The following is a 144179-nucleotide window of genomic DNA, read 5'->3' as shown; positions in this document are numbered from 1 at the left end:
TAATTTAAATAATTCTTTCAACTGCAAATTGTTCACTTGTGAATAGTTGTTTTAGTGTTTATTCATTGTAGGAATAATTTCACATCCACAAATCTTTAACATGCTATGAACCTTTAAATACTTATGTAAGTGAAGAGAAACCACCCAATTTTCAAGAAAATCAATACTGAAGACAATTTGTGTTATGCAATCACAGAACCTTATAAAATAGTACCTTTTTTTGAATGAGTGTGATTTTACTAAGAACTGAATAGATGAGACACAAAGAACAATTCATTGCAATTGACTCCACAAAGATAGTAATTAAAGGTTCAATAATGAGATCTGTACTCTTGCAGGCAACAAAAAATGAAAAACATTTTAAAAGTAGAACATCACATGACAAACAGAACATTGCAAAATGCTATTATAATTGAAGACTTACCAGATCCAGCTACTCCGACTGTCGCTGCACCAGCACCAATGAATTTGGCAGCAGAGTCAATGTCCTTGGTGACAGAGGTGGTCTGGAAGGAGCGCACCGCTGAGAGCTGAGCAGGAGCAGCAGGGACAATCTGTGCCTGCGATGGGATGGCAGCAGCCACTGGTCGTACCAGTGCTGAGTTGCTGAAGATCTATAACATGAAAAGAATGTTTCAATTAGACAAACTAACCACTGAAGAGGTTACACCCTGAAAATCAATACCCTACCAGGACAGTTATATCTGATCTTGAAATCTGCAGATAACAAGGGATCTCTTGTTGTTATCCATTCAGTTAGAAAATGCGATAATTGTTACCTAATACTGGAATCGAATTTGGTTATGTAATGATATAACATCCAGAGCAGATTAAGTGAATGAATTTAAAGTTACTGATATTAATTAATGATTTAACTGGTAACAGGAATTGATTAACTTTAAACACCGGCGAGTACTCCTTACTTGGCTAAAGGAACATACAAGGTCAAATTATATGAATGTCAATGTAAAACTTATAAGTCCTGTAATATACTACTATTGTAAAATTAAATTTTGCTGAAAAGTAGAAAAAGATTATAAAGGTTACTTACGGCAGACCTGGCTGCAGGGGCGATCAATCTGGCGGCGGACAGCATTTTGTGTTTTATTTAGGTGCGGCGAGCGACAACTGAAAGAAACCGTACGACTAGATGAGTTAGCTACTCGAGACTAGTGAGACTAAAGGCCTAGTGATAGGAATAACACAAGTTTATGTTGAATAGACTTGACAGTTTGACCGACGACCGCAGTCGTTACGTAATTTACGGTACTACGTAACGGGGACCGAGGTCGTACAACCTATGTAATTTTGGTTATCAAGAGAAATATGGAAACACTATACATACAATTTATGGAAACAAATCGAAGTGAATTTACCGGTAAAGGGAATTATGGATATTTGACGGAAAATGGCCGATTCGGCGAGCTGAGTCTGTCAGAAAAATAAATCTGTCTTCTATGACAACTCGAAGGTTCACAAATAAATATTTCCACTATCACACAGTATATGCCTCTAACCGCAAATTAAATCACTTTTAATACAATGATGGCTCGTAATTTTAACACTTTTTCACGATTAGTTATTTCACAAATTTCAGCCGCACTTACCAAAGAACACCGAGAGGGAGGAGACCGGCCTTTGGAATGTTCAATTTCTGAGTGGTGAAATGAAACAGAGTACAAATGCTGCTCTGCTATTGGTCGATACCGCTGCTAGTTCCGTTCAGCGCAGCCAACTGTCGATCAATATGCGCGAATGATATCAATGTTGAGTACTTTTTTACGTAAAATCTAAATATAATCAATGTAATACAAAAAAATATAGTAAAAATCATATCTCGATTTTATATTGCGTATGGATACTGCAAATATACACAATATTTCATTCTAAGACAAAATAATGTCCACAACCTAAGTGATTACAGTCTTGTCGTTGACTAGTGCATTACCATTGTACGACATGGCCGTCTTCATGATAAACATCTGTAAATTTAATGGCTGTGGCATAACATTTCCAAGATTAGCGGACTTAATAGAACACATCGAGGATGTTCATATTGGTAAATATTCAATACTTATCTCTATTTTGGATAATAATGCATATTTTAAGCATTTAGTGTAATCCATGACCCTCCCATTTTACGCCTTATCAATGTGCCAATGTTGTCACCATTGGAGGGTATTTTTGCGTCAATTATAAATAATGAGGGTCTTCGGAAGCTTTACTATTATTAACTAATGGTTTGTTTAATTATTTTGTGGAGTGCTATAACTAGTTACTATTTTATTTTTAATACCTCTTTGTTGTGTCTGCGTTGCGAACTTACATCGCCTGACAGCAAAAAAATAAACAGCTGATCGGCGGCGGCGCCAAGAATCGATCCGTGGCTATTTAAAAAAAAAAAATTGGAAATTTCTTATTTTCAGATTATGATCCAGCAGTAGTCGAACAAAAAGAAGCATCACAACCAGCATGTATTCCGCTAAGTTATGTTCTGAAATTTTTCACGGAGGCTTCACGGCGAGAAAATCAAAACACGGCACCTGCACCCGATGTCCGCCGACGTCTATTGTCTGCTCCCAAAACACCATCAGTCCGCAGCAGCACACCTACCGGTTACTTAGACTTAATTATTACTATAATTGTTATAAAATCCCTAATTAGTTTTATCTCCAAATTTTACTAAGTATTTTTAGCTAACAATACTCAACAAGGCCTCTGCATGTTGGACCTGTCCAGTTGTAGGTCTTTAAGTAGGGTTTATTCCCTTGAAGTAATACTGTGACTGAAAAATAAGCAATATATGATCATAATAATATAAGAATTTCAAACAGAAACGCCGTTCTTATTAGATTCTATTTATGTCTGTGATGACCCGATGAGTATGGTTGTACTTACGTTCATACATACCTCATCGGGTGTATTAATTACAATTACTACGCCATTATCGTAGTCATCACGCTATTCATATAAACCTCGGTGTAATGCTTATTTAATCAACGCAATACGAAGATACAATACAATGTGCGTGTGCATACTTTATTGCATTAATAATTATGTCGTAAAACATGTATTTAGGGTGCATTAAGCCCTACGCACGCCATTGTTTCCGTTATATAATACAAGCAAAATTGAATTTTGTCCTAAGCTCTTGTCACTATTTCTTCATTGATTAAATTATTTTGACTATACTGTCCAGATATCGGGCATTTCAACTGCATGTCTTGGACAACTTATAATTTTGAAACGACACATTGCATCAGTACTGATGAATAGTTATTTCTATACATTTTTTATTTTTCAAAAGCTCACGTTTATTTCGTTATGCTTGTTCAAGGGAGCGAAATGGATGAAGATGAGCTGGTGAGTCCTTCGGAAGACAGCAATGACTCATGGACGACGGCCGAGGAGTACAGCTCAGAGTTCATACTGCGATATGGAGTCAAGTAAGTACTTACTACTATTACCTAATAATAGTGTCACATTTAATCCAATTATTAAATACATCATCGGAATTGGGATCCTCGCGCCATCCCTCTTCCAAATTTATAAAAATACTGTATGTTGGTCCAATGAATACTTATTGCAACTTTGTAAGATGAGTTAGTTTACTCGTTTAAAGACTCCTTTTTAATATTTTCATTGGATTCTATTTTTGAAACACTTTCTGGAGGATTCACTGTACAAAACCTAGAATGAAAATTAAATTGTATGAATCGATAAACTTGCCTGTGGGAGTGTCCCGACTTATCCAAGACTCAATATTTCGCGTCTCCCAGCATATTTTTTTCGGTTTAATATTTTAAACAAGTTTCCAAATATGTAATGTTTATTACAGAATGAATGCTAGCGCGTCATCCGGTGCTTTGGGGCCCGCAGCACAAGAGAAACCCTTCGCTTGTCCAGTGCCCGGCTGCAAGAAACGATACAAGAACGTCAACGGCATCAAATATCATTCCAAGAATGGACACAAGAAGGATGGCAAGTAAGTGGACTAGAAATTTACTTGATTTCCGTATTTTTTCAAAAGGTCCAAAAGATTATTTAGTATCTAACCTCATTCAATTTATGTTAACACAAAACAGCATAATAGAAAATGTGTGATGGGGTGCTGATTGTTTCATAAGAATTTCCTACCAGTACCCATGGCCGCGCCTTATTGTCCTATTGTTAATACACGAAGGAATAATAAAGGGTCGGTACTAGGTGGTCATGATCGTTTTTTCCGGTTGTCTTGGGTTAACTACAATTGTGATGAATTCATGGGTTAAAGAGGTAGACGTAAAAATCGAGAAACATGCACCTTCATACCGTAATTTTAAATGCATTTATAGAAATCATGTTCTATAGCATTATAGCTTACATATGTGTTATGAAGATTATTTTACGTAAATATTATGATCTGACATTATGTATGTATGGTTCTAAGTTCTATTGCAAGTATTGAATTCATTAAAATACATCCGCAACCCGCTAAGTCTAAATCTAAACTAAGGTTGATTGAATGGGGTCGATATTGATTTCTTTTACTGCGTAACATGCTACTTGAGTCGAACGCTGCTACCAAAGAGGTTTTACATACTACATCATATTTTCATTTACATAAAAATTGTCGATGACCGACTATTAAAACCTTTTTTCGGGGTTGTACCGTTTATTAAAATTATTATTAAGTAAAGTTAGCATTTATTCTACTTACTGGCCAGTAAGTACGTGTTTGGATTTAATAGGTGGTTACTGGTTTATGGCCGGATAAGACCGACATGTTAATGAAAGATTACGGAAACAGATTTGTTATATAAATGGTTTTGTAACATTGTAGAAACCTTAGCAAGTGTTAAGGAAATCTCTTATTGAACCGGGCTAATTACTTATTTCGATGTTCGAGATGGACTTCAGGAAACCCTTAGTGTCCCGAATCCGCCTTATTATTTTTGTTTCATCCGTACAAAGGGAAGTAGAACAATAACAAACAAAAACTATGAAATTTGAGACGATTAATCAATAAATTACGTTTTACTAGAAAATATCCAGTGTTGTCCACTCCCGACCAGTACAATAAAAAGTTTATAGCTGGTCCCAAGAAACGCCTGACTGCTCAAGAATATTTCTGGAAGAAATGGGTATATTTTGTCTTTGTATGTAGCTAGCTAACTAGCTATTAGTAATGTAATACAAGTTGATTCTAGATAGACATGTAAATGTAGGTGAAAATATAACAATGGTAAATGTATAACAATGATCGATACATAGACAAGAAAGCCGACCAGATGTTTATAGCTGCTCCAGTGCAGTTGTGCAACAGACATGTCTCAAAACGGGTCTAGTGTACCTATTGACTCCTTCCCCCCGATAGTTTATGTTTATAACTTGGTTAAACACATTGGTATAATGTTTCACCTATTATTGCTGATTTTAACCTAAGTCTTGGTAAGATATTAACAATTGATTTCTTCATTTGAGGAACTTTATTCCAAAATTAAGGATCTTAATGTAATGTGGACTTTAGTGTTATTGAATTTTACGTTATTCAAGCAAAGTAGGTTATTATTAGCTATACAGTTACCAACACGATAAGTTAGATAAACTGTAATTTAATGCATAAGTTGAGTCATGGTCATGTTCACATCAATTATTGTAATTAGAACATTATGTATCCACCTAGCAATACCAATAGATCGATGGTTAATTAGAGCGGTCATTTGCCTATATTATCTAAATAATTATTATTCGTCAATTAATTAGCTAAACATGATATTATAACATTATCTTGTGTGTATTGATAGTTTAAGATTCAGTCTTTGCTCGTTGTATTAAGATTTGTATCGTAATTTTTCAGGGTAAAAAAGGCTTACAAATGCCAATGCGGCAAAAGTTACAAAACGGCGCAAGGGCTTAAGTCCCACTCAATATCTCAGCACATCGCGGCGAGCCCGGCGGGCGCGGCCGACGCGCACAAGCTGGCGGTGGGCAAGCTGGGCGGGCTCGTGGTGACCAGCTCGCCGGCGCAGTCGCGCGCGCTCAACCTGCTGGACGCGGGCGGCGACAAGCTGGCGCGCCTGTACGACAGCCTCAAGCACAAGGAGCTGGCCGCCTTCAGCCTGCCGCGGCCCGCGCCCGCGCGCCCGCCGCCGCTGCTGACGCCGGCCTCCACGCCCGCCTCCACTCCCGCCACAACACCGGCCTCCACGCCGGGCTCGTCGCCCGTGGACAAGCTGAAGTTCGAGCGCAAGCTGCCGCACCTCGCCACCATCTACAGCGCTGACGCCTCCAACTAACCGCGAGCTCAACCTTAACGAAACGAATTATTTAGTCATTAGCATAGTTTGAAAATGCAGTTCCTATATTCAAAAAATGAGAAAAAAAATGTTCATTTTCTTCATATTATTTTGTTGATGTAGACTCTCATTGAAGGTGTTCTTGTGTATTAATGATTGAGCTTGTGCATGCTTTTAATTTTTTTTTCATACGTTGCACAAACGATTCCCATCGCACCTTCGACCAAAGAGGTTTAATGATTGTTTCTCAAAGAGATAGGAGAGTTATTTATTTGTTTTGTTTGAGATTTTTATGTTGATTAGTTCGTATGTATAAGTTATTGGAACGCTAATTTTTTTAGTATATTTTTTTATTATTACATGGAGATGCGGTGGAGCCGAGTATATTCAGCTGATGAATATACATTTTTCAAAATATATGGAATATCTGTAGTCCTTAACGTGTAATGGACTTATATACATTAGCTACGTGTTGTTTGTCTCCACTGTGTCTCGTGGATAAAGGCTGTGTGACCTGTCGAGCTCCGCCTTATGTATCGTACGAGAGGCAGGTCGTACAAATATGTATGTAAACGGTCACGTGTATAAGTAGCTACCTTAATATATTGGTGTCTTCCCTCTGCCCTATAATTGTATAAATTTCTGTGATCTCCAGGCGTCGGGGGCTGATATATTCAAAGTGCTTCCCGGCGGTTTTATACGTTGTATGATGTCCCTTCGTATCTCTTTGTGCCATTACTTCTAACATGTGTACTTAATCGTAATTCACGCGTAACGCTTTACGTTAAAATTGTTTCTCATAAGATTCACTGTTAGATTTTGTAAATTAAGAAAAAAAAGCAAAGAAAAATAGCGTTCACCTTAGTTATCGTTTCAAAGCTAGAATAAAGGACATACTCGTTAATGTGATATGATATTTAGAGAAAAAAGTAAAAAAAAAGCTTATAAGCGTACACGTATTTAAAATGTAAACTTAGTAGTTAAGGCTGGCAATGTTTATTTGTATGATAAAATGTGTTAGTGTGTATCTAGGTTTGGTGCCTTTTGGATTTTTTGTTACGATTGTTTGATTGGTTTCGCAGTTGACTGATAGTTAAGTTCCACTCGGAGCACTAGATTAATCCCACAGTGGAACGCTTTGTATTTGATGTGTATCATGACATGTATACTCAACGGAAGGTGAAGGTGATCGTTACTCCCATTATCAAACTTTTCGGTCAACAAAAGGAGCTTATTGTAAAGAGAATGATACGATTACGTATCAAGTGACTGGTTTATTTTTCTACTCTTAATATAAAATTGATACGTAATTTAGTAACAAATAGAAAGTTCCTACAGAATAGTTTAAATTAAAAAAAAGCCTGACAAGGTGGTTGTAGAAACAGATCTGCTTATTATAAAAATGATTGCAGTTCAAACCACAAGAAAATCTACGTAATCGTATCAATCACTATAAGACATAGTTAGGTAGGAACTAAAATATTCTCAAAATATATCGTCGATTGGAAAAAAACGTTCGGATTTGCTGGTAAGCCAGGAAGAAATGGTTCAGGTGCTATGAAAGTAGTGATTGGGCATAGACTGCAAATTAAATATGTATAAGTAATATGTATGTATTGTCAGTTCCAAAGCGAAATTATAAATATAGTTGTACGGTCACGGTGCTTAACGGGTAAAACGTGTGATATTTGGATTATAAAAGTATGTTATAGTGTGACTACCAAAGAAACGACATTTCAAACCTACGATAAGTATTTATTCTTTGTTCGATACAAAACACACAGTTCCTTTAACGAACGATTTGAAATAATATTTCTTTGTCATTCGAAGCACGATTGCTTGCAAATAAATATTTATTTTACTCCTACAGCCTTACATACTGGAGGCAAGTGGAGTCCTTTTTTCGATTAGATCAAATATTCGTGTATATTAAATATTTTTTTCGCTTTTGTAGTGGTATTTGATCATGGGTAGGAAAAGAGAGTTAAGATGTCACAGAGGTTCAACAAGATTAAAAGCTACCGTACTGAATACTTAATAAGCCTCCATTTTAACCAAAACTTAGTTTCGCCCATGAATGTAATTGATATGACTTGGGATAAAGGCTGCAAAGATTTTCGCGAATCGATTCGAGTCACGCGCCCGCCATGTTGCGGCCGGCTCGGGAACTAACGACGGTTACATTTAAATTTGTACGTTGTAATGCTATCCGCTAAGTTAGATATACATAGTATATGTTGTGTCACTTGCCATTGTATGAGGCAATTATATTTAAGATGAATGGAGAGGGAGCAAGATTCTCTTTTGTCTATTTTTTATTTTCAAAGAATATTTATTTAGTTATACCCCATATTATGTTTAAGTCCTGTTCGAAATATTTATGATCATTGTGTAACAGATTTTTTTGTTTTAAGTTCATCCGTCCTCGCTATTAACTTCATTCAACAGGCTGTTAGCTCGTGTCACGAGGGTCCGTGATTACCATCATTTCATGCATGTTTTAGTTTAATTTAATTTCGTTTAGGAATAAATTGTAAACGTATTACTATTTATCCGTAGTTATTATACAGAGTGTCCGGATTATTGTTTGTATTATCGACATTGCTTGGAAGCTGCTGTGCTGGCTTCGCAACCATTAGCTTTGTTTAGGTGTACACATGGACTTGGCACTGTTCGCTCTTATGAATGATAAACGCTGGCTAAGTATGTGTGCTATGTCGATATCTGCCGGATACTGCTCATTTTTTTTTTATCGTTATCGTCGGTATAGTTTCATTGAACATTGTTAGTCATGTTTAATTTAAGACTGATAGTTGGAATATAGATATTGTTTCCTTAATTTATTTTGTGTGCATACGTAGAAAGACATTTTTTTTACTGTGAGGATTTGCAATGTACCTAACTATAGTATGACAAAATGTTATAATAACCAATATAAAATGTTTAAGTTAGGATTGTGCCGACTTGTTTTATACTTATGTTTCGCTTGTTCGATCATTCAATTAACTTGATCACGCATCATCAATGTGTTTACTTTTTATAACGACTAAAAGTTAAATATTCTCACAGAAATAACATGTCTCAAAGACAGATGTGATCGGCACATACCTACAGGTAACAAGCGACATCCAATGTCCCTAAAGTAGGTTTAAATTTTATTTATACACTAATTGTTGTCTAGTCTACAAAGAGTTGATAATTCAATATGAAAGAGATTGAAATCTGTGTGTGTCAATTACGAAATGACCAATTTTGAACTTGTTGATAAGAGTGAATAAAAAAATTTGGAGGAATTTTCTAAAATTGATATTGAAATGTACACAGAGTTAAACGCGTGTTGAATATTTCCACTATATTATTGATTCAAAGCTCAATGAGTGTTTCCATACGACTGTCGAACCATTTGATTTTGTATATGTTTAGTTTGATCTGTTCATGGTTGTGAATATTGTATAACATGTGTCGTGTAGTCGGTGAGGTCGCCAGTTGTAGCGACATCGTCTCACACTCGCATTATATATACATTACAAAGTGATTGAAAATTGGCCTTATTATCGAAGTGTATGTCTCAATTATTTATGCTTTTAGAAGCTTAAATATTTGAAGAAAATACAACAAAATTATAAATAGTTCACGTATGACGTATGTACGGTGTCGCTATACATCGATGTTCAGCTCGACCGCTGGCTCAGTGTTGCTTATTATGATATGCGCAAGCGCAGATGTATAGTCACCGGCTCTCACGAGATTTTTATATAAACGTGATCGCTATGTATACCAATACTTACATATAATCTGGTTTGAATGACCCTTGACTGAGATATATGCATAACGAGTACCTTTTTAAATTACTGTAGTGTAAGCTCTGCTCTGCTATGCTAGGAGTCGAGGGCATACCATTGTAATATCAATATTAGTGTTGTCTTTCTAGTATTTGTGTCGTAAAATTGGGACTTAGCACGTTGCTGATAGTACCCTCCCATGTATTACCGATGTCATTGTATTGGACAACTGCAAGTGTATTTCATGTAATGCTACATTCATGATTGTTTCCATCTCTATAATAAAAGAACGGCAACCATAGATATATTGTTTTAATTGATTATAAAATATGGCGATTTTCGTATATTTTTTAAAATTGATACCGAGTATGGCATACAAGTAATATAAGGTTTATTCAATAATACTAAATTTAAACACTCTTATATATGCAAGTCATTGGGTAATGGAATGACAACTGAAAACAAATATACATATTCTTAAAATTATGAACAATTGCAGTCATTAGCGAATTTTATGATTCGCAATTATATATTATGATAATTTGCAAAATATTATAATTACCTATACAATTAAAATACTAAGCAGATATATAACACCATCCATCTTTTCGACGAAGGAACTTATAAATTGTTTTAACACTTTTGCATAAATAATTAGTGGGGCCTTTGTAAAGTAAGAATTGCAGTTATAGAAGCGAGACAACAACACGGCAAGAGCGGCATCTCTATTCCACAACTACAGTTTATCATAAAAAGGTGGTGGATGGCCCTTCAGTTTATAAATTATATAAAAATTCATTACTTTTTTACTAATACAGGGTGTTTCACTTTTTGGTAGCTAGTCTTTCAAGTAGAGAGGTTATTTTCGCGTGTTTGGAGTATTCGTTTTGAGGACACTTGTTTTGTACGAACAGTAGAGCGCTCTCGTCCTTCTGTTCAAACGCCACTTCAGCCGCTTCTTCGTAGAACCTGTGGAAAATGAAAAGAGGTGAGTCGAAATACTTATAAACATACTCAATCGATGATTAGCAGATACCGTTATACTATGGAATTTGTCGATTCGTATGAAACATGATATTCAACCAAATCCGGAAAATGGAAGACCCTCAACATAAAGTCTGATAGGTTAAAGAAAAAGTAATTGACTGTGTTTCAAATATTTAACAAAGGCAAGCTTTTTCACACAGTAAACGCACTTCAGTCCGTTGCATGAAGGTTATACCTTGGTTTACTTCCAAGATAATAATTTTAATCAGACTATGCTTTGTGCCATCTTTTTAAATGAACATAAATAGAGCACAACCAACATGATGCCTGTTGAAAGTCACACACACAGCGTTACTCACCCAGCCTTGACATAATATTTAACTTTGATATCGTCACTGCAGCGCGGCAGGTACTTGAGCGCCTCGTCATGCTTGCAGTACTTGAGGCAGGCGTCCACGAAGGGCTCGTACCCTACTGGAGACTTCTTCGACTTGGAGAACTTGTCTAGTTCCGTCCAGTCGTCTTTCTCAGCTAACGTTAGTATACGTAACCACCAATATCTACAAAAAAGAATTTTAGTTACAAATCTATTTGAAACAATATTTTACATACTTTAAAAAATTGATAAATTTAAAAAATCGAAATACCCTCGTCAGTTCATATAGCTGTAAATTACATTGTCATCGAGTTTGAAGCTACCCTGAAACTTTCAGCCTACTAGCTTATCGGGAAGTTCTTCAAGTCTCCACTTTTCAAGTTACCTAGTGACTCGAGGATTGACTTGAAGATTGACACATATACCCATTTTTGCAAATAAATTAATCTTTACAAATCACCGAATTACAAGACAGACGCGGATCATAGGTGCGTCGGTGCAGGGTGACCAACAAGGCCTCTATAGTCAAAAGCAAAAGAATTGTGATTAAGAAGAAGAACAAAATATGAACATATACAAAAATATTACCTAATTCTATCTGTATTTATAAAAAAAAAAAACAAATTAGTATACTTATTACGCTTACCTTCTATCAGGCATTTTATACTCGGAGCGCAGTTTATCCGCAAGCTTGATCTCGCCGTGTTCGAGCAGCTTTCTGACGGTGTCGTGTAGGGACAGGCCGATGTAGCCGCGGCCGTACGTCTCTTGTAGAGTTGACTGCTGTTTGCAGAGCTTGCGAGCGTCTTCACATACTGTTACACCTGTAAGAGATTATGAGATACATTAGAGAATTGGTAGAGAGGATTTTGTTGCTCGTGAACCTTACTCGTAACATATATGGCCACGTCGAAAGGATGGGAGAAAATCTCAGTGTTAAGAGCGCATCTTTGGGACTAACAACAGGTAGACACCCTGTAGGGCGACCCAAGTGTCGCTGGAGTGATAGAGGTGAGGCGGACCTTCGGGCACTTCACGCCGATGACTAGCGAGAAGTGGCCAAGGATCAGTTAAAGTGGCGCTCTCGTATCAGAGGTCAAGCCACAATTTGGTCGCTAAGCCAACGGAGTAAGTAAGTACGCAAGAAACAAGTAAAATAAAATAAAATTGTTTTGAGATAAAAAGAGAAATCATACTATCGAGATAAGCTAATACAGTGCCATGAATAGGAAATAGTCTAGTTCAATACAGCTACTCAGGTAAAATTCTTCGCTTAGGCGTTTTGTTTCAGTGATCAACTCAATTGCTGGTCGTTAAAAACGGCATAACCACAAACCTAAATCATTCTTCCCCTTCTTGTAACACTCCCTAGCGGAAATAAGCGAGGCCTCGATACTCCCAGGGTTGGTCTGATCGATGGCGTCCTTGATATGCGTGGTGGCCTGTCCGTGGAAGTCGTCCTCCTGGACGTACACCTGTCGGAGAGCCTCGCGGTTGTTGTTCGCGCAGTACTTTATGTAGAGGGCGTGAGCGAGCGGGTAACTGCGGATTGTTAGCTGGGAAATTGAAGATAGACTTATATATCACAATTCACATGTGCATCGTGTTTTTAATACTATTTGGAAAATCAAACACGTCACATACATTTTAAGAATAATTTAGCTTCCCGTGATATCAAGAAGGGAGTTAAAACATTTGTTTCAAATAGGTGTCTAAAAAGAATGTTGCATATTTTGATTATATTACAAAAAACGGTACTGAGAGAACACGACAGCAGCAGCAAACGTATTTAAGATATGAAGTGGTTTAAAAATATGCTGTTCATAACGATAACTTGCAATAGTACTCACTTCAAAGTCTCGTTTCCCCATCTTCTCCTTGAGATGTAACAGCACTATGTACACCAAGTCCGTGTCTCCGCTGGCGGTTGCCTTCAATAATGCGATAGAACCTTCTCCCAATGACAACAGTAATGGTACTTGAAGCTTACTGTGAGTTTCATACTCCAATATCTAGAACACAAATATAACATTTTATAGTCATTGTATTCAGGAGCTATTGCTGTGCAAAATCCTCTACCGAAGTGCTTTGACAATATTACTATTAGGGGAAATCAGGGATTTCTTTTTTAGCTGATAACGCTTCTAAGATAGGCAATGCCTCATGTCTTATATGCTTAAATCGCTAGATGGCGTTGTCACCGATGAAATATGTTTTTAGGCAAATATTTTCTGTTTTTTAAGGGATTACATAAAACTGTGTTCATATTCCACCCAATGACTTATGTGTATCTTATATACTCCTCTATATAAATTTACAGCACATGGATATTATTTCAAGTAAAAATAAATACTAATAAATTATTACTTTAATAGCGAGTGCCTTCCGTCCTTTCTCTGCTGCTTTCATAGCGATGGTAGTGTAGGAGATGCCGGGCACGTTGCGGAGCTTCTCTCCGATCTCTCGCGCCGCACTCTCATTGTCCAAGTGCGGTTGTGTTACCTACAACATAAATGTAAAAGAGTCAATCATGTATACAAGGTGTGTGTGTGTGAGTAAATGTGTGTATTTATATATAATACACACATTTACTTTGTTTAATTCAAGGTTAATTATAATTAGGCACTCCATTTGAGGCTGAGAACTGAAAAAAAAAAACAAACGACTCCCGTATTAAGGATGCACTTCCGCAAAATACATTGTATATGCGAATAACTCTTTTTGGTACAGAAAGCTATACCATCTGTGTAGGAAAAAGAGCAAAGGAAGTATTTACAGGTTTTTTTTTAAGAAGAAAACTTTAGGAAGATATACTTAAATCTTTGTTCACTTTGTAAGAGCCAGAGAAAATGCTAGTAAGCAGAATTTAAGGTAAACTTTACCTTGTAACACGCCCAATGTGAGAGTACCCTCGTCCTGCCATCCTTCAGCTGCAGGTACGAGGCGATGTGTTCCGCGAGGCAGTGCAGACGCCGCCATATTAACCTGTCTAGAAGCACTCGCTCACCTAGGTTGCCCATTCTAGTATATTTTATTAAGGAATATTGTAAGTTATTCTTTGCTATAGCTCAAAAAGGCTTTTTTACTTGGAACATTTGTGAAGAGGACTCTATTTGCACTGGAATACAAGACAAAACAGTTCAACAAAATCTGTGAGACTCTTTGTCTACAAACAGGTTACCAACGGTACCACTAAAATAAATCAGTCTTTTGTTTATTTCATATGTGTTTTTATAAAAAGACACAGCAAAATTTACTACTTTTTTTAATTACCAGTGGAGTAAACTGGTAAGTTTATAAAATAAATCGACTTATTTTAAAGGATACTGAACAGAAGTCAACGGTATGGCCACTTTGGGGTCCCTGACGGCATTCAACACTCTTAACCAGCGACAGTTCTTCACATAGAAGTTGGTTAGCTCAGGGTCCATGATGAAGCACTTGCCGAACTGCGCGGCCCTGATCAGCATCTTCTGTACGTCGGGGTGGAACTCGAAGGCGGCCGCCTCTATGCAGTTTTGTACGGCGGTGAACAGATCTGGTTTCACTAGTCTTATGTATTCGTCGGCTTTGTGGCTGTGGTTCTGTAATAAAGTCAAACAATAATATTAGTTTCGCTGTTTTTTTTAGGGTTTTAAAAATAATGGCTTGGTTTTTATATAAGTCTCCTATTGCAGGTATTTTTAACACTTATAAGTTGGCCTCTCTGTAAAGTAAGTCACTTATTATTTTAGTCTTTTATTTCTTCTTTCACTGAGTTTATTTCTATTAAAGACATAAGAAGTATTGACGCTCTAATTACTATATGAAAATATAGAATGAATACAACATTGCAATTATAAAAAAAAAAATGTTTTATCCCTTACCTGGAATTGCCTTGAAGCTTCAAGTAAATACGAGCCAGCGGCCGTACTATTAATCCTAAATATTTTCTCGACAACTTGCGGGACTTTTTGCACGAGTTCATGTGTCGATTCGGAGACAACTCGAACGCAATCCATCTCTTGTATAAGATGGAAGGGTCCGTCGTAGAGGAAGTCTTGTTTGTTGCCCTTAGACCCGTATATCCACATCGTGTCGTCCCAATGGGCGACTACAGCTTCTGTACCGCACCTGGAGGTAGTAGTCAGTATTTAATATATTTATACTTGTGTAAGTATTTTTGGACTACTTGTCAATCTTGAATAGGCCTTGGATTGGCGATAAGTTAGGAAGGCTGACCAGGCTATAAATGTTGGTGGATATAATTTAAAGAGAAACTTTATATTTTGATGTAATTTTCTTTTTATTTTTTTCATTATATAAATTTAAAAAAAATATACAATTCGTTTAACAATATTTTTAGAACCAAAAACCTACAACGGACTTCCATTACTGAACTGAGCCAAAGATGAAATTTTAGAACCAACTGCTAGCAACCAGCCAATTCAGGTTAAATGAAAATGGGTTAATTCGGACTAGAATTCATCGGCCTAACCTTTTCCCAACTATGTTGGGGTCGGCTTCCAGTCTAACCGGTTTCAGCTGAGTACCAGTGTTTTACAAGGAGCGACTGCCTATCTGACCTCCTCAACCCAGTTACCTAGGCAACACGATACCCCTTGGTTAGACTGGTTGGTTAGTTCATTCGGACTAGAATTATGAGATAAAAAAAACAATACGGACGAATTCAGAACCCTTATATTTTGAGGTAGTTGAAATCGTATGTTTATGTCGTTGCCGAATCGAATCGTATGTATATAGCGTTATAAATTCATAACTTACCACATTAATTCCTTAGGCTGTTTTATATATCCAGTATCAATTTCTGAGGTTTTAGTCTCGAAGTCAGCGGATCCGATCCAAAGGATACCGGAGTCGGTGAAGAAGGCCACATGCTTTCCGTTCTGCGATGCTACTATAGACAGTATTTGTGTGTACGAATTTTGAATGTCGAAACGCTGTAATCAAATAAACATTTGAAAATTAATGCTTGATGCAAAACTTTGGTAAGTAAAAATATTAGGAGTAGTTAATGTAGTGTTTTACGTTTGGTAATTAATCATGAAAATAAATAGCAAAAAGCCAACGACACGCGGTATTCCCAGGCGGTCACCCATCCAAGTACTAACCGCGCCCGATGTTGCTTAACTTCGGTGATCGGACGAGAACCGGTGTATTCAACGTGGTATGGACGTTGGCGATGGTAATGGCGAAATTACCAGTCAATAAAATAAGAGACTTATGACGTCATGATTAAAATGTTAGCACGTCATAAGATAAAAATACTGCAGTGCAGATGAACTTATATAAGTATTCAACAGCCTTCTTTTTTGCTAGAATTTAATGAAGGTTTTAAAAGGACTAACTAATCAAAGTCATGTTTTATTCAATTATTCAAATAAAATACTATTTATTTGGTAGGTACCTTTGATATTGGTATTTTAAACATAATGGACCCATTTTAATAAACCAGTGTATTTTAGTATTTTTGAAGGAACAAGTCATAAATAAGGATAAGCAATGAAAATCACCCAGCCTTTAAGCTCGGTGTGTCCGATGGAAGTGATCGACTATCTTGGAATCACTAGGAAATTAAACAGAAGTAGTAAATACGAGGAATAGTAAAAATATTTTCTATTTCTCCCAAACAGGATACACAAAAAAGAGGTTTGCTACAGCAGAAAAAAAATCAGCAACTGAGTTATGCCCAGGTGCCAAGCACGCCGGATAAGATATTAAACTTTATTAAAGTGAGAGAGTACAAAACTAAAATATTGAAACTGCAAAACGCCAACGACACGCGGTATTCCCAGGCGGTCACCCATCCAAGTACTAACCGCGCCCGATGTTGCTTAACTTCGGTGATCGGACGAGAACCGGTGTATTCAACGTGGTATGGACGTTGGCGATGGCATAGTCGAAATAGAAGTTTAGTTTTGTTTTTAATTTTGCGACGTCATACAAATCTCGTGCAAAGACTTTAATAATTTAATAAATGTTATCAAAAGGAAAATATGATATTACATAATTATGTTTGAATTACATTTTTGGTTCTTTTTAAGAGTAATCACAGCGCCATCTGTTTAATATGTTTTTAACTCTCTTGAGAGACTGCAGTTACCATTTGTTAGAGATACGTCCAAACGTAATAGATGGCGTTGGTATCGCTTAGATGTAATTTTGTGTTCCGCAACTAAGGCCAATTTTTTAAGTTTTATTTATTTATTTATTTTATTTAATAATTTATGTACACACACAAGAGGTTTTATATTTGTAATATTATTTTATGTCCACACATTTTATGTCAACACCTATTTACAAACATATTATAAGGCTGGCAGCTTTATGGTCAGCAAAAAATGTAATGAAATGTTAAGTGCAGTTTGTCATTATCCTATCATTATGGTTTTTAGGTCCTTACCTATAAAATTACGTATAATGATGTTATTTTTAATTTCTACCTTACTAGGTACTGATTGTTAATTTCTACTAATTTATTGCCAACGTCCATACCACGTTGAATACACCGGTTCTCGTCCGATCACCGAAGTTAAGCAACATCGGGCGCGGTTAGTACTTGGATGGGTGACCGCCTGGGAATACCGCGTGTCGTTGGCTTTTTGCTTGTGAGGCTTAAAATCGTCGAGTATACATATAGCACATTAAATTTTAATTTTTTTTAAATGATTTAATAAAGCTGTTTAATTATTTGTTAGTGTACAATTATTTTGACGAAGAAAAATTTATTAATGGAACACAATATAGGAAATAAATCGTTTTTTATATAATATCGGAACATGTAGCGGTAATATTAGGTCAACTGTAAAGCACGTCCTACAAGTCATTTCAAGTCATGCAATTTGAGACTTTGTTGGTGTGTAAATTTCTTCACCTCCTGCGTCAATTTTCAGTTGGTCCACAATTTGCAGTGAAAACGGAAATCCACAAAGGCAACTGTGCGAGCACAAGTTAGCTTTACTGTAATACCCATGAACATGGAACTCTATAAAGAACGTGAATCATTTAAAAATTATTCGTTAAAATTGAGGAGGATTACAGGCTACTCAAATGGATGAATGTAATAGTGTACGATATTTAACTTGCACAACATTCGCTCATACAGTTTCATAATATTGCTACAAATAAATATTAATTGGCAAATACCGACTTCAACGCCATCTAGCGGAGATGATAACAAGATAGACCTTTCATCCAAATTATTTTTTTCGCTATAAAATGCAGTACGTTGTTTTTTGGTGCGTGTTTACATAAGCATATCATAGATACTATACCGACCGAAAAGTAGTCAAAATAATTATACCAACGAATGTATAAATGCACCTGGGCAAATGCCTCATATGATATGAAATAGAGAAATAGTAAATTACCATAAGTACTGCTCTGGACTCGCCCAACTGGCACTTGTAGATTTCTTTATCCCTGCACACAAGGAAACCAGAACTAATGGCACACCAACAGGATATCGGTTCATTGGCACCTGTAAAGAAGTCAAATTTAAGAAAACAAGGAAAATTGTAATATTATTTTTCCTTTGAGTTTTAAGTCGATGGGTCGAGGTGCTTGTTGAAAACATTTAATTTGGTAAAATGGCCAACATTACAAATTGTCTACGTTAAGGTGCGGCAAGGTGCGATTTAAAATGATACTATTTTGTTGTTTTCATAACACACATGAGTTTATTATAAAATAATAACAAATAAAAAAAAATCAACCATTAAAATAAAAATATTATTTTTTTACAGACCTTACTAACTTTTGGTCTCATACTAATTGTTTACTCAAACTTTGTTGAAACAATAATTAAATTAAGCGTATTTGGTTTAAAAAAATATACTTAAACAGTAAATCATCAAAAAAGTTATGTTGATTTCATTAAATTATAACATGAAAAAACAAAAAGCCAACGACACGAGGTATTCCCAGGCGGTCACCCATCCAAGTACTAACCGCGCCCGATGTTGCTTAACTTCGGTGATCGGACGAGAACCGGTGTATTCAACGTGGTATGGACGTTGGCGCTCATAGAGTTGAATTTTATGTTCCTAAATGGAACATTAGTTGCCTACGGTATGACGTCACGCTTTTGTGATTGATATTTAAATTATACGGATTAAAAAAAAGCCTGTCAATATTTTCTGATAATGTAAATAAAATTAAGTTAATACTATGGTATTTACTATTTAACAATATGTTTTGTCTATAAAGATTACTATTTCAAGTTATAAAGAGTATACTTACGTGGTAAGTCAGGCACAGATCTGACTTTAGGCTCGGAAACATTGCTGAGTAGGAACATACGGTTGGTGGAGGTGATGACGGCGAGACCCACGCCGCGCGGGTTCGGGAACAGCTGGGCTTTACATACCTGCAAGGGTAAAGTTCCTTTTATTTAATAATCTAGGTTTCATGTTCAGACTAGGAAATATGTTCATTATTTTGTAAGGAAAATGAAGCTTATTTTCTTCATTTTGAAACTATATACTTTGTTACCCTTTCCAGGTCAGTTAGTATTTAGGTTACATTTAAAATAATAAAAAACAATATCACAAGACAAAAACTGTTGTAAAGATTTTCCGAAAACTCTTTTTTCTCATGTTATTCTTAAAATACATAATGTGTCAGGATATGATTGTTCATTTCGACTCAGCATTCGCCAACGTCCATACCACGTTGAATACACCGGTTCTCGTCCGATCACCGAAGTTAAGCAACATCGGGCGCGGTTAGTACTTGGATGGGTGACCGCCTGGGAATACCGCGTGTCGTTGGCTTTTTGCTGTTTTGATTTTGGAAAATTTGTTTGTTTTTATTATTTTGTCATTTCACTGCTAACAATTAAACAGAACATTTATTACTAAGAATACCCATTTTTAATAAAATAAATATTTCCACCCCTAACGCAAAAAAAAAACTACTGAAAAATAATATGTTTGTAAATCAATTACCTTAGTATCTCTAACTTCCTGCCCCATATTGAAGGTTTTCTGGTAGGCTCCAAACATGTCATAGATGAGAACATCTCCACTCTCTTGGATGCAGAGCAGCTGCTCACCATCAGACCATCCCATGTGGACCAGCACTCCGCTGTTCCACTAAAATATATCACAATGAGGTGAAATGAAAGACAATAATATTACAAGATCAAGTTACTTTACTATTTTTCAAAAGGCATGCATTATTTAAACAACCAGTAAACATGGTAAATGATTTTTTGAAGTGAGTTGACAAAATGATTGTTTTATATTTTTGGCATATGGTTTTTAGATCTATGATGCAATAAACCCCTTTGGCTTATACATTAACTATCCATAGACACACTGCAGGGCAAACATCCTCCTTATTTATTCCTCCTTTCCAGTGTATTGTCTACTGGTGAGATCTTACTACGCTTACCACTGCCTACCATCCATGCTGGGTCCATGCAGCCCAGAACAGAGAATTGTGGAAGGATTTGGGGGAGGCCTTTACAAAGCAAAGGGACACAGTGGGCTATAAAAAAAATTGTCTACTGACTGACATAAATTAGTATAACATAAACTTGACAATGCTCACCAGAATCTTAGCTATAACACTTCCAACACCATTGAATATGGTGATGACTGGTTTAGCAACGCCCATGACTCGCACCATCTGCTTCCTATCCCGCACCATGGCTATGGGACCTCCATATGGAGCACCACTCACAACCATGTTGCCGAGATCCTCATCCATTGTCCAAGTCATGTTGTACAGGTCTATTTTCCTGCAATTTTATTTGAAATTTCCTTGATTTATATGTTGTAGTATATGGTGCATTGTGTTTTCAGACAGTTTTGATACTACACCTGATATTTTTTCATCGAAGGCATATAGGCGGCTTAGATTCAGGCCTATCAATTAATCTATCAACACAATGATAAGAAGAATAAGAGAAACAAATTCCGAACAGATTATATATTTGATTGTATATTGTAGAAGTTTTATTGTAATTTTATTTATTGGCCCTTAATTTAAACAACAATAGGGGAGCATGAAATTATTTTTTAGGTACTACTTAGTTATTTACCTGTAATAGGAGTCCAACATAAACCAGTCCGCTGTTAGTAACGCCGACATTTTGTACTAATTAGTAGTGATTAATAAATACAACAGTTGTGAATGTTATGTTGATAAGAGTTTTTAGCAGTTATCCTCTTCTTTGATCAACACATATTTAAATATTTGTTCAGCTTGCAATGTTTCAGGTGTAATAATATTTTTTGATTTCCTGTCAAGTTTTTGAAGCACAGCAAGATATGTATTATTGATAATCACTCAAACTGATAATAATATAGAAATAATAACATTTTCCGACTCATGAGAAATTATTTGGCTCAGCTGTCATGTCCACTAAGTTTGTTTACTTCGCACTTTTCTGTTTGTCTCTTTTTCTCTAAAGTAAAACTGTATTTTAAACAAAGAGAGCAATACTCAGAATGTTTAAAAACGAAAGTTGCTATGGAACGCTGACAGTTGCTAAAAAAGTTGTGTTTGACAGTGAGGGGAATGGCGTTCAGAAAGAAGAACAAAATCATTTTTGTAATTTATATATTTGTGTTTAGCTTAGAATTAGAATTGATTAAAATAATGAGAGGACCAAAAACAGTAATTTCAAAAGTTGAAAGAAAATGAAAATTTTAGATTTGATCAAATAAATCGCAAGCGTTTTATTTCAGAGAAAGAGACTAATAGTATTGCTGAGTAAATAGTATTGCTTTGATCAGCTCCGAGATTTTACGGTGTATAATTGCTGGTCACCTAGACATTCAATCAACTAACAGGTCAAGAGGGATGCGGGTACGTCGTACTGTGTTTCCATTCTTGTACTTAACCAGTGTGGGGTGGTTTTTATACCCATCGGCTTAATTGCTGGGGGCCAACCATTAGGTCGACCAGTTATGAGAAAGCACACTGTTGTCTAACTTTGATATCAGAACAGACAATATCGAAATATCAGGACATGATATTCAAATAATAAAAGGCGTTAATATAGGTATATATAAGACGTTTCATGAATTTAATACAATACTTATATAAAAGTTTAACATCAGACGCGACTTTAAGAATTTGTTCTGATAAGTGAATCAGTAGCATCAATTGGAGAGCTATTAATAAAGCTAGAGGTATGTGCCTATTTAGGTACCTATTTCTAAAATTAGTATGTACCTAAGTACAGCTGTTAAGTTAAGGTACCTACTTCAGTACAAAACGTTGCCGGAAAGGTACTTTCAAAAACATTATTCATACTTAGAAATAATATTTTGCATGAGATATTCATACGAGCGCACATTTTCTTCGCGTTGACACTGACATGTTAGTACTCAGCCAGTAGCCGGCATTTTCGCATGGTTGACTGCGAGCCACCATTTTCTCACGCCGCGCTCCGTCCATCCGACGACTATTAAGTAGTGGATGGAATTTGCATCCATAATGAACGACATTGGCCATCTCTCTCGCTCTGTAAGAGGGTTTACACATGAAGATTTATTATTAACGGTTTTGTTGTTTGTTGGGATTGTTTATCATGGTATAGATTTTGTAGAGTGGTGCAGGATAAACAAGTATTTTGCAAATAAGAGTATTAAAAAAAAAAAAATTAAATCCTTATTTAACCTTAGAACCTTAAAACTCCCGTGAACCATTTAAACCAGGCAAGGTTTTCTCGTTACATGTACAATTTTAATTTTTAATGTTTCATGGAAAAGGTGTTTTTGCGAATTATCTAGAGTCATTCGATTTCTCATTTGTAAGGGGTTTTAAAGGGTCTTTTAAGGCCTTTTGTAATTACGAACTTGACAATTTTGATTTATTTTTAACTGAAGCATGTGTAGCAAAAACTGTCCTTTGAGTGAAAAATCGTGCCTGCACCATGTCGTGACACGCCGCTTGTTCTGCCGGCTTCCTTACCGACGCGTGAAAGAAATATTAAAAATCGCGAAAGCGTAGCCTCGCCGACCATTACCACTTACATTCAAGATATTTCTATAATACTGGTTTACCGTCTTAACTATGTTTATTTAGATAGTTTTCAGTCTGATTGTTACGCCGTGTGCGATAAATTATGTTTTAGTGAGCTAATAAAGTTTTCCGACTGCCATAAACACCTAGAAGCGTTTGGGTAATGGATCTTTTAAGTTTATGGTTCTGTAATTTTGCGGTATTTTAGAAGTAATGATGCTTCAGCTTAATTTTGTTTTAAAAGGAAAACACATAATACTATTCTGATCTAGAAGTATCCTGACATTGTGGAACAAAAACTTTATTTCCTTTTAACATTCGATGTCAGATGCCTTAAATCATACAACAAATGCTGCTTTGTAAGTTTCTTTCACACAGACTTTCCATAAAATAGTTTAGATATTTTACTAATTTTGTGAAATGGTCATATATAAAACGTTTTAAAAAATAATTTTCTTTTAAATCTCATCAATCACCTGCAAATGTAACTATGGATCATCAATCTTGTATTGGATTTCTTATAAAAGGAATAATGGCGGCAACACTATTAAAAATAAATGTGAAGGTGTCGTTGGCACGTGCGACATAGATCCATCATGAGCGAAATAAGTTTTCGAAAGCGTTCCTTTATATAGTAGTTACTCAGAATCTTGTCAATCTTGCTAACCCCTAGCACAGCAAGATGTGAAATATATAACATATATGATCTTGCTTCAAGAATGTCACTAACCAACTGCTAGGGTACCTATTTATAGTATGTAGTCTAGCCCGAGTCGCTCAGAGCATGCGAGAGCGATCGTGTGGCTCTCGCTGAGGTCAGGCAGTTGTACCCGTGGCCTGGGTTGTAGTCATAAGGGTCTACCATATCATATTACCAACATTTCCCATTGAAAATAAATTTATCGGCGCAAAATAGGCTTGGACTTGGAGAGATTATTATGGAGGATATTTTTTATCTATGGCTACAATACCTTTATTTTAAGAGCCGATAAGATACCTTTTGATCTTTTAGTATGGCGGGGGAATCTTCATGAATTGATCGCTCACTCGTCGGAGGGAACGGGTAGTGTCAGACTCTTACTGATTAAACCTAAACCGCAATGCTACGTCATCTGCGTTTTGGTGTCGGTGTGTTGCAGTGCGTTGCAATTCTTCATACAAGTAGACGATACCCTAAACAGAAACGGCTGATCAAGAAATAGTTTGATGTTTGAATGTTTATACGTGTACATACATACATTCAGATGTAGGAAAGGAAAGAGCAAGTATTAAGAAAAGTAGGAGATGTAAATATCCCTAAATCGACTAGAATAAGAGCTAAATCTAACAAGAATTTCGGGCGCTAAGCGTTACAAATGTACATAATACAGCGACTTAATCGAGACCGATCTCCAGACGTCAATGGTTAAGTAAGTACCTGGATCAATAACAAATTGGATACGACACAGAAATAAGCCAAATGACTAAGTTACTTTCGTTCAACTTTCAGATAGATAAATCATTCAGATAAGTAAGGTCAAGAAGTTTATATAATTCCTTTACAAGTAGATAATTTTAAGATTTCTCGTCCAAAATCAAGTGCTTCTTAAAATTACATAATAATAGATACTTTAATAGTGGAACAGAGCCAGTTAGGTACAGTTATCTGAATGAAACATGCTCAAAAATTGATACAATGAGATGAGATGACAATATTAGTTGCGGGATTAGTCAACAAGATTCACCAGACCACTGAGTTATCAGGACTGACGTATGTGAATAAATCATAGTAAAATCCAAGATCATGTCAAGTTCCAGTACAATATTCTGCTAGATAACACGCGACGGGTCATGATTTCACGACATCAGATTGGATATGTGATTATGAGATTTATTACTCCAGGCCTGGTATTATGAAATCACAGACAAGGATTTTTGGGATCGTGGAAGCGTGATGGCGCACTACTTGGACTATAGCAGTTTCTCTCTCCCACAACAGCAACGGTAATTTTGGGAGGTTGTGGTATGGATTCAGGACATCACTATATTGCTAGACAGCTTAACTTTTGACGGAGCTATTTTATTGCGATCGTAAACAGAAATTTGTCGCTTTATGACTGTAGAGTGTAGATTAGTACTTACTATAAAGATGTTTGTAGCATGTACTTGTAGAGTACCTATGAGTGATCGGGATACAATTTAGTTTTGTTTTGGTATTTACTGCTTTACTTGTTTTTGCCATTTCGTTTAAGAGCTAAGATCTTTTATATAACATGAGCAAAGAGGCTGTTTATGCTTCCGGACAGAGAATCATTAGGTACACGTTACATGCGTTCTCAATTGATATCCTATGATATTGATACATTTTTTGTATTACTATGCAACAATAATTAGAAGATATTAATGACATTCGGTGGCCCGAGCTTCTAATAATATCACAAGTTTGACCTTACTGGCACAGAATTCCCACAGTGAAACCGGTAATATTAGTCTTGCATTTCTTATTACTGTTGAATGAAACCTCTCACTCAGTGTTTTGTATTATTAAATTACCTATCAAGGTAATCAACTGCTACAATTCCGCCCGAATAGTTCTGCAGATCTGTGCCAGTAATAACAAAAGCGAGTCATGACATCGATATGAAGTAACAAAATAACTTAGAAATGTCAAAGCCTGCCGGCTCGACCTCGCTCCCACTCTCGGACCAACGGTACTCGCTCGCGCTCCGCAGTCGGCGCCTGCGCCGCCACCCGCCGTCCGAGGTCTGTGCCCTCCTCCCCGGCAGCTTGCACGCGTCATTGCGCTCGCGCTCGCTCCATACCACCTCCGAGCGCTCGAGTTTTAAACGAATATTCACAAATAACGAACAATCCGATTGCCAGCTCCCAGCTCCCTAATCCTCGTAATAAGTCAGCCGCGGAAGCACAAGTTTGCAGCGAGAACTTTTAATGTGACACATTACCGTAGGTAGCGGCGTGTGACGGAACTTTTATCAATACAGCCTTTTACAAGCTCTCAACTCTCCGCGAGTTCAATGTGATTTGTGAAATGTTGCGAATTATGGAGATTTCATGTTTTCATATCGACGCAGTGATTTTTTATCGTGCCTGAGTCGTAAAGTGGAAGTTTGTGAATTATTGAAGGAGGAACACTTTTGCCAAGTTACGGTGTGAGGACCGAGAAATAGCGTTAAAGGTAAGTTTGTAACGTAACGAATTTAAAAGGGAAGTTTGGCGTGTGAATAATATAAAATTCATAAGGAAAACATTAGGATTCCTCAAAATATTCTAACAACTTGATCGTTTTAACGACGTCTGACGGGAAACACTTGAATAAATGAATACATTTCGTTGATAATGACGGGAAGAATAATAATTGTGTAGGAGACAAGGGTGCTTGATCCCTCGCTAACTCGAATAAATAATTACATTGCTATGGATGTTGATTTGTTTGTGTTCTAATCTGTTTCGAAAGTTCAGTTTCTAAAAAGAACAAAACTAAAAAAGCTGCGTTGACCTTGGTCACGGATTTTTGGCGACTACGTGGTCGTCTAGAACTGCATAAGATACTTCAACCTTAGGGTCTCTAGGGCGTTATAGAATATTGGACTTAATCCTACTACTTATACGGAAGCATTTGCTCTAATTGCGACATGCAGACAGTCTCATGCATTCTAATATAAAGTAAAAGTATGATAAAAGCTAGTTAGATTGTCATTAGTATTGTAATGACTTGTCGCAGTTGTCGAGTAGTCCCGGAAAGGTATGTTAACAACTTAACTTTGATCGTTTTGTTTTATATACATTTTCTGTCATTATCTGAAAGATTATTATTGCTTCCTCTCTCCTAAGTTTTTCCTGTGCCGGCTGTGCTGGTTTAAAGTAAGACTACATCTTGAGTCTCGTATCCAAAGGGAAAAATGGTCTGTCTATCCGTCTGTTGCCAGTCTGTATAACATGGACCGTCAAAGACAGTTGAAACTTTACAGGTGACGTCTTTTCGTTGTCACAAGAAATATGAAAAAAAAATACGAGGCTCGTTAAAAAAATTGTCAGGTGACCAATTTTTAAGGAATATGTCGATGATGTGTCCGACTCGCAAAAGTCCGATTTTTGCATGAAACTCGTCGTTAAAAAATATTCAAAGATTCTGTAGACGAGAGAGTAAAGTCAGTAGAGTAGCTAGTAAACATAGCTTTTAATTTAAGACCACCCAGTATGCGCCGAGAACAGAATAATTTCTTAATTTATCCACTAGGATTTGTGACTAAAATTTCGTTATAAATCGTCGTTTATCCAATAATGCAATAATTATCTAATCTGTAAAACTTGATCGTTTAGCAGATTGATGTAATGGATTTTAATGACATTTTTGTCTTAAAAGTTACATTCGAATAATGAATTATTTATACAAAGATCACATAAAAACAAAAGAACCATGAACGATAACCTTGATTCCGACTCTTTAAAAACATTTTGTCACTAAGGGCTGGAGTGATCTCGCTGTGTCATAGAAGCAGTCTTCCAAAGTTTATTGATAAAGTTCCCTTTGTATCCGTCAGTTAATGGTCAAATTGTTATATCTTAGTCTATTTTATAGGTATATCAAATAATGCTTGGAATACTAGTACTTACGTTGTTCTTCATGCACTGACTATGAGAGATGAGAGTGTCTGTCCAGTGTCCAAGTGTGAGACATTTCAAGACTCCATCCGGGACAAAGAAATAGTCATAGAGTAAAATGTATTATGTTTATGAATATCAAAGTATATACGTTCACGTTGACTTCAAAATACAAAATGCTTATTTGTAAATTTAAATTCGATAAAAACCGGAATAAATGAAGATATAAATCAAAATTTCTCTTTGAAATAATTTATACAAACAAGATTTTTTTTAGATTACGATGGATGATCAAGTTTCTTCTAATACATTATTTAAAATTAACATTTGAAAGGGTGATGAACTTTTATTTAATATAACGTAATTTTTAAAACTGGTTTTAGTTTTATAACAGTTTTAATTCACTGCTAATAACGTGTTTATTCACATAACTGTAAGATACTGTTACTCAATTTAACATGAGGATTTATAAATAAAGTTAATGATTTTATAAATAATGTTGTAAAGTTTCATTCACCGTTATTTAGTTCAATAGTATTTACAGTACATATAATGTGTACATTTATGGCGAAAACCAAAATTTGCATAAGACAAACTACAAAAGTACGTAGGTAAAGTAAATTTCATTATTCCGTAATTTAACCTCATCACGATAAAGTTACTAGCTTGACTATCTCAATTTCACATTTTAATCAGAAGGAGCTTTCTCACAAACAATGCTATCATCGATCTAAAGCTCTATTGAAATGAACTCAGCAGTTTTCGAGATCACGAGGTTACGCAGGGTTACTCGGACACACAGGCTACTTTCTTTCATATTTTATAAATATGATAAGTGCGTCAGTACTAGTAAGTACGGTGAGCAACAGAAGTCACAACAGATTTTGACACCTGTACACAATGAAATATAGTAATTTAATATTGTGCTAAGATATGTTGATAATAAAATGGGCTTGACATCAAGAAATAGTTAAAATATACTAAACATTAACTCCTACAAGTTACTGAAAAGTAGGCTCTTTTTAAATAAGATTATGTTAACCAAATTCTGATGCAGACTGTATACATAATTTTGTTGAAAATCTCAGACATTTATCTGCGCTTGCGCACCGCACGATAATGTCGCACGCGCAAGCAATTAGCTCGCGGTTTCGCTTGTGTGATAACATCTTTTGTTTTATCATACAAAACGTTCTGTAGTTTAGCTAAGATGCTGTGTGCTATTCTGGTTTGTTTAGAAATGTATTGTTGTGTTGAAACTTAGAATAATCTTCGTCTTGGTTGTCACAGAGTGTAAGATAGATATAGTTCATGAGACGGAGCTAGATAAGGCTAATTTAGATTTTTTATATGACTCGTTTTCATCTCGTTAAATATCCTCAATTCAATTTATTATAAAGGATACAAGAGAAAATAATTAAATAATTTAAACACTTAAATGTCCAGCAATTAGATACAAAACAAACAAGAACCAAGTTCACATATGATTTACTGGACAGAGACATGGTTAAAGCGTCATCATCAGCAAGCAACATAAATATCACTACATCCCTTCATTGACGCGACTACTCCGATATCCACCGCGAAGCATCGCCAATATCATATTCACAAAAAAAATCGAGAGAGCACATTATCATTACAGCTTTATACCTATTACATCAGACGTAACCCCGCATTCCAAGTATTTTTGTAGTAAAATTTATCACACCGTAATAGGCGCAAACGCACGTCAAAACAATGTCCCACGAGTTTCACATGAAACTAAGAAAGTAAGTAAAAGCGTTTCGTTGTGATAACTCATAGTTGTAGGCGAGAGTTTGATACGTTATACTGTAGATTGTACGGTCGAAGACAGGAACGAAAGTAACCTGTAACGTTAGACGTGTTGGGTCTGGCTTGCTTTCTTAATTATACGACTGTGTAAATATGTAAGTGTGCGGATGTCATGTGTTTAGTGACTGTATGATAGGATGTGGATAGGTAATAGATAGGTTCTTATTTAGTTGTCATAACATGCACTTGTAAGACGGGTTAATATATACGATTTAATGTATTTTTATTTTAATAGGTTATTTGTTTGAGCATTGCAAACAATTATGAAGTGTGTGTGTTGTGTGATGATGTCAAAATGTAGCTTCTGAAATATTAAGTTTAAAGTTGTTGGGTAAAGTTTTTAAAGATTACCTAAGCACGAAGGTTACGAAGAAGCACGATTTTATTGTTGTTATTGTTTTGTTTTGCTTAAAAAATAAAACGATTTTTATTATAGATTTTTAATTTTTTCTATATTTTCTTTCCATGGAGCCTACATAAAGCTATCGCGTTTGTGCAAAAGAGACTACGGCCGGCCTACACCATGTACTACACCATGCAAGTCGTAACCACCTCACATCCACACCTGCAAGTCATCCGTTCAGATATTATAATAGGCCCCAGAATATAAAACGAGCTTTCTTTATCGATTACAAAAAAAACCTTTTTAAACTATCCTCTTTTATCCAAAGGTTATAATTACGTTGTATGTGAGCAGTAGTTCAGTTATTATAACGATTATAGATACTGTGTGTACCCGCATTCCGAGACCGGTATTACCGTTATACATTAGTATGATTGCACCTATAATTAGATGTATTCTAGTTATATACTTTACATAAAGGCATTTTGTACCTCTCTTTTCCTAGGAATCGCACATGCCAGTTGCACTAAACATTTCAGCCACGTTGGTAAAAAATCCATTGAGGAAAATTTGGCCCTCATTTAGGTGCCATGCTGTGTTTTTATCTAGGGAAAAGTAGGGACAAATAGACATTTCTTTACGGCGCAAGCTTATGTGTCGTTTTTGCTTACTGCTGTCAGAATTACTTGAATGAGCTACTTATAACCTATTTTTTTTTTGTCCGGGGTGAAACTCTAATGACTTTAACCTACGCCGAGGGGATATGTCGGACTCCCACCGACTAAAAACACCCCGGGCCCCTTCAACTGCCTGAGCCAGAGCCACGGGATCGCTCGCGCATGCTTCAGCGCGACTCTGACCGGGAGCTACTTATAACCTTGAAGAATTTATCTCACTCCAGCGGTTGCCTGCGGGCCGGCCCGGATACTTAAAATCGGGATAAAAGTAGTAAAATCTTACTTAAGATTGATCCATTATTCCAAACTGTTAATGTATCCAGTACGATGTAACAGATATGTGCATGCACATTTTCGCATGCACGCACGGATTGGAATCTCGGACAGTCGGAACGCGTTTTAATAACACACATTTTACTGTGTGATTCCGGATTTGTAATCGGTTATATGTCAGCTGATCAATGAGGCTTTTCGACAAAAACCCGCTTTTATTTAATTTGTCATCTTTAATATGATTTTTAGAGTTATTCAGTCAAATATATTTAAGTATAGTATAGTATTTGATTCTAAAATAATGTCTAGTTTTATTCACAATCAAATTAGAGGACTGTCAAAAAGTAAAAGAGTGAAACTTTGATTCTCAGATTTTGATTATTCGTAATTTCGTAATAGGTATAATTACAGATAATTTAAGAAATAAAATTATTTCGAAACTTATTCGAATTCGCTCCAGTAAAAGCTAATTGTAACTCCTTTACACGCGAAGGAATGTAGCAAAGTGCAGCAGAGCCATGAATAATTACCATAATAAAACTTGTCTGCTCCAAAATAATTTGTTACGTTTAATCGCAGGGCCCCAATTATACGAAACTAGTTCACGGGGTCTACTACTGCCTCTTAAGGTAAGACTGTGCTTCTTATTAAAGTGTGACAGCGCTATAAACGGCGTAGAGCATCGTCCCTCTTCCACACCTGCAAAAATCTTACAACAAAACATGCTTAGTAGGTTTTTGTAATAAATAACACATCTTCGATACAAATCTCGCTGTAATTAAATAGTTTTACTCTAATTTGGTTCACATTGGTATGAAAGAGAGAGTTTCTGTGAAAACAGGTGATATAACAGTTTTGTTCTGTTATGTTTTAATCGCTAGCATGGTGCCTTATCGCTGTTTAGAAAGTTTCTACGGAGATTCACGTCGTATGGTTCATAGCTTTTGTAAGGCTTTTTATGACTCTACTTCACTCTGCAGAGAAAAAAATGTGCTGTTTTCATATTGTTGAAGTCGAAACAAAAATGAAAGTACATTCTGAACTGTCTTCAACGGTCTGCTGCAATATCTCTATAAATAAATAGCCAACTCGTCAATCAAAACTACATTTTTTATTTATTTATTGCGTATGTTTGCCAATAATTGTCTATAGAACTAAAAATGCAATGAGACAACGTGATTTCTAGTATAAAATATTGTTGTATGTACTGACAAAAGCAATAAATTTACTCGTTTGAACGGAATGTTATGACTAGGAAAAAAAATGTAAGGAAAACAAAGAATTATTTGAATGAATATTATAAGTGAAAACTAGAAATCGGTCAATTACCTATTACTTTTAATATCATTAGACTTAACCATTTCCCTGTAATGTTAGTGATGTTTGAGCATTGGTGTCGTTTAATTTAATGTGTCTATCGGCGAGACGGGGAAGTTGTTAAGATAAATGACAGTTTTTTTTTTAATCTGTCCCACACTAAATAATTTAATTCTTCTGCCGCCGGGTTTCAAAAAAAATCAAGTCACATGCACAAAGACACCCAAAACTCAAGATTCGTGGATCACATAAACGCTTGTCCTATGCGGGGATGGAAGCCGCGATACGTCGCGCTACTGTTTTGGCGCGGTGACTTGGACCACTCGGCTATCTGTCAAATTCTCTACCAATTATACCTTTCCTTGGTCTATGTCTATTATATGTAGTCAAAAGATTCTTCATTATCTCCAAAGTCATCAGGCTACCATTAACGTCATGCTTAGGTACTTGATATTCGAAAGTACGTTAAAAAGGTTTACTTAAGTTACAACCTCTGTAAATTGAGTAATTACTTTGGTTACCCAAATTATAACCTCGTTTTTGTTTGTCATGACAACAATTTACATAATGAAGTCATTATTGTTAATAGCTGAGGAATTTGCGCTGGTTTTTTGTCTAAAAAGCCAATGGTTAAGTACATTGATTAAGCAATGATAGTAATGATAGAATTCTATTGTTTCCTAGATAGTTAAGGTGACTTTCTCATTTCTTTGCCATAACAATAGTTTATTGAAGGATAGCTTAGTTCCATGTATAAATAAGGTAAGGGAAAAGAAAACATCCCAAAAGGAAAAGTTTTGTGTTGGATGAGAAGATGAAACAATTACAATGAAATTTGGAGAAAGTCTTAAATAATATTTACCCCAAGGTGTTTATTAAAAATATAATTCTGAACGATCAATTAAGGTAGAAACTATAGAAACCGATCACATGATTAACAGCGTCTCAATACTAAGTAAATAAAACAGTTGTAATGGTAAACAAAACTCCTTTCAAGGCTAGGAATGATCATTACGGTATACGTGGAATACGTCTATTGTACCTCACTGTTAGAAAAAATCTCATTTACAAGATAGGATTGGAGTAGTGCCCGATTAAACGGCAATTGGCTAACCCCCAAGTGCCGAATACAAAGAACAAACTAAGCTGGGTGCAATGTACCTTTTTTACCGTTCGTGGTAACGATGCGATCATGTAGAGTTGTAGGGTTATTGATGGAGAAAAAGCCACTTACACAATAAAACAATATTAGGTATGTTTTATGAGGAGAGAAGCCATATTTAACTACTTCTATCGCTGACCGAAAAGAACATTTGATCTGTCCGTAAGCAGAGCTTAATGCATTGGGTTCCTTAATTCCTAAGGTACTATAGCCGTAAGCTCATGAAAGTAATTCAATATTAATGTCTTATATACTTACTATAATTTACTTTATTTTAAATACCTTTGTCTCATTAAATTGAATTTATCTTCCAAATACGCACCATTTAAAGTAAGAAAGTATTCGTTTATGTTTTACTTCAAGTTCTGTTTACAGCCTTTTTGTAAGGAAAATACCCCAATATTTATTTGTAATCTATGTAAAACGTACACAGTACAAAAATATGGAATTATAGGTTTTTCCAAAGAAATCGAAAAGTTCCAACTCTTAAACAAACGCTCGGGAGATTTTTTCAATTTCCGTTTGACTATTTCGTGCCAGTTTGGAGTTGCTACTATCTACCTACTTCTTCGTCGACGAATATTTTACATAACATAGCAGTCGAAACTATTGTCAACATATTGCAATGACATCGTGCTCGTAAATTAAAAATACGTTAAAGAAAAGCAATGCTTTGTTAATATATTTTCTACGGCGAACAAAATTATTGACTTGGCGCTCACTCTTGATAAGAGGATCGGATCATTTCAACGTCACAGAGGTTCTGCGAGGCAGCCGGCCGTAGTTGGCAACGTGCCATACATCGACAAAGTGTTGCTTCCAAACGTTACAAGAGGCTGTGAAGGCATAAAGCCCCCCTTTTACTATTATTTTCTCATTCCCTTGCGCTTTTTATAGCTCTAATGGTGTCAAAGATACTTAGCACAGTACTGATGCAGCAATTTTTTGTTTTCTTGTGAACTTTTTTCATCTCACCTAAATAAAAGATGGCGTCGATTTTATTCCGCGTTTCCCGCGTTATTTACGCTTGAGTCGTCAACGACGTGCGTGAACTGATATTGTTCCACTCGCTTGTATAACTTGACAACTTTTTATATTTTTTCTTTATAAAAACTATTCTTTTGTCTTTTTTAGTAAAATGTAAGTGCGGAAGAAAAGGTCTTCCCGCTCCTCTATTACGGGTGTTTTGAATACGCGAACGGAGCAAATTTTGCTTATAGTTTTGCATAAACAGAAATATAGCAGCCCAATTTTCTGCCTCTCCAAAAATTCTCTTGTAACCTACTTAGATACATAAGTAAATTATATGTTAGTATTTTGCTATGCTGTAGGAATAGGTAAATATGTCGCAGATAATCAGAAGCCGCTTTGTCATTTCATTCTATTTGCCTTTGGACACTGATTAAAGTTTTCGACTGTTGTCTACCATACCACAAAGGTCGTTCAAAAAGCCTGAAGTTACCTGTAGTTTCGGATTTTGCTTTGCTCTTGTTCCTACACAAACATGGCTGACATTCTATCGCATTAGGCTGAATACAAGGTGACCTCGGTCACAAAAAACAAAGCTAGTGACGTTGCCAAATTGGAGGCAAGAGTGTAACTAAAACTGCGTGCACAATTAATATTATTTTTTTATTTACGAATCTCGTTCATTAGACAAAGTTGCGATAGTTCTAACTGTGTGAAATCCACGTTTTCTTAACAATAATGTACAAATTCTTGTATGCTAAAAAACTTAACATTAAGTTGTTAAAGTTGCGTAACTTAACAGACTTGTGACCCTGACTGTTATTAATATTATGAATTTGAATATGGTCTGGGATCCTAGATAGACTTATGATAATGACACAGAAAAGAACGAATGATGTGAAAAATGCTGAACAAAAAATACATTTAAATGAGTTCAAATATGTGCCGCAAGTTTCTTTTTTAAGATCTTACTCATTAATTTATTATTGTCTGATAAAACTTTGGGGACTGTTGCAAGTTGCGAAATCTATAAATATTTAGTGGTGACCTGAACCTAAATATTTCAGGTTATTTTTAAAAGAACATGATGTGTTCTTTTGTATTAATTCTTATGTTAGCTAGAACTATGCTTCCCATCCTCTGAGTGATTGCGAACTTGGCACTTTAACTCCAACTTGTTTCTGGAGATTATTGCCCCCATTTTATGCTGTATTTCAAGATTAAAGAAATAAATCAAGGCTGTACTTTACAGCCACTTCTAAGACAATATTATGTAACTTCTGGTCCTTGACATTCGCCTGTCTTAGTGAAGTTAGTCAGTCTTGAAACACCTAAAGTTAGAAGATTCAAATCAAGACAAAGGATTTAAATTCGTTTGACGTGAAACTCATTCTTCATGTAATGAAAGTCAATTTACTTTTGAGTACAAAGTTTTACGACGATTTCAACAAAGAGTTTGGGCTAAAGGTGTGTAAGTAATTATCTGTTGTGTAAATATAAAAGCAAGGCACTCATCGTATGTACTTATAGTACAGAACAGTATACTTATTTTTTTTTATCTTTGAGTTGTAAAGCTAGTGATTTCGATCTATACTGAAAGCATGGCCTGTGGGGTTGACTCAGACTTGCTGCTTGAAAGACATGGTGCTGAAGATTTATTTATTTTTTGAGTCTTCGTGTAACAAAAGATGTTTTTTGCACGTTTTTGCTGCAATATTTTAATACTAATTCTAGGTCCCCACAGTAGCAATAAATCATTTTTAATCCCTTCTAATCAGAGTAAAACATTGTTTTTTAAGTAGCTCATTCAAAGTGCGAATAGCATTTAGTATTACTACGGTTTCTGTCCTATTGTTCAACGTAATCCAATTTGGGCTCCATAATATTGGCGAGCGTACATTTTTCGTCATTGCCATAAAGCAGACGAGATGAGACAAAGGTACCGAGGATTTAATCATTTTATCTGATAGGGAGATATCTTGAGGGAATTTACGAGTAACAAAAGCGATGAAAGAGGTATTTCGTTACGTCGAACTAAACGCTGGCGTTTGATATTTGTTTGAAAGGCGGTTTAAAGTTAGGCTGTGAACTCACCGGCTGTTTTAATCGAACATTTTGGGATCTTACATACAAAAGAATCTTTTTTTAATTGCTTATACGCGTATCATATGTTCGATGTCTGCAGTTGACAATAAGTAGTGGTAAAAGGTCTTAATTCTTAGTGGGAATAGGGTTGCCTCGAGTAGATTTTTTTACAGAAAATATGTGTCTATAGTACCTGTATACCTGTTTATAGTTCTCCGAGGTGAATTGATTTCTGCGGTGTGGAGTATGGTTCTGTTGGACTTTTACCGACTTAAAACACCCCGACCCCTCTTCGATCGTCTATGCCCACCAATATCCAATAGCTAGACATCGCCGAATGTACTGTAAAATTAAAGTTTTAAAACAAATGCTGTGACTGACGTCCGAAGTAATGAACCTCCAGACAAGGTTGAATGATGCATTGCGTCTACTCTTAATATAGAGTTTGTAAGACTTTAATCTGGTCTTCTTATCCTGCACATATTTAACTCATTTTTCATATTCTCGTACCACGCTGTTCTCTACAAGTAAAGATTTTTGTTTTATATTCATGGCGTCAACCGAGGGGCCCTGACATATGTATGCAGGGTTCACACTTATGTGTAAAGTCGAGATTAATACTGGCAGCATAGCATGTCGTACGCGAGGTTATGTCACAACATCTATACATATAATAAAATTGTAGAAAAGTGAAAACTGTACATTGAATATTTTTTTAAAAGAATAATTGCCGGGTGGTCTACGAACGATTCCGATGCCGAAAATATGATTTTTAGAATTTTTGTCTGTTTGTCTGTTTGTCTGTTTGTCTGTATGTATGTCCGGAAAGATCTCGGAAAGTACTGGATAGATTTGATTCAAATTTTCAGAGAATATCCACAAGAGGTCCGGTCAACATACTTTTTACTTATTATCCCGCTTTTCGTTAGGGGGGGGGTGAGCAGGAGCCTTTTATATCTATAAACAAATATCAAATTATCTCATAAACTACTGAATATATTTCGTTCAAATTTTGCATGAACCTTATCGTGCACATGATACAACAAATATACAAAAACCATAACGCTACTATGCAGGGGGCATGAGCAGTAAAGTTTTAAATTTTTGGACTCACCCGTAACATCGTGTAATACAATTATGAGGTGTATTTTCACCCCATTGAGTAGTAGGCAGCACGGTCATCAATTTACACAAAAAACATCACGCTATTTATCTTAAGACTTTTGGCAGTGCAATAATAGGATTTTCCTAAAATATTTTTTTTTTCACAAAATTAGTCATTTTATTCTCTTTCAAGTCTGATATAGGCCTACCGCGACTATTTCACAAGTAAAATAAAAGAAACATAAACTAATACGTTTTTTTTATGCAATTGTTGTCGTAATCGGTACATTCTTGAAAGTAAGAAACTTAAATTCTTTTTATTTTTATTGATGTACTAAAATTACTCAAGTTCAAATGTGGAATGCCGTTATATGATTTTGTATTTCAAGATCAAAACATTCGTAGTGACACTCAACCCAAAGTTGCATGTAGTTCACATTGATCTCATCTATAATTATGCATAACAAACAATTACTGAACGACACAGTCAATTATTACCTTGGTTCATCTGTAACAACGAGCAACATTTTTTTTTTGAATGGATGGATGAATTATTAGGCACATATTTTTGGAAATTTCCCCAAATACGGCTGATTATAGCGTGTAGCTATCAGCACTTACATCTCTCATACAATGTCTGGAAAATTCATTTTGGTTGTCGGTATCGACAGCGTAACCTCATAACTAACCTCATGTAATCTTTATTTAAGTTCCATTTATGCAGTAGGTATTTTACTTCAATGATCGTCAGGTAGGTTAACGAATAAAATACGTAATTTTTCTTTGTAAATTGGTACAGTAAATAGAACTCATGCACATGAAGTCACTTTTATGTTCATATTTTGCTTTGTCGTAACATCACAAATTACACATATCCTATACTTTAGATTTTTTTCATTGTCAATTTTTTAAAAAAGGGGTGTCTGATATTTCTTTATTATTACGCTATTTATTTATCAGCAATTTAAAGGCAAATCATGTTCGAAACACCAGGGGGCCAAGATAACACGATTACCAATTTTTTTATTTTGGAAATATTCCAAATGTTTGTGAGGAAGATCAGTTTTAATATTAAGAGGACAATCAAACATACCGTGTTTCAGGAAACCGTTTATCTGGGTGCAATTTTGCAAAATCTTATATCTTATGACACTATGTAAAATCCACAGTTACCGAGCCCGACTCTCACTTCACCAGCTCCGTCCACAAAAGTAATTTGATATCTTCTTTATATCGTCAGAAAACATCGTGTGTGAAAATAACAACTGTCTGGCTATCACTGTTCCTGAGAAACAGCCAGGTGACAGACAGACAAACGGTCACCGGGGCCTCAGTAATATGGTTCTGGTTTACCTCTTTGGTTACAGCACAATAATAATTTTATGATACCTCATAATCACTGTCATAATCCGTCTAGCAATTTCAGGTGTAGGCCGGCCCAAGAACAGACGTGCTCGAAAATCATAACCCACCCATAGAAAATGGAAAATTTCGAAAGTAAAACATTTTTAGCAGAAGTGCTAACAAAAATAACAAAAGGTATAACTCAGTCTGAGTTATACCTTTTGTTATTTTTTCCTACTTGCAGCCGTGCCCCACTTTAGTCCCCCCCACTTTTTAAACGGTTCGATTTGTCAAACATGTCTAAACGAACACTCGCACATAATTCACGTTTAAATTAAAATAGTTCAATTCGTTCGGAAGCTATGATGTCACAGACAGACAGGCAGGCAGATATGTCACCCGCGGTCGGTGTATGAAGGATTGCAACGCATTGCCATACACCGACACAAAAACGCGGATGACGTAGCACGGCGGTTCAGGTTTAGTCAGTAAGAGTCTGACACTACACATTTCCTCCCCCGAGGGAGTGGGTGTCCATGAGGATTCCCCCGCCTAAACAAAAAAAAAAAAAGGCAGATATGTCAAAGTTATAAACCCCTCTTTTTGGGATTACATAAGAAAAAGTCATTAAAACAGCTGGGAAATATTTGACATCAGGATAGTATCGTAAACGATGAAATGTGTTTGATTCAAACATTTTGATAGTCTTTGGGCCGCTCAAGATTCATTATTATTTAGAAATAAAAAAACAAGCTTAAAATATAAAAAAGTGTTTCATTTTCAATATTGCATTACATTTTTGCTATGATCGTTATTATTAAACTTCATAGCTTTTTACATCTTGAGAATCACGCAGACAAAGTCGCGGGCAACAGCTAGTTATTATTATGAACGAAAGTGGTTAGAGAATTATTTACATTACAAGTATTTGTTTTACGCAAGATAGTTGCAAAAAAATGTGTATATCTGCATATTTTATTTTGGGCTATCGATGTGAAACCGTACCATAACTAATGTGTTATTACTATAAGTAGTTAGTCTGCAGACCGATCATCTAAGTAGCTCAACTTACAAAATAGCGAAATGTAGTTTTCAGTGCCAAAATAGTTCTGGACATGAAACGCATGCATTTTTTTGAATCCTGAGGCGTATGTGATTATATGATTATGTTATAGAAGCTTGATAGTAACAACACGTCGTAGAGCAGCGTCTCTTTCTCATCCTGGCTATTGATTTGGTAGCATTACACAATATGCATATTCAATAGCAGGTAAAGTTACATCTTCATTTATGAATATTACGAAGGCAAATAAAGCGATATGTCACGGTTAGTTCGGCGACATGACTGCCATAATACCTCATTGTTGTATAAAAGAGTTAGTTCAGCGCTAGTTGATAACATAAACATGTAATGATTATATTGTTATAAATTTTACTCATTTTCTTCGTCGCAGAGCGGAAAATGTGACTTAAAACGTTTATGCTATTGTGATCACTGCTTGTGTAGAGGGCAGAGTACTTGCGATTGTAATCTTTTGTGTTTTATGGAAATTGTTTAACTCCTGCAATCGTAATATCAGCATTGAGAGATATGAGAAAGTTCCCTTTGTAGTCCATGTCTGGACATAGGCCTCCTTCAAGGTCCATTAGAAACCGCTAATCCTAAATAATATTTCCAATATTATAGTATTTTAATTTAATGAGCTATAAGTATCTACAAGGTAAGTAAAATCTCTGTATTTAACCGAACGATAATGAATCTACACAAACACAAAATACATAACCAATTAAAACCAGATCCAAACAGAAACCAAAGGCATCTTTATGAAGGTAGGTAAATGATGTCAGTTTTGTAAGCGCAGCTCTTCCTATATTCCGCGTATTTCTTCCCTAATGCTTATTTTTCTGCCTCCAGCTATTCAACCGATACGCAGAACATTTTAGATAATACCCTGTTTTCCCTGTTTTTTTGAACCAAAGTGTTCGGCCATTATTGGATTTATTGTAGCCGTTTTCTCAATCGTATAAAGATGCAAACATACGGGCTCTCTTGAATAATGTTTTATTGTTTTCCAAATCATTGGTGGTCCATTGAAAGTGAATGGAAGTGAATGAGTGAGTGAGTTTGGGTTATTGTTTCATATTTACAGTTAGATTTGTAAAGGCTATATGAGTGTAAAAGAGTTTTGAGTAACTTTCTATTTGTCCCTTATTTTGTATGTTGCTTTACTTGTTTTCTAATAGTCCTGTCTAGGTTTTTTAATTGGTGAATATTTATACTACCTTCTACACTGCGGCTACTTTACGGCGCCAGAGACATCACGACAACTTCCTTAGTAGAACTTAGTGTCGTTCCTGCTACAATGTTAAAGTTTCTCTGTAAAAAATCTTAATTATAAAGTTTCAATGATAACAACTAGGTAACGTATGTAACTACATTAAGAATTGAGATTATACATAATATGAATGTTAGCGAACTCGACACATAACACCGTCTATTATTCACGCCACATTATGGTTTATAATGGAATGGGTTGTATAAGATGAGAAAATGAGTTTAATTTCTTTTATGCAAGGCTAATGGGAAATTATGTCTCGTAATAAGTAAATTAAATCGTTGTATATCGGGAACTTCAAGTCACATGCACAAAGACATCTAGACTCAGAACAAGCACACAATATCTTTTCCTTTGCGGGGATCGAACCACCGATAGTTTGGGCACAATATAATACTCGGTTCGCCGTGAACTCTCAAACCGTGTTTTTACGAATTCTGAGTACTGCGAAACTAAATACCATCAATCTATCCTAATGCATACCTAAATATATTGAGACTTTTTGAATTTCCCAACATCATACGACACGTAGCATTTAAAATTATGGATGAATAGAAACTATCTTGTATATCTTGACTAATTTCCTCTGGTAAATAGTTGAGAAAGAATTTGAGATAGTAGGTAGATAATATTTAGATATCTCATTCACATCCAACTACGGATTCCATGAAAATTGTATGTAGTTATATATAAGTGCTGGATCTTTGTACTAATGGCATGTGGCACTCATCACACCGGCCGGAAGAATGCCATTAGGTACCAGGCATTCATGAGTGTATAGTAGCTTAAACTTCAATCGATGGAGAGACCTAATGGCATCACAACGAACGAATGAAGAAGATAGACTTTACTCTTTCAAAAAGTCTAGACCGTCTTTTGTTTGTTTTGTCTGGGCCATGATTTGATAGCTTATGAACGCAGGATACTTAATGGAAATGCAGTCCTTAATAATCCTCTCTACTATGAAATGGCGAAGGACTTGATAATACTCTTTAAGCAAGCGCGACTTAACATTTTCTCTCTCAATTTCTTGTCTAAATCGAAAGGTAGCGTTGGAAACGTTGATAATTTTCTTCAATCAGTAATCGGATTAAAACTTATTACTTCATACATTTTCTAGTACGCCGCATTTAATAGAAAATAAATTGGGAGAGGGCTTACGATTCTAATGTTTTTCGACTCCGTCATAGCATAATCTCATCTGGGGCAGTATAAATCGTGGTTGTCACCCCCTCGTCGCGCGTTACCCTCGGCACGCCCTTCCGACGCCCTCCAAATAACGTAATGCCATTTTTACATTCTCCTCATCAAATTAAGAGTCGGGCTTCAAAGAAATATACGAGACAGCAATCTTACTAAGTATCAGACTCCGCGCTTGGCCGGGAAATCTTATATTATTTCGCTAGGAATCATCTTTTTTCCTATCTTTACAAAGCACGTGGCGCAATAAAGCTGAATGGTCCCTTTTGTGTGAAACAATGGTATAAAATGGTGGGATCTGCTGAGTATTCCGTTTCGTTTGGTGTGATTCAATTAATTTAAGCAAGTCGTAGTGCCCCGCTGTTTTGGAATTGATATAGGGATATTAAATTCTGTTTTCCCCTTGTTCACGTATCTAAGGCTTCGTTATAATTTTATTATAATAACTTATAATTAGGAGGTGAAATGCGTATTTTTTTAAACTTTCCTTTCGGGTATCATTTGTTTTTGCGCACTCTATAATATTGGTTTACTGTATCGCAAATACTGTTTTCTGAATACCTTTATACCACTAGAAATACTGGGGTCTTTTTTCTCCCTATGTTGGCACCGATTGCTAGAAAAATCAAACCGCATAAATCCAAAACTAATAATTATAAAAATAATCACATTTTCTTTAAGCACCGATGCAATCTGTCATTACAACCTCTAACGAACACGCGAAGGATTTTCCAATCCGTCACATGTAAAGAGAAAATCTGTAAGTCCATATTTTCCTGCACGCAATGTCGTATACTAGCCTAATAGTAACCTGGCAGGCTTCAATTTGCATGTGTTATTGTACTTGTATTTAAAATGAACTGGGACTAGGTAACAAGCTGCCTTTCCCTGATATAGGTGACGACTATGTATGTATGTGTTCGGAGAAAGTGTGGAAATTGTTCGTCGAAAACGAGTTTTTTGTTTAATGAAGGGAGCATAGATTTTTAAATAACAATGTAATTTCGTTAGGGTGGTTTTTGTATATTTTTTTTTCGTTTTGTGATTTTTATTCAAGTTCACACTGTAGTAGGTATACAAATATTGAAGAAGATAATACCTTGGCTTGTTTTTTCTAAACTTGATTTATAGAATCGAGATTGCTACATTTCGAAAGATAAGAATTGATACATTGTTTCATTTTTCTTCACGAAAAAAATGAAAAATCAATATAGTAGATACCTTAATAAATTTAGTACCTTTTTTCCATCCTTACCATCACAATGAAGGTAAACTAATTCTCCTATATTATAATTTAAGTAATAAGCTCGAAACTTATGAAACTTTCATAAGTGCACGTCTACACGTCAAGTAGGAAACCGTTTAGTTGAAGTAAATCCTCTTCCATAATTTCCTTGTTCCTTAAGTTGTGCACAAGTTGGATTCACTTCGAAGTACTTTTCTGTTTGTTGTTCTAGTGTTGTGTGCTTGTATAGGGGCAGGCAGAAACTTAAGTCTTAATATTAAACTCTGTCCAATTTACATGGCAGGGCCTAGTAACTGTACTTAAGATTCCAATAGTCATAAAAATCGGCAGTGAAATTATAGACTAGATAATGTTCTTGATACTTGTTTGGCTTTTACGGCTGATGGTTCAATATAGCAAATTGGCCATACGCAAGGCAGGGCCTACTATAATATTCGCGCACTTCTTAAGGTAAAACCACAGTTGAATTTCGCCTCTTATTCACAGCAGACGGTGGGGAGGTGGGACATAGTAGGAACTATCTATTATGTAGGGCTCTTGCTATTGTGAGAGCGAGCTGGCAGTATTCTGGTTGTAGCGATGTCTCGCTTCAACGACGGCAAACGTCCTTTGTCATCATAGAAAGCACCGACCACAGTCAAATTCAATAACTTCATATTGAGATTAGGAAACAAAAAATACTGACACCAGACGGTTACGAAAGCTGCACATATAAATATTGTAGAAAATACTAAACAGTTTCGAAAGTTTTTCATGAATAATTATTTTATTTATCGTCGTCGCCGACTGTACTTGATACATGTTTGTTTATAAGCGGGTATTATTTAATATTATACTATTCAATAAGGAAAATTATATTTTATGTTTCTACTTTCAAACATTTTTTTTTCATATTGTACAAAGTATCAATTTCTCGCCGATTTATTCATTCAAATGTGACTATACTACTCAAACTCAAGGGCGTTAAAACGAATATCTTTCCTTCGTTTTTGATCAGTTTTACCCTTTATCGAAACATCACTAGGCTACTTCAGGGATTGCGTGTTCTGCCAAAGTTCTCCCTTTTGACCCCAAAAAAGGGACTATTCGTAAGCGCAAATATTATTTCATAAATAATCATCAGTTTAAACCTCATTAATATCACGTTACTTAACAACACACTGTCGTCATGGCCATGTGGGCTATATGGTCAAAACGTGGGTGCGCCTGCGCCGCTCTGGTCGGCCTCCGCGCAAAAACTCGACTCCACTTAATAATGACCAACTAGTAAGTGACTAACTTAATGCGGATATAAGTTTGAGTATTTTGTAACTATTTAAAGTGACCCTACCCGTATTTGTGACTGGTCAAAACATTTTCACCTTGGATTTCCACCTTTTTTTTAAAACGAATCTTGACTCCTATCACAACTCCCTAAAGCATGACTGCTGTTATTGTAAAGAAGAGATGGCGGTCTACGTTGTTTAGAAAACCTTATCTCTTTAATAACTGCATCATGACAGCCCGTAGATATTATACATTTAACATTATTAAAATTATAATATTACATTTTATATTACTATAATAATAATGTCCCCGATTGTTTCTAGCCACCGCAAATGATTATAAAAATAATACGGTCGTTATTTCCAAGAAACTGATTGGCTTTTTGCAGTCTCTATAATGACGAACTAAAAGAAATATAAGGATGGTACAAATACTTTAGTTTCAAAGAAAAGTAACAACACAACAACTTAATCTAGAAAACTCATTTGTTTAAAAATAAAAACTCAAGACTCGTGACATTTCAACAATCATTATTATTCTGTTGCGGAATGGAGCTATACAACAATTTATTTTTCAAAAAAGGAACTTTAATGACTTTATCGCCAGTTACCACAACATTAGGGGTTTAATCTGTGGTACGGCGTCCATTTTGGAATTAAAATGTCATCAGCCATACCCACACGTAAAAATACTACCCTGTTTCAGAAGCTGTCGGGATAAAGGCTGTAGGTGTATATTTAGGATTTTTATGCTTTAAATTTAATTATTTTCGAACTTTATTAGGCGTATAAGATTTTTTGTATAGATAACTTATTATTAACAGAACTACTTAATTGTCTTTATTATTTTTTTAATTGAAAAATGTTTTTTCCATATCTATTATATAATATGTATGCTAAAAGCTGTTTAGTAAATTTAAACGTCTATTTTTTGATAGAGTACGTCTAGACTGAAGCTGATACAGATAAAATATAATAATATATAAGTGTTAACAAAATATTAAAAGTTCAGTGATCGTCTATCGCCTCCAGCATAAATTATCGGAAAACAGTTTTACTATGTTACTAAAAAATTGTCAAATGTAGAAAACTTAAGCTTACCTGTTATTAATAAACCATTTAAGGAAAAAAATTCAACTATTCACTTTTACACAGATTTTTTTTTTTCTTACGTTAGTTCTCGAATGATTTCAGAATAGACAAATATCTGGTTTATGCAGAAATACGAATTGCAGCAATGTATAACAAGAAATTGTCTCGTTGCCAATACTTTCCAGCTAACGTGAGTGATACAGTAGTTAGGTATCGTTAGGAATTCGTAACATGCAGTCAAGTTTTTATTCCAGCTAAATAATAAGTCTTAAAAAAGGCATTTATGCACAAGTTGTTAATAGATAAGAATCTATTTAGTTTTGTAAATGGTAAACCAAGACTGAAGAACTATTTGACCTGATTGAGCACTTTAAGTTCCTAGCCCAATGAAGTATAGGTAGGATGAGAGCCAGAGAATTTGGAACTGTCCTAAAATACTGTATTATGGCCGAAAATGCTTAATAAATAATATATGTAGCTATAGTTTAAACACAGCCGTTTGTTTCGCATCACGTAATTTGATTTACACATTCTAACATTCAAAATTCGAAATATTCAGATGGACAAATAAAACCAATCGTTCATCGCTTTTTGCTGATAAATTTTTCGTTAAAACGGTGCTCCAATAAAAATAGAGCCGCTCTATTTCACTGTTAAATGCGTTTGAAAATATGTGCAAATGCTTTTTTCTATTCACTGTTTGTGAATTTACAAACGGCGCAGTAAATAGGGCTGAATGCGAATGTTTACAGAGCTTTGTGTTATATTCATGGCTCTTTAGTGAGCTAGTTGGAATTGATGACCATAAAAAAGTCGTAATAATATAGAGATGTACATAAGCATGTGTAAGGCAGGTGCCATAGTTTTACGGAAAAACTAAAGAACAGTGCCACATAATATGTAACAGTATAATATAATAACTTAGTATGCAATGATTCTGCATTTACTTTGAATTTTTCATGTCTGTGCTCCCGTAGAGCGAGGGTGAATGATCCCTGGTAGAGTCCCCCATCTCATTTCAGATTAAAGTTCTTAACAAGGCCTCTGCATTTTGGGCTTGTATCAGCATGATCGCCTTTAAAAAGGACTGGGTCTCCTCCCGTGAATTAAATGAGGTATTATTATGCGTATGTAAGCTCATTATACATAAATTGAAAGCAGTATTTGCAATAGTATGAATCGTCTTTGATTCGACGATACGGGTATAAATAAAAGTATAATGAAGAAAAATAATAAAATAGCTTTATAACGACGTAACTTTTCTGTTAACCAGTTTATTATTCACAATTTTTCCTTATCGCTATCCAAATATCTTGTGATCCTTGAGACTTCCTTACGTCAACTTACGACACTCGGTTTGGAAAGATAAATGTATAATGTTATCGAAACAAACTGTACTCATGTACTAGAGAGATCTAGTCGATCATTTAAGGAGTATTTATTTAAGAAATTTCTTTATCAGGGTTGAGGAATGAAGATTACCTGATGAGCGTTGACATTCTGATAACATTTTAACTCCCCTAGTCTTCCACACTTACGTAACTTGTATCAATTACAATAATGAACCTTACTTCTACTAAATAACTCGGTTTTTAGGTTTCAATACCATTGCGGTCGATTGTACCCGCAACCGCAATGATTATAAATCGCTTATCAAAGAATTTCGCGAAGTTTGCGTACCGATATTGGAAAAGTTTGATCGTGTTCTCCCAATCTGTAAATGTCTTCTGAGATATCAGTCACAAGTGTTTGAGGTAACCGATATTATTTGCAAAGTTTAGAACTAGCCTGAATTGAGGTGTATTAAGGGTTCTGCATAACTGAGAGGGCATGGCATAGCAACCATGGTATAGAGCAACCATTGTCCACTGTCGAGAAAGTTCAAAATAATCCTGTCATTTGTTTATAACATTTATCAGTCAAGTACTTAGAAGTGATCGAATTGAATTGTTTGACGTTGTAACGTTGCTTAAACAACCAGTCTTTCACACAGAGTTGCTAATTCGCTATTTACTGCTTTTTCATATTGGTGATGTTGTTTAACCTTTATCAAGTACACAGAATTTATAGATCGTGCACAGTTAAAAAGAAGCACGAGAGATTCGCTCAGTGCAAATAACATGGGAGTAAAATGTGATTTTGCAGTTGTTTTACTCCTGCACTATGGTATTTTATGGTGGTGTCGCTGGGGGCTCCACAATAATTTTAGTCACATGCACAAGAAATCCAGACTCAGAACAAGCGTTCATGGATCACACAAATGAATAAGCGACATGTCGTACTCAATAGGCTTGGCGACAACCTACAGGTACAACTCGGAGATGCGTGTAATCAAAACGCCTACTTTACTTTACGCAAATATCTTCACAATCTAAGTTGCTGTAACATGTACCAGGAACGCTCTCATTTATTTGTTTGCAATAATAAGGTTCGCAGCTGCGACCTTGCAGTTTCTCAATGAGGCTCGACCCTAAACATACATAGTTATCAAGTTGTTGACCGATGTTTAAACACTAAGACTTATTGACTTCGTTCCCCGAGAGATATTTAAATTAACTACAGACTTTAATTACTTATTTATAAGTTTACATATTTGTTTACACCTGAGATTAGATTTTAATTACTTTGCATCGTTATTTATTCATGTCATCATGCGCAATGCTTACAAAAGTTGTGAGTTGTTGAAAATAATATTTAAAACTTTATTTTACAAAGTAAAATATACAACGTATGAAGTGTATGAACTATACCGAAAAAAACAATTTTAATATTGGCGGATTGTAATTACTAACTTACCAAAACCGAAAGCCATAATATTATTATTAGCTAACACACTACTTAACAATCAATATAATTGTGTGTCTTCACCACAAAGAAATAGTAAATCACTCATTACATTTTACGCCAACCGTATGTTAGCATCTTTTTATAATATTTTTTTATAATAACTATCGTGAGACTGATTCATTATTAAATGATGTAACGGTTTACTCACGCGTATTTATCGGGGTAGCCCGACTAGTTTCGGACCCAACCGGAGTCCTTAATCATGAGCAGACGCGGCGTCCTGCCGCATCTGCTCATGGTTAAGAACTCCCCATACCCCGATAAATACGCGTGAGTAAACCGTTACATCATTTAAGTATGTTAGCATCGATTAAAATAAGCCTACATTGACAGAAGGACGGAGAAACAGCTGAACCTAGGTTACGGGGTTGCGTATAGAAATCTTAAAATCAACATAATCACATTTAAATTGGTCAATAGGTCATCCGCAAAAACATGCTCGAAGAAAATAACTCCTTTGTCATTTAACTTTAAACACACCTAACCTTATTTGGAAAGTAGTGTGATTGTTCACGAGAGTAACGTCTTATGGTTTCACAAAGAGAAGTACGTAATCACAGCATTGTTAGCGGTCAATGGACACACTAACCGTTATTCGATGTACTGTTGCAATCTTAACACATACGTTGTGTCCGAACCGTTTTATGGTACTTTAATGCGAATCAGACTTTGGCGAGGAATTTTTGAGCAAGGAGTTCGGATACTTCGTACAAGATACCTTATCTTGTACGAAGTATCCGAACTCCTTGCATTGCTCCTTGCTTGCATTTTTTTTAAAGCAAGGTTAAAATAAAGAAGAGTTGGATGAAAATAAGGTTGTAGATGCTGTTTTTGTTTTGACAATGTAAATGCATTTTTACTAGATAGTGTTTTTTAGCGGAGCTGCTATAGCCACGTTTTAGCTCCAGCAGCAGTTCAGTTCACTGTCAAGCAGAGATATGCATAAACTGTCGAAATTTCACCTTAATTGGAATCCGGGAAGAGGATCAAATTCAATTTGATAGATTTTATAACTGACCGACAGTCTGATAGACAACAGGACAGGTGAAATAAATAGAAACTTGTGATAGGTAAGAGTTTGTAGTTTGGTCCTTATGGTAGTATGATAACTTAGTGACTTCAAACTGATTTTTTTATTATAATACGAACATAATTTCGGCACGTTACTCAAACGAGTCATCGTAACTTTGTCTTATTCTCGCAGTGTCAAGAGTTCATGATATTCACTAATAATATTTAATACAATGTTTTAAATTTAAAAATAAATAGAATAATGCTAATTTCTGAAATTCGAATAGAAGAAAACTGAAAAGCCGCGGCTACAACCGCGATGCTAAGCTTGCATAGAAGACAAGATAAGAGACAAACTTATGTCAATATTGCGTATATAGTGACATAGGACGGTCTAGTTGTCCACCCAAGGTGTGGTAACTCAATTGCTCTGCATATCAAGTGGACTGAGACAGTCGCCGCCCCTGTAATTCTATGCTGACACTAACGCAATGTAATGGTGGACTTTGGAGGTTCTGTTAACAGTATTTTAAACTTTAGTAAGGTTACTTCTCAACATCATTAGTGGCTTCTAACACCTGTTAGTTAGTGTAGTGTTAGTTTTTCTCATTTTGGCACTTGCGCTGGGCTCTCATTGTGATGCATCCAATTGCCATTCATTCATCGGGCATTTTAAATAGCGGAATCGGGGCCCTGATGGCTAACAAGGACTATAAGGTTAGTTATGACAGACGCAGAAAATAACGTATGGAAAGACACATGGTCTTTCTACACGTCTTAAACACTTTATTTTTTTAGCTATACTTCATTTGCATGGAACTTAAAAAAGGCAAAGATTCTTTATGGGTTTAAAAGCGTGACAAAAACACATGTCAAACAACAATAAAGATTACGAAATATAAAATACTTCGAAAATAAAGCTATCGCTTATTTATTTATTATGATTATGTACATATAAAGACACACCAAGAAAGGATAATATTATTGAAAATATGTAGTGCTGTTTAGTTGCATAATAATAAAAGTTATGGCGTGCTTTATAAGTGTAGACTTAAATAAAACACACAGGCAAGCTTAACATTTGAATGAGAAGAAATTCTCAATGTTGTGTTTTTCATATACTACTAAAAAACAATAAAGCCTTTTTTGGTAGACGTATTTTTTTGTCAAAAAGATAGCAACAAAACATAACGAAATGCATATTTAGATATTACAAAACAGTTTTAGTTACCTACGTTTAATTCCCTAGTAACAGTCTGCCCCTTTAGCGTATAAAAGCTTTGAAACTAGGGATGTTACGGGTATTGCATTTCGGTTACGGATATATAATATTTTGATGCACGTAACTCGGTTTCTGTTTTGATTATGAAACTGGTTTAGAACCTGTTTATAGAATTTCAGATAGGGTAAGTGGAAAGACGTGTATTGTTTTTCGACATTAAAGATTATTTTTAAAGAGTATAAATTGGAACTATCAAATATTTGGCACAATAATTGTAACAAAGTATTTCATCACTATAAAAAAAAAACCATTTATCGAATTTGTCACGGTAACGATTTCGGATACTTTAAATTCGAATATCCGATTTCGGTTTCGAAACCCTTACATCACTAAACGAAAGCCAGAATGTAAGACTTGACATGTCCTTTGTAGTTCTGAAATGCTAACAATTAAATTAAAATGAAAACATAAGCATGTTAGTCGGGCTGGGAAAACGTATCTATGTATATAATATGTATGTTTTGTTAAATGTTTTTGTGTGCTAAGATGTCTGACATGTTTATGGGTTGAGTAAGTATTGGTAATTAACATTTGTAAAGAGGATTTACTTAAATTGTTACCTAAATCTTAGAGCAGAAATGTGACTTCAATTTTTAATACGTACATATTTTAGTTGCTAAGTAATTAATTTAGATTGAAAAAAATAATAAAATTATGTATAAAAGAACTTGAAGTAATTTAGTGCATTCTATTGATACCTGACGCTTTCTTATCTATTTAAATTAGATAAATAATTAAACACACCAAATGACATTTCACTATTCATTCCAAGAGCTCTGTTTTCCCTTAAAAGAAAGTACTTCATTTAGCACCAATTATAAAGTGAGATGAACATCGCATTCCGAATATTAATACCTATAGTAGCTACTAGAAAATGTTCCCTTGATAATGTCCGTCATACATAGTCAACCCAGACATATTTGTATGTATATGTAGAACCACTTTATTTGAAAGAGGGAATGTCATTTGTTTTGTAAAGTAAACACGCGGGGCAAAAAGTAAGAAAGGAGATTATGCGCAGTGGTGTTTACAGTGTAAACAGAGTTCGGGGCCGCCTCAATCTTTGCTCGGTAAATACAAAGAAATCGACTGGCTATACGGATTTATGTAACTGCCTCCCGGATGAAAATATTTTATTAAAACGTTTTTACGTTGATTTATAAATCAATGGTAAGGATTTACAATTTAGATATCGAATTTGAACTGACGAGGGTGGAACTTAAACAACGGTTTATATTCTCTATTGGTTTAAATAAGGAGCTGTAAATTTTGGCATTGGTTTTTCAGAATCCACTTACCAATATCGTTATACTCTGTTTGGTATAAAAATAACTACAAAGTAATGCTTAATAGCGAATTTATTGTTTTTAATGTTTATCCAACTTGTACAGAGCCCAGAAAGTCACTATTTATAAAAGTCTTACAAGCGATAAAAGTACTGCAGTTAATTTAACAATGCAAAAATGAGTAAAATGAACATTTATCTTCGCCAAAACCGTCCAACTAGTCGTACAAATTGCATTAATAAAACAAACACACTTATCTTAGTAATCTTAATTTAAACTTTCGAACAGTTATTCCGTATTCAACAACATAATAACTTTTAATTATAATGTGTAAATTATTGCACTATTAAACTAACTAATGACAAAAGTTTGCACAAATCTAGATCACGTTCTTCACTTGTTTCATCGTTAAAACTTCTAACAGACTTGCTCCGTACACATTTGAAGTTGGTTGTGAAATACTGATAACATTAAACCTTGGAGAACAGTTTGTTTTCCGCTAATTTTGTTTAGTAATATAACTGTAGGAACTAGGGAAGAAGAAAGCCTTTGTTTTATTGTAACTTAGCTCTTTATGCCTGGAGAATAATGTTTTTGATGGACAATACAGAAGATTTGAATGATTATAGCCATAACAACAGTATACAGATAAGTACATGAGGTACACCACACATATTGGTGCTAAAATCAGCGACCCATATTGTAGATATATAATCCGTTAAGTGCAATTTGGTGTCAATAATCATTGACGTTACTCAGAAACTAAGTCCGTATTTAGTTTAGAGAAAAGGTATTTGCAGTAAGAGAATGTATTGTCAACACTCAAATCTGAAGTTGACTTTCAAAATGCTCTCTATATCAGGAATGGCAAAGCTTTCCATGATTTCGACGCTCGTACGCCAGCCGGAGTGGGCTCAGTATATTTTCATTGGTACATAGTGTACTTGCACTGCACTTTCTTTTGTCGTAATCCCTCTTTCATCTCTGACAAATGGAAAATAGAGGACTATTCCTAATACAGCTACAGTTGCTACCCGAAAATTCCGAGCTTGATTTTCAGTACCTACCTACATTGCTGACTGTTTTCAGGCCATTTCGTGAAGAAATTGTAATACATACTATCCAAATTGGGTCCTTCAATAATGGAAGAAATAGCTACTGGGACAAAACCAGATACAATTTTTATTTTACACGAAATGTTCCTATGAAAATGCACATTCTTTAAATTTCGCCCAATTTGTTAGGTTTACGGGTTTCCGTCGCACGTCGGTTGCGTTCCAAAAGGGATTTTTCAGTTCGTGCCTCGTTGCTCGTCTATCTATCAATGTCTCGCGTTCGCGGAGATATTTCACATCTTATTCATCCTAAGGTAAGGATATATGACTGGTGTGCATACGGAAACTTTTAATCATATTCCAAACTTCGAAATCGAGGTTTAAACTTTTTGAACGCATCTTCCTTTCCGTGTTCAGTTATAAGAGAAATTTGCATTTCGGAAAAAGTAGCAGTTAAAAGTTTGAGGTGAAACTGTTTGACGGAGATCTCAAAATGTTAGGAAGATTAGATTAAGATAGCATTCCCTCTATTGCTAGTTCATAACCATAATTTCTACTTTATATTGGACAATCCTTTCCAAAAACAATGTTAACAATTTTGAAGCTATCGTTTTCAGACGAGAAAAACAGCCTCCCAAACTGTTTCCTTTTCGGCCATATTGCTAAAAATGTAACGTGTACCTATACATGTATCTACCAGAATAATGGATTATTAAAACACTTATGTGCGTGAAACGTTTAAAAACCCGAGCGTGAAGCTCTGGTTAGCCACTTGTTCGAAACACGTTAACCCGAACCATTTCAAACTTATTATATAAAGGTAAAGTGCCATATTTTCAAACGAAAATTTCCAAACGAGAACTTCCCTTATAATGTTTATTTTATCACAAAGCTACCTGAAATTCACTGAGCATACTCTTAAAGTTTCATGAATTTGGGGACTGAAAAGTTTTGTTGGCAACTATATGTATGATAATAATATCACCCTATATTTCTTGCCTGAAGTGTACTTATCTACGCATGTGTTTTCGAACGTCGTTTGGAAAAAAGGCGAAAAAAATTTGTAGAGTCCTTTACCCAGGGGGTAGAAAAGAACTTTGTTACTGAGGCATTGCTATCTGTTTGCAAGTCTGTGACCGGGATGTATCTTATAAACCCTAATTTATTTAGTTAAAATTTTCGCAGATGACATAATGTAAATACGAAAAATCAAGGGACTAAGCAACTATTCTTGTGTCGTAGCTAATTGATATTTTTTTATTTTATTTTTGTGTCGGAGATTTAAGCTCCTTGTAATAATAAGAACGGTGTACGCTAAGCGACAAAGTTCATAAATAAAATAATTCTTACGGTCAAGTGTGCTAATTTCGTTTACCAATAAATTTTTCTTTGTCATATTTCTACGAAACTCTTAGAGCCCTCAAGTCAGACTGTCTTTTTATCTTTAATTTTGGGTAATGATATGAAAGTTTTTTCTATAGTAGAAAAAGTTAAACTATTTCCATGTAATTATGTTTTCGCATTATCCATATAAGTAGGTATCAAACTCGAACTAATGCTTACGTGGGTGGTAATGGCATCCACCTGACATCTGATAACGTCGTCATGCGGAATTCTAGGCGACATCAACGCACCCACTTATTTAAATATCAGGTTATTTTCAAGCTCGTTATTTCTTACGATTATTGCAATAGTCGGGTTTACGGTAGTGACAAAATTTTGTGTTGCGATACTTAGTATACGTACATGGAACGAGTTCTTTGCACTCCCGTTAGGCGACAAAAATAATTCAGGAATTCGTGAATCAGACTCTGGTGGAAGTCGGGATCGACCGTAAACGTGGTGTTTGAAAAATGGCTGAAATCGGCTCTAGATAGAAGTTTGGAGGAAGAAGAAAGCCTTTGCCCACCAGTTGGCTCTCAGATAGCTTTAAAAAAATGTTTTTGGAGACAGTTTTATCATTTAAATATTAAATCTTGAAAAGGAATTCTTCAAAAAAAAAACTGTATTTTGAAAACAATGCAACCTTTTTACATATTTTTTCTTGACCTTTTCAAATTGGTTGGTTGTTGTAAAATCAATCTTTGCATATGCAACAAACTTAGAAATAAGCGAAGCGGTAAATTATATAAATAGCACTATTTACCGCTCATTTTGTCTGTTTATTGCGGTTGTAAGAAAACGTGCTCATAGTGAGGTCTTGAGCCATTTACCGTTCTGTTATTTTGATAAGGAAGCCACTTGAATTTTTTGAATTTTGTTGAGATCTGCTGTCTTACGGTTTGCTTATCCAAAAATACTCTAATCCTGGGATCCTGGGGTGCTACGGAAGTTATGTTGTGGACGCAAGAAAATGCAACATTATCTGTGCGTATCTTTGTTTGTTTGTTACCCCTCCACGCTCGAGCACCGATTTAAATAAAATTTGTTATGGAGGTAGCCGACATCTCGAATTATTTATCATTTAGCCGACTACGATACAGGAGAGTAAAGTTTTTACAGCTTTAATCGACATTCAGTCGAGTGAGCTGCGAGCAAAAGCTAGCAAAAAATAAACGAGGCTACAGGCACCATAAGTGGCTAAGAATGGCAAGAATTAGGGTAATACACGCTAAGTAAAGAAATCTGTTTAAAACGTGTGTGTTTGGTATTCGTCTCCACTCCAGCAAAAGGTCTATTTAGACATACAAAGGGTAATGTAAGCACTTTACCAAATTGAATGGGTGTGGTTCCGAAACGCAAGCATCATAACATAACGCCTAACTGTCTATAGGTCTTGTTAAGGTGTTCCTTTTTATTTTAAGGTTAGAAAGGAATGTTTAGAATGTAATATAAAGTTATTCTGGATTAATTTGTTATTGATTTGAAGACATTGTGATATCCACAAGATAGGGTATTTAGAATTTCGAGGTTATGATTTTGTTTTAATTGGAAATATCATTTTAAGTTATAAATGTCATTTGAAAAATAATAATATGAAATAATATTGTAAATGAGTGCACTTTTAATGTTTTTTTTGTTATAATCGATTTAGTAGTCTTACCCTGTGTACCCAACAATGCATACACTTGAATAAAAATATTGGTTTGGAAGTATAAATGTAATGTGAAAGAATATTACGAAAAAAATAATAAGAAGTTGCAAAGTAAAACTAAAATAAAAACCGAACCGTCTTTTCTAACTTCTCTGGTTAGAAGCTGTATTTTCATAGGTAATGCAGAAAATTTTCGTAAATACATTATCTAAAAGTAACAAGTTTGAATCCGAACGAATGTGTTTTGAATAGTTTACGTAGTTTGTATCCTCGGAGAGCCGAGCTAAGCCAATCAGTCAATTTAAGGCAAAACTAAAGATTGATCGCCTTTGATCTTAATATCCCTCAACGCTTCATACAAATATCTGCTCTATTTCTTATGAGTTTTATGAGAGAAATTATAATTTTATTAATTCTGGATTAAAATTCAGTAGTTCGCAAGGTTTTTAAAAAACACTGACGTTTTTTCTACCGTAACCAAAGTATAAAAAACGGAAATATATTATTGAGACAAAGCTGTCGGTCCGACCGTTTTTCACCGCCATGTCAAATGCCATGTATTTCAATTATCACTAAATGTTTTTACTCTTACTAGGGATATTGTCTTAATAAACTTATTTTAATCAATCTATTAATTCGGCTTATGGAATCGGCCCATCGGGCGATATTCTTATCTAAATGATTATATGTAAACCAGCAGCTATAGTGTAGTATTGTTCCTGTAGTATTATTGTATATTGCAGAGTTGGTTTATCTTAATAAAATATATCTTACCTTAAAATAATGAAACATATCTTAACCCCAAAAATGTGTGACTAAGTTTACGTCATCAAATTAAAGAATATTTCGATTACACTCGATATTTGGCGCTGAGTTCTAACAAAAACGTTGAATACATTAATTTTGATAGCACGTACTCAACGCACGTACACGGCTTATTTATACTAAACGATCTTTATGTAATATTATTGGCTTAATGTGACGCTTAGCATAGTAATGTTACACGTGGCGTCACCATCACCAGGTACGCCATTGCACACACACAAAATGTCAGAGTTCTACTGAAAATGTTGATTGATTATGGTAGATAGGAATGAATACAAAAAAAACACATTAATGTTATTTGCGAATAAATTATATTGTGGTGCATCAGAATAAATAAGCTTACCTGTTTGTTTTGAGGTTTTTCGGTGTTTTTTTTGAGGTATACAAATACCAAACCTCAAATCGAAATCGTTTGTTGATAGAATATTTCAGCTGTGAAAAGACTTTGGTTCGTAATTGAATACCCATACATGCCAAATCTATATAAATCAAATTAAAAAAAAAAAACAATCATGCGCATAAAAACCTTTATTCCAAAAGAACAACCCCTTAATATTGGTATCTACAGATGATATTTTCAACAAAATATTCATGCATATTTCCTTGAACCTCAAATTTCGATGTCGAAATACGCAATCTATAATTGTAGAGGGAGACACATCGCCGGATTGAATCCATCGGTCCATCGAGCCATTTGCCTCTCATAAGATTGACGACAAACGGAAAACTAACTGTTGATAACCGTTACTATTTATTTACATGTCCTAGTCAGCTGGGAAATGTGTGTAAATCATGTGAACTTAGTAATGTCAATAGCATAAAACCTTTTTTATGTTTACTTTTACATGACAAGATGATAAGCAGTTTTTTAGTTGCTAGGTTCGAGAATGACCGGTTGTCAATTGTTTCGAATAGCATAGCTCGGAATTCGTTGAAGTAAATACTTGTTTTTTTTTAATACTTACTATTAATAGGTACTGGCAATGTTTAATCATGACGAAAAATTAAAAGTTAACATGAAAAAGTAGCCTAATAATCCTGTTTTTTTACGCATTTGTCTTTCCCTTTTCCATTACTGGCATATAACAAGTTGGTATTGAGTAGGTATGAATCATTTTAAAACATTTTTTTTAAATTAAATTCGATGTTTAAACTAGCTTTTAAAAAGTCACTTGTACAATAATATGAGCGTTCACACTAGACAGTGTATCATATTATATCACAGATCGTCGTGCGTACAAATGCGTGATAAAGCATAGCGCATACAAATGTAATTCGTGACCTGTCTCGCATTTTTGCTTCATATAAACTTATTCATAAAAGACACGTATTTCGTATTAAGACGTGTTTCTTTTGTTACGAATAGTACTCTATTATAACACGTATTATAAATATATTACGTTATGTAGACCGTTGACATTGTTCACAGAAATTCACATCATAATCTTAATACTCGTTTGCGTTAAATTACTGTAAATTTCTTTGCGGTTGCTGCTTTCCAAGACATTATGTTATTAAGAAATCAATGTTACAAAACATGTACTTTGCTTAAATGGGCCATAATCTTTTCAATATGCTCTCAGTAAAACGACGCATAAAAGATTTTCATCGAAAATTTTTATGATATAAAATCGACACAGGTGTCACTTAAAACTGAGCCCAGTGTTCGGAAAAATACATCATTTAAATAAAGCGTAGCAAGGTGTTAACGGTTTTAACCCACATTAGGTACACAATGGTGGGATCACGCCTCCAGCCTCCTTTGAGCACAATACGTTTCGTGAAATCCATCAATCACGATCACAGTTCGTCGCGAATGATACATTGGTTTCGTCTCCAGCCTTTTTATAGCAGAACTCTGTTCTTATTTTAAATATATTGTTATTTTATTACTGTCGTTTGGCAGCCTTTTTTATTTCTAGCCAGTGTTTATCCGAATTCAGACTCTTTGGTCTAAATGCTGAGTTAAGTTTTTGTGAGGAATTGTTTTTTTGGTAACATTTAATATATTAAACTCATGATACATCGCATACCTTGTTTTCCGCAAGGTTTTTACGTAAAAAAGGATAATTATTAACCAATGAATGACCATATCGTGACCAGTATTTAGTTAACTGGTTTTTTTTTAAGAATATTACTTCATCCTTAGTCATTTACTACTTTACCAAATACTTATTCATACTTTAAATCCGGTTTTCTACAAGCTCGACGTACGTTTATTTTTGTAAAGATAACTCAGTCATAAACTCTTGACCATACAACATAGTAACCACAAGTTTTACTTCACAATATAAATCAAATAAGGTCGTACGACACGCGAAACATGCAGTCACGCACGAAACGTGTAACAACACTAGATATGTTGAAATAAACTGCTCTAAAAATATGTCTTATTTACGTTCTCTAACAGCAGTAAGAATAACGTTATTTAATACGTTTATTAAACGGTACACTTGCTTTGAATCATTGTGATTGTATGACTGTTTGTAAACATATTAAAAAAAGATAAATGGATTTAAAGTAAGACTTGCAGTTGCGGAAGAGAGATGCCGCTAGACATGGTGTAGAGCGGCATCTCATTCCCACAAATACTCTTGGTAAGCCGCAAGAGTATTTAAAGACAAATGAGAAATATTTAAAGTTAAATCTACAATAATAAATGTTTTGTATCACCATTATTACCTCAGATAATTGCATTTTGATGCTGTGGTTTTATAATAAACCGTTCCACAAACTTTTATCTGTTTTATTTTATAAGTTTCCGTACCTGCCTTTTTTCGCCTTACTTTTTTCCTGAGGTCGCCTTCTAGTCTAAATAAGTTTTATGTAATTTCATTCCGAATACATTTATTTTAAATCGGGTTTGAATTCTGGTCTTATTTTGTTACACAGAGCTGTAAGGTTGAATTTATTTCTGTCAGGAAGAGTTTGGGTAGAATGGGGTTAAGTAGACTCTGCAGTAGAAGTGTGTAGTAGTTGGTCCTTTTTTTGGAATAAACAGAGTTCAAACATTACTTAGGCAGAACAATTGCCGTTGGGGAAGCAAGATACCGCTACGCACCGTGTATAGCGCTATCTAATTTCCACTCAAACTCAACTCATTCCAGACCTCATAGTACAGGTACAGTCAAAACTGTCAACATACACTTTTGTAGTCTAAACAGAATAATATAAAAAATGTAAGGCAAGAGAGCTTAATAGTGGTGAACACTTTGTTAGCAGGTGAATGCTAACACTTATCCCTCAGTATAATCCCTTAGTCACTGTTTAAGACACCTACGGGAAACGCAGGGATTTGGCTAAGCTCGAGTGCGGAATCTGAATTGAATTTGGAACGAATTTAACGGAGTTTCTAAGTGCTATAAAGACTTTTTGGTAGTTAGGTGAGATGTATGTTTTATTTTATTTTTTTATCTGTGGCTATGTCTGCTCGGCTGTCAGATATTATTGCTGTACAAAAATATTGTATGTTTTCTTGTATTCATATATAATGGTGTAAGACGGAGTGTGTCGCATTTTTTGTAAGGAAGGATTATATACCTACTTTCCTCAGTATATTTTGTTGATAAAGGGTGATTCTGGACATAATTTTAGACAACGTCAGAATATGAAATGATTTAAAATTGTAATAAGAACGAGATTTTATGGTTAGTAGCTTGTTGATTTGTCTGAACAAGAATTATACTTTTCACATAGCACCTACAAGTAAAAATGAACCTACTTTGAAGTAACATAGAATCGAAATTACTTTCAATTTAATCTGACTTACTAACACCGTTACTGTACACATGAATATTTTAGTTCGATGTTCAGTCATGTGTGATCAATCGTCATTTGTTTCATTAACGCAACGAACTTTCAAATATTTGACTCTCCTCTGATTAATTGATATCAACCTATAAAATTGACAGTTGTTTCATGTTTCTGCGTCATCAATTATTTTATGTTTTTCAACTGTTATATTATTTAAGTGCCTGAACGAAATGTTATAACAATAAAGTAGTTTGAATTGCGGTAACGAAAGTTATAAAACATTTCTGTTCTTTCTTGTTAATATAGATAATGACCCAAGAAGTTATCTAAGTAAGAATTACATAAAAACTATTACTTAATTCACTTTTCACCGTTAATGTTACTCTTACCGTGAAAATCTAATCGGATTCGATTTTATTTGTATCATTACGACGTTCGACGTTCTTAGATCTTACTCCGATGATATAAGAGTCATTTATTTTTCCATTATCTTTTGTATTAAAGGCGGAGGTGGCAAAAGCTTTTATCGTTGAAAATAACATGTACCGGTAAAGGTGGAAGGTGGAAGGAATTAGGGAGCTCGTTACGAGGCGAAACGATCCCAAAATCTTAACGTAAATGTGTTTAGCGTACATGTGTATCGCATGCTTACTCCAGGTCTCGTTTCCATCAAATATTCATTATAAACAAATGAAAGACGTCAAGAGTTCAATTTGTGGGTGAATCACAAATCCCAAAAAGATACACAAGGTAACAAATTGCCAATAAAAAGCTAACAAAATGCTGTGGGTAAGCATTTCGGTCAAAGCTGTAAATCCCGGGGTTAGGGCAATAAATCCCGGGAAAAAATATCGAAAGCTGTGTAATACAGTTAGACTTGGATTGTGAATAAGGGCCGTAGGGATACACCGACCATATTTGGGGGGAGTTTATCCGTCTATTCTGGATATTGAACGCGAATTTGATGATCGGACCCCACGTTTGCCTTTTAGAGATCGTGGTATTTGATTTTTATGCTTTTTTATAACATTCTTACGGTATTTCTTACATTACGGTAACGTTTCAATATTTTATTAAATAAATAAATCATTGAAGGATAATAAATGAATTCAAGGAAGCAGTGCGTTTGCAGTTGCATGCTATTGCCAAAAACCATTTGGGATAGGTTTCAAAAATATACAATATGCAGATCAACACGCATATTGTTCTAATGAAAACTCGCCAAAGGTAAAAGTCATACACAAATAATGCTATTACAACATTTCAAGCTTTCACCGGTCTCTCTATTAAATCAATTTGTATTAAAAATTAAAAACGTATCGGAGATGAACATTGTCTTACTGTATTCACTTATAAATATCACTCATGCATAATGTTTCGATATTTAAAAAAAGAAAATCATATTCTTCTACAGTTATCAATTATTCACATTTGTCTGATATCGAAACTTAACAAGAAAAGTAAGTTTATAAAAGAATAAACAAAAATAGATTGTTTTCTACAAATATGAAAAGTAAAACAGTTGAACACGCTTCGCATTCGCAGTACATATTTAAACACGTTAATCGTTCCAAAGACGTCCCACCTCACATTGTTCTTACTATCCACTATAGCTATAAAATCCTCTTTTCTGTGTGATAAATACACAAAGAAGAATGCATACCACCACCTCTAAAAGTGAGAATATTGCAATGTGTAAGCAAGACAACGCTCTACATCGCATAGCTCGCATATCTCCCTCGCACATCTACAACGGTATAGTAAGGTTCTAGTATAAAGACGTAAAGCAACCTGGCAAGGTCATTCACATCAATCAGGCTCGAATCGCAAGTCGGTCGAAAGTACACGACGCACTCTCCGTGTCATCTCATAAGCAAGGCCCACGAAACCGGTTGTAACCGGTATCACGGGGCTTCAATGCCGCCATGCCACAGGCTAGACCACCGTAACAGTAATTCTGGGCCCCGATTCTGCTATTTAAAATGGCTGATGAATGGATGGCGATTGGATTAAATTTGAAATTATTCTCTTAAGCATTTTGCCTATATAATAATTATAAATTCATTGTTTTTACCGCCCCGTACTGACTTTAGAATAATGTGTTGGAAAAATGCTTACAATAATACGAATAGTGCCAATTTTATTAAATTTCCTTTCACTCATAGGCATAATAAAGACATAGGCATAGTAAATAGCAGAATTGGGGCCCTGTAACGAGTTGCTTACTTAGCTTTTTACTTTATGTGCATTCCATATTAATTATAGCTCATTATTTTTTGTGAAGATTTCTCTATTGAATTGTAGTGAAATTGATGGTTGGATTTGAGGTTTTTGTTACGGAATTAAAGCTAGTTGTGCAATTAGCAGTCATTCTTAGTGTTAAAGCAGCTGTTTTCTACGCGATGTAATAATACATTTAGTACTTAACGTTACTTTTTTAAATCGAAAAGACTCAAACCTTTCCGAACGATAGGCTGACAACACTCGGACTGTGTAGTTAAGCTACGAGATAATGTGACTCACCCATTATCGAAATCACAACTCATATGATTATAAAAATAATCCGTATTTAAGCGATGTATAAAACCCTAAACTAAATTAACATCTAGTAAATATTTCTTAATAATACTAGAACAAGTAAACAAAGAGCCCAGCAAAAAGTATTTATAACGAAACGTTTAAAACTTCCGAACAACAGTTTAGTAAAAGATATCAAAAACAAAATACAATCTTAGTTGAACAAGATGAAATCAAGTTGAACAACTTCTTAGTTGGATACTTGTTTTAAGACCTAATTAAAAGGCTGACGGTACCAATTATTCTTCATTAGGTTTCATTCCATTGCCTTTTAGCTTTTTTACTCGAATGAACTCAAGACAGATAAAGTTGTGCTTGTGAATGTATGTTGCCTTTTTCCTCAAAAACTGCTTGACCGATTGCGAGGTATTACAAGAATCCATGTCTATAATAAGTTAACGGTTTAAGTATTAAGTAAATAAGTGAATAAAAAAATATTTTCTTTTGCATGATTTTCACATCAAGTTTCCCTTGAATGATGTTAAAAAGTATAGAAAATTATAAAAACCTTTCTATTTATTTGATTCTATTTACCATGGTAAATAGGGCTATTGCATCGCTTTTTCTTTCAAAGGAACCAGCTCTGATTCACCTATAGAAATACGATGTTGTGTATAGCTTTCCTTTAAAGCCCGAAGTACCAATTCATTTGAACATCAAACATCTCCTTTCAGTACCAAAAATTGGAATTACTCGACGTCGTCAAAGAGTTTTCAATTAACGAAATAAAACCTAGAGTCATATAAATTAGAATCGCTAGTGAACCGAAATATTTACAAAGCGACGGAAAACAAAATGTCCTCCTAAGTGTTGTGAGTAAAAGCCAACACGGCGTTCAACTAGGACGTTTGTAGGGTTGCCACGAACTTATACCTGATTGAAAACGTACGATTTTATATATTATATTTCATTTGCAACTATTTCTCAATAAAGACACACACAGTAAACAATAAGTTCATATTCTGCTAGATTCTGTTAAAAGCTAATTTTATATGGATGGCAATCATAACAAGAGAGAAAATATAACATTTTTTTGTTGGAAAATAGAAAATTTAGGCAAAACACAACTGAACCGTGACAATACCTTGAACTCACAAGCTTAATCAAACTTCTACGCCGTCGGGTGTTCAACAGCGTGCATAATTCGTTTGTGCGGCATCCCTATTGGGAAGTGTGGCACTCGTCTCGGGTTTGAGCAATTACCGCTATTGGGCCTAGCCGGCAAGCGGACAGAGGCTTGTTTGTTCAACTGTACATAGCACAGACTTTATTGCCTAATGTGTTGATTGTCGGACCCCGGGGTGACCGGGCCGACTGACGTGGCAACGATGCACCCGATTGAACATTTTAAAATTTGAAATACCGCTTCGTTTTTTGGTAGAAGAGGTTTCATGGTCATCGCACGAGACTTATGATTCATAAGTCTAAGCATAAAAATAAGAAAAAAATAATTGAAACAAGTAAGTGGGTTTTCCTTAGGACAAACGGTTTTCGAAATAAACTTTTCTTAAAACAAATAAACAATGCAGAAGATACATTAGGGTTTCGAATTCGACCTCCTTTTACGAAATCGACAAAAAAAGTTTGAACCTCCATGAGATACGCTAGCAACTTTGATACGTGCACTTCAAATGTAATTACAAAATCTGAATACTCGACCAGTCCGTGTTAAATGGTAAAGTTTTTGCCGCAAATTAGCTCTGACTGCTGGCCCACTTCGTCATAGTCATGTTATTATTATTTCAATTCTATACGAACTAAATTAAATTCTAGTATCGTTTGATTTAGGTGCAAACGATGGGCTACATTAAGCGTTTGTTGAAATTGCATGAATTATTCATACAATTTTGATAGTGTAGATACTGTAAAATAAAAAACATTTTTGGTACGGAATATTTTTGTTTTTGCGTTGCAACTACAAAATTTAAAAACATGATTTACAGGATGTAACGTAATTTTTTTTTATATCGTAATATTCGGAAATAGAAACTAAATGGTCAATTTGGACATTTATGAACATAGTCTTAATAGCTTATTAATTGTAAACGTTGTCTAATCACGATTCGGTTTGAAAACTTGATTGATCGTAGTGCCTGATTTTTTTTTATTAGTTTAGATAATTATAACTGAGGAATAATTAAATTAAGGATTATATAAACAAATTAAACATGATTAATGTGAGGTAGTTATGATATTATAACGTCGAGTTACTTTAATCACTACCATAATCATAAAATGATTCTTTTCAGCCATGTTTAATACAGCATTGATAAAAAAATGAAAATAAAACTAAACAAATATCGAAATAAAGATAATGTTTAATTTGAAGCAGATGTTATTTCAGAAAATAAATGAACGATAGCTTGCGACAACCCTATCTCGAAAACATCAGATGCATCTCTCGTTATTTACCGTTCAAACATTTTTCTGCTTCAGATTGCCTCCGTACTTATTTTTCGTTTATTTATTAATTACGTTAATAAACAATGCTTTTAGTTATACAAATGAATGTTAGGACGTGAAATAAGTTTATTAGTTAATTAGCTTACTAGCATTTGAATTGTTTGAAGAATGCTGATAGGCAGTAGCTCCATGTAAAGTATGAAAACCAGGGAATACTTTTTGCTTTTAATCTGAAATGTAGGTATACAAAAAAAAGTGAGTACTATAAAAAAGTGGGAAAATGATATTTCTTTTCACAACTGACATGGCTTTTACTTGTCAGTACAATACAGCCCTTGGGAACTGAAAGGCGATCAGCAGAAGCTTGAAAAAGTAGAGTTAAAATGGCCAATGAAAGATTTTCAAGAAAAAAAATACATTCAACATCCTACAGAAAAGTAGGTCCTTCAGTCGACAAAAAATCCATTGTTTACTTGAAAATATTACTCCCATAACTTAAAGGTGAAAGGACAACTTCTAATCTCTTTCCATCGTTCGCAGTAACAATTTGTTCAGCAAACATTTCGTTAGCATAAAGTTAAATATTTACAAGCTCTGTGTCTACATTTAATACTAATTGTGTACTTGTTGGCAGTATCTACGGGTCTATGCAGCGGTGTCCGTTATGTAAATCAACTGAATATTTAACTGTGACGGTGATTCTATGTTCAACGGAGTAAATTGTTGCCTTCGTTTGAAGTATTGTGAAGTGGTTCCTTTAAATAACAAGGGTTTGAAACTCCTTGGGGACCTCGACTCCTTAAAGTCAGATTAGTCCAGTTGTGGAAGAAAGACGTCGCTCTATGCCATGTAGTGTTTTCTCGTTTCTTCGTCTGCAGAAACATTACGTTAAAACGCGGCGGAGCTAATTTCCGACATACTTTGAAAGTCCAAGACTTGTTGATGAAACAAGGTGTCAGTTGTCCATATTTTAAACAAGTATTATTCGTAATTACTGAAATGGAAACGATAAAACTTTGTAAATTGCTGTAAGCAAAGAGTTTACAGTATTTTGTAAATATATTTAGAATATTGTTGTGTTGAAAATTTCAAATTTAAACCATAATTTTTACCTATATAATAAAAACCATCTTGTATTGTATAATTACATTTTAAGAAATTACGTTATATAGCAAACATTTGATGTATTTGGCACGCGGAAAGAAATTGCCTTGCGTACTTATACATTCTCAAAATGTTAAATAATGGATTACCATTGCTGATTGGATTTAAAAGTACGTGTTAGACGTGGCATAATCAACGATACCATGACATGGGTGGTCCTTGACGTGAAACTTTTGCAAAACAAATGAAAAAACGGAAGAATTTCAGATATGATTGTGTGTGTGCAAGTGTGTATCCATGTGTTTGCTTTCGCCGCTATGTTGTGACCTAGGGTCAGTTATAAATCAGTATTCATTGATAAGGCTGTTAGGCTCATTGTAAGGCTGATAAGGAAGTTTTATTTGATAGCTGACAGATAAGGACCTTCTTGGTTGAAAAGCATTTGCGCGATCCACGAACAATTTTATTGTTCTGAATCTGAAATCCGTGTATGTATGCACACGTACCCAAGTAATATGCGTTACTCCAATATCTGTGAAACCCTCGTGACAACGTCTAGAGTACTAAGTGCGAGAGTTTTTAAAGAAAATAAAGCTATCCTTGAAATGGAACAATATTGGTCACTGAATATAGTTACAAGCCATTATAAGGGTATAATAACATAACAGAAATAAAGACGTCGTGGTTAGCAGGCCCATTTAGCCAGCCCATCTTGCAGTACCGCAATAAAATGTAACACGCTTGTAAGTTATGTTTCATTTATTTGGTCCGTTTGTGAGAATTGCGAGGCAATTGTTTCTCGTTGCACTGTCCACAGGGAGACGAAGAGAAATTATTCTTGTATGACATTCTCGCGCTGCACCTGATGTGTTTGGGGTATTTTATAGTTTATAGAAAAGTGTTATAAACGATACAAGATTTCAAAAACTATTTCTGCACAGAAAAGGAACCAGGTAATAAATAAATGACTGAAACAAATGGCCTCAGGTAAGGAACAAATTGATCAGTTAATGTTAGTTTAATATGAACTAGTAATTATTTTAGAGAATTTTCCATCGTTTTTTAATAGAATTGGGTGGAAGCAGACATATTTTATTATCACTACTTAAAGTTATTCTGACCATTTGTGAGCAGTTTTGCTATATATTGTATCACGTAGTTAAGTGTATTGTAACTAGAAACTTCTTAATTATACAGGAATTTTATCATAATCTTGGCGAGCGGATCCGACGGTTTCCTCTTAATGGAAGACTTAATAGCTTAAAGATGGTATCAATATTTTATCTTTCTTCATAGTAAGTAGATTTTAAAATGGGTAAAGTTTTATAATTAAGTAGTTCCGAATACAAAAACGTTAGTAATAAAAGCCGTTTCGCACTTAGCAACGGAGGTAAAGAATGAATTATAATATATATCAAATTAAGCAATGGCATATAAAAAAAACAATTTTTGAGCCAAAGGAAAATTGATCGCTCTCAAACAAAACTCGGTCACCTAAGCGGAGACAAAAGTTGGTGGTAGGCGGTCTTACAAAAGATGGCGTCGCATCGTGCCTTTAATGGAGACCTATCTTACATCGCAACAGGTTAATGCTGCAGAGGTATCAAGGTCGAGTTAACGGTACAACTGACTGTTCTCAGCTGTCGATGGGTTTTTAAGCACAAACCTGCTGCGTAAGGATTGGCTTACTCAGAACTCAACGGTATCGCATTTTTCTTGAAGTAAAGCTTGGGATGTGGACGTGAGGCGTTCGATGAATGTCATAAAGAATTGAAAAGGGATTTTTTCTGTTGAAATAAGGGCGAAGAGATGAAGACGATTTCATTTTTTATTCCAACACCAAAGCTTTGGTTTTAGTGAATGATTAAATCAAAATGAATCAGGATACTTTTTACGTTATTCACTTTGTGTAGAAAACCTTTTTCAAGAGATAAATGACCCAAATGTGTCCAGACCGTGGACCGACCGAAATTTAGATACAGAATGTTCCGAGTATGAGTTAGGTCTATTCCGCGAACCTCAAATCAAAACACACAAACACAATACCCACTGTATATGTAAATAAACGAGCCCGTATCATGAAGTATTCAACGTCGCACGCACTGCCTGAGTTTTCCAGTTTTCGCCCGAGCGAGCTAAGCTAAATGAGTACGAGAGTGTGGGGCCACCTCGATACCGTAATCCCGAACCCACGTAATCCATGTCCTATCCTATTAAGACTGTGAATTTGAATGGACTAATCGTGTCAAATATAGGCTTTGTATAGCAGACATGTTAATTCTGGTACCAGAGCTAGGATTACCGCGCTGTCGAATGTAAACTTTGATAGTAAATGTAGTTGATGATATTATTAATACGTTATGGCAGCTATGGTGTTGTGTTGTACGTTATGCAAGTTTGGAAAGCTGTCTTGTAGGTTTTTTAACTTTTTGTGGTTGATAATCGAGTTTTATGATATAAATTAATTCATCATGTTTTTGAAAAATTGGCTGCCTTAAAAAGATATGTGGAAGTTAATATTTTTTCTAGGTTAATCAACGCAATACTCGTAATTTTTCCGGCCAAATAAAAATAAGTTGAGAAGATTACAGACATAAAATACCTATAACAATATTTAAGTATATGACAATACTAAAATATTAAAATATTCGTTTCATACGCGAAACAATATTCTGTTGTCGCTCGAATTATTTACGAACACAAACGTCATAAATATAGGATTTTTCATTGTTTACGAGGTTTCAGACAAGGCTGTGTTTGTTCCATAATTTTGTCTGTACGTGACCGTTTTTAATTGTTGCGTTGAAACCATTCGTAAAAATGACGACGTGTGAATCGGATTTAAATCTTGATGAAATATGATGTTGTTCAAATTAGGTTAAAATGTATTACGAAAGGTGAATTTTGATCATGTTTTCATGTTTCTTACTTAATTGTTTGGGTAAATAATTAAAATAAGATAGATTTTTAGATAGAGAAAGTGTTTTGTTTATTTGTCGTTTACTAATTGTTTTTATTGGACTTCGTGTAATACTGTAATTGATTCGAATAAACTGTTAGCACTGAATTAAACCTTTTTCAGTTCAGGTCCAAAGAAAACTCGATATTTATCAACAATAAACACCAAAGTACTTTGAAATCTGAAGCTTTTACGAATATATCTTAAATCCTCTGATCCCCAGTCTATATTTACTTCAATGGATGAGAAATAAAAATCTGTGTACATTTTTGTACCGCCAGGAACAAATAAAGAATAAAACAGTTAACCTTTTCTACATTCATACAGCTGTGATCTGTCCCGGTTTATTATTGTCCTGTAAACAATGGGACCCAGATATACCGGTATAATAGTACTCGCGACTGTATTCAGGGCTATCTGCGATTGACGTTCGATTCGCTTGCGGTTGCACAGTCAAAGAGATGATAATTGCACGCATCAACAATGGGATGCCGGCGATTTGCAATATCATGATGTGCTTTATCCTAGGGCTAGCAACTGGCTTTCATTTGCAAATACCACTTTTTATTTATATATTTAAAGTCGCTTTTTGTCTGTTTACCGACTGCTTTTTGGCGTTCTTTTGTGATAAATAAGCTGTCATTAAACCCTCACTACAATTTGTTGTATCTTTTATAAGACTTTTGCGATTTTTCAATTGGCAATAGCTACAATTTTGTTTGCATTTCGTGTCCCTTCGCCACATTAGTGTTTTGAATAAGTACAATTGCAAAACCTTATAACTACATTGCTAAAAAAAAGTTCCTGTTCGAAGAATGTTATGGGTGCATAGCTATGTTAGATAGGAACTTAAAACTTGAAACCCTAGCATTACATAATTGACTAAATGTCAGTTATTGAGTCCCTACTCACTACTTACCTTATGACATTCTGTGACGTCTTTGGTTGGTCATTTCACTACAAACTGACCGGAATATCAGAATTGGAAGACTGATGCGTCATTTGCAGCTGTGGTCTAAATAAAGCCTTGTTTGACGTGGTCCACTATGTAATAACTGGGATATTAAGCAGTTCTGTCAGCTGATTGCGATTCATTGTTTGCCAATCAAGTTGATAGCTGTTTCTATTTTACGGCTTTATGCATAAGAAAAATATGCATAAAGCCGTAAAATATACAGCGTGTTTGCGCCACAATCAAAATCATGTGTAAAAAATGTCGATTCTGAAAAATGACTTAATTCCTTAAATATAATTCTGCTGTCAATTTCGTTTGCGTTTTTTAAGATTTCATTTAAACTTAGATACGAAGAAGCTGTTTTTTTATTTTTATATAATGTCCATCCATAAATGACTGAAATCAGGCCACTTAATAACTTATTACTTTTCCCTGTTCCTAAACTTTAGTTGTCTAATTTAAACAATAGTTAGTTATAAAATTAATGAAAGTCCTAAAACTAGGCCAATCTTAATCTAATATCAGTGTACCTTAAAAGCCTACTTATTTATCAACTAGACTAAAATTGGGCCAAACCAAACTTTTCACTATCCTTTGTTATAATTAAATTCTGTATTCTAACAAAAGTTGAAATTGTTTGTCAACTTGTTTTATTGTTCAAACCTTGAAACTATAAAATTGTAACAAAGACGAGTTATATTAAAATCGATTTGAAATCGATCATTGAAGTTATAAATTACATTGCTTTAAGCTCTTTTTTGAAATAGCCGACTTTCTAATTTGTATACAACGTATGGATAGTTTTAAATACAGCAAGTAATCTTATATTCTTAAGCCACACGAAGTTGTTCAAAATTCGTGCTTTAAGAATATTATTATTCAATAATAACAACCACAGTACAGAAGGGTCCATAACGAGGGCTCTACTGTAACTGTACTAAGTGTAATGTAACATTTCTGTATCTACAATAAGCATATTTTTATTTTATTTAATACATTGTTCTTTAAACAATTAAATTATTCCTACACATAACAGAACTGAATGACCAAAAAGTTTTATAAATCCAAGATCGCTTCAATTCAAAATTAAGAACACTAGCGTTCAATTGTCAACCCTACTCGTATCGCAGTGAACTGCGGTGCACCGTGCACGATAGAAGAATGTCTTTGACAGTTGTAAACGGTCTATTCTTTGCAGCCAGTGTTGGCTAGATCATTTGATTTTGATCGTGAATAATGCACCGTTTTATTGATGTTCTAAATGCAAAGATAAACGTAGATTTTACCTGAGATTACCTATTTTCTGTTTTATGTATTCTAGTTAGATATTTTATAACCAGGTTAGACCATATTTTAGAACTAGGATTCAATTGTGAGTTGTGATACAGGCCGATATAGCAGGCCTTTTAGAGCCAACCCTTTTTGGTACCGTACACAACTCCAGAAAAAACTCTATATTTCCATATATTTGCCTTTTAAATAACGTACAATTTTCAACTATCATAAATACCATTTTTATATACTAAACTTTTCCAGAAAACGAAAACGAGGAACTAAGTACATTTTATATTTTCTTTAAAAGCAGCTATTACTTTCATATTCACTAGTTCCATTAAATAAGGCGGGAAAGTGGGACGGCGTTCTCTAATATTGATTCCGCAAAAAGAATAGCAGGAATTTTTAATAACTTTTGATGAGTATCAATTCTTGGGAACTGCTCAAAAGGAGTTTGATTCGCAAGTACTTAATAAACTAGTTTTTTTAAGTAGACTTTATATTTTGAATGATAATGGAAGGTATTTTTGTTTTAATGAGGGAGAAGACGAGGATACTAAAAATGTGTTGCTTTAAGTACTTTATAGCTATTTATGACGAGTTTTGAGAACTTTATTCTCTCTCTTCATAGCTATGTGTCCCACATGGTGGTCGCTCTATCCCTGACGCCGTTCCCGGACAACTAGCACTCCGTCATGTCCTTCAATACTACATCACTCTATCTCGTTTTGGGGTGTCCTCTAGACCTTCGACCGGGGATGGAAAGATGCAGTGCTATTTTCAAGTCTACTTGTATATTACGCAGTCAAACGCTTGTCTCACCCATACAACAATAAGTGACTGATATAAAACCTAACGTTACTCAATAACGGTGTCCGGAAGTTTTACCTTAAACTTAGACATGTTTGATGGTTGATTGAGTCGGGTGAGTTGGTTCGTTACGTTAGCACCCTACAATTATCTGACACCGCTTGTTCGCAACTTAGATTGTCTATAGGACTTGGAAGTTGCATTCAATTTGTTGTGGTCTATTTTGATTTTGGGTTTCCAATAGGGTATCTGACTAAAATGCTAGTTAGCGAGTCTGGTAGGTTTCTTAAAACATTTTATATCTAGGTGTTTTTTCATAATCAATAAAAAATACAAACTTATACATATTGAAGATGTTATAACAAATTGAATTGGGGACTATTGACGGCCCACTGAATTTGAATAATTTAAGCTTTTTTCATGCATTTTTTCATATAGTCGAAGGTATTATGAAGATAATATTATGTCGTTTTAAGCTTAATTAGGATATTAAAAAACATAGTCGATACAACCACACACTTATGAATTAGCTAAAGTAGGTAAATGTAAGTAATAGGTACATCAAACAGGGATATAAAAATAAGGCTAACAGACGCCAAGCTAGCACGTTAGCATCACAAATCATAATTTTCTATTACAAAAACAAACTAACATCTCTCTAGCTTTCAACATTTGCACGTGAGTTTCATATAAATCCGTTAAGCTTTTAAAACGTTTCAAACAACTAGCTTACACTTTTAGTATTTACTGTTCGCCAACTAAAATGCTATCGGGTTTCAGTTTTATCTGAGTACTCATATTTTGCTAGCGTTTTATTTTTGCTTGTGTTTCAAAGTGATATAAAACGAAAGCTTTTCATTTTTTCTCCTGCAAGGACGCTATGCAAAAATAATTTACTAATCATCTTATGGCAATTTTTAAACCTGGCAACAGTCGGATGTTTGCATGATATTTTATTGACGTGACTTCGTCCATCTTTAAACACCGTGGCATTTTAAAAGCACTCGTTTAATAAATAAGCTGCTTTATTGCTGGCTGCAAGCATTGTAATATTTTATGCAAAAGTGAGTAAATTATGAATTCGTTTTGTTCCAGATACACAACACAGACAAGCTGAATAACAGGTCAGTTCGCAACTAAGTCAGCCAACAAAGGAGTTTTAATGCGATATACTTTCATGCTATTTCATCCAGCATAAAAAGTTTGTAGTCAATTTTACAGCATGCAACATTTAAAAATAGAACCTGTATTTTTTTAGTTGGATGTCGGTCAGATGTATATTGTATGACGTAGATATTTTTTGTTTCTATATGTTTTGTATTGGATCAATTTCATTTCAATTGGTTTCAATTAATATCGCAATGGATAGCTTTTGCAAGTAAAACAACACGGTGTGCTAACATAATTCTCTTTTAGAACTTTTAGCTCAATAAATATTGAAACTTTATTAGTGTAGATTAAAGTAATTATGTAATGTAGCTATAGGGATTAAATCGCGGACATCGAGCGGATAATGGCCGCCGCATCAGGCTTCCAATAGTTTCAATAAGTCAAGTCAGCGTTCTAAAATCAAATGGAATTAATTGTGATGAAACTTCACTTTGATTCGTTTGTTCTTTGTCTGAGTCACTGAGTATTGTTACGACAATTATTATTGAACTTTGAAAATGGAATCCTCGTTTATTTATTGTCAAGTCATTTAAAGTTTTTCTTTTATTTAAATTACTTTATTTAAAAAACCTTTTTTAGTTTGCGTTTAAAGATGTTCGTTTTTAAGAATTGTTTTCTTTGTTTTTATATTACAACATTTAAATGATGTAAGTATATACATATTTATATCCATACTTTTTAAATTAAAGATGCCATTACCTACTAGCCTTAAAACAAGTAGTAGTTAAATCTAATTTCTTATGAAAGTCAGCTAACAATAAGCTTGGGAGTCCATGTACTTATATGGCGGTAGTATTTCCTATCTAGATAGTTTTACAAAGACTAGTACCTAGGTTATTGTTATCACCTATATGACTGTTAGTTGAAACGTTTACGACATCCGTGTGTATAGGGGAAAGTAAAGTCTGCACCTATGCTTTCACGACACATCGGAAATGTGTGTGCTTAGTTACTGTCATTGATGGGACATGGTGTCACTTACACTGTACTGACATACCTAAGTACCTAGTACCTACTGATGAAATGAATTACGTTCCAAGGGCAAATTCCTAATTATTTATTTACGATTTACTTTACGTAAGTAAAGCATAATTAAATAAATAATTACGTTTTTTTTTCTGTTTTAGTTTTAATTTGGTTTTCAATATTATTTGTAACAAAAACTTAGTCCAGCATTTAAGTTATTTGTACATTTTTACTTGCAATAAGAGTATTTAAATTTGAAGGAGCCTATATATAAGGGCCTACTTAAATTAAAAACTTTTTGATTTGGTGTTGAAAAAAATAAGTCAATTTATTTCATATTATAGAATCTTTTTAGCTTTCTTCTTGACAGCTAATACCTAATCATTCAGGGTAGGTTATCAGCCCACGTACGTAACGTACAACTTATTATAAAATAAACCTAAATTGATTACTGATTTCAATTAAAATAGACCCCCGATAGAAACTTGGCTTTAATCGCGAGATTAGTTTTATCTTCAAAAGTTTCTATTTCTATTACAAGCTATTAATTAAACCTGCCTTTTGTGTAGAACAAATACAAAGGCTGAAACGTATCACGTAAAGATATTATCAAAAGGTGTAATTTAAATACAGATTATCTTAGGTGTTTCAAATATATAACGTGTTGCACCTTCGGTAGCTAAAAAGTTTCTAAATAAAAATAAAGTACATCAGTGACTTCGCCTATTATTTAATGCGGAAAAAGATATTTTATTTACTCATAATTGAAATAAATAAATAATCCTACTTTTAATTTAAAATTCTGTTCTGTAGAGGCGGCAGTCGGTTTAATTTTTCATATTTTAATTTTCGAACTTAATATTCAGAATTTAAATTATTTTAATATCTAGAAAAGTTGCATAAATTGAATTCAATAGTCGGTCTCTTGTAGCTTCGGGTTTAATAATAGAAAAAAATTGTCGATGGGTAAAATTAAAATTCCTGTGTTTTTCTTGCAGTAATGGAAATTGAAATAAATGTCTACATTTAATTTAAATTTACATTGCTTAAACATTATGAAAAAGAATATCTGGTTTTCTTTTTGGAAAAGACGTTATATATTTTTTTTAATTTATATCTCAACATCCCTATAATTAGACTAGATTTATTCTTGGTCTGTTTTTTCAATAATTATTTATAGCCAACAAAATGGCAATTATCAATCATAAACATCATAAAATCGGTTCGAAATTTAAACAACGCAACTAAAGAATTTATACTTCGTAATTTTCGTGAAATATGAATATTGCATGGTCACAGAAAATATGTAAATAGCCAGAGATCGGTAAACCTATTTATTGCGGTTACTGCTGATGTATAAGCCATTAAAACAGTTTCCGTGATGAATAGTGTATAAACTTAAATGCAAACGGTTACCGGATCGAAACTGAATTAATGAGTTGACCAAATCGAATACATCAAAATACACAATGAATATTTCAGCGGATTAGAATTGAATTACTGAAGCTTAATAATTTAGGGTGTTTTAACCAATGAAAGCCTGCGGTGTTACAATTATTTTCAAACGAACAGCATGAAACATGTAACTATTCGGCACATAAATATATATTTTTTTCATTGAATACAAGACATATTAAAATAATTGACGTTGCTTAAATAAAAATGTAAGTATGCACTTCTCGATAAAAAATGAAAACCCATAATCTGTATAATTAGTTGTGTATTTAACACATATGGGAATTTAACACACACTCAAAGCACCGAAACTACAACATTGTTAAAAACAATGCAAAAGAAATAAACGCATCCGATAAAAATAAATGTCTAAATACCTTCCTTGCAATACCATCAGCACATCGATACTAGTTATTCGATATGCATTCGATTCGATCTCGATTCCTTGGTAATTGATACACCACGGAAGCCTAGTAGGTGACCTGTGAATCGTGAGCGTTGTCTTCTAGCGAGAAAATCGACTGACCTGAGATAGAGCTGTGCCTTGCTAAACATCTGAATATTCGAGCAGTCTTATACAGGCTGTTGAGTTACGAACGGGCTCTAAATATGAATATCATAAATGAATCAAGCTACTAGGGTTGACGTTAAGTAGATATTGTGAATAAAGGAATGGCTCTCTCATTCTCATTGAGTTCAGCAAATGTCGTCATCAGTTTTAAATCGAACCATTTACATGGAAAATGTCTAAAGATTAATTTATCAGTGAAGTTTTATTAATGACTAAAAATTTTATTTTTTAAAGTAAGTATTATTACCTTACACCTTTTTTTCGATTTATCTTGAACGAAGCCAAAACTTACAAAGAAACCTTGGTTCATTAATTTTATATTAATAGACAAGGCCTAGTCTAGGCCATCACTTAAGTTGTTATGCAAATGTCTCTGTGTGACAACCCTACACGTGTTGCTAGCGGCCAACCACTGAATCCACCGCAAATTGATTTACCTCCTTTATCTAAGACTACTGAGACTAGCGTGACGACTCGATTTCAAGTCTAGTTCTAATTGTTTCCAATAATATTCGAATGAAATAGTTCGTGGAATCCCAATCCATTGTTGACCCTCAAGAGAAACCTCTTTTCTAATTTTAATGTCTTTATTTCTTAAAAACGTAGCTTGAAAATGTAAGGTATGAACAATGAACTCACATTGTTCGCTGTGTAGATTGCATTCCTGGTAGGGAAATATAAAGTGGTACAAAAATTTTGTACGTATTTTTCTAAATTTTTCTGAAGCCTCTAATTGGTCTATAAATTAAGAGAAAGCAGTTTAGGACAATGTCTAAAAGCTATATGAATAAACAAAAAAGTCGTCACAACTCTAAGATTCTTACCACATGAAAAAACGTGACAGTATAATACCCAACGATTTGAAAAGCCTCTATCACCAAAGAGGTCTTATACAAAAACGCGCTTCGTTGGAAATTCATGTGGCCACTTATACAAGACAGTGGTCTCGTGTACAAAGGTCCTCAATACTCTATACATGATACATTTTCGTAATTATCTACTATCCAGTGTCATATAAACCGTAGGTATATCTTACAAATATCCAGTAATAACAGTCTATAATAGTTCTCAGTACAAGTTCTTGCAGTTACATTGAAACTTGATTGTTGAACGACGAAATTGAATGTCTAATATAGCCGATTCTAGGGAACCTAATTAATATAAATTGATTGCCAAGACCGTTACGACTCTATGTTCTTGTATTACTGTATTTGACAAAATATATGTGACGTAGGAGTACTCTCTCTCCATAGGCTGAAGTAATATTGTTGCAGCTGTGAAAGAGAGATGCCGCTCTACGCGATGTATTGCGCTGTCACGCTTCCACTATAGTAATATTATTACTTTGAGTGGTGGTGGCGAGGCTCACTCGTTGTGTTTTGTTTTTATATATGTATATATATGAATAAATGAATTGTGTTGAAAATCATGTCGCTTTTAAAATATATTGTCTAGTATTACCATGTCTTGCTGTCAAAACTTTTTTAAAATAAGAACTAAATTCCTCATAAACAGAATTTCGTTGTTGGACTAGTAAGCCATGTTAATTGCTTGGCAACCCAGTGTTGTTTTCTTAGAAGAGATTTATTAATTCGACTTTATAAACATTATTGAGTTATTTAAACGCCGCCGATTAATGGGTAAGATCGTCTGGCGTTTTACCCATTAACCCAGTTCTCTTAGTATTTTGATTTATCAGTAACCAACGTTATCAACAAAACAGGCAATTAACTCGAGCCAGCACGACGTTAGTACAACTTTATAATTGAATTGAAACCAAACTGAGTGAGAGTGAAGAGTAAATAGGCTTTTTGACAATTTAGATAGCGTCTTCCTAATAAAGGGAATTTAATTAAAGTTCGTACTTTCAGTTAAACCAAGTCCTAAACTGTGGTAACTGGATTTTAAGTTAAATCTTATCAGAATTTGGTCAGCCGTTGCCGGATGTGAAGTTTAGCATAAAGATGAATCTTTTGATGCAGTATTCGAAAATTGTTCATAAAATATTATTAGACTGGTTTTGAAGAGTGCAGTTTACAATTCACTGAGTTTTGCTTCGGTGCAGATAACATTTTGTGGTTTTATTTTTATTGACATAATCTAATTTTCACATACTAAAATACATTGCATTAACAGTAAGACATAAGAATTCGAAACTTATTTTGTTCTAATACAAAGAAGCCGTCTCACGATTAAATGTTAGGTAGGTACGATAACGAAAAAAAATAACATATAAACTTAATCTCCGATATTGTTGTGCTAAACTAATTAAACTGAGTTTTGGTCCTAAAATAATTATGTAGAGTAACATACGTTTCGAAAAGCACTTAAAACTCTTCCACACGAAAACCTACAAAAAGTATTTATGTTTTAAGGATAACAACATAAGAAAACAATATTTCAAATCCGGAAACCAAACAAACGAAACTTCAAACAACAATTTAATACAATAACAATTTTTCTTTATAACATTGGTACCAAAAATACATTTAGAAAATGAATCCACACAATAGGTTATAGAAACAATCAAGCTAAGTGTGTCTGACGACAGGAACGGTCGTAGAAATAGATAAATCTATTTACGGTAGATTTGAGCTGCAATCCGGTCTGTGGCAGCCAGCGAGCTGAAAAAGTATTCGGTGGAGGAACAATAGTGACATAGGGCCAAAAGTAAATTACTTTACTTAGTTATAAACTTATTTTATTAAAAACTTTAATGTACTTCAATGAATTGAATAGATGAAGTATTCAAAAAAAATATTGATTTACTTCTTTGTGCATGGTCGATGTATACCATGATGTCAGAGGCTTTTAAGAGTAAGTAGGCCTCTGACGTGGCCGGAAAAACCAAGCAAAAATTTTACAATGATTTTTTTAAAAGATATTAGTGCGTAACAAGATTCGAAGCTACGACCTTTGTCTTCTGAGTCCAATGGTGCCATTTTTTTAAACGTAACTTTAACTCTGAATTTCCTCGTCTCAATCCGTGGACAGTAAGATGCTTTTGCTTCAACATGCATATACATATTATTTACATACATGTCAATCAATGCATAGCGTAAGTAGGTATCTGGGTTGCTTTAGCTGATAACACAAAACGAAACTTGCAGAACAGTAACAAAATTTGAAACAGCCTTACACCATCTATAAAAGAGGCTACATTTCCAATAAGATTTACAAAAGAATATCGAAACACAATATCGACATTTCGTTTATGTACTACAGATGCTTTGTCAGTGTGAGTATCGCGGCTGTCTGCGACGTCAGCAATACCAGCCCTGCGGGAGACAACGCAGGGAATTGAAAACTGTACTCTTACCACGAAATCTCGAACGAGGACTCTTATCATTGTATAAACGAGACGGTATTATAGACTCTGTATAGCGCTGTCTCATTTTCTCGATGTCGATAGGTTTTTTAAGGGTTTTTGGTACAGGTCCTGAACGAATCCCACTTGTCGAATGTCGGGGGAATTGCACATGCGACGTTCTGTCTCTGAGGCCATATAGTGGCATGATTGTGATTGTTCCCTTTGACTTGATTCACGTCAGTTTTGATTCGTTTGCTTCATGCGGTCAGTTTTATATTTTAGTTTGGAATTTGAAGTAACTCTTGCTCTTGCTTAAAACTGCTCGTGGTTTCCGATTGATTGGTTTAAAGGCAAAAAAGCGGTAAGTTGCTGGCTTAGCTATATTTGAAGGTTAAAATTTTGATATGAAAAATATTAGTTTCGACGACGGTTCCACAAGCTAAAAACGTTACACAGATTGAAACTCGTGAAACTACAAATTTTGAATTAATTTCAGAATTCAACTGTTGAATATTTAAACAGCTAATTTATTCAAGTTTCATTATATCTACTCACACAACAAAAGCTTAGTAACTCCACAAAATAACTATCTTCTGCAGCGGTGCCTTTGAATCCGTGTTAACGTTGACAGTAGAGCTTTTGACAAACTGTCTTTGCGGTCTTTTTGCTACCAAAGCTGTCCCTCCTCTAACTGAATTCAAATGTTCCTGTCCAAAACCGGACTCAAATTGGTTTACGAAATGGTTTTGTTTTTATTTTCGACTGGCTGGTTCGAATAGAGGTTGGCTTTATATGTAGATTTAAATGAAAAGTTTTCAGAACGCCACATTATTATGATCGTCATAACAAAAACTCTTTGAAAACTTTTTTCCATAATGTGGGAATAGTTGGTATATTATTTTTGATTGGCTGATATTGTTAGATCCATACCTTTATTTTAAAAAATAATACCATTTTAAACGATCATAACGCTAGAGTAAACTATTGTATCAGATATTTTTTTTTATTCTTATGGTTCAGTACATTCTTCACAATACAAGGCAAGAGCACATTCTGGAAGAAAAATCCGTTGCAATTTTTCAGTTTTATTAGCAAGCAACTACATGAAATCACCATTCGAATAGTTTATGGGTGCTCCTATAGATGTTTACGTTGTTCGACACCGAATAGCTAAAAACGAGCCGCTTGAATGGCGGGCAACGCCAGCGGGTTTAAACGAAAAAGCTTTCACGCCGAATTGTTGGAAACCCGCCAACACCCCCCTTCCACCCCTCCTCTGATCCGTAATTACGTTCTGTTTACACATACAACAAAACCTGCAATTAGAATAAACAACAGTAAAATAAAAAATGCTTTTAAATATTGAACAAGGGTAAGGTAAATCGCCTAACAATGTTAACGAAAAAATTTGATTTTGGATTTGAATAACTAAGTTGGAGCGGATTTTTATGTCAATGAAACGAACGTGAATGATAAACATTTTTTTTGTTTTTGTCAGCGTACTGGTAACTGAATTAGCTTAACTGAGGTAGGCCTAAAAATCAAAGCATTGTATTTGTTTTAGACTTTCTGTTTGCGTCAACCTAATACGATCTTTTTTTTCCATCACTAACTATGGTGCATTTCAGTTTTATTTAATGTTAACTAAACGGAAATTAAAAATTGGAGTGTTTAGTATAGTTTTGACATACCTATCTTTATAAAACGTATATGTATTTAGCGAATTAATGTTTAGTAGTGGAAACTCGCTGCGTCTCTATCATTTTGTTCGTGACATGATGAGCTCATGTTACAAATAACCTTTATGGTACACCCACAAATTTATTAATCACCCAACTGATTAGTTTTTATTTCTACATTTTATTCCGTCTCGCACTTGACCGGTTTTTCTTTTTTATACATTGTGTCCGCTAAGTCAATAGACCAAGATAGCCTCACCCCTCTCTTATCTAGTCTAGGTACAACAATTGTGGTTGCAAGCAACTAACTCGCAACTTTGACGAGTTGCTCTTACGTAACTAAGTTGCAAGCTTTATGAGAATTTATTACCATTTCCAGAAAGTTCCTCTCATACTGGCTAATGTGAGATGTTTCTAAGATTCTTAAGAAAATGGAATGTGAGTTATGAGTTGCCGCACCCTCGAAAATCTAGGTACGTCAGTCTTAAATTCTTGTCTTAATTAGGAATTAAAGTTTTTGAACTTTGCTTTGCACTAAAATTTTCTTCATGTTTGATGGTAAGATTAAGATAAAATGCATGTCGTTTGTATGTAAATTCTAAGTTCTAAATATGATTATACTTATTTTTTGTCAGGCTTACTGTACCGACACAACGCCAAACACGTTGTGTGCAAGATGTCGCGGATCGATCCCACGTAGGACAAGCATTTGCGTGATCCGTGAATGTTTGTGTAAGAACACAAGGATTAAATTCCTAATTCCTTTTTATAACATTCAAACATAAATTCAATTTAGTTTGTCAGTTTCATAAATGATAAGCAATTGTTAAAAACAAAAGAAACTGGAAATAATAATTTTCGGTTACCCCGATGCACTTTTGTGGGCGTTATAAGACAGAATAATTCAACGACAGACAATTACAAAACAAACAAAGTTATAATTCAAAACGGTTTGGCAGAACTATCTGACCGTTTTTTCGCTTTTAATCTACACACACATTTCTGGAAGTATGTGAGAAAAATATTTTTAATAAGTGCAAATTAATTTTTTTCATCGTTTTACATTTCGGAATGTTCTTGGCTCCAATATTCAGGAATCGATAACGATTTCTTGAAAATTATTTCATTTTAAACGAAAAATATTTTTTTATAATTTTTCCATTGTTATTTTTTTTGCATTATGCGAATATGTAAAATACTGTGAAACATAGAATTTGCTTATTTTTGAGTGTTCAAAATTATTACTTTATCGTTTCAAAAAAGTCAAATCGTTATTTATCTCCACTTCTAGTGTATCAAATAAACCTAGTCACTAAAATAGTGACATCAAAATGAATTGCTACACATGGAAATATTTCCACTCGAAGAGTTGAGATATAAAAGTGTGCGATATTGAATTCTTATCTAGGTGTCATTACGTCGAGACCAAGCTTGTTGCGGATATTGCAGTACCGATTGCGATCCGATACGTGCAGGGCCGGATTTGATATGTTGACTAGTACAGGCCTAGGAAAGATGGCCGCTGAGCCGGCTTACTCACTGTAATGGATTAAATAATAAATGAACTATAGAAATAAAAGAAAAAACATTTTTTTTATTTTTCTGTGTGTTTTATGGACGTATTGTTATAAAAAACGCGGCTTAACAAAGTAATACGTAAAATTTGCGCCCCTAAGTTCTTGCCAACTCGGTTTCTACTGGAATCCGTCCCTGGATACATGTATGTACTACTTGTACACGATAGAAACTACATAGATCGATATATGCCAGTGCAATATTTCTCATGTTTGTTTTATTCTCGACTGGCTAAGTTCAGTCAGTTTCGTTTCATACGATTTTATCGCTTGCAATGTGCATGCAGGGCTTAGATTTTTTTTTAAAACGATTCCCGCCCTAAGGTATTTAATCCTTGTGTTGCAGGGGTTTCATAAACATTCAAGTCACCCAGACCACAGAATTTAGAATAGTATTCAGAACAAGCATACGTGGATCACACAAGCACTTGTCCTACGCGAGGCTCGAACCCGGCACACATTGCGCACCGTGGGTTTAGCGTGGTGACCTCAACCAATTGGCTATACGTCCAATCAATTTTGAAATTATTGACTTAGAATCGAATATTAATCGGTATAAACAGGTGAATGCTTAATTCTTGCATTGCATAGTATGTTTTACAATTTAAATACATGTTGCTATACATAAGCGAGTGCTAATGTTGATTATGAAAACCAGTTATTTCTATAAAGAAACCGGTTAAGTGTGATTTGGTCTGGCGATGATTAGAGTTCCGTAGGAATAAGGTGCAGAAAAACAAATTGGTTATTGACTGTACTGACTTACCGACTGTGAACAATTTCTGTTGTATAGCTTGGTTACAAACGGACAGACAGCAGAGAAGAAAGAAATATACTCGTAAGAGTTAACCCAATAAGCGACATTGCAGTCACTTAACATATTGCACATACGTAAAAACCGCAGAAACAATCGTTTCCACATGCTAATCAATCGACATTGAATTAATATCTGACCTTGAAACCGCAAATAATAAATTCAGGAAAAGCAAAAGCTCTAATATTTCCGTCTCCACATCCTCTTGTCCTTGGAACTCCGCTGGGACTTTGAAGGGAGTATCGTTTAATGATCAGTATTCACTTTGGAGGCTACTTAGACGGCACTAGAGCACAATGGTATCCCACTTAGTGCCAGCGACCAACCCCGGGGGGGGGGGGGGGAGGGCGAACTAATTTAATTCGGGACCTCAAATAAATCTGTCGACAATGCTCTCTTTCAAACATTTAACTTAAAAGCACAGATAATGCATGAATTATGAGCTGAGAAAATCATTCTTTTTTTTTAAGTGTTTTTCAGGCTGTAGGGGAAAGACTAGGTCTCCATTGAAATGAAACAGACAACGATTTCTTTTTTTTCTTTGGAAACAATCACTCAAACTTAGAATCATATTTGATGATAACAAAATTCAAACTGACAATATCACGTTAAACAAGTTCGTAACATTATGGCAGAGATTCATGAACTTTAACATTTCAAACCTTAATTTGTGCTGTCTAGAGAATCCAAAGAGACTACCACAACGTCTTAAAGTAATATTGTCAAGGTTGAGGAAGAGTGACAGTGCAACACACATCATATAAGCCGGCATCTCTCTTTTAAACCTATATTTAACCTTACATTATTTCAACGTGGTGGCATGCACCCCAGAACCCCCAGTTTACCACGCTACTGTGAGAAAATGAGAAATGAAAACAATAAACGTATGGAGACTTCTAATGTAATTAATCTTACCGCTTCATAATTGGCGATCATAGAGTTGTAGAACAATGGTCTGATGGAGACGTGTAGTATGTGTTTACATGATATACTTTGACATGTAGATTGTTCGTTGTATTCTCCTGTCTATCAAATTAATTTACGCGTTCCTGTAACTAACTGTGTTACTCTTGAGACTTGAAAGCTTTACTTAAGGTTATATTCTGATGCTTGATTATATTGTAATTTATTATTTCGTGTCTTTGTTGATGCATTTTCGTGGAAAGTGTATCTTGGTGATTCGTTTTAATAAATTTGATAATCTTTAGCTCCCTTATAGATCTCAACTGGTTAAAGCTTCTCCAAAATTTGCCACGAGTGCGGTATTATTCTGAATTTATAGCGATAAAGAATGTTGTATAAATATTTCTTCTGTCTGAGGTCAAGTCTGAAGCTATTTCTGTATACATAAACATGTTTTTGCAAATACTTTCACAAAAGGAAGCGGACAATTTCTACCCAAATCTTGGTTGAAAATAAACTATAATAAACTGTATGTATAGAGCATGTGTTTTATCTACTACTTTGAACGTCACTTCAATGTAGGAATTTGGTAAAAAATAAGTAACTGAACTAAAATAGAGTGCGAAACTGAAGTGTTACCAATCACAGTGATACACCATTACGAGAATAATGAAGAAAACCATTCACTAAAATACATTACACATTCTAAAAGTTCCGTACCTAGAGAGTAAAAACTTATACTGTTGTCTTAATCATTAATTACAGGTAAATAAAAAAGGACGCCATTATACCTGGGCATAATAAAAAGATTAAGTTATCTCATCCATATTAAAGGCAAATAGCGGCGATTACTTGCAGAATATTTAAGAAAGATTACCGGGTAAACTACGGCGGGAAAATTATTCGTATTTACTTATTTATATTGTTTTGGGTCGTTTTTAAGCCCGGGGTCACAGTAAATGATTAAATCCTATAGCCGTAACAAATTGTAAAGGGTGAGTCCGGGTTATTTGTTATAAAGACCGGTTTAAAACTCGTCTATTACGCGATAAGAGCAATGAAAATGTGTTTAATTTCCTCTTTGTGTTGTTTTGAATATCAAATGGGAATATTTTTATGGATTTTCATCGTTGGGGCAAATTGGGTAAATTGATTTGTTTGTAATTGAAGGACTGGATTAATTTTTGATCTGCGATGATAAATGAATAATTGATTAACGATGTTGATTCGTTTTGAAGTGTATTTCATTAACTTTACCATTTTATGGACTTACTGACGGGAGAGATATGTGTTTATTGCTGTAGATTAAAAGTTTTATTATTTTTGTTTTGTTTTAAAAACGATTCCCTCTTTTAGGAATGGTATTCATATATCGCAAGGATTGTCCAAACATTCAAGTCACTTGCACAAAGACACTTAGACTTAGGATTCGTGGATCACAAAAATGCTTGTCCTATGTGGGGTTCGAACCCGCGACACGTCGCGCTTAGGGTGTGGTGACCTCAACCACTCGGATCTCTGGTTTCTTCTAGCCATATGCAATCCGGGTAGAAATTATAGTAAACATATTATAGGCATACGAATTATTAACATTAAAAACCGATAGAAGTATGATCTAAACATAGCTGCGACATAAGATTTGCAAATTCTTGCTATTAATATTTAATTACGATCATATCCTGGGTTTCAAATTAGACATTTCTAGAGGCCCTCAGGATGGGTTTAAATGATACAAGACATTAAAACAAGCTTAAGTACATTAAAAGCTAAAAACTACGTTCTACCGGATATCTTAGATATTAAATATAGATAAAAAACTAGTTATTTAACTTCACTTGAATAGAAGTAAAACGGGTATATGCAAGATTCTACAGATTTTTCTTCATAGCGAATCAAGTTCAGGCAAAGATCTTTGATAAAACTTTGCGGTAAGAGACAGAAACAAATGAAATATGAATTGCCTCGATAAGAATGTAAAATATGATTTTTAAAGCAGTTTTATTTTAACTTCGATTATTTAAGATAAACTTGGATTAATCAATTATGTTATGTTAAATTTCCAATAATTAATTTTCCTTTTCTTTTTGTTTGTTTATGAAGTGTGTTAGTTTTGTTAATTTCGCTCTGGAAACTGAATTAGTATTCCTTTTTAATTATAAACATTTCTATACAATATGAAGAAGAAAAACAGCAAAAAAAAATCAAGCACCTCACTCACTAGAAACAAAAAATAATAATAATACCATCGTTATCCATCCGGATATACAAAACAACCTTCAAACGTTAACCCTCTTATCGCTTACTGCACTTGCATCCTACAAAAATAACGTAACATAAGTGTCACTTAAGGCCCCTTTATGCAGAATCACGATCATAGCATAACATTGGCCGTATTGAACATTGAAGTGACATTAGCCGAACAGCCGAGCTATTGGCGGGCGATAATGGGCTAGCTGAGCACTTTAGCTTGGTGTTAGCTAAGTCGAGTGCGGGGATCAATTGTAATAACAAATTCATTTGTATTGATGGTGCTTGGTTCCTAAGGTTGGGTAAATTAAAGGATTTTATTGGTTCTTTCTTGGTTATGTGATATGACGGGTGAATCGGATACTGGTAGGTACTTTTCTTAGCGCATATTTTCTGATACAGTGCTAAACAGAAGAGAGGGTAAATTTGAGTTGCGGTAAAATTACAAAATAAAATATTACCAAATATTTTGTACCGGTATCGAGTAAAAACTCCAACTAATTACTATTTAATATAATATTTGTGAGGTCAATTCATAGGTAATTAATAATTTTTATACGCGTATTTACCTCGATAACTGATTAAGGACTCCGGTTCCTCCGACTGGTCATCTGCTGATAAATACGCGTGAAAAAAACGTTTTTAAATACTAGTTATTACTAGACAGTAAAAAATCGTCAATAAAAGAAAGAGCGAAAATAAGTAGCCTCTAGATGACACCAAAAACCTAGTTCCACTATACGGTAACCAATACTATCACCAGTTAACCACAAGTACCTAATGGTTGTAGCTACAAAACTAACAGGTTTTATGTTAAATCATAACAAGAGCAACAAGGTTAGTGTAACAACGATGCCCGATGGCTCGCCTGGGGAAATATATGGAATTGGTCCATTCCACACATTTACTGCAATGGACGGACACGTTACACGGTTTTATTATGACAAGCTTTATTGTGGCATGAAGTGTTATTTAATTTGGCCTTTATACTGAGTTATAATTTGCCAGTTGTAGGATACTTGGCTGGTTTGGGGTTGCGATTTTTCATTTTTTGTTGAACTAGGGAACAGAAAAAAGGAGAGTTTGTGACTAGTACAAGAAAACTTCATAAAATTATTTAACATTAAATGAAAAAGAAACTTCTAAAGTAAATAAAATGGAAGTCTAAGTGTAAAAGTTTCATTTGTACATGAAGTAATGCAAATTTTTTTTCGTTTCATAGTCCATATGGATGATTTTTTTTTAGTATCGTCAACCTAATTTTCTCATACCACTCTTATAAGCAAGTAGGTATTGATTAATGATTTTGTTGTTTTTTAATGCTCCAGAAAATAAATTGTTGCTTAGTACAATTTTTTTCTAGATCGACAACTCCTTTCTAATAAATCCATTGAAAACCAAACTCCATCGAGAAGCAAAAGATTTAACAGTTTCCGCTAACGAGGTTTTACTCAAGTTTATAAAGTAAAACCTAGCTAATGGAAAATGTTGATTTTTGTCGGACCAAGATGGCGGGCTCAGCTAAATGTTAGCAACGTAAAATAACTGGGAAGAGTATTTTTGTAACGTTGGAGAATTCTGCGTTTTATAAAATTGCATTTAAAAACTTGGGTTTTCAAATGTAGTAGAGTATTAAAATTGTAATTGCTTGAGTTTATTAATAGTGAACTGCTAGGTTGGCTAATGACGACGAACTTCGAAGTATAAGTATGTCAAAACAAGTTTTTTATTGAATTTGGTTTCCTATCTATTTTTCATTTCAAAATTGAAAGACCTTTAGACCTTATTTGTGTACCTAATTAAATGTTCTTTTTTAAATGATGAAGTTTAAAGTGAAAACATTTTTAATTAAATTGCTTTCCAAAACCTCTTGAAAGAGTTACATTTCAATCCACTAAGACTGATAAAAAAATCGGAGAGATCCGAAGACCCTGGAATTGAATGAACGAAGAATGACTGGGTATCAGGTCGTGGCAGTTCTAGATCACAGTCCTAGCTTCATAGACAAATAGACCGAATGAATCTCACTTACCGTTGAATAGAAGAACGGATCAATTGCACGGTGTAGCTGGCGCATCCCTCAATTGTCGTTCAAGAACACTTTGGTTAGAGAAATGTTAGTTCGAATATTAAATATTGGGGATGTTTAAGAGGTAAAAAGGCATTTTCTTACCGACCTCATTTTTAACGAATATATACGAAAAGCAGAGGACTAGGTTGTGAGGCATGCCCAGTAGATCATAATTGTAGACGCTATGTTGTTTCTTTTTTCTTTTTAAAGACTTTGCAAGCATTAAGTAATTTTTTCCTTGTGTTCCGGGAGGGTTCACAAACATTTAAGTCCCATGCAGTAAGACACCCAGACTCAGGACAAGCATTCGTAAATCACACAAATGCGGAGATCGAAACCGCAACACGTGGCACCTAGTGGATTTGGCGTGGTCACGTCAACCAACCACTCTATTAGTGTTAACGTAAAATATAATACTTATTTCATATTGTTTCACATAACTTGGCAAGTGACATAAAAACCAGAATTTCACTCTTATATTTCAGTCTCATTTAAGACAATAAACATACTTTCACACGAACCCTTACCCTCTGAACCTCGGTACTAAATGTTTTTATCCCATTCATACTAATTTGCTACATAGAATTCTGCTCCATTGTAAAGAACAAAGCCGTTTACATCACATTTCTTTTTACAAGATTACACCGCAACTATGGAGCTGTCCACGCAATGTTGCGAAGTAAAATATTTTCCAGTACAAAACACAAACGTTGTATGGACATGTATAAAATGTGAAATGTTTTAAAAATCCTTGTTCTCGCCGCAAGTACCAAGATTTATTATGATGATAATGTGGTTTTGGTTTGTCTGAGGCTTTTGTGACGGAAAAAGAGGGTACGTGGCGTTGTAGGTTCTAAACGAGACATTTTTTGTTAGATGTGAGTTTGAGGGATGCGAATCGTGATATAAAATATCACATGAAAAGCGGATAAGGCCGATTGCAGGTAATAAAATGTCAAAGTCCTTTTTAAAATTGGAAACGTTTCTCTACAGACGTACCAAACTCCTTTTTAGTTCTAGTTTAAAGGAATGACAAATTTATTCATTTATTTTGAGTATCAACTACTAAACTAGCCGCAAGGCTTACAAATATTTGAAGTGTTAACATCAATAGATTAGCCTTTCCTTTAAAGTTCACGAAATGTTTGTGTTTTCAATAATTGTTTGGCTTGGAATACCGACTAAGGTCTCCTTACGAATTTTCTCTTAATAACTACAATTAAGTACTCTATAAGAGATAACAATAATATCCTGTTAAAGTTCGTGAAATAGAGTAACATTGTATATTATTTTTGATTGGTCCTAATGTTTAGCAATTAAACCTATCAAAACAAAGAAGTCCGGTTGAAACTTCATCTAACTTTTACACTTAAGCAAACGTTTCGACTTAAAGTAAGTGGACTTAATTAACCATTAACCTTAACTGAGTTAAATGATGGAGCGGCCAGGGTCTAAAGGAGGAATGTTGCCGCTGTGCGAGAGAGACCACTGTACGCCATGTAGGTTGCTTTCTCGCTTATACGATGTTAATTCATATGTTGCCTAGATAAAAATGCCTACTCGATATTCTTGTATTTTTCATAAATATTCCTAATATTGTAAATTCAAAATTTTTGTCTCTATTTAAAGTTGGCAATATTTACATTTTTTTTTACATTGACTTAAATGCGTTCGTCCAACATTTAGCAATATGTCAATTGAAATTTATACAGGTAATTCATAGATTTGTATAATTAGGCTCCTTCAAAATCACTGATTACCAGAACAGAAGTGTCTGTTGTGCATTAGAAGATATGCATGAGCAAATCAAACTTATTTCTTTAATATCATATTCCTTCACAACGCATTTTGATAAACGATAAAATATTTCAGTATCCGCCCTGTTGCACAATCGTTTGGAACTGTCAATCGCGCGCTGTGACACTTCGATTTTTAAACTGTATTCGAAAATAAAAAAGATTTATGACGTATTGCTGACAAATGACGGCTAAGTTTAAATTTAGATTGAATCAAAAATGATTTATGAAACAAATTACCAGCCATTTAAGATAATCATTTTTTTTAAAAAGCTCCGGTTTGGATACTTTTAAGCAATAATGCTTCATCTTTATTGTGGTTTTTAACAAAGCAATTCGATTAGGCAAATAATAGAAGGCGCAAAGTTCCTAATCTCCTAGAAAAAAAGCAAGTATTTTAATCTTATTTTCACAAGTAAATCTTGTCATAAGTACATCTACTTAATTATGAATCTCATAAAGTTGTCACGAAAAATCATATACGATTTCGTAAATCGTAATCTTCCTTATAAAGCCTGTCAACTGATCAACCGCTAAAGATGAAACGAACAGAGGGAAGAAATTGAAATTGGTTCCGTTGACAATTAAAATTGCAGTGGCGTTAAGCGATTTCCTCGCCACTTTACTCGTTAAATACTTTCCTTCCTTGCAGCTAATTAACCATGGAGACTGAAGTTCAATTTCATTAATCGTTGGTCATTTCTTTTAGCAAGTGAACGGTTTTAATTGGCTGTCCATTCTGACTGACTTGATCTATGTGATGTCAAAACACTAAAAACTACCCTCTTGAGAGACCGTATGTGTTAACACATATCTCTACAATCTACATACACATACTTCTTCAAGTATTTGTGGAAGCAAGATGGTACTATACGCTAAATATTACGCTCTCTCGCTTCAATAACTGATATAGCCTTACTTTAAGTTCTCTTGATAGGTCTATGTGGCTTAAATACGACGGCGTACTTTTTTCTTGACACTTGCATTTCTATGCAGGCTATAAAATGTCGGTCGGTACAGTTATGAGAACAAAAACTTAAATAGCATTAATAGATGCATTTGTAGAGCTGTTAGTTGTGACATTTATGTTAACTGTTTTATATATGTACTTATTTAATGCGACTGTTAAAATTGACACGACTATTTGTGGCTTAATCATATTTAGTCACCTAAGTTTAAAAAAATACCGTCGTGGTGGCCTTTAGGTTATATGCACAGATTTGTATGCACGATACACGGTTGTATCCCAATACAGGCACAGTTATTTTTCCTTTCTTAATTTTTCTAAGACACCACTATAAACGGCGAAGGGAACCATCGTAAGGAAAGATGGATTCCAAATATTAGAACTTGAAATCGCCAACAAGCAGTGATATAGCGTGGTGAAACTTAAGAACTTTTTCGTCTTATAAATATAACAGGTATCAAAAGTCAACTATGTAACCATAATGTAACCCATAGTCAACTTTGTAATTATATTTTAGCGATAGAAAAGCTAAAACAACTTGTTACAGGTTCTGCTTAAACGGTTTCCTCGAAATAAAATCTAATATATAAACCGAAGCAAATAATTTACCACAAGGACAAATAAATTAGTTAGGTTACTCAAGGGACGTCTTTAGGGGAACAATTATTTGAAGAGTTGTACAAACACGGAGTAGCTTCGATACAAAAAATGTGTATACGTTTTTTGTTATAAAATATACCTACAATTTCGTCTCGAATTGTTCTCTCTGGACTCTTCTCACATGAATCCAGGCTATAGTTTTTTACAATATTTTACTTCCGAACATTTTTTTTCAATCAAGGCTTAAACTTCATTTTTAGCATGGTATGTATATTGCCGAAATCGGAACCTACGTATTGAACTTGCCTATTTATGCAGGAAAACCTACTTAACAAGCCACTACGCCAAAACGCCTCGACTATTGAATATTACAGAACAATAAATTTTAATTACACGTTAATTTACACAGTACCAGTTAACCTATTATTACGTTAGATAAAGACAGTTAAATTTAATTGCAGTAATAACTATCTAGATATGTCACGGTGATCTGCTTTTGAAAGGGAGGGCTTCCTCATATCAGTGAACCAGTTATTATAACTCTCAATATAGCAGGTTGTAAAATTTTAAGGCATTTGAACTTCATAACATCTTTATGGTAATGACAGTAGATAAAAGAAATAAAAAGTTATAGAATTATATAACACATAGTGGTTGAGTATAGGCTTAATGGTAAGACCGTAGACTGCCAAGTCAAAGGTTGTAGTTTCGAATCCCGGCTTGTTCCTATGTCTAAGTCTTTTCTAATTAATTATCACTTGCTCAAAACGTCGTAAGGACAACGAGTACAGTTCGAAAATTCCAGGATGTGCTAAGCCACGTCAAAGGCCCACAGGCAGTTTAAAATTCTGAGGCATTACGGTCACCACTATCTACAAAAGTAAACGAGGTAGAACGACATCTCTCTTTTGAAATTGCAACAATCTTACATCAGATCATTTCTTCGTAACATGCTTAAGAATTACCATTAAATACGGGAAAAAATAAGTTGAATAAGTAATGATCATGTTCGATAGCAATTTTGACATAGTGACACAGTAAACATCATCGACACCGTTTAGAAAGGCAGAATACACAATAAAAGCCTCCCTTTATAGTAACGATAAATAAATAAAGTAATTGTACCAATAAACAAAGAAAGTCATTCAATATTTTATTTTTGTTCCATAAAGCTCATTAGTCTGATTTACATTTGAAATACACGTCATCTAAGTTTGTTAACATGTTAAAAAGACTTATTTGTAGTTCACATTTTCAATATTAGTGCTCTGTTTCTCAGAACAATAAATGAAACAATGTTGAATGTTCAGTTTATTAGATCAATTGGCACCTTTGGTAAATAGAGCATGAACTAATGGTATTATCAAGTTGCTTTGTCATTGATTTGCTATACTATATGTTAGTTCTCCGAATCAAGTTCATATCAATTGATTTCATAGTAAACCTATGATATTGTATTAAAATTATTTGATATTTATCTTCTAAACAAGTCTGTTAGTGTTAATCAAAATGATAATATAATAAAATCTACTATATAAAATTCTCGTGTTATGGTGTACGTAATTGAACTCCGAAACGGTTCGACTGATTGTCATGAAATTCTGTTTGCATATTAGGACTGAGAATAGGAGAACATATCTATTTTGTATGCTAGGGGCTTTTCTATTCGATAAAAATAATTTGTATGGCAAAACAACGTTTGCTGGGATAGCTAGTAATTATACATATAAAAAATGTTTATGTGTGCAGGTTCCAATTTTGGAATGGATTCTTTAATCTTTTATTTTATCAACAAAAATAATACAAGTTTTGCCGAACTCGGGAAAACCCAGTCAAATAATACTATAATATTTGGTAAAAAACGCTATAAATGAGCTTCAAGCTAGATATTTATTTTATAATTGGTCAAAAATATCACTTTCCCCTGTTTTCCCTTGCTTGTTTATTTTAGTAATTTTGTTTTATAATTTTTTGGTATAATAAGTGTTTGTACAGTCTCATAGTGTGTATTTAGGCTCTGTTTACTTTTACTGTGTGCTGGGCATAATAAAATAAGAATAGTTTAATCTTTATTCATTCGACCGCATTGTGTTAATTGACAAATAAATTATTTATCCTTCTATCCTACTAATATTTTATACGCGAAGGTTTGTATGTATGGATGTTTGTTCCTTTTTAGCGCAAAAAACGCTGAAAGGATTAAGACGAAACTTGGTACGCAGATAGTTTATAACCAGAATTAACACATATCAATTTGTAGTAGGCGGGATCGCGAGAAACAGCTAGTCACAGAATAAAAAGAATGTGTATCAGCTTGTTTTCAATATAAATAAAGGCTGAACGATAGAATCTTATTGTGTTTTACCTTCCCTTTCCTTTAGCATAGCAACACAATATCTGTATCTTAAACTAATATTTTTCATCATAAAGTTGTCAGAGAGCGATCGTTCCTCGATAGGACTGTCTATCATAAGGTTTTGTATTAATATGAAATACAGCTTTGTCCGTGCTTCCAATAACATAAAAAAATATATTATCTAATATTTTTACTTCGTAAAACGAGCACTTTAATGTCATTGCGCTGGAAAAAGGTTCTTCACCCATGTAGAGATTAGTTAAAAGTACATTCTTTATAAAATGTCAGCCAAAACAGCTACCTAAAACACATTGTTTCTTAGTAACTGTCTTTTCGTCTTTCCCTATTTTCCGTTATCCAGCATAGACATAAAGAATAAAATAAACAGTTTATCCCAAACCTATTAGGCTTAAGCTAACCACAACAGGGCGCATAAAAGCCTGCAGCAGACAAAAAATACATTAAAGTTTTGTTTAATCCAACGACGGTTGTGGCTCGGTAATATGAAAATGAGTTGGAGCGCCTACGGGCGTCAACAAACTTTGATGAGTTCTACTTGATTTAGATTCATAGCTTTTCTGATGGCATCTCGATTGCTTACTTATGCTTTGCTGTTAGTTTTCAGCGAGTATAGTGAAGTTTTTGACTGATCGGTGAATTGGATGGCGGTTTGTCGGTTTGATGGTGTGGAAAATTGTGTTATAAGTGTACTTTGTACTATTTTTAACTATATATTTATAGGAATTTCTTGACTAGTTTTCGACTTAACCGGAGTCTATAATTATGTGCTGAGTGTGCTGATACGTGGTCATCCACACGATAGTTACTAAAAAAATATTTCCAACCGACTTAAAAAGTGAAGATTTTTGTTCATAAAATAAAATTTAACACATATTTTGCGGAAAACTTTTAGATGTAGTACGAAGTGTAGATGTAGTAAATGAGGCAAAATAATTAAAAAAACCCGTTTAACTACTTATGCCTAATAAAATCAAAACCATTTCCTATTTCCTGGAACATTAAAACAAACATGTTTCAAACAAGAAAGCACATCGATACCAAAATCTAATCGCTACCTAAATCAAAATTCTTAGTTGGAAAGTTAACCAGTCCATCGCATCGCATCGATACCGTAACCTAATGAAAATTCGAATATCGCCCTTCGTTCAGTGACGGCCAGAAAACACCAAATATGCAAATAGCTTTAAAATTGACTTTGAAATGGTGTGCCCGCTAACTTAAACTTTGTTTATTTATTCTGCGGTTTTCAGCATACCGGCTCGTCTCGGGAATTGTTCGACAACATTATTTTATATTGGAGCTCAAATGGATTTTTGGGACTTATGATGGTGTTAGAACTTTTTATGGGTAAGGTTCACTTAATCTGTACTAAGATTTTATAGTTTACGAGTCCATTCGGAGACAATAACTTTTGATAGTGTCGCATTAAAATAACGTTTATATCTTAGTTTTCCAAGAACTCAATGTAATATTGATTCCATTGCCTGGAAAAAGAGCAAGACGATGGAAGCCAACTAGTTGCTTTTAATATTAAAAAATCTGTTAACCTGTGCTACAATAACTAAATTAAAAACTCTTGTACTAACTAAGAAAAAACGAAAACGTGTATGCAATAATAAATCATTAAATAAAAATCTTTGCCCGAGAAAATACGTAAGTATTTGTCCTTCGAAGGTATTCGCAAATATGCTATAGACTTCGGGCCCTGAATAAAGTACAGGGGTATATGTCAAGCGCGAGTGCGACCGCTATACAATAAATTGGTCGATAGGCAGGGCTGCCAAGCTAAGTAAACAATCTGGATTCAGAAGGTCTACTAGCACGTCTTAAAGCAATGTTGGCATGGTTGTTGTCTGACAGCGTACCATATCGCGTTGAGTGCCACACCCTCAATAATGTTATTTTAAGACGTGGCGGTAGGCCCCAGACTCTTTAGGTAATAAGGAAACAGGTCTAATAGGCCATGTAAACCGGAAAATACTATGAATGTCTCGGTAAACAAAATAAATAAGTTATCTTCATCGGTGCTGAAGATTGAGATGAAAGTTGAAGCTTAACCGTGTCTTAAGAATGTCAAGCGAAACGTTGCTTACGGTTTGTGATGGTGCCTGATACCACTCGGTCATCAATGCAGTCTTCTTTATCTTTGGTCTATGCTATCCTCATCTTGACTGTATCTATGAATATTTTCTAATGTATACATGCCATTCTAAATATTGACTTCGCAAGTTGATCCAGTTCTGAAGTTAATGTAGTTGTCACACAAGACCAGATTCTATTATCCTAGAATTCCAGTGCTTCTATTTTTACAGACAACCCTGTCGATGTGAGGGTGTATGTCTCCATAAAAGCGTTATGTCCCGTGAAGTGGACGGTCGACATTCCAGCCACCCAAAGCGGGAATGAACGTAGAATTAGGCGGGAAAAATGCCGGCTTTTGCGTTCCCATAATTTTTGGAGACCTGGAGCAAGAATACGTCAATATTACACCGCCCACTATGTTCCATCGAAGTTATTTTTGGAGGTTTTGATTGTATCCCTTGTTTGGCTATTTTTGTTGTTGTCGAATTTACATTTTCATCCATTTGAGCATGTGAAACAAAAGCTCTGTTCGGGTCAGGCCATAAATAAGCCAGAACGGATCGTAGTATTTTTTACGAGCATTTTTCATGTAAGGACGTTGTATGGTCTTAAAATAACTATGAACTTTAGCATTAAGAATGTTATAACATGTTCTACAAAGTTTTTATGATTCACTCTGGCCGTCAGCTGCAGTTTCACTTTCCCTATAAAAATAAGTTTCGATCCTGATATTTTTTTCAATTTTGAGAAAAATTCATCGTGAAATAGACACATATTATTCTGTAATTCCAACTGGACATCGCTTCTATTCGGAGTTTTAAAAGTAACTGAAGGTTGTCCTCCTGGGGATAGGCAATAGCATACTCTATTTCGTTTTAACTTAGTTCTCCCAGAGCCTTCTCTAGAGAGTTACTGCGCTACCAGATTTCGGCATAATCTAGGTACAAGTCCGAAAACTAGCGTAACAATATTTTCGAAGCTGAAAATAGGGCTTTATTTTTGGGTTTGACGTCTGGTCTCATGATTTATTTTATGAACTTGACAATTTTTTAGCAATATCTCGTGGACGAATTTACTACAAAATTTCTTGGATGACAAAAACTTACATTTGTTTGTCCTAATCAAATTATTTTGGACTATTTTTTCGTTGACCTTTGTCGCGAGTCCCACTCGCACTGACCGGTTATGATAAATGACTACAAAAACAACCTAAGTTAATGAATACGACAAAAAGGAAGATACTGTGGACGTTAATTATAAAGTCAGTGGGAATTTGAATGAAGCATACTAGGGCGCCAGGCGAACAGGGAGCGTAGTGTAACAATAAAATCAACGTTAGCTGAGAACTCATATCGAGTGTAACATGATTCCGGTAGACGTGTCTCGTTAGCTTGCGCGGAGCTTGTTGCGACGTGTTTCAGCACTGTTGTGTATTACATCGATATGAAACCTCGGGATTTATGAGCGATTCTATATCACAATTATGGAGTCGAATTATTTTTTAAATATTCAAACTTTTTTTTGGAAAATAGTAAAGTTTATCTTGCAAAAAACTCATGATTTTTCATTTAATATTAAAACGCTTAAATTTAGCGTGCCACGCTAAATGTTGAAAAATATATCAGAGCCCGCAAAGTACAATAAACGAATTTTCTAAAATTTCAGAGGCAAAGGTTCCTTAAACACATTTATTACAAGACATATCTACTGACGACGTTCAAACAAGAACTTGCACTTTAATTCAAGTAGCGCAACCCAATAAACGTGGAGCCAATAACACAGTTTGAAATCCCCGCAGAATTTGTAGATCGGCGGCATAAATCGGTCGCTGGCCCGTGCAGCGATGCAGCTCTGCAATCTACCGCTGCACCCGCTCAATAAGCCTGCCTAAAGGCGAATGACGTACCCTATCTCTCAGCTTTGGATTTATAGGCACAGCGATAATCAAGAGCGCTTTAAAAACGGTTTAAAGCGCTGCAAAAACAGTTCAACGAATTTCGACAAATTTCCCGAATATTCTGTGAATGCACAAAGAGATTTTTGACGACGAGATTCGCTTTGAAAATAATATAATTGAGGTTAAACACAGCGGAAATACGTTTATTCGGGAAGGAATTTTAGACTTGCGGAGCTTTCGAATTTGATTTTACTAAAAGTGTTATTGCAGGGGTGCAGGAACGACTGTGCCACCTGCATTTTATAACTTATTTATTTCTCGGAATAGAAGCATATTTCTAAATGTGCATTGTAAGTCATGTAAGCAATTCTTTAGGGGAACCTGATGAATTTGAAACTCGCTTGTCGTTTACGGCAGAGTTACATAATAATATGCAAGAACTTCAGTTGAGCATCAAACAATTTAAATTTGAAATATAGAAGTTTAATGAATAACCAATACATCAATTATTTATTTATTTATTGCAATATGCAATCTATTAATAGAAAATATTTTTTTATTAACAATTTATTTGTTATTTTCAGGTAAACTTTTGCAGAACTTATTTTCTTGGTATGTATTATGTTTGTTCCTGCTCTACATTCGAGAAACAGAAAACGGTACTTAGTGTTATCATATTTCTAAGTATGTACAAGCTTGTTAATAATTACATAATAAATATTATAAACAGTGGGATGGATACAACACGTACAAACTGTTTTATTAATTATGAGAAAGTTCTGAGAATTTTCAGCAAGTTACATGTATGACCTATAAACTAAATTTAATATTATACGAGTATTGCTAAGTCACACCTAGTTTGTGAACTAGAATTCGAATATCAAACCAAAACAGGTTTCATAAAGGACAATATACTATTTAAAAGATAATGATTGAAAATGTTTTGAAAGAGAAAAAAAAGGTTTTATTCATTTTTGACATGCTTTATTAGCATCGTAAAATATGAAAGGTGATGTAAGCTACTTGCAAGTAAATAAGACAAAAGATTTTCTTGATGTCTATTTTCAGTTTGTTGATATTATTGTTACCTAGTACTTTTTCAAGTTTTCATATCTTTATTTATTTATTATTTACGATTTTCCTATGTTCAATGTATTGTGTATGAACACATCGGAGGGGATACCGCCACGTTTAAAATTATTATTATTAAAGTTGTGGAAGCGTGGCAGCGCAATACACAGTGTAGAGCGGCATTTCTCTTTTGCATTAGCAAAATTAATACTTCTATTTAGCCTTAAGCCGTCTTTACAATATGCAATTCAAAAATGTTGTAATTTGTAATAAATATTATATTAAATTTTATTGTACAGACTGCTTTTTCGGTCTCCCGTTAAGTACCGGCTTCGAATACCGTTTTTTGTACTGTTTTAAACTGGATCGGTTTCATGATTAATGTTTTATCACAACGCGTTTACCTTTGTGGGTCATTGCTTGAAACCTCATTAATTGTAATGTCAAGTACAGTTTACAAAATAATTATGTTGGCTATATGACCTAATTAATTGATAGCGGTAAGTAATGATTTCGATAAGATGATACTAATTAGATATAGAGATCATATTAGGTATGTTCAAAGCAGATGTGAAAATTGGGAAAATTTTGTTCGCAATTTCGATTTAAACTCGAAACCATATTCATTTTTTTTAAGAAAGTGTTTTCCAGGCTTTATTATCTCCGCAGTGTTATTTCTAAGGTTTTAGTTGTGTTTTTCCGATATATCATATCTATGGATAAGAACCAAAACAGAACATAATTCTCTTTCTCTTTAAAATATACTTCGAGATTGAACAAGATAATTACCACATTACAATAGTCATTTCCAGTGATACTTGAAAAAGGAGTTTCGCAACCTTTTTGCCTGACTTGGACATAAAGGTTCAAAGATTTAAATTTGAAATTCAGATTTGCAGCTGGTGTTCAATCAGAGGTCGTTTGGCATCCATCACGCCTCCGCGCGATCAACCGAATCGATCACTGACATCCTTGATAGCTTCATGTGAAAGGCTAATTAAACAAACGCATGTATTAATATAGTTATGTGGTGTTGATATGAGCCAAAGGTTGACGACCAATGGTGTATGTTATGCAGTAGAATGACTTATGAAAACTTAGCAAAAGGTGTTTTGCAAAGAATGGATATATTATATTTTTGATTTCGAGAAAGGACGTCTAAAAATCACATTAATATTATAAATTCGAAAATATGTGACTGTGTTTGGGTGAATGTATGTTTGTGCTCTAAGAGTTTTATCAATGGAGAATATTTTTTATGAGGAGCACACCTTGGATTAACTCTTACTACTTTTATTCGACTTCGTGAAAGGAGGATTCTTGCAGCTATAATCGACATCCAGGCGGACAAAGCTGCGATGAATAGCTAGTTCAGTATAGTTATAGTAGCCTAGTATAATATACTTTAGAAATTTTATAAGAAAACTTATTTAGACGAAAAAAAAAAATCTCAAGATTTAAGTAGCCCAATGGCTCAAATATTATGAACGTACTCATCTATTAAACCTCTTTATCCGTTATTATTTATAAAATAAATGCATTAAAAGCAATATTCAGCATTTAAAAAGAGGTTTATATCCAATTAAAATACGGTATTGTGTGTATCATGACAGATATCGGGCGTGGTATTGATGCACTGCTATTATCCCGACAATCGCATGAAATTCCATTAACACTGTGATAAAACCGTTTTTATAGATGTTGTATTGAATAAATAGTCGGCGAAAAATCGTCATCATTACTTTTTAAGTAAAAGCAAGGTTTATTCTGGTGAATGCAATTGTTGGTTACAGTAAACACCCGGTGTTCAATAAAGAGCTGGTCTCTTTAAAAACAAGTAAAAATATACATTTACGATGCTGGGTTGAAAATTAAAGAGTATTAACAGAGCTGTATTCATAGTCCGACTGAAACCAGGTCTATTGCAATTGGATTGAGATCTTGTTGGAACTCCGATGCTAGCGCTAATTCGTGCAGTGGAAAAAAATTAACTAAGTTTCATCAACAAGTAACAAGGCAGTCAACACTGGATCTCTACTTATCTTGCTTTGAATCAACAATACTATTTCAAAACCAAGTCAAAATCAAAAACAAGAAATCACCTTCGGCAGTATGCCTGCTGTCTTCGAACCTTATACTTCATATATACCAAACAGTAATCCATTGGAAAATGAATTCTCTAAAATAAGTAATTATCTTAAAAAAAGTTTAAATTAAATAAGCATCACAGGCAGACTTTAATCAAAGGTCACCGCGTCCCGCTCCGGCCGGCATCCGTCAGGTTTCCGCGCGTGCGACCGTATCGATCACTCTGACAGGCTCGCAAATAGCTCCGACTACACATATACATAGGTTCGTTTAAGTACTACAGACTGCATGAACACACTTAAAATGTTTTAACAAGTTTAACACGTCCTTTCCAGTGTGCAGATGAAAAATACCTTTATTCATTTTTTTTCGAAATTTAAATGCTATATCGTCATAAGCACACAATCGCAAGTAAACAATTTCCTTTGACGAAGAATAATCCTAGATGGGACAATTGAGACTAGTTAGGATACTTTTAACAAGAGAAAAATCTAGTGTTTTATTATCCACACTAACTTGAAAAACATGAAACCCAGTTTCGATCTCTTTTCTTTGTTTGATATTTTTGATTTTTCTCCACCATACCATGTCACTTTCGTGCCCTAAACTGAAATTCTTCATTAAAATTACAGCCATATTAGTTTTTGGGTGCGAAGATGGATCACAGTATGTTCCCCAAACTCCATTTACTTACTTGACTGAGGAATTCCATTTTATCCTCATGTGTATGAAAATACTGAGGTTATGAAAAAACTGGACTTCCAAAATTTATCTCCCTTTAAAAAGTTCACACAGAGACCTTTATTAAAAGATTGCTTACGATAGTTATCAAACATGTGTGTTCTGTAGTGGCAGTTCAATAGAAGGTCGGCATACATCAAGCGTACGCGTGTCCCGACTAAATCGATCACGCTGACATCCGGGAAAATTGCTACAATACGACTGCAAGCTTTGTTACATTTCGGGAGTTTTGCATAAATCTGCAGCTTTTTGTATTTCTATTCTAAATTGAATATCCTAGATTTCGAGCGGGTTCTATGCGATGAAGGTAGTTAAAGTGGTACTCATAATTCGTAATCAAGACTCGAATGATTACAAATTTGGAATCCGATCTCGAATGTTTTTTTTCTTAATTAAATGTCAGAATAAGTCGTCTTTGTGATGGATACACTTCTTCATAAAAAAAAGGTAGTCAAATTTAAAGGAAAAAATATTAACATTATATTTATTGCTTAAAATCATTTGTCCAAAATAGTACTTCATAATATGAATAAAAGGAATTAGGCTGCATAGTCTCTCACTCATATCATCAGCATGTAATTCAGATCAAACGCAGTGTTGTAGACCGAAACAGATTTCACAGTAGGCACTGAATCAGAAGCGATTCAATATAGGCTCACTATCTGTGCATACGTCATGCGCTGAAACAATACATCGGAATCATAACTAGATATCGACAGTCCCTCTTGACGTGACGAAGTGGGTCAAGTTATTGACGTGACTGTAAAATATGATATAATAATTATAATCATCCGTACTTGCTGCTCGATATAGAACAGTTAAGATTACGGTACGGATAGCCGAGTGGTAAAGTGTAGTCGGTTCGATATCCGCGTAGGGAAAGATTAGTGTGATTCGCGAATGTGTTCTGAGTCTTGGTATTTTTGCATGTACCTTAAAAGTTTTGAAACCTGGCATACCGTATTATACGTAGGTATTTTTTAAAGAATTAAATGGTGATGGAAAGAATAAAAGGCTTTAACGACCAGCCTGTTCTGTTTCGAAAAAAGGTCTTTCCTTATTGAATGAAAAAATGGTTTTGATTTTGAAAACAGGATGTTTTTTAATAAAACAAAATCGATAATAGATAAGAGACGAAAATTAGTTACCTTTTTAATGAAGTAGTTGTTGGCAATAGACCTTAGTTCGTGTTCTGCATACCAAATACTTTTCAGTTTTATAATAGTTGTAGGAGTATGGCCTAGTTTACCTGTTGTTTTCAATTGTTTGCCTGACAATAAAACTAGAGCGCTGTTGCCTACAAATGTGAGTATTGTTTAATTAGGAGAAGTAAATTGATTTATTATGGTGGTTTATGTTGAAATTCTATTAAATATTATTGTTACGAAGAGCTCAAAGCACTGCTAAGAACTATTGTCCAGCATTTATGATGTATGCACAATAGGACTTCCTTTTGTAACGCTCCTTTTATATTCAGCGTGCAATTGGGGAGGCCTATGTCCAGCAGAGGAAGAATATGGGCTGATAATGATGAAGATGAATCAATTCAACCTCCGTCGAAGCCGACGTCCACTGCTGGACATAAGCCTCTCCCAAGTTACGCCACAATACTCGTTCCTCCGCGTTCCTTTCTTTTACATTTTATCATGTGTCTAATATAAATGATTATGTAAACAAATATATGTGTAACTTTGAGATAGTTGAGTGCTGTGACAAAGGGTTCAAACAGCGTTTTCTCGATCATGAAACAATAATACGCAATCCATTATAGTGTTTACTGTAAAACGTATTTCTGTGAACTTTTCACATTGTATCGCTGACATTCATAGGTAGTGGGCTACGATTATTGAACTTCCAACGCAGGTATTGAAATTGTATTCTATTATCTACGGCTGCCACTGTACTGTGACCTTTTTGTTGGGGTCGGTGTTGATTTTGTTCAAATATAATTATATCACTTTGTAAATCAATTTAAGAAAATGATTCACATAATCTTAACGCCGTTCTGGGATGAGTTTCTTTGATTTGGAGCTACTAAGACTGTTATTACCCTACTGCTACTAATACCCGATTACCTTAAACGTATTTTCCGAGTTCATTCGATTTGTTTTAGACCCAATAGACTTATGCTATATATTTGTATATTTAAATATAAAAGGTTTCTTATTGAAACACGAATTGCTAGAAGTGCTTAATATTACAAAAACAATATCCAAAAATATAAAATTCACGTGACGCTGCGTTTAAACTCATCTGCAACGGCTTGACCGATTCTCATGAAATTATGTATATGTGCATATTTTTTTCCTTCTAAGTTTCTCATTGTTATCTAAGTTTTTTTGTACACCATGGCACTAACTTTGTTTAGATTTTATAAATCAAAATAAATCAGCAGCATTACAGCATTACATGAGTCAAACTAAGATACAAAGTATGTATTACAAGAGAAAATCTTATAAATATATATCTGACCACTGCGCGAAAGAGCTGTAATTTAACTGATTAAAATTCCAATGAGCTCTTGTACTCATAACTTTAATGTGCCTTCTAAAACATAATTTGATTTACATAATACACGGGAGACATAACATACTTTTGTCGTCAGCGAGTTTATAATGTGTGGTTACAAACAAATTTTGGGCTCCAATTATGTTCCGAAATGCGGACGCGTAACAAATTAACTTACTTTTACTCAAATGATAATTTCTATGATGTGGAAGTACGTATAAATATGTACTTATATTGCGGATGGAGTATTATAAGATGCAATAAATTAACTTGACCTATTGCGGTCCACTGTTCATCGATTTGCGATATAATTCATAGAATATAGGATAAATATTCTACTGCTTGGTAAACCTTCTTCGGCAGAGAAGGTTTTCACCATAGTTGACCATAGCTCTTTCCATCCCGTTTGCTTATTAGCGATTTCAAATTACACTTTTCGGTGGTGGCTTAGGCAAAGTTCACGAGTTACTTTTGGCGACAGGGATAATACCCAAAATGTACGACTCCACATTGATTTATCCTCAAGCCAAAGTTATTCGAATCTCTCAGCTTATCATAACATTCAAACCGTTCTCAATTATATCTCGAAGCTATTCTATGTATTTTTTAGAAAAATTACGGTCATTTCTTCATCGTGGAACAAAGTTTTAACTAGATTAGTCTCCGAGGTCTACTCAAAGTTGAATGAACGCAATTTGTAACAAATTATAACTTAACAACAGTTTGTCTTTATTTCCATCATTTCCGCGTTTTTATTATAATAATAAAGTATGGAGAAGTAAAATGAATTTCTGATGAAACACCAGAATCGCAGAGAGAATTTTAAATGAGTGTTTAATTATATTTGAATAAGTCAAATTAATTCTTATTGATGATGCATGAGTATATTTCAATTGATAAATATTCCGACATTTTACGATAGTTGATTGACACCATACTTTAGTATTTTTTTATGTGTGTATTTTTGCACTTGACCCGTGCAATATTTTGCTTAAAAACTGTTTTTTTACGATCAATAAATTTTGTTACGTATCCTACATGTAACACATTTATTAACTCGATATGACAAACCCAATTGACATCAAATTCTGCGGTTATGCGGAACATAGTTGGATGATAAATTGTTAATCATTCATATACAACTCTCCACGTTAGTGCATATCGTGCATATCGATAATAAACCTTATTGTGTACATATAAAGACTATTTTCGTATCTTATTTTTAGGGAGCATGTTCAGATGACTGTATCTCGATAAAGTTGTACCATTAAATATTTTACGGATTCAACCGTCCGTTGTTAGATTATTTAACGTTTCACAAATAAATTTATTTCCATTCTTAATTGTCCCTTTTAATTAATTTTTGATTTTAACGCTCTATAAAGCAATGTTTAATCGTTTGAATATTAAATTCGAGCGTATTTGTTTTAAAAACGATTGTTTTTATATCAAAGAGTGTTTTTGTTTGGAATGATGAACAAAGAATCACTTGAAAATATATTTTTTAATGCTATTCATGTAATGTCTCCAGGGGACTATTGACACGAACTTGTTGATGCAAAGGTCGTCATATCGAAGGCTGTGTTACCTTGCAATTGAAGTGCCTAAACCAAATCTTTACTTCCTTTGATTAAAATATTACTATGCCTCTTAGTTATTTAATGGAAAGTCTTAATGTAATCTTAATTATATGTTAAGAACAGTGAAGAAAAGGTAATTTTTACACACATCGATGAGTTTCATTTTTTACGATATTTTTAAGACAATGACTTGACAACACCATATTATCTCCGCCCATTCATGGATTTCTTACAATCAGTCTATTCTAATGCAAGTATATGTATTATTAAAATTAATTACAACTTTTTTTGTTATTTTTTTCTTCATAATTATTACAGCTGGAAATAATCTAGTTATTTTGTCACACTATGAATTGCAATATTAACTATGTAGTTCTGACGTAAATTATAAGGAGAAAATATACAAATTTAAAAATCAGAAAAAAGTTTATTAATTTGATGTATCTAAACATTCATCTGAAAGAAACAAATATTTCATAATGTTATTTCACACCTTTGATAGATTTATATCATTACACGACACAAGACTTTGATTCCATATTCGGTTTTAAGTTTATCACTATCTAGCTGGAACAGACTAACGCTTTCATAAATAATAATAGAAAAAAACTAAAAAACTTCGCTTTTTTTTCAAAATTGCTATTGATAACTATTGTAATACAATTGCCGTTAACAATTGCATGTTGAAGGTATAATTGCAGCATACAAAGCGACTAATGATCACGTTAATTAACACTAAATTGGAACGAACTGCTTCGATAGCACAGAATGCGGCAAATCCAATATTTGTATGTCATTAGTGTTGCAACAAATTAACCTGTCCACTACGGAATGCAGATTAAACTGTGTTTGTATTAGATTTGTTTTGGATTATGTTTCATGCTTACAGTGTTATTTACGAATTAATCAGCACTTGTTGACTCGATCTCCGCATTGTTTTTGTTTTAAAATGCGTTTCCCACAGTAAAGATTGTATTAATCCTTGTGTCGCGGGAGATTTCCGAAACATCAAATCAAGTGCACAACAACACCCAGACTCAGAACAAGCATGCGTGGATCCCACAAATGCTTGTCCTACGCTGAGATCGAATGCGCGACACGTCGCGCTCAGCGGGTTTGGCGTGGTGACCTCAACCACTCGGCTGTCAGTGCATTCACTAACTTTTGTTAATGCATTTCAGTAAACAAATTATTATCCGCGAAAAACTTAGCATTGTGTAAGGAGGCCGTATAGGATGAAAGAAGGAAATGGGTCATTGTCTTATTTCTTAAATGTAACAATTTGACGGTACGGAAATGGAACAATTTGACGTCCAACTCATATGACATCCAATGAACAAGTGATTTTGATACTTGTCAACTCGTATGTTTTTCATATTGTCATGATGACAGATGACTGACAGATGACTTCATAACTTTGTTTTGCACTATCACTCAATATTAACGTTATGGTTAGTTGCACATAAGTAATTTTATTGTATTGTTTTAGGATACCGTGCAGAAAAGGTAAAGCAGAATCCAGGACGTATTCATGAACTGTTTTAAATAGACAGTTTGAAATGTTCAGATTATGATTTTCTGTAGCCACTTTTCTTTTTAATAAATGTATCGTTTTGTGCGAAATCCTCCGTGTTATTAGTCTGACTAGTACATGACCGTCTTTTTATGTTATTTGACTCATGATAAGTGCGAAATCAGATACATTATACTTACTATACTTAGGTAACACTTAACTAAGATACAAGAGATCATTAGCAAAGTACAATGAACTTAATATCTGCTACCAAATGTTGATAATCTCTGTAAATGAACTCAGCATCGTATGACAATCTCGATCGTTACAACTCAAACAGTAGTTAGTTTAACAATCAACCGCTAACAAAACGATTATCTAACAACCAAACTTCAGTTACTGCAGTTAATGAAACTACTTACCGTGAAGACATTTTCGTACATAACATGTTCTAATCATTACGTACAGTTGAACGAAAGATTTGTGATACATTTTGAAACGAATATCACCATTATATTGCATGCTGAATTAAGTTCAATTTAACCCATTTCCCGGTTGCTAATTGAGGTGAATATTGATAAACATATATTCTAATATATAAAATTCCCGTATCACGATGTTGGTTACCGTACTCCTCCGAAACGGCTTAACCGATTTTTAACAAATTTTATATGCGTATTCAGTAGGTCTGAGGATCAACTAACATCTATTTTTCATACCCCTAAGTTTTAAAAGTATCTCACACTAAAGAAATATTTTATTTTTTGGACGATTTTTTTTTGTTTTCAACTAGAAATAATTTATAAGGGAAAACAACGTTTGCTGGGTCAGCTAGTATAGATATAAAAAGACAAACGCCTCTTATAGTAATTTATTTAAATCTTTGTTTCGCGGGGGGAAAGACAATAATATTCAAGATATATTCATACAAATACTATTCTGCGCGGGAATCGAATCCGCAACACGACGCGCACAGGTTTGGGGTGGTGACCTCAACCAGTCTGCTGTCAATGCAGTCAAACAATACACAAAGTGTAGTTATAGTGTGTGATAATTTGTAATGCTGATGCTGGATGGTAGCCATAGAAGCTCCGCAATAAAACGATACTAATACTAACGATACCCCATCGAGTTTGTATTTTTTAATTTGTCTACACAAATATTTTGATTTTAGAAAAAAACGCAATCTAAATTAAAAGTTGTTTGACAAAGATCTTGTTTTCAATGCTTGTTGTTACCACAATCGTGCGTCCGACTTTACTATCTAATAATATGTAAAACATGTAGAAAGTCGTGTATTCGTTTGTAATCCCGTAATTAAGTATTACATCAGAGCAGTAAAAGCATTTCCTTGCAACAACAATAGGTAAGATGCGATTATGTTTTGTTTTGTTCAGTTGCAAATACGGGACCAACACGAATTGGTGTTAGATTGATTTTTTTTTCATGAGCTCGGATGAATCGCCGAAATGAATTAGTTTATTCTGTAGCTATTATATAGTACTTTTCTACCTTATTTTTGATTATTTTGAGCTTTATGATGTCGACATTTTCAGGTTGATTATCTGCAGAAGTATTTAATAAAAAGATTGTTTAGAATTATCTTACGAAATAAAATGACAAAACAAAAAAGACGTTTAAGTTTATTTAAAATAGTTTTTTTTTATACCCATTCCATCGTTAATAATCATATTGGCCATGATTATGTACTTACTTTTAATATTTTTTCGTAAAGTGGCTGCAATTACAACTCTCCGTTTATGACCGTTCATAAGATACAGCCAGGCGATAGAGTTTGACGGATGAACAGAGAAATATCATCAGAACCTTTAGTAATGAGGTTGCGTTTCCGTTCTTTTTGGGTACAGAACCCTAAGAAACACACCTAGCCAATACAATAACCCAATAAGACAACCAATTTCTATCACATTTTCAAAAAACATTAAGAATATTCCCGCTGGTCATATTTTGCTAGAGTTCTTATTTCAAGTGCTTATATATTCCGAATAAGTGTCGTTTCTCGGCTAACATGAATACCCGTTTATTTATAACGTCGGTAACCTAACAGTTTTCGATGTTCGCTGCAACTTGAGATTCTCAAGGGATCTGCTGTATACAAAATGTATTTTATAACCGAAATGGGGAATAGCATGCTTTGATGCACTGCGTCAATGTAGACATAGTATAGATAGAGTCTAGCAGTAAACCTACTGGACTACGAACTCAAAGGTTATAGGATCAAATCCCGGTACGCACAAGTCTTTCGAATTCGTAAATAATATCACTTGCTAAAACCTGTGGAAAAACATTTTGAGAAACCAGCACACCTAAGAACTTTTCAAGGGTGTTTTTCCAGTCACGTCAGAGTAAGGAATATTGCTACGGGCGGTTTAACCAGTATTCACATTTCTTGTCATCTTATTTCTGGGTACAATAAGTATCCATAACGGTTTTCCCTCAGTTTTCTTTAACGAATCATTTTTTTTTTTAAATATGAAGACTCAGTCTTGGCTGAATACGGTATCCGCTTTCAAATTAAGGTAAATCGAACGATATATTTCAATTCATGTTGCCGAGAAATTTCAGTTTAATCTGGTTACGCCTAAACTAAAGCGAAGTTACCTGTCGGTATATCCTTGTCTAGAATCTAGGCAGAATTTCATACAAATCCGCTTTACTGTCAGAATGTGAACTAGTACATGCGTGTGCTTTCGAGGTACAGGTGCTGTAATAATACGTACGAAATATATTTATTATACATGAAACTGTGTTGGGCGCTATTGTGAACTTAATTTGAATGCATGGATAGCCAAGTGGTTGAGCTAACCAAATCCACTGTACGCAATGTGTCATGAGGTTGATCCCCGCATTGGGCGAAAGTTTGTATGATCCACGAATGCTTGTCCTGAGTCTGGGTGGTATAGTGCTTGTAAGGAACGACTGACTGACTTGAAAGGAATAAATATCTAGGTTACATGGAGGTAGTCGGTTTAAAAAAAACCAGTCGAATTGATAACCTACTCCTTTTTTGAAGTCGGTTAAAAAGAAAGAAAGAAGACTTTTTTGTTTATATTCTCTATCAAATTATTGTCCTATAGATTTATAGGGCCTGTACTGAAAGGCCTTTAAAACCTTTATGTTGTGGAAGCTAGACACCGAATACATTGCGTATAGTCGCGTCTCGCTTCCACAGTGAGCTGCCGTTCTGCCTTTAATGACAAAGTTAGCGAGCCGTGTGTAAATAAATTATTTAGAATATTTTAGAACCTTTGTTTGATATAATTCAGTGTCACCGAGCGTGTAATATTTTTATTCAACACTTTATATTGAATTAACATCGCTATATAAACCATAAAAACATATTTTATCAAACAATCGACTCGTAAAAACAAATGTCGCATAAACTCAACGTTTAGAATTTTTATTCTCACTCTGAATAGAATCGTCGCAGGTCATTATCATAAACAAAACGCCGATATCAGATAAAAATAAAAGTGACGTTAAATTTTAATACCGTTTACGTCAAAACATTGACGAGAGTTGTTGTATAGAATGACGTTATTTACTATGTTACAAGAAAAAGTTTATTTTTTATAGCTTTAGCTACGATACGCTTAGCTACGATACGTCTTTACTTCTCTCTCCTATTAGACAAACTAATAACGTCTATAAAAATTAACATCATTTTTGCTGTGATAAAGAGGCCGCTCTACACTGTGTGGTGCGCTCCACAACTGCAATAATATTAATTTAAGCTTTTATAGTGGGCCAGTCTATATAGTATAGTGGGACTCTAATGTCCCACGACTGGGCAAATTCCTCCCCACTCTTCTTCCACGTGTCTCTCTCACGTATTAATATGGTTTAGTATATTATAATCACTTACCTCGAGTACTTACAGCGATAATTGATGAACTAATCAACGCTTTATCATAGATTAATGTGTACCTATAATTTGTTTCCGTGTAAGTGCTAATTTGGATTAAGGTAAAGTCATAACCATTGTTCAGAAGTTGAATTAAGCACAATAAAGTAAAACTACTTTAGATTCTCCTAAGAATTTGATCATCTGTGTAAATTTTCCGTCTTACTTCATATATTATGTGAATATATTCAAAAACGAAAATTGCCATTACGATGAAGCTGAAATCTACTGACTAAAAAGTTGGAAATTGATTTACCACGAAGTCAGGAGATTACTAAAGATACAAAGATACTAAACAAGTGTAATACTCGTAAACAAGGTCGGTAAGCTTTATATTTATGGTCGGACCTCCTATTTATTTTGTTCGTAGATATCGCATTAATTTTAATAGGATTTACGTCGTGCCACAAAGGAAATTCAAAGGTCGCTCGCCCATTAAAATTTGTGAAGACAATAACACGGTAGACATTTTTTGGGTCAGTATAAGTATAATTAATTGGGTGATTTTGGTTTCGCGTTTGGTGGTTGATACCGCGGTTGATTACCGTTGGTAGAAGTTGAGCTAACGAACTACAATAGCTGTGATGTGATGGACGTGAAACAACTGAAAAGGTTCAATATGGCTTTTACTTATCTTGGCAGATATCCTATCACCATGTTAAGTATACGGCAGCTCTTTCTCTCCTATAGCGGTGTCTTTCTTTAATAAATGCTATTAACGCTTTAGGACAGTGATGGTAGGCGAAGATACCAAGATTTATGACAAAATAATCATTCAGTTATTAGCACAAAAGCGAGTGACACATGAGAAGTGAAACAATATAATATTTAATTTAGAATAACGTCATTTTTTGGGACTTGAATTCAGACGTCATTTTTATCAAAAATATCGTTAAAAATTACACAATATGAAAATGTGTAACGAATGTTTCTACAGAAAATTGCCTCGTAAAATGACTTTAGCAGGAACACGTTCAAGTTGAATAGTAGTAATTTTGTTTTCTCATACGAATGAGCTCGATCTACGTGGTTCATTCCTTTCCGAGCGGGTCCATGTTGAAATACGCTAGTTTTGTTGCAATAATGCGAATTGTAAAGGTACAGTACTTGCTTCGTTACACTAGATATTTGTCGCAATCATAAGTTATAAAAGCGAGCGGCTATTGCTATTAGTACATGTAGAAGATTTTTGTAAAATGCTGTTATCATTTTAGAGTTTGGTACCCAAAAAGGGAAGATGAGAAACACGACTAGTGAGACGTGTCCGTCCGTCACCAGGCTGTATCACATGAACCGTGACTGCTATAGAAACAGTTAAAATTTTCAAAGATAATTTATTTATATTGACGGTGTAACAAAAAAAAAACTGAAGACAAAGATCAAGGTTATATAAGTTTTCCACATTATAGCCACAAATTTTAATGATGCCTGAGTTATATGTAAGAATTGTGTGACCGTTGTACACGATATATTTTTTAGTCTTAACACGCTCTTCCATCTCATAAACTTAAGATTGAAAGTGTTAAAACACAACACATACATTTCTATCTTGGCTACAATCTACATAACAGCAAAATCATTTTTATTACGTCGTCTGCGAACTTTTCTAGAAATTGTCTAGACTGCACGCGATAATTGGATAGTTAACAAGAAAAGGGTTCTGTGAAAATGGACGACGAAGTCACAAACTTTGAGTTAACTCTTGACTTTGACAAAGATTAACAATTATATTTTAGTGATTTGTGATTGTTGATAGCTTTCTTTATCTAACTACAGTTCTAAGAAAAGCTTAATTACGGTCATAAAAACATATTTTTTATCTTTTTATTTATTTAGACTAACATATCGTAACAATATCCTTTGTTTGTTGTATGTTCATTGTTTTTAATTAAATCATTCCTACATTATTCCTACCAGCAGACAATAAATTAATAACTCATAAAATTTCCCGATACTTTGCTCCACCGCTAACGAGTTGTCGCTTCGCTCTTCGCCATGACACACAAGACTCTGTGTCACATGGTGTCTAGTAATTTATCTCCAAGACTTGGATACGTGATATAGGAAATTTACACAGTGTTCAGTAACAGGAAAACGAGCAGTGTGCGAATTCCGAATGGGTAAATTATTAACGAAGCTGGATTTATGTGGAAAGTTGGTTCGATCGCGTCCGAAACTAGCGTAGTTTGTTTGGAAACTTCTTCGTAGCTGCCATCATCGGCTTCTCATCTCCGAACACAGTTTTTGATAGAAAACAAATATTTTAACAGTCTTGTATTCCCGACTTTTGATCTTGAGGTTAATGGAAGTAAATTTCATAGAGTTTGTTTGGAAGTCGAAAGTTGGGTTTATTTTAATATAGTAACGCTTATTATTTACAGCCTTCAGTATCTTCTTCTTGTGTCTGTTCTATGGACCTCTTAAAGAAATGGGAGAGAAAAGTATAGCCGCTTCCTACGCAGTGTTGTGCGTTGTCACGGCTGAACTGCAATAATATTGCTTTGAGAGGATGGCTGCAGCCCCCCCCCCGGGGTAGCTTCGAAAGCGGAACGTTGATAAGCGTTGTATAGTGGGCTGGTATAGTGTAGTAAATCTTGGTTTCTCAATGGTTTCTCCGGTTGTCATTTTTGTTTCACACTTTTCGTATACATAAACATTGGAGAGAGTAGTACTCTAGAACCAACAACTATAACAACAATTTACTGCTCAATATACATAAACATTGCCATTTTAAAATTACAGAAGATCCACAATATCTAGTTATTATCTAGTTAGCACCCAAAGTATTCAGTTAATATTACAAGCTTCTTATTCAAACCCAGCTTTTGGACTAAATAACAGAAGCTATTCTAAAACAAAGACCATTAGTCAGTGCAACGGACAGCCGACAAATCTTGCGCGCAACGTTACGTGACGCAACACTACAAACGCCTGCAACGCAACGCGATGCGCAACAAATAAACAGAGAACTGACAATGTCTGCTTTGAAATTTTACTCGGAATCGTGGGACATGCAGACTTATGTCTAGTGTCAGTGTGCAACTGTAGTTATGGGCTTGGTTTTTATGCAGATGTTAATCTTAACATTATTTTATTTTGTAACGTTAATGTTGGATGAATATAAGCAGTTTTGTTTCATTCGACTTAACGTTATTTCTCGTTTGATTTTACTGCTTGCAATCGCTTCTTATGGGGAATATGCATGTTTTTTTTTTTTTTTTTTAAATGTTTCTACTAGTTATTACATTACCAAACATACAAATATCACGTCCAAAATATAAACTATTATGCAAAAAATTAAATATTAAAATCGCGCTCAATTTAAACGCGGCCATTTTGGCGCGCTTGCTCGTGACGTCACCATTACACGAGTTCGATGTCAACAGCAAAGTGATTGGTTTACAAAATTACCAAAAAATAAATAAAGTGAGTGAATATCGACTTAATTACCATGGAAAAGCACAAAAAACCATATTATAAATATTGTGTCGTTCCTATGTGTCCAAATAACGTCAACACTGCACCTGACAAAGTGTATTTCCTTATGCCGAAAGGTGAAAATCTAAGGAAAAAGTGGTGCAAGGCGATGAGAAGAGACAATGTATCGTGTTTGAGCTGTTTATACTGTTGTGAAGATCATTTCAATGTAAGTAAGGATATCAAAGAAGTAAAATACATATACAAATCATTCTTACTTTTACCTACCTACTTGTTTTGTTTACAAACCTCTACAAAACATAACCTAGTTTACAAAAAGTTGTAAAGATATTATTAAAAATTCTTATTCGATATTCTAAATTTATCTTTATGTATGTATAAATCTGGATTTGAAGCGAAATACGTGGCCATCATAAACACGTCGATTTTCGGAAGATTATCCGACAGCGCTTTTACGAAACCGGTTTCAGTCATTCTCTAAGTCCTTCTTCACAATTAATTAATATTTTGAACACATAAAACTATTAACTTAAGATAAAAAAACAGCGACACAATACAATAACAATTATTCCTCCAAAAAGAAACCATACAAATAGCTTGTTGACAGCAGACGTCTCGTGTAAAACTGACGTCACGTTTTGTTCCACCAATAGTGTTGCGTTTCGAAAATTTGCGCGGTAATTTCAAAACAGCCACTTTTTGATGATTAAATTTCATTATTAAATTAAAATAAATTCTAAAAATAATTGTATAGTGTGTTTTCAGTAGCAATAAATATTACAAAAAAAAATATTTTGTCCATATTTAAGTCACGTGCATATTCCCCATTACCAAAATAGCTGTCGCCCGCGACTTCTTCCGCGTGGTTAGAAGATACAAGTTATGATTTATACCTGTCCTGTTTTTTCCACATTTTCCATTGTATCTTCGCTCCTATTAGTCGCAGCGTAATGTTATATAGCTTAAAACCTACCTCCTAACAATTAATATAGCAACACGTACTGCAACAAGATTTGCAACAAATAAAGAACATAAACCAACCCGAATCAGATCAGCTGGGACAACGCCAAATGGTAACATTAGGCTAATATTTGATACACATTAGCATGTTACTGTAAAGTTTCAGCTGTCTCAGACACTGCCTAGATTTCATCTGTTATATACCGCATAATGTATGGCAAATGCCTCATGACGTCGCATCGCTTCAAAATGAAAGAAGTTTGTGAAGTATCTTCAATCTTACTTTGCCATCCAGTATACCAGTTATACTTGATGCTAAAGTCAGATTCGTCTCGAAATAACTGAAATAATAGACTAAAGAGAAATGTGATATCAACATACGACTATGTATAATTAAAAACACAAATTTTAAAAGCAATTTAAATCAACCTAGTAAATTGATTAAAAACACATGTCGTGGTGGCCTTCCGGTTCTATGCATGATGTGGAGGTTCGATCTAAAAATAATTACTGTTGGACTAGTTACAATACATTTCTTACATTCATAACAGCCCCATTATCCACATTAATTAGCCCCTCAACATTCTCCTTACCATACTTACCTTAATATTTAACAAATTCATGATGCAATTTTACGTGCCTGAACACCACGAACTTATCTATTCATGCACCTGACGTCAAAACTTACCCACACCTAGTAATACACCGCAGTGATGCTGAACTTGATATGAACTTTAATTAAAAACTTGCTTGGATACGTGTAGTTGTAATTACGTTCTAAAAACGGAGCGAGAGAGTAAACTTTCCTATTTAATATGCTGGATAAGGTGATTGAAATACTTGTCTTGTTTATAGTATTTTGATGGGGTGAGGCGTTAGGTTTAGATCTGTTTATCTAACATTTTTTATACAGTATTTTTTTCGGGGTTTTCCGCTTTGGCTTGAGCAGAAAGGAGCCACCCATATTCCTCCCTTTGCCCTTCATGTACCGGGACCACGGTAACCTTTTCGGAGAAAATCACTATCCTAGCAGGCATCAGCCCTATTGGGCTTCAAAGAGCTCTTCTTCGGACAACTCGATGGGCTTCACAGAGCTTTACACTTTACTTACTGGTATATATGAGTAATGTATTTGACTTGTTGTTTTTAAGATGATCTTTTAATCAGCTATGTAATACAGCTCTTGGAAAAGGGCATTTCTTTTTCCTCTTTCTACCATCCACCTGTCCTATCTCAGAGACGCTGCTCTATGCCGTGACCAACTTCAACAACTGCAATATTATTTTGTTAGGAGTTTGGTTGTTTGTTTTATGGTTGTATGATCGAGTAGATTATTTATTTAAAACTACCCAAAGGCAGTTCGGTTTTGATACATCAACGTGTGAACAAAAAGAAAGTACTTGACTTACAAATAATAATCGTTTTTCCGCTATAAGTACAAAAAAAATGAACCTCAGTCGAGGAAGTCCGTAAAACTATTAGTATAAATAAATGTCGCACGATAAAGACTTGGCAATTAGTTATTTTAGAATAAACGAGATTACCTCTTTAACTTTGGCCGGATTTACAGCGAGCTTGCCGTTTCAATTAGGCTAAATCACTCATGAAACTAATTAATCTGTAATGGTAATTAGCGCAAATCTGTTCTGACGCGCCGTATTGTTCCAAGAATGTTTGTTACAATGACGATATTTTGTATCTCATAAATTGTGATTCTTGGTAGATGGTTATTTTCTGATAAAACTTATTACATATTTGATTTCAAGACGATTTATTTAATTGAAAAAACAAACTGGTTAATTAGAATTTCTTTGAAATTACATGAAAAGGCGACATACCGCCACTGCTGAAATACCTCGCTCCCAAATCCATCAACAATATACCTATCCATATAAGTTAAACCAATATATTTCTTCCAGGTCAAAATGCGGCTACTACTATTCCTGCTAGCCGTACCCTGCATCGTGGGTCAACAGCAATGGGTACCCTGTTCGGAGCTGAACGACGACCTTCGTTACCCCTGCCGGTGTAAGGTCCAAGTCGACAGAGCACTGCAGCTGAGGATCCTGATGAATTGCGACAGGGTGGTGTTCCCTGGGGACTTCCCTTCCCTGCCTTATGGAGCCCCGATCATATCATTCAGTCAAAGGTTCGCTGGACAACAGACTTTGCCGACACAGGTCAGTTAAACCAAGAATATAGAAACATTCTTCCTAGAAATTGCAATATTATGCTTGCTGAGACCATTCAGGGATGAATAATGCGTAATAGAATATGCAATAGATAAAGACAAGCATTTGTGTGATTCACGAACGGTATACTCGATGTTTGTGGAAACCCGCGACACAAGTATCAAATTACTTAGCCAGGTAGTCATTATTTTAAAAAGCAATAAGAATAAAGAAAAATCTATAAGTTGTAATTATCGCGTTGTGGGTATCAATATTGGCTTTAAAGACACGATACATTCTGCACGTTTGTATTTCAACTTCCTTTCACTACCTAAACAAAAACTAGTAAAATTGTTTTACTTGGAATAATGAAAACTGCATAAGGAACGTACGTCGCTCGGCCATCCACGTCCGTGGTCGGAGTCAAAGGTCTTTATTTCGGAATCAGAGCATGTTCCTACTTTACATTTTACTCACATTTGATCTTTAAATGCAACGTTAGTGCAAGTGCTTCCAGAAAATGGACGTGTGATTTTTGTATGAGTCAGATCACACCTGTGTTCTTTGACGGTATTGGCAGGGTCGTTTTTACAATTACGTGCAGTTTCTGTTTCTGGGTGAAAACTTGAATGTAAAGTTGATATTGATACCTATAACACGAAAATTATTGTTTCCTTTTTCCTTAAACTCCTCAACCTCTATTCAGGAGACCTCCCTGGATATGTCTATGTCGCCGATAGATATTTTTGATTACACCACTTTCTTATTTTTTATTATAGTCCAGTGAAGTTAAAAATCGAATCAGAATACACAATAGGTACATTGAATTGGACTTTCTAGCATGATGGGGCTTATTATGAGATTAAGCAAGCCGGTCTTAACAATTCTTGTCTTAATATTTAACTTCTATTGAGTAGAATATCGTATCCTATTGAAGACATGTACACATATTTTAAAAGCCAATCCAAAATAAACACAACATGGAGTAATAAACTAACAACATTTTCACCTAATACACAAGATAAATTGCAACAAATCGGTTCACATTAATCGCGGTATGCGTTCGGATGGGTTTCTATTTGCGAGAGAATCACGCGATTGTTCATGATCTGATAACCGCAGTCGCGGGACGGAACGAGTGGACTGATTGCATGATTTGCTGCCGGTACTAAATGTGTTAGTGTTATTGAGCTTCGACTGTCGTGTGTTACAATAGTAGATTGTAGGTTTAAATCTGAAAGGATTGCTAAATTTTAATGATTTAAAAAAAGAAATGACTTTGCATTACTGTTATATACTGGAGTCGTGAAACAATGAAAATGATTATCGGAGGACTACTTTAAAAAACCGTTTTCTAGAGACTATCTGTTGGGCTACCTACGCCGTACTGACTGCACTGTTGAAAAACTTTAATACATGATACTGATCTATATTCCACAATGACCATGGTCTCAAAATGTATATTTATAACCACACAATATAAAAAAACAAATTTAATATCAAGTGCATATTGAAAAAAAATTACCGAACGAGAAAATCCAAATTTTAATATATGCATAACAATTTGATCACGTTGGGTCAAAAACAAAAATCCATTAAACCTCATTAAATAGTTCAAAGGAAAGTGCAATGATATTAAAATTTTAATGTGCAATCAATTTGTGGAATGTGGAATCATGCGGCGTTTCCCATTTCAGCGCGGTGGTTGTATTTATCGCCTCATTTGTTTTATCTGACGTAACAGCCCTTATTGTGACGTCAGAGAGCATACGCGCTTGAATTTATAACGATTCGAATATGCTAAGTGTGTAACGAAATATCGGAGGTTAATTTCTGATCATTTTCAGATAATGATGTTCGAAAACACGGACCTTCATTTATTTATTTATTTATTTATTTATTTATTGAATAGAATAGAACGGTAAAAACCAATTACACTACTCATATACACATAAAACATAACTTATCAACATCAGTAACTTATATCTAATCGGCACAACATACGAAATTTAAATATAAATTGAAGATACAAGGAAATACAAGAAAATTCATGCTTGTTAAAAATTTTGTATGCAACCTCATTGTTCAATATGACAGCACGTTAGGTGCTTTATGTACATCAATAATAGCTTGAACGCACAATTAGTTCTATTATGATCAACTAAAAATCTTTGTTTGGTCTAAAGCTAAATTAAAAAATCAACCATTTTTATTCAGACTGTTTGACGTGCTCTAGGAATTGGTTCTACATGAATCCTATTGGCCCACTTCCCCATTATGAATATAATATCGTCCGCTTACGAAACTAGTTCGGTTTACAAAGTTTGCCTTAGTTTTTGTACAACTTTACGGACGATGACTACTTCAGAATACTTTCTGCATTTCTAATGGCTGATTCTATTATATAGGATAAAGTTTTTGAAAGCATTTCCCAAAGTTTTCATGAATAATACTTAAGGGATGTTTTCAAGAAGTAAGTTTTGTCAATTTGGTTTGGAATATTCTAGAATTATCTTGACCTAAATAAAGATGGTTTTCAACATGTCAGAATGTTCCGCTGAGTTTGTCAGCTTTGCTCGAGAGAAAAATAAAAATTTCTGAGAAGGACTTTGGTGGTACCTAAATAATTAGAAGCAGGCTACCTAGTATTGTGAAAAAAATAAGTTTTTGCAAAAGACATCCACTTTAAAATGTAAAAAATAACGGAGTATAGATGGTGTTGTTGGAAACGGCCTGAAAAAAGTAGCCAAAAAGATTTGAAGACCCTTTTGAATTCAATTTTAGTAACCCTTCCACTGAACATGAAATCTTCAAAGTATTTATATTTATATAATTTCCTTCACAGATATTCTCCTCATACGGTCTCCCATTAAAGGAACTCGACTTCTCCCACAATAGTTTACGAAGGTTACCAGACAGGCTTCTAGCCGGTGTAAGAGGCAACATCACAAGACTGGCGCTATCAGACAACCTGCTTGGTGACAACCTGAACCCTATATTCTCAACAGCTGAACTCCATAATCTGCCAGCTTTGGAAGAACTCGACTTAAGTGGTAACAGTATTCGAGGGTTGGAAGAAGGACTTCTCATCGGTTGTGAGGTCTTAAAGGTATTTACATTGCCTTATTACATTTTTTTACTGAACATGGTCTTTGCCGTTATACCCTTGTGTAATGTACATCGAATAAATAATTTATGGGTATCACAATGTCATTTTCTATAACTGTCATAGTAATTAATATATTGCGCAGTTTTTTCGATTTTGCAAAATTATTTGATATAATGGTTTAACCACGCGTAAAATTTGCGTTGCCCAGATCGCCCTATGAATTTTGTTATTTAGCTTCAGCTTTATGATTTAGGATGATTCATTTTTGTCAAAGTTCAGCGATTTCACTGCAAATGCAGAACAAAACACCACATAAAATTTAATTTATTATATAATTCCTTTTTACTATACTTAATTATGTAAAAGAGCGTTCAAATAAAAATTAAAGTTCGTTTTGTAACCACACGTTTTCTCGGCAGGTCTTACGGATGGACCGTAACAACATGAACTATGTTCCTTCATCTTCGTTAAACGGACCGCAAATGTTGAAAGTTCTCTCTCTGAGGGAAAACAGAATAGGTAAGATTTTATTTTGTTAACAAATGACGTCTTTAAAGTATATATTAAAGTAACGAGGTGTTGTAGCATTTTTTGTATTTATGAGATCAATCTACTTTCAAACCTAAGAGATCTTTTAAAGCTTTTCGAGAGAGACATGGATTAACAATACCACAGGTATATCAACGAGAAATGAAGTTTTTAAAGACAAAATAAAACATACAACCGACTTACAATTAAAATTACTAAGCCAAACCTGATAATTTTTTATTCTACAAAATGACAGCTATTTTACGTTAAATTTAATAAATCGGTTTATCCAGTCCGAAGTTACAGTCCGGAGTGAACAAATAAATAAAAAAAAAATTGAGAACCTCCTTTTGAAGTCAATTGAAAATAGCAGCAACATATTTACTGTACTTATTTTATCTTTGTCATTTCAGCACTAATACGCCAAGGATCCTTCGTGTCACAAAAATCCTTAGAAGAAATTGACCTACATGCGAACATGATTTCAACGATCGAAGGTGGAGCTTTTATAGGTCTCGGTGATTTACAGACTCTTGATCTGGGTCGCAATAGACTTTCCAAGTTCAACAGCGATGTTTTCCAAGGGGCAGAAAATTTAGAAAAGTTGGACCTCTCAGAAAACTTTATAACAGACTTCCCAACAGTCGCGATGAAATCATTTGTCGCTTTAAAACACTTGAACCTTTCCAGCAATATGATCACGGTGAGTCCGATCGGAGTTTTTAGAAGTTTGTTGTTCCTTGTTATTTGTATTATGATCGAAAATCAAGTTTCACTGATCCCTCGTTAACGCTTTTTCCCTCGAAAGACGAGTAACGTAATTGTAAATCTTTATTTATTTTGTTTGTGATATTAATAATACCCATCTGTTGCGTGTTATTTCCTTATTCAAATTACCGTTTGATAACGCGACAAGATACTCAATCTTCCAGAAATTTGCGAACCTGTAATTTCTCGTTAACAAGTTAATCAACCCCTTTGACACGGAAACTAATATCGGCGTTAATAACTGATTGAACATTAATTCGGAACATTTTAGCCTCAATTGGCGTTTGGGAATGTAATAATATCCTGGGACAACTCACACACGGTTATCTGATCCCAAGCTAAGCAGAGCTTGTGTTATGGTAACCAGACAACTGATAAACTTACTTATATATTTCTAAATACATACATATTATAGATAAATTACACCCAGACACCAGAACAAATGATCATGCTCATCACACAACATTTGTCCTGGGCGGGAATCGAACCCACGACCTGCGGTATAGCAGTCAGGGTCACTAACCACTAGACCAACAGGCCCGTCGTGTATGTATCTGGTTTATGGAACGATTTCCATAATTTGGAATGTGTGATATATTTTAACTTTTGCTTTATAGTATAAAAAAGAAACAAACTTAAGAATATTCTATAGGCATTGTTTGTAATATAAAATAAATAAATGATTAAAACTTTTTTTATTTATTTATTTTAGACCATTGACAACAGTCACTTGAACCCGCTGATTTCTCTTGAAGTCCTGGACCTCAGCAGGAACAACCTCGTGAAGCTGACTCCTGGCACGTTTGTTGGCCTGACCGAGTTACGGTATTTGGACGTCGGCGTTAACGCGCTACGCACAGTGAGTATCATATGACATATCAGCAATAACGCTATTGTCATCAAATATATTGTGTATGACTTATATTACGTATCTGTTCTAGGAATCGTGGCTGTTATTACACAATGCGATATTATTATAGCTGTCAATCCATCCTTTGAGTATCCTAATCATTATGCTTAGTGCCTGAGTTACGTAATTCAATACAAGTTGCTGAATGGTTTATGAGCTTACATTCATCAATTGATTTATGTTCTTTCAGGTCGAAGACGATGCCTTCGATGGACTCACAAGCCTCGAGACTCTTCTTCTTCGAGACAACAACATCCTCCTCATCCCGGCCACAGCTCTTTCTCGCTTACCCAGTCTTGTTTCGGTCCATCTAGGATACAACAGAGTCACAGCCCTATCAAGTGATATATTAAAATCCGTCTCAGATATGGTCACTTCACTAGTCCTCTCAAGAAATGTTATAAGGGAGTTACCGCCTGCGGCATTCGATCACTTCAAAACTTTGCACCATTTAGATCTGTCAGGAAATCTACTAAACTCAATAAGCGCGGAAGTGTTTAGTGGATTAGAACAATCACTCCAGTTTCTGTCTATAAGCCAAAACAGAATCCTCGAGTTTGTTGGCGAACCGCTTAAGTTTATTAATCTGTGGTTCTTAGATATCTCAGATAATCAAATTTCAGAAATACCAGTCGAAGCATTCCAATTTATTCCGAGTCTATCGCATTTAAATTTAAGTAGAAACTCACATATGAGCGTTCTTCACCAAAATGTTTTCCAACATAATCAAGCACTATTGACTATTGATTTAAGTAACGTTGGACTGAAAGCACTCCCAGTCAATTTGTTCTCTAAAAACCTTAACCTGGAACGAATCTATTTATCCAACAACCTTCTACAAGAAGTTTCCGAAAACTCGTTTAAAAATCTTAGGAATTTGACACATTTGGATTTGTCTTATAATAACATAGTAAATATAAGAACACCAGCCTTTGTAAACGTTATGTCTATACAATATTTATCTCTAAAGGGTAACCAGTTGAACGCATTTAAGGGGGAGTTCTTCAACACCGGAACGAGCCTCGAAGTTATAGATCTTTCTGACAACCAACTCAGTTACTTGTTCCCGTCCTCGTTTAAAATCCACCCTCGCTTGAGAGAAATAATACTTACCAACAATAAGTTCAACTTCTTCCCGTCAGAACTTATAAGTACTTTACAATATCTTGAATTAGTGGATTTGTCTGGCAATGCTCTGAAGAACGTAGACGAACTTGATTTCGCTCGTCTTCCAAAATTAAGGACTATTTTGTTAGCAAGGAACGAACTTGAGACGATAAGCGAAATGGCTTTCCATAACTCTACGCAAATTCAGTATTTGGATCTGTCAAATAATAAAATAGATCGTCTGGGCGATAGACTGTTTGAAGGACTTATTCGGTTAGAAGTTTTGAACTTAGGTGGAAACTTGCTCACTGAACTACCTGAAAATATATTTGAACGATCAAGGTTACACATGCTCGAGAAAATTGTTTTAAGTAGAAACTTATTTGAGCACCCTCCACTAAGAGCTTTGCAAAAGCAGTATTTCTTCGTATCATCAGTAGATTTATCTCACAATCAAATTATCGATATTCCAGCCGAAGATAGTGTTATGGTGAATATTAAGAAGTTAGATTTGTCTTATAATCCCCTTTCTGAAAAGACAATCAATAATGTGCTTACTGAGCCGAAAACAGTGCGAGATTTGAATCTTGCAGGAACTGGAATTAAATCCTTCGGTCAGCTCGAAACACCATTTTTACACAACTTAAATTTGTCCTTCAATAACATTACTAAATTATCTGAAAAAACTTTTACCAGAACGACCCTGTTAGAGTCATTGGACCTCTCGCAAAATCAAATTACTGACGTTACAGGTTCGCTAGCTGTGTCGTGGCCTAAACTTAAAAACCTTCTACGACTTAATATATCTGGTAACCCAATGGTCATGATAATGGATGGAAACTTCGAGAACCTTTCCTCACTGCGAGTCTTAGACATTGGTAACTTAGAAAAATGTACTAGAATTGAGAAAAATGCTTTTAGGTCTCTCCCGAATTTAGTAGAACTAAGAGCTTACGGATATCCTAGGTTAGGATATTTTGATGTTCAGGGTGCGCTACAGTATTTACTTGCGTTGGAGAAATTAGATGTTGAAGTAAAAGATACGACTATTGGCCCTGATCAATTACATACGACATTACATCCGCGTTTAGAAGAGTTAGGTATCAGAGGGTCACGGCTAAAAACTGTGTCTTCGGGAGTATTAGCTGGTTTAAAGGCACCATCAATTACCGTGAAGTTTAGGAACACATCTGTCACAAGTTTGCCACCTGCTCTGCTTTTCCCGTTGCCGAGGTCTTCACAAATAACTATAGATGTAGCTGGAAGTCAGTTGACAACTTTACAGCCTCAGTTATTAGTATCATTAGATGATCGACGCGCAGATTTGTCAATGTTTGGTTTAGATACCAACCCTATTCGTTGCGATTGTAATGCTCGAGCACTTAGAAGGTGGTTGCCAAATGTAGGTGTGAATGACGTCAGATGTGAATCACCTGACCATTTGTCAGGATTCTTGTTAGTTGAAATAGGTGACGATGAATTGACATGTGAAACTAGACGAAGAACTACGGCAACATCTTCAAGTAGCATTTCTACTACTCCCCCTCCTCGACTAGTCCGTACTTCATCAGAGCCTGATATCATTTGGTCCGTAGCACCTTCACACGATCGACCAAAGATGGGAGGTGAGCCAAAAGGCGCCCCAGTAGTTGGGGTAGCAACATCGAACAACGATGATAACCTCATTATTGGTATTGTGGGTGGTGTGGTTGCATTTATAGCCATTTTGATTGTAGCGATTTGTATAGTAAGGTTAAGAATGACATCGACTTCATACAGGGGAGGTCCTTTGGCTAACAGTCCAACTGGCGGTGCTCCACCAATGTGGGGTCCTCCATGGCCAGGTTACGCTGGCACTTTGCCTCCCCCATCTATTTCTAATGCAACCTTGCCACACAAGATGCAGTCCGGACCTGGATCCGTCCGATACTTGGCGCAGCCACCTCCCGCGCCATACTTCATTAGCTTACCACCTCATGACGATAAAATATATCGATAGGATTTGTATCACTTTAGTGTTTAAGATAAAAAACAAGGTAGGTTTTGTAAATATATAGACATTCTACTAAAGAAACTCATATCGTAATTATAATGAAGTAAAATTGCGCCTTCAACTTGTGCAAAGCTCATATCGTTGTAGATATCATTTAAACCCGACTAATGTTGTAAGCAAATGTGTAATATAACAATTCCGTAACGGCTTCTATTGTATGACTCGGACTAGGTTTGAATGCATCTAGTCAACACCGACAGACTTTAACGTAGCTTACTCTGAATAATAAATAGCCTAGAGAACTGGTTTAATATACTTGTGCTTAAGTGAAATAGGGCAAAATTATATTTCTGTAAAATAGTATTTATATCAAGTTTAAGCGATGCGCAAAATTGACCATAATTCATAATTTTGTTTGGATGTGGCGAGCCTTCATCGATTTTGCGCATTACTAACATTATTTTGTTAATGATTTAGTATTAACTAACAATATTTTTGAAATAAAATACTTTAAGATTATGTGCTTGTTTGATTATCCGTTTTTTCTCCACATTAATAAGGTTATCATATCATACAACGGCCTTTTTACTAGGGAAAATACTGTGTGCATATTTATTTGTCTACTTTGAAAAGTAAGGCATCTTAACGAGTACCATTAAAAATTAGCCCACATGAGCGATCAGAGACATGTAGCTCGCATCCGCACGCATCTCGCATTCCGAAGTAAACAGAATTAAGAAACGCAGCGCCTTCGAGCATAACTCTCATTAACTTTCAAAAGAAACTTCTTTTCTTTTTTGAGACTTTATTTTTGTTTCGCCGACGTTTTGGAAAATTAGAAGTTTTTACGGTGAATGTTATTTGGCATGTTGTTTGACAACCCTAAGTTCTTGGACACCTCAAATAAAAGATCAAAATTCCGAAGAAGAAAACAATCTAAAAACTCAATTAAAAAAAAACAAGTTTATGATCTGCTTAATTGTTTACAAATATATCCAACATAATGGTAAAATTGTACTTCGAGATTCATTAAAGAAGAAAAAGGTTTTTTAACGTTTATCATAATTTGAATTAAATGCTGAAAATAGTCTTCTGGTCAACCCAACACAAATTGACATCACTTGACAAGGGATTAAATTGGGCAGCCCTAAAAGAGTTCGGAAATCATTGATCAGGAAATTTGCATAAAACCTTGTCAGAGCGTGTCATTTTTTGTCGACGCGTAAATGGAAATAGGTCTTGCAAACAATGTTGCGAGGACGCGATGAGAGTATTCCGAAATTGAATTGTCGCTCACGCTGATTTGATGAACGGCATTTTGGGCGAGTTCTGCTGTAGAGTCATAGACCGCATACAGCGTCACGACGTACGGTGCGTGCTAATGTTATGAAATGATATTTTAAATTCTGTTAGTACAAAATCACTTTAAAAGTCCCTTTTTTAAGTCGCTGAAGACGACATTTCCTCGCGTTTGTGTCATTCACGGACGCTAGGCCTGATTCTGGCTGTCTGAAAACCCCTACGACACAAGCATTAAATTCTCTGCTGCGGGAGTTGATTTTAGGCGATCTGGAGACTGCTTTACTGACACACGCAGAAGTCAGCGTGTGTCAGTATATAACAATCTGTGCTATATAAACAATCTGGGCTGTAAGCGGTCTCTAATCTATATAGGCTAATACGGCCTTATTTGCATGTGATGTATACCTAATAACATCTACTCCAATGCCATGTAGATACTAGTATACACCTAGGTATAGTTGGCTAATCTACTAAGGACAATTGCAGAAACGGAGCAATACCGGTAATTAATTAAAGCTCTGACAATAACATGATTGGAATATTATGTAAAGCTATTTAACAGGTTAATTTGATATACAAACATGCATTATAGTATAGATATATTATATGATGAACTTTACATAAATTATATTAGCATTTAAACTTTTCACAATTTTAGTAGGTAAGTCTATATTTTATCCGACAAAGAAAGTCATCAGATATCTTAAAACATTTTTGGGACAAATTACTTTAATTTTTTATTACCTTTAATTGCCTTCTCTTAAATAATATGTCTAGCTTCAAATAGTTCAATAAATTCTTCAGCTCTATAAAACGTCCAAGATCATTAATTAAACTAAGAATGAAATTAGCTAAAGAAAAGATAATTTTCTGACTTTTTGCTCCACCGAATAAAGTATGAGAACTAAGGTAATAAAAGTGTGATCAAACTAAGTATTGTGATCAGAACAATTGATATTTTTTTCTTGTTTTAATGGTTTTATTCTGGAAAAGTCTTAATGGCTATAAGTTTTTAGGTTAATATCAATATTTTCAGTCTTAATCTAATTTGCCAAGTTTAGAAGCATGATTAACTTAACCTGTTGACAAACTGAAACGGATCCCTACTTTAATTGGTCAACAAGAGTAACATTTTAAAGACAATTACCAATATTTTTTCGCATATCAAAGTTTGAGACTGCGAACAGCGTATTACGTTTAGTTTTATCCTCTTACAAATATATTCATAAAAGCTTATATTTCACAAAATATACAATACGACAAACCCATACATAGGTACAGATATCAAGAAAAAAAAACATGAGGAACAATAACGCACTTTATACACGAGGTCGCAAATAACTGGAACTTTGACTCTCCTACGACACATTTATACAAACCTTTTATGAGTTTACGAAGCGGTAGTCGCTTGGCTATCGGATACGTAATCGCCTTCTGTATAAAAGACCTTAATTGAAAAACAATAATACGCTTGTTTACACTCCGCCGGGTCCGGCCATATATTGGTATTTGTAAGATTATCTTACATCAATAACAAAACATTATCAACAGATTTTCCTCGTTGTAATGTATTGACTTTCGTTTTCTCGTGAAAGACAATACTGTAATCTGTGAGGCTGGGATGCTGTTACAGCTATTCTGGAGATATTCCGAGAATTTTTCCGGAAGTATCTTTAAGACTGGGAGAAATCGTATAGTACATAGCTATTTATGAATATCTCCTACAGAAATATTTAGTTTTACATTTGTTTTATAAAATCGTATCGTATAGAAGTTTAAAAATAAAAGACTAGAAAACTTATTAAAACATTAATTACGCGACAAGTCGGTTTGGTGGCAATAGGGTTTTTGACTAAATTTAAATAAACCTATCTAAATGATAATAATATAAACCTGTTTAATCCGTCAGATAGATTTCCACAAAATATTGGAAATGTATTTTTCATTTTATCACATCTTCAAATTTAAGGAAGGGTAAATGCACTTCAGGTGATTTTTGGATTTATGGAGTTTCTTGCCGGTTCTTCTCCATAAGAGTGACACCTTGGAACCGCGCAACTAGAGCCATCACCTTAACGTTTTGAAAGTGCCTGAAAAACGGCCTACTTGAAATAAAAACTTTTGATTTTGATTTTGATTTTTTTAACCAAACATCATTTTAAAAAGAGCACTGTAAAGTACTTATCCAATATATTTTGGAAACAGACTTTTACTGTCAAATGCTCTATTATTTCAACTATACAGGACAAAGGGAATTTACCGAAGATACCGTAAAAAACTACTCGTATGTAATCAACACTTACATACGAGACAGCTGATTCCAATTCTCCTACAATTTTCAAAACAGAACTGAATTTTCGAGCAAGAGCTCATATTGTAACCAAAAAAATCTAGCAAAAACTCTACACGCATTTTTAATGGAATACGAAATGGCAATGTTGTTCAAACTCAGCCGGATTTCAGTAGCACCACATGGAATATCAATTTATCATCACCGGTATACGATTAGAGGTTAAATGATTTTACACGTTTTTGATTGTTATTAGAGAATTTTTATTGATGAAAACAAAGTTTGGAATCTAACTAACGTGGTTGGTGAGTTAAATAATAAAAAAACAATCCCACTAATGTTATAAAGTCCAAAGTTTGTGAGTGTGTATGTTTGTTACTTCTTCACGTCAATATGGCTGTACCGAGTTTAATGAAATTTCGTATGGAGTTAGCTAACATCCTGGAATAACACATAGGTACGATTTAGTACGAGAAAATATCTTGTTTCCTAACCAGGCGGACGAAGTCACGGGTAACAGCTAGTTAATAATAAATATAGGTCAAGTATGACACGGTTTCGCGACAAATGAATCGAAAAAGTCTAATGATAAGCAAATCAGGAAAAATTTGACAAATCAAATTGGTACCTAACCCAGGTGTCTAGCGATCACAGATTTTAGAGCTTGAGTACAGGCTTAGGTGGGTCTGTTTTTACTTTTTGGACGGTATTCTAGAAACATGCAAGTTTTGAGGCTTATACTGCCTCGTATCTCACAAAAAAGTTGTTTCAAAATATGTCAAAGTAACATTCAATATCTCATTTGATTTTTGGGGTTATTTTTTTTCAAGGCAGAAATAAATAGAATGAAGAAATGTTTTTAGTTCTTGTACCTATAAGCTGTAGTTATATAAGTTGTTGAGACATGTAGTTGATTCTTATTCGCTAACCAACCACGAGTTCGTGTTTCGATTCGGTCACAAAATTGGATTTCCAGTTACAGTTTTTTCACCAATAGCCTGCGGTTACAATTTGTTTCAATGTAGAGTAGTGTAATTTATTTTATCTGCCGTATACACTGTATGTACAAAAAATAATAATACTGTCACGTTTTGATACTGTTCTGGCCTGGGTTATATGTTACAAAAAATCGAAAACTGTTCAAGTGCCACAATCTGCCAGATCTAGTGTGTTCCGTAGATGTAGGCAAAAAATTAAGTGTTCTCTTTTATTTTTTTGAAACAAAGTTATATTGCTTAGTTTATGTCGTTATTTTTATGTTTGTTGATTTCAATTGTCTATTAACAAGCTTATACAAGCCCTAGTCTAGTCAAAAATCTACAAAAACAAATTAGGGTACCTACCGAAAGAAAAAAGTAGTCCATACTGAACTGACGTTTTACCAATAAAAGCTCTCTTTGTAACCAAAAATGAGGTTATCACGAATTGCAGACCTGTTCGACTGATGTTTGTTTAAAAATAACGTTCGTACGTAAATTCATAGATTCAATAAACGTAGCTGTCGTGCTGAAGTGTTTGCTGAACTATCAAAGTTATGTTGTGAATCTGAGAGAGTTGCGACTTGCATGGATAAGTAAGTTTGGGAGATGTGTAAATTATGTAAGCAGGAAAGTTCAATATTTTTTTTTTTATAAAGTTAAATTAAGAAAAATGCCAGTGATGAATTATATATATATATATATATATATATTGTTGAGGTTATATATATCTATATATGCTTCAGAATTCTGTATAATTATTTAAACAGCTCGGTAGGATAAAAGCATAACATAAAGAGCATCTCAATAACGCCCTGTTCTAAAGAGTGCGGACGCCGTAAAAATTATTGGAAGATGAAAAAGCGCTCTCTTTTTTAACCTTTACAAACATAAGTCATTCGGCGAAAAAATAATCTTCAATTCAAGGTTTAAGTGCACAGCTGGCCGTTACATAAAAAACTTCGACACAATTTACAATCGCCATATTCAATAGCAAAAGATATCACAAAATCGTCTATTCATTACTTGACAAAATGTTTCCATTTGGGATATTATTTTTTTATAAATATGGCGGACAAAATCTAAATTCGAAGGTCTCGATTTAAAACGGATCAAATTATTTGGACGGTGCTAATCTTATGCGGAAATTGAAGACGACCCTCACGCTACGAGCTTTGTGCTATAGCGGTAAAATACTATTTGTGCAGTAATTGGTTTTCTCTTTGTGTATAATATTCTAAAGTCAGATCAATTCATCCATGATTCGTATTTTCAAAGCGAAGAAGTCTAACTGACAATGTCGAATTCACCCAAGCAACGAAATACTTCAATAATTTCCTTTACTCTATTCTTGCAAAGAAACTTCTTAGAATATTTACATCGGGTTATGTATGGTTTCGTTCCTGTTGACATAGCAAGATAACATGCTAAACGTTTGTCTATCCTTACAAGCTCAACGTATTTCCAATGCCCAGACAAACATAACCAAGTGTTCAATTAATAATGACGTATACATACTAGATGATATGAGAACCATCTCATACATGTTACTCCAACGTGCAATGAAGTCAAAGTTTTGGCGCCAAATTAACTGTTTAATATTTGAACTAGTTGGGCTCAATCAACGAGCTGTGTAACTTTATAATATGAACAATGATGTAACGTGTCGGGAGAAGAAATTTATAGTCTGTTAGTCGAACTAAATTGGCATGCCATCATCATCATTGTCATCACCAATAATCATCTTAGCCTTTTCCTAACTCGGCTTTGAGTCTTTCTGGATGCATCTAAGTACCAGTGTTTTACTAGAGTCAACTATCTATCTGACCTCCTCATCCCAGTTACTTGAGCAACACAATACCCCTTAGTTGAACTGGTCGTCAGACTTTTAAGCTTTTGACTGCAAAAAAGCCGGGTTCCACTATTGAATGTGCCTTCCGGAATTCATTACGACATAGGTGGTTCCATCCAAGGTCCGACTGCATCAAGTATAGCTTAACTTATGATCGTTTGTGCAGTTGAAGCCATAAGATCCTCTACACCTCATTGGTAAGTGAGATTGCCAAAAAAGGGACACAAATCTATGTACATAACATTGACATGTTTGACACTCCCACTTTGAAACCGCCCAACCGATTTTGACGTGACTTAGTATGGGATAAATAAATCTCCAAGGGATGATATAAGCAATTTTTGGCGTGAAAGAGATGGTTGCTTGCTTTGTTTCGAGTTTATTTTTTAGCATTATCCTAGATTTTATATCACTTAGATAGTTGCTTAGGTAGAGTGAAATTAATTCCTACCAGTACTCCAGTCGCCTAAAGCCACACAACATTTAGAAACGCAATCTCGATGTCTGTAATAAAAGCGTTGGTAATGTCGCAATTTATTAGAAAAGCGAGTTTTATGGAGCAATTTTTCAACAATCATTCGCACCGCTGCACACCATTGCGTGTGATAGGTGCTTCTTTGAGAAAGCACCGCCTACACGGCCGATGGTGTTCAAATTTATAGCAAAACCATTTATATGGTTTATGGCTTTAGGTTTGTTGATCGACCGTACATAATTCTGAATTAAAAGATTATTGATTTGATTAAGTTTAATAACGCGAGTTGTATGTGTTAGGGGCTGTGGTAAGGAGCCATCTTCATGAGTTATTATGGCAACTTACCTTTGATAGACAAGTGATTTTCTATAAGCTTTAGCCATGATCGAAGTTGCAAATGTTAATAGGTTTTTAGGACTGCCAAGGGGTAAAAACGGAGCCTATTACTGAGTCTGTTCGTTAGTCTCTTCGTTCGTCCGTCACCAAGCTGTATCTCATGAACAGTGTTAGCTAGATACACCGACACGGATTTATTTCTACTATAATATGTGTAATTACCCCGAGTATTTGCGCTTTTGAAAAAGAACAACAATAACAGTATGTTACTCTAAATAGACCATATTTTTTCTTTTCGTATCTTAATTGTCTCCCGTATTTCTTCCTAAATATTTTCTGGTATGTGTACCTACATTAAGACCCTTAAATGTTGAAAAATGACGAAAAAGCCAAATATCTTAATGACAAACAAGCATTTCCTGAAACCATACCCATAACCCACTGAAAAATGACCATATCAATTAATAAAACGAAAATGAGATTTCCGTTAAAAACGCGCCTCGTTTTAATCGCACGTGCCGTGTCGGACGCATCGTAAAAGTGTGTCGAAGTGTATTTACATACACAACGTCCGCTGTGTAAATGACATCTGGTGCTGATGCTGCGGTCTGCGCGCGATACATATGACACAGATGGAAACAAATCTTTAGTAGAAAAGTTTTTTTTTCCTATTTAAAACTGTTTGGTTTATTTTTATACGACACTATTATTATATGTTTAAAACACTTTGAAAGTATGTGAAAGGTGTTTAGTGTTTTAGTTTGTATGTATGTGTGTCTGTTTGTTACGTCATAAAGCCCAAGAGCGTAGACCGATATCGATGAAATTTTGGTGTGGATTCCCCCGCTTGAATAGTATGTAGCTGACACTGCTTAAGCCAGAAAGAACATTCATAGAGCACTCAAATGCTTGTCCTACTCAGGAACGAACGGTCCGGGTATATGTGCAGAAGTATGTATATTTTGCTGTTCGTTCTCTACAGCAGTGTGCACCAAATTAACGTTGTGCCATTTGTAGCAAATTACAGTTTATGAAGCTTACATACTACTGAAAAACGATTTTAATATGTCATTCAACTGCAATTTGTATGCTGTATGCTTTCTTTTAAGTTTGTCGTTTAAAAAATAATTAAAAGACCTTGTCCAGTACTAGTCTAATTAAAAAATTTTGATTTTTTTGAATTTTTGTTTTAATTTAAACCGAAAAACCATACAGTAGAAATATATTCGACTTTATAAAGATTACCTCACTCACTTAACAATTTTTAACCAATTTGCATTGCACCAAACAACAAAACAGTTTTGCAACTAAATACGTTTCTTTTCAAATTAAACAAGTTAAAATTGGTTCGCCTGAAACAAGCTGAAGTTAAACGCGACTACAAAAGGCAAGCGGATCTTGTTTAACAAGAACTCTTAAAGGGGGAATCAGCGAAAAAGTTAAAATTAAAACTCATTCGTAGAGGTAATAATGGCAGTTACGTAAACTGAATGTAGAATGAGGGAAGAAGTCTCTCTTCAAAGAGTCTCGTTGAGCAATCAGTGAATACCATGACACATCAAAGTCAACCTTTTTGGACATCTATCTTTATTTGTATATCTTATGAGGATGGGCATTGAGTAGGGCCCTTTATATTCCGTACAGTCCTGGAAATAGTTAATGGTTAATGGTCATGGAGGTTATGTGTCCCAAGTGTGTGTTGTGTGCATAAATCAAACGAGCTTACCTTTCGGTCCATAAGTTTAACGCCTTGGTAGATTGGGACTATAAAAAAGTTTGGTTTTGAGAGGTTTTTTTTTCTGGGGTTAGTGAAGGTTGTGCTTTGTTTTGTTCTTTTGGCATTATGATATGAACCTTTTTGCATTTGTTGACTGATTCATGACGGAAATCTCAGTTTTACCGGTCCGACTCGCATTTGATTATTTTTTATTCATTTTGTCATCGATCTATTTACATGAAGTTTAAAAGGTTGCTACATATATCATAAATTTTATACAGAAATAAGTTATTTCTTAATCGATTTACTTGTCTCACTGGTAGACCAGTAAAGAAAAAGTTACTGAAATAAACATTTGTCTTTTTTCAGCCTTCTAGGATAAACTAAGGCTCACTTACCTTTAGGCACAGAAGTGATTCTCCAATCTCAATTTGCACTTAAGCCTCCCGATTTGCTGTTATGCCATATCAAGTATACGGAGGGGAAAAATTGATGAGAATTCAAAGTCTATTACGCATAACGGAGATGGATCAATCTTGCTTTCACTTCTTGTGACAATTTTTTTGGTTCTTTATATTGTTATTTTAATAATTTGCTTTTTTAAGCAATTTATTATTTAATAGCCGTAAGCGGAATACATTTTAGTGTCAATTTTTTTTTGATATATTTTTTTCAATGTTACACTATACCCTTAATATTTTAATTTTGTTTTATTTTTTGAGTCAAATGCTTTTATAAGGATTGTTTGATATAATTTTAAACCATTACTTGCAGTTAAATCACTCAAAATAACGACAGTATACCTTTCTTTTACAACAAGTTCAACACAAACTTTAACAGCAACAAAATTACAACACGCGATGAGTTTGTCGGGTAACCGTCAAGCCATAATAAATAAGAAATTAGCAACAAGCATATTGTTACTTGAAGCATAATTTAATGTAAAGCTCGATATAAATATAAATTATTGTTAGGGAATTCGTGGTCCAAAAAAAACTTTAAGTATAACGCAATATTGAGGTGGACTACCCTTATTATTCTTAGGGGTAGGAAAAACGATAGTAGCATATTCTCAGACCTACAATAATCAAATGTTATAAAAACGATTCAGCCGTTTCGGAGGAGTATGGTAGCTAATAAAGTGACAAGTGCTTTGTATATATAAGAAGATTATATACCAGCGTGAATAACTCAAACTACTGGTTCAAATTGAAAAATTATGTGTTGAATAGACCATTTATCGAGGAAGGCTATAGGCTATATAACATCACGCTGCGACTAATAGGAGCAAAGATACAATGGAAAATGTGGAAAAAACGGAGAAAATTCTAACCACGTGGACGAAGTCCCGGGCAACAGCTAGTGTGTAATAATAGTGAATGCTGTCGGGCACTATTCCGTCTTCATTTAAATTATTCTTCGTCACATCCTTTGACTTTGACCGACTTTGACTTTGCCAATGTCACGACCACTTATATAAACTATTAACAAAGTAAATAGTAACTTTACGAAGGGTTTAATAATAATATGTATTTTCGTACCCACGCGTAAGACAAATCACTTATTCATTAAATTACGTACTGAAAACTGAAGAAAAAACCCCGAATCATGAAGACATTTTAGTAGATTGAATTTTATACCCTTATAACGAACATTAGATCAGTTGAAAAACCTTTAATCTTATAAAAAAACCTTTTTTTAAACTAAACGAGCATTTTATTTTTGTTTTTATTGTGCTATGTAATGTATTTTATTACAATTTGTATCAAAACTATTCACGTTATCCTTTTTTGTAGCGAGCTTAGACGCTGATATTTTTTAGATTAGGCAAATAAAAAGATAATAAAAGCATTCTTGAAGAACAAGTGACGTAAGATTGTATTACTTGTTAAAGTAATTCTAGAGTTCGAGGACATCTAGAAGATTTTAGGCTAACGTCATTATATTGTACGTCGTCATTGTATACCAGCGTGAATAACTCATTGTATTGTATAGTGATATTTATTTGATAGGTAACAGCAAAATAGTTATTTATAATAAAACCTCAATTGTTGCTTAAAATGAGGAGCTCTTGGCTAAGCTGCAATTGTACAAGTTTACCGATGACAGGTTAAGCTGCGCTTGTTACGGTCGATTCGTCAATAGGTGACCATCTATGTCGTAACGAGTTTTCTGTATTTCGGAAGGCACGTTACATTGTGGGCTCCGGCGGTTATGTATACATCTTTGACAATCGTTTCGGGTAGTTAAAAGCTAAAAACTCTGAGAACCAGTCTTACAAACCCAAAATTACGTTGCCTTTTCGACAAGTGACGTGTTATTGCGCTCCAAGAACTACAACTTAAACTTTAGAACAGTTTATATTTTGCCTTGTTATCAAATTACATGCAAACTGGATATTTAGTTCATTAGTCAAGAACAGTATGAAACTTACAGGTAACTAGTTCAGAAGTAGCTGAGATTAAAGCACTTAGTAGCTCGCGGATTATATTAAACTGAAAGTCTTAATAAGACAGCTCTTAATAAGTTGGAACCTTGTAACACTAGGATCAGCTGAAATTTAATATGTAGCAACAAGTTTTGTTTTGTAATTTATTAATTTTTACTCGCTTTTATAGTACAATAAGGTATAAAATTGTTATATTTTTAGAGTATTAGTTGTGCAGTTCGATGACCTGTGACTTGTCTATCCAAGATTTCAATTACCTCAATATCGATTTCATTAAAATTGGTCCTCTCGTTTATGAGCTAAGCCAAACGACAAACATACAGATACCAACAAACTGTGAATCATCTAATATTAGACTAAAATGTCATTATGACGTAGATAATATTGTTTTGTTATAACAAGCGAACACTGACGTACCGAAATGTAATGTTGTTATGGTGTCATAACATTCAAATTGCTTACAAAGCTTATTAAAAGTTGTAACAGATGCTTTGTATAAGTCAGGCCCCGGCTACAGTTGTCTCGATTTATGGAGAAACTTGCCTCGCTATGGGAGTTTTATTTATAACAATCCTTTCCATGAACACATTATTTTTTAGATTTATTTGTTGCGTTTGTTCATTGCTGTTTTAAACAGAGTATGTGTGTGTTATTTTAATACGAATGCAATTTGAAAATAGTGAGTATAAACTATTTCCTTGGTTGTCTCGCGTTCTCGCGGTACCTGCAATAGGGGTAGTGATTTACCTACTCCGGAGGATTTCTACCACTTTTTCACTTCACTTTAAGATCGGCTATCTAGATTCTGGGATACATCTACGGCCTACTATACGGCCAAAAAAATAAGTGACTATATTCGGTAGGTAATTTGCTTTAGCAAGTTTTCATTGATCACTACCAATATTTTAATTTACGCATTTTTATTTACAAGATAATGGGTATACTACTTATAACGGTTGTGCACATTTATCCGAATAACTAGGTACTTGTAATCCATTCAAAAAGTGCAAGTTTAGCAGCAACTTTAGTAGGTATAGGTTTCCGAAGACCAGTCGTAAAAACAAAACATTGACCTGTAAAACGTGTACAATCAAATTTCCCATTCGTGCAGTTGCAAAATAAAACACTATCGAAAACTTTATTATCGCATAAAGTTCAACATCAACATGCAAACGCATTTTATTACTTTGAATTTGTATAAATATGGATAACTTCCACCGATTGGGAACTTGAATTTACTGTTGAAGTTTGTTATAGGAACAGCTGATTGAATTATATTGTATTGGTTTTACAGTGAGAACTAAGTACAATTAATTTATAATTTTTTTATACACATACAAAGTGCATTGGCCGGTATAATGCGTGTCCCTGTAGCCAAGAAACATTTTTACAATTATTAACGATTTTATATATCTTGCTCAATGTTTGGAGATGACAGTTTTAAGTCACGTGGTTAGTCAAATCAAAATGTCACTTCCATACATTTGAGCGTTTTTGGATGACAATGGTCAGTGTTTGTGGGTAGCCGGTTCACCGGTATGTTTATACAGTCAAATTAAATGCCACTTTTCGGTCTTGGATACTGTGACTTGCCAAGCCTATGCTTTTATCATGGTGCGGTTTTTTCGTTACTTACTAAATTTTTGTATCTGATAATAAAATCCTATCACGCAAAAGCAAAAAATAAATCCTTTTTTTATAAAACCCTTTGTATGTAGATCGTTTTTCATCGCTACAATTTTACAGTTGACTACAGATTGAAGGCAATCTGTGTTGCACAGCTCGCCACTGAGCCGCTCTCACACTCCAATTAAAGCTTGAAACCGAACGCATGCAGTGCGGAAACATACGTACCATTTAATTATTGTTCTTCTGTTTCATGTAGACACTTAATACTTGTGAATTTTTTTAATCCTAGCAACCCTGGGTGTAAAAAAATGATCAAATATATGTCTGAGCCAATCGCTGCTTGAGCTTGATTCTGGGGTTTAATAAAAAAGATATAGCAACGACAGAAATACGTCATTTGTGAAAATACGAAATGTGTAGCTATCACGGTTCATGAGATACAGCTTGGTGATAAATAGACAGGCAGTGGTACTTCAGAAATTCGGTTTTGTTTTTACTAATTCTCTTTCATAGGATTTTACTCATTTATAAATGTAAAAGAAATAATAAGAGCGTGTTTTATAATTCCAAGCTCTATAAAAATATAAAGCTTTCAAACGAAGAAAGATTTCAAACAAAAATAATTAGAACTATTTACAAACCACAACGCAACAAACAGATAAAAATATGAAAAAAATACCGTACACTTTTGATTCGACGCTACACAATTTTACGGTTATTTTATTTTTAAAGTCTTTCAGATAGCTGTAATTAAAAGGGAACTTATGCGGTGGAAACCTCATTAAAATGGAAGCTGTATAAAATACGTTGTAAGATAGAATAAACCTGCACTGAATGAAGGGGTCTCATTACGAATGCCTCGGATATTCAGCGCCCCGCAAATTCTCACATTTTTGACTCGTACGAGAAATACTGCCTTTTTATTATGTCAAAGGCACGTTGAATGCGCGGCTTGGACAATAGACGGGCATTTTTTAACAACTCCGCTTTGCTTATATGCCATTCATGACAATACCTGTTGTTCGAGTTTGCCTATTAATGGCATTTTGAATAAATTTGCTATGAGCCGCATGTTTGTGTGGGTCTACACCAAACCGTGGAGTAAAACAGTACAGCTTAAAAATACAAATAATTTACGTGTATTTATTTGCGGAAATGATTGTCAATAAATTTGGTTTCCTGTTTACCAAATACCTTTCATTTTATCCGGCGTCTTCATAAAACAATTACTGTAACAAATTCAGAGAAAAACAAGCACTCCCAAAAATTAATTGGCAAAGTCCAACCTTCGCCGATAAACAAAATATTATATCCAAACAAGAGCCGAAGAGAATGGAACAATTCCCAAACATCTTCAGGTATACATTTCTCAGTAAATCCAAAAATAATGACGTCGAATGTTTACATAACGTAAGCACTTAGATAATAAGGAGTTCACGAGGAAACGAACATCAGCTAAGTGCCTTTTGGCTGCGATTACGAAATACGCAGGAAGATAATAAAAAATCCGTTATATTTTTGCACAGCGGTAAAGAATATTTTGCGAATTGCTCGCGGAGGCATTTCGCGATTTCAAATTGTAGGCATTATGTTCGCGAAAACGTCGCTATCTGTATTATTACATTCCATCTTAAGCTCCACTCCACACTGGAGGAGCATGCCATGCCAACATATTGCAATATCTGAGAATCAGCGAAAATATCGTATTATCATCGTAACGAAATAGGAGACGCACAAATTGGAATCGTATAAACAAGGGTTTGGTTGTGCCGTTTGTAATTTATTCTTCGATAAACATTCCGGGCATTGTGCCCGCGTTAATGAGAATCTCTTCTAACAAAGTGATCAAGAAGTGTTTGCTTTGGAAATTTTGATTTTACCGTCATTGTTCATTAAGTTCCCCGGATGTATATCAGTATATAGTATGGATTCACGTATCATCCTGGCTATACATATCATTGATATGTCAACTGTAAACACGGGCACTTTTTCTACTGAACTTCAAGTAAGACATTGACTTGAAAAGAATAAAAACTTAGGCTAAACCTGCCAAACACAACAATACTATGATTAATATTTTAAAATAAATGTCTCATTACAATCGGCGTAGCATTTACGACGATGTGCCGGCCAACAAACGAAAATATCTCTTACATGTTTTGATGTCAATTTAACATTCCGATACCGTAGAATATAGGTGATAATAGAGCTAATTTCCAAAAAATAACGTACCTAATTGTTCAATATCATTTACTAAAATATCTACTTTTTCGAGTTTGACGTTCATAAGCTCTTTAATTAAATACAGACCTTATTTTCCTGTCTGCAAAGTTTTAATCAGTATGGCCTAGTTCTTTGAGATCGTTTGATTGGTTCCGCTAAAAGCAGGTTTTTTCCTGGATATTGAATATTATTAACAGCTTATGATTAGGGCGCCATGTTGGAAGCAATTTATTTATTACTTTACACTTTTTACTTTGTTTCGTTTGAACAGGCAGTAAGCTTGTTTTGTTTGCTTGTTTGATTATAAAACTGGGCAATTGCGAGTCGGTCTTGCCATACATCGGTTGGTGTCAAATATATTCGGGATCCTTCAAATTCAAATAACAAAATAGGTCCAACCAATAAATTTAATGTGACAGCGTTGCTTAACCTCGTATAATATTCATAATAATATAATACATTTTTTTGTTACTTATTGTAATAGCGGTAGCAGATAGAGATACATCAACTGTGAAAATTTCCACAGTTGAGCTATCACGGTTCATGAGACACAGCCTGGTGACGGACGGACGTATCGAGAGACGTACAGAACGGCAGAGCCTCGGTAGCAAAGT

The 144179-nt window shown here is 34.6% G+C and overlaps 4 protein-coding genes and 5 non-coding genes across 10 annotated transcripts in view; 4 read left to right on the top strand and 5 right to left on the bottom strand.

The window, feature by feature from the left end:
• LOC113505785 (ATP synthase lipid-binding protein, mitochondrial) overlaps positions 1-1697 on the bottom strand; it is a 3008-nt gene extending 1311 nt beyond the window's left edge. Inside the window, exons 1-3 of one of the 2 annotated variants that reach the window (XM_026888602.1) lie at positions 1608-1697; positions 1052-1128; positions 425-614 (exon numbers count right to left, since the gene is read on the bottom strand). In XM_026888602.1, the coding sequence (XP_026744403.1) occupies positions 425-614; positions 1052-1096 (235 nt within the window). In that variant the 5' untranslated portion in view covers positions 1097-1128; positions 1608-1697. Of the gene's footprint in view, positions 1-424; positions 615-1051; positions 1129-1376; positions 1522-1607 lie in introns of those variants that run through there. The other variant, XM_026888604.1, reaches the window with a different exon arrangement.
• A 100-nt stretch (positions 1698-1797) lies between these two features.
• LOC113505784 (juxtaposed with another zinc finger protein 1) lies at positions 1798-10361 on the top strand. Its single transcript, XM_026888601.1, has 5 exons — positions 1798-2059; positions 2427-2615; positions 3338-3446; positions 3839-3985; positions 5840-10361. The coding sequence occupies exons 1-5, from the start codon at positions 1960-1962 to the stop codon at positions 6276-6278; spliced, it is 984 nt and encodes a 327-aa protein (XP_026744402.1). The 5' UTR covers positions 1798-1959; the 3' UTR covers positions 6279-10361.
• LOC113505783 (vacuolar protein sorting-associated protein 16 homolog) lies at positions 10358-21796 on the bottom strand. The gene is made up of 15 exons (XM_026888600.1): positions 21472-21796; positions 20979-21168; positions 20372-20518; positions 19665-19791; positions 18794-18903; positions 16188-16363; positions 15290-15536; positions 14751-15007; positions 14306-14444; positions 13791-13925; positions 13274-13435; positions 12760-12979; positions 12070-12247; positions 11407-11607; positions 10358-11029 (listed from the first exon to the last, which is right to left on the bottom strand). The coding sequence occupies exons 1-15, from the start codon at positions 21519-21521 to the stop codon at positions 10885-10887; spliced, it is 2484 nt and encodes an 827-aa protein (XP_026744401.1). The 5' UTR covers positions 21522-21796; the 3' UTR covers positions 10358-10884.
• On the bottom strand, positions 16486-16604 carry LOC113505969. Its single transcript, XR_003401679.1, has one exon. It is a non-coding gene; the product is annotated as a 5S ribosomal RNA (ribosomal RNA).
• On the bottom strand, positions 17194-17312 carry LOC113505970. The gene has a single exon (XR_003401680.1). It is a non-coding gene; the product is annotated as a 5S ribosomal RNA (ribosomal RNA).
• Positions 17905-18023, top strand: LOC113505968. Its single transcript, XR_003401678.1, has one exon. It is a non-coding gene; the product is annotated as a 5S ribosomal RNA (ribosomal RNA).
• LOC113505958 lies at positions 19325-19443 on the bottom strand. The gene has a single exon (XR_003401669.1). It is a non-coding gene; the product is annotated as a 5S ribosomal RNA (ribosomal RNA).
• On the top strand, positions 20079-20197 carry LOC113505967. Its single transcript, XR_003401677.1, has one exon. It is a non-coding gene; the product is annotated as a 5S ribosomal RNA (ribosomal RNA).
• A 2506-nt stretch (positions 21797-24302) lies between the features above and the next one.
• LOC113505789 (protein artichoke) lies at positions 24303-128834 on the top strand. Its single transcript, XM_026888610.1, has 8 exons — positions 24303-26577; positions 74522-74550; positions 119649-119909; positions 122746-123009; positions 123429-123528; positions 123951-124240; positions 125018-125164; positions 125406-128834. The coding sequence occupies exons 3-8, from the start codon at positions 119655-119657 to the stop codon at positions 128319-128321; spliced, it is 3972 nt and encodes a 1323-aa protein (XP_026744411.1). The 5' UTR covers positions 24303-26577; positions 74522-74550; positions 119649-119654; the 3' UTR covers positions 128322-128834.
• The last annotated feature ends 15345 nt before the right edge of the window (positions 128835-144179 follow it).

Source organism: Trichoplusia ni, chromosome 27, assembly GCF_003590095.1.
Source record: "Trichoplusia ni isolate ovarian cell line Hi5 chromosome 27, tn1, whole genome shotgun sequence".
Classification (NCBI taxonomy): domain Eukaryota; kingdom Metazoa; phylum Arthropoda; class Insecta; order Lepidoptera; family Noctuidae; genus Trichoplusia; species Trichoplusia ni.
This window is presented reverse-complemented; position numbering and strand designations above follow the sequence as displayed.

Excerpts from the sequence above, each read along its gene's own strand:
- LOC113505784 (XM_026888601.1), top strand. The coding sequence starts at position 1,960 with ATGGCCGTCTTCATGATAAACATCTGTAAATTTAATGGCTGTGGCATA. Across the intron at positions 2,616-3,337 it reads CCGCAGCAGCACACCTACCG|GGAGCGAAATGGATGAAGAT; the intron begins GTTACTTAGACT and ends TGCTTGTTCAAG. Across the intron at positions 3,447-3,838 it reads ATACTGCGATATGGAGTCAA|AATGAATGCTAGCGCGTCAT; the intron begins GTAAGTACTTAC and ends TGTTTATTACAG.
- LOC113505783 (XM_026888600.1), bottom strand. The coding sequence starts at position 21,521 with ATGTCGGCGTTACTAACAGCGGACTGGTTTATGTTGGACTCCTATTAC. Across the intron at positions 13,436-13,790 it reads GGAAGGCACTCGCTATTAAA|ATATTGGAGTATGAAACTCA; the intron begins GTAATAATTTAT and ends TTTGTGTTCTAG. Across the intron at positions 11,030-11,406 it reads AAATATTATGTCAAGGCTGG|GTTCTACGAAGAAGCGGCTG; the intron begins GTGAGTAACGCT and ends CATTTTCCACAG.
- LOC113505789 (XM_026888610.1), top strand. The coding sequence starts at position 119,655 with ATGCGGCTACTACTATTCCTGCTAGCCGTACCCTGCATCGTGGGTCAA. Across the intron at positions 123,010-123,428 it reads TCGGTTGTGAGGTCTTAAAG|GTCTTACGGATGGACCGTAA; the intron begins GTATTTACATTG and ends TTTTCTCGGCAG. Across the intron at positions 124,241-125,017 it reads TTTCCAGCAATATGATCACG|ACCATTGACAACAGTCACTT; the intron begins GTGAGTCCGATC and ends TATTTATTTTAG.